Source organism: Bos grunniens, chromosome 25 (assembly GCF_055505025.1).
Source record: "Bos grunniens cultivar Pamir isolate PY7600 chromosome 25, Bosgru_T2T1.0, whole genome shotgun sequence".
Lineage (NCBI taxonomy): Eukaryota > Metazoa > Chordata > Mammalia > Artiodactyla > Bovidae > Bos > Bos grunniens.
Window position 1 is genome coordinate 25,961,023 of NC_141189.1, and position 117,697 is coordinate 26,078,719.

A 117,697-nucleotide genomic window follows, 5' to 3' on the forward strand; every position below is an offset into this window, starting at 1 on the left:
GGGGATAGCATGAGCAGATGTCTTATACGTGGCAATGTGCTGGGCTCAATTGTTCTTTGGTCAAGATTCAGAGTGACGTGGGATTGGTGGAGGCTCTGCTCTTTCTACTTCCTCTGCTTCTTACTCATTCCTGCTGGGACTGTTGCTCTGGAAGGGACATGAGTAGGGGTCAGCATGGAGCTGCTCTGTCCAAAACACTAGCTGTATGTGGCTGGTCAACATTTGCAATGTGCCTAGTGCCAGATGTTGAAATGACAACATTTTGGATACACTGGGTTAAAGGAACTATATAAGAAAATATGTAACAAGATACATTATTAAAATTAATTCCACTGTTTCCTTTTACCATTTTAGAAAATGTGGCTAGGGACTTCTCTGGTGGTCCAGAGGGAAGAATCTGCCTTCCAGTGCAAGGGACATAGGTTCAGTCTCTGGTTGGGGAACTGAGATCCCACTTGCAACTAAGTCCGAGTGCCACAATGAAAAAGCCTGTGCGCCACGAAGAAGAGCCCACATGCCACAACAAAGACCCAGCACAGCCAAAAAAAGAAAACTAAAAGTAGGAAAGTGGCTAGTAGCAAATATAAAATTAAATGTGTCTTATTTTATATTTTTATTGTTTTGGAGCCTCCATCTGGTCCTGATTGATTGCCTTGTTGAGACTGGGGGAGGGTGAGTGGGGAGGTCCAACTTGGGGTCTAGGATAAGGTATCATCCCAGCTGTGGAAAATTCTGAAAGAGATGGGAATACCAGACCACCTGATCTGCCTCTTGAGAAATTTGTATGCAGGTCAGGAAGCAACAATTAGAACTGGACATGGAACAACAGACTGGTTCCAAATAGGAAAAGGAGTTCGTCAAGGCTGTATATTGTCACCCTGTTTATTTAACGTATGTGCAGAATACATCATGAGAAACGCTGGACTGGAAGAAACACAAGCTGGAATCAAGATTGCCGGGAGAAATATCAATAACCTCAGATATGCAGATGACACCACCCTTATGGCAGAAAGTGAAGAGGAATTAAAAAGCCTCTTGATGAAAGTGAAAGTGGAGAGTGAAAAAGTTGGCTTAAAGCTCAACATTCAGAAAACGAAGATCATGGCATCCGGTCCCACCACTTCATGGGAAATAGATGGGGAAACAGTGGAAACAGTGTCAGACTTTATTTTTCTGGGCTCCAAAATCACTGCAGATGGTGATTGCAGCCATGAAATTAAAAGACGCTTACTCCTTGGAAGGAAAGTTATGACCAACCTAGATAGCATATTCAAAAGCAGAGACATTACTTTGCCAACAAAGATTCGTCTAGTCAAGGCTACGGTTTTTCCAGTGGTCATTTATGGATGTGAGAGTTGGACTGTGAAGAAGGCTGTGCGCTGAAGAATTGATGCTTTTGAACTGTGGTGTTGGAGAAGACTCTTGAGAGTCCCTTGGACTGCAAGGAGATCCAACCAGTCCATTCTGAAGGAGATCAGCCCTGAGATTTCTTTGGAAGGAATGATGCTCAAGCTGAAACTCCAGTACTTCGGCCACCTCATGTGAAGAGCTGACTCATTGGAAAAGACTCTGATGCTGGGAGGGATTGGGGGCAAGAGGAGAAGGGGACGACAGAGGATGAGATGGTTGGATGGCATCACTGACTTGATGGACGTGAGTCTTAGTGAACTCCAGGAGTTGGTGATGGACAGGGAGGCCTGGCGTGCTGTGATTCATGGGGTCGCAAAGAGTCGGACACGACTGAGCGACTGATCTGATCTGATCATCCCAGCGACTGGGGCAGCTAGGAAAATAGATATGGAACAGAAATGAGGGCTGGATTAGGGGAAGTAAGGAGATCAATCGCCTTTCCACTAGAAGTTCACAATGTTCTGTGTGTCAGTTAGCTACTGCTGCGTAACAAACTACTCCCAAACCTAGTTGCCTAAACAAGACCCATTATTAATGCTGAAACCTGTTATTATTGTTTGTGGGTCAGTTGGGCAGTTCTGTTGATTTACACCTGGCTGGGCTGACTTTGATCTGGTCTTTTTATGGGCCTGGGATTTAGTTGGCCTGCAGATGGGGCTTAGAGGTCCTAATGTAACCAGGATGGAGAACTATTGATTTAGACCCTAAAGTAGTAGTTCTCAGACTTGAACATGCAGCAGAATTCCCTGGAGCGCTTATTAAAATATAGATTGCTGGGTCCCACTCTCAGAGTTTATGATTTAGAAGGTTTGGATTGGGTCCTAATCACTTGCGTTTTTTTTTTTTTTTCCTTTTGTTTTTTACAAGTTCTCAGATGCTGCTGCTGCTGGTCTGGGACCACAGGAAGAAAAGAACTATGAGGTAATGATGAAAGAAGATTCCTACCAGACAGAATGGGGAAGTAGAATACCCTGAGAGGAGGAAGGGACAGAGAGAAAGGAAGTGAGGTAAGAGAACAAAGAGTCCTCACTCCTCACTTCCTGGAAGAAGTGGCAAAGGCCAGTGAGTTGTTGAGGTCTCCAGAAAGGCTGTGGGAGATCTGAGAGAAACCAGCTCTCCATGACACAGCCTAGGGAGATCATAAGTCTCCAAAGAGAAACCTGCTTTGGTACAGGGAATCTAACTCAAGGTGGCTCTGGAACGGTAGATTGACAAAGATTGAGGAGGACCCGGGGTGAAGGTGAACTTGAGGGTGGCCTCCCAGGGTCTGGACCACTGCAGAAACTCCCTCCATTCCAAAGGTTTACAACATCCTCCCCCACCCCCCAGCCTTGGGGGTACAGAGGTCACTGTGGTTGACAAAGCTTGGAATTGTAAAGATGCAACCACAGGAACAGGATGATGGAAACAGAAGCAGAGCTCTCAGTCATTGGTTCCAGCACAAAATCTAGGAAACAGCACAGTCCAGGCGAGTGTAGATGGGCTACCCCTCAGAGGACAGCAGCAAGAAGAAAGGCTGCTGAGCAAAGCAGGGCTAAGGCTAGAGTCAAGCAAGGGAGGCACTTTAGTACCCAAAGTTCAAGGGTAGTTCAAGTGCAGGGTCAGCGCTCACTGTAACACCAGGCCCCACACAAACACAAGGCGGGAGGTGAGACCCCTGCTAAACTGAGGTCCCACAGCTGCAGCATTGCAAGTCAATTATGCGTGGGTGCCTGCTTAGTTAATTTAGTCATGTCCAACTCTTTGGGATGGTATGGACTGTAGCCCGCCAGCCTCCTCTGTCCATGGGTTCTCCAGGCAAGAATACTGGAGTGGGTTGCCATGCCCTCTTCCAGGGGATCTTCCCAACCCAGGGATTGAACCCAAGTCTCTTACCTTCTCCTGCATTGGCAGGCGAGTTCTTTACCACTAGCGCCAGCTGAGAAGCCCACTTCAACGATACTTCAATTTAAAAAATGTTTTGTAATTGCGAAAACAGGTTTTGACAAATGAAAATTTGTCTGAGGCAAGAAAGAGTTTGATCCTCAGAAGACTTGGGTAAGGGGTTTGCTGGGAGGCTCAGACATGCCTGAGCAAGGTGGGGCGATAGGGGGGTGCACGCGCCTCTCTGAGAAACAGGCTGAACACCCAGTGTGAGAGCAGGTCTGGATTAAGCAGACCAGCCCTCTCAGGAACTACTTCATTACTCACTCAGTCAGCAGCATTTTCTTTGGAGAGGGAGGGCCCTGCAGTGGCAGGGACGATCTCTGAGTCTTGCTGGATCCAGGGAAAAGCCTAAATTACGGACTGAACATTACTGTTTTTGCCCAGCCTCAAGACTGAAGAAAGTGCCCAGAGTCAGTGACAGAGACCTCAGTGGTTTAATGGATGGGGGATCATACAGGTCTGAAGCAAGGGCCTGGAGTGACACCCCACTATGCGTGGTGCACAGTGGTTCAGGACGTAGCAGCAGCCTTTGCTATGGGGGCAGCGGAGGGGAGGGAAGTGGTTACCATTATAGAGGGAATTGGAATCAGCTTGGCTCATCAGTTGCCAGGCAAACCAGCAGAGGGGCACGCCTCTTTGACTATCATAGTGGAGACAGCTCTCATCTGAAGATCAGAATGATTACAGGCTGGGGTCAGAGCAAGGATGCTGGCGTCTTCTAATTAGGCTCCATGGGTAAGAGGGAAAGTCAGTCCTATGAGTGGGGTGTAGGTGAAGCAGGGACTGATGGAGCAGGGGGTGTACGGAGAACAGGAGAGTGGCCATCTTGGGTGGCCTGATCATATACCCCCAGTCAATGGGCATGTAGGCTTATGTGTCAGATATCATCCACTCTGGGACTGTGACGGGGCCTCTGGTCTCTTCAGGGAGGTCTGTGGCTCTGGTGGTCAGGAATGCAAAAGGTGGTCCCCCAGACAGTGAACAGTTGTGGCGCATGGGCTTAATTGCTCTGCTACATGTGGGATCTTCCTGGATCAGGGATCGAACCCGGGTCTCTTGCATTGGCAAGCGGATTCTTTACCGCTGAGCCACCAGGGAAGCCTGGAAGTAGTTATTAAACATTACCAAGTGGTGACGGCCCTGCTGATTGGGATTCCATTCAGGTAGCTACTCATTTTCAACCTGAGGCCCACGAAAAATGCTAGGGCCGTTTCCGGGCAAGGATGAAGAAAAACACTGCAAGACACACACTTAGAGGTACTCAACATGCAAAAACTCTTTCTCTTGGCAGAGCTCTCTAGCCTCAGAGATACTTGGATTTAAACTCACTGGGGAGGTGGGTGTTTGGTTTTGTTTTTATTGTTTTTTTAATATGTTTTCAATACTAGATAACAGTGAGGCTGGGGTAAAGGAGGAGGGGGGTCACAAGTGACTAGGATGAGTGGGACTTGTGGGGTGGGGCAGTACTGGAGTCTTCTAAGCAGGACAAGGAAGAAGACATTTATGTCATAAGGACAGAGTTAGCTTTGATGGCAGTGGCACAGATCCCATGCTCAGAAAGACCCTGTGCTTGCGTTCATGTTCTGCTGGTCATTGTCTTAAAATTGTTAATATTTTTGGTCAAGGGGCCCCTCATTTTCATTTCGCACTGAGCCCTGAAAAGTATATACATAGCCAGTCCTGCATAACTGTAAAGGTGGAAGGACTCAGTAGACACTGAGCTGTCTGCTGTGGACCTTGAAAATCTTTGAGATTAAATTATTAAAACAGCAAGTTATTTTGCCAGCAAAATGACTTTATCTGGGAACAGCAAAGAATTGTGATTGGGGACATGCAATCTTTGATAAAACATAAGCATGTCCAAAGAACAAAATAAGGGGAAAGGGGAGCAGGGGGAGTTGGAAGAGGCTGTTCTAAGTAAAATTCACTGGAGGAAAGGTAGCAGTTCTGGCAACCCACTCTAGTATTCTTGCCTGGAGTATCCCATGGACAGAGGAGCCCCATGAGGTTGCAAAGAGTTGGACACGACTAACACTTTCACTTTCAGGAGTTCAGGGCGGTGATGGCTTTTCATTAGCTGAGCCACAACACTTCTCTGGCTGGGCGGTTGCTGAGCAAGGAGAAATTCTTCCTTGACGTCTCCTGTTGCACAGAGCAAGGTGCCTTCTTTCTGTGGGGCAGGCAATTGACACGGACCAGCAGTGCATGAGAGCGCCCCCTTCTGGTCTCTCGATTTTATTTTATTTGTTTTTTAAATTTTTAATCCGACGATAACAGCTTTACAATGTTGTGCTGGTTTCTGCCCTACGGTATCATGAATCAGTCATGACTAGGGCCGGGCTCCCCGCGTTCTATAGCAGCCTCCCACTGGCTGTCTATTTTGTAGTGTATATACATCAGTGCTACTTTCTCAGTTCGTCCCACCCTATTCTGTTTTTTCATATAAATGCTTTGATGTGGGCTTCTGTTTTCACACTGCCCGTGTGGATCATCCAGAGACCATCTCCTCTGGACCACGGGCTATCCCAGAATCCTCAACACTTGTAAGTCCCTTGAATGGAGAGAGAGGATCTGGACACATATGGGGCTGGCTCTGAGAAAGGAAAATCTAGCTGCCCCGGATCGAGGTGGATCTGAATACAACCAGGAGGGTATTTCCCTGTGAGCAGCAGTTAGACCTGTGCTCTCTGAAGTCCGCACTGGCTTCCCCTGCTCAGAGGACATCTTGCTCTATTACAATTTTTCAGCACATGGGAGGAATACAACGGCTATCTGGTGTTTCTACCTTCCTACCATCTTTATTTCCTTTGTGGGAACGTCCCTTCACTTTTCCTTGTGTTTCCAGTGGGCTGCCATTCATGGTGAGCTCTCCCCAGGGCAGGCATGGGCACTGGACCCAGGCTGGGCCAGACCTAGGGCTACATCCCCCTTGTATCTGCACTTGCTGCCAAAGTCGAAGGTACCTCTGTCCTCTGATTGCATTGAGATGGAAATTGCAGGTCACCGAGACAGACTAATCAGAGTATTTCATTCTTTCTCATCAGTCTCCTGTAATCACAATGGAAGACTTTACTGTGCTGTTCCTGTTCCTATGTGAATCTGGATTCTTCAGTTGCTCGATGGGCACAGATCCCCGGAGCTGGCACAGTTCACCCAGTGACAGGGTCAGTGGACAAAGGTCTGCACACATGGTCAGAAAACCACTTCAAAGGGTCTGAATGTTATGACCTTTTTATTGCCTCAGGGCAGAAACAAGGCCTGATTATTTATTATTTTCATTTATATGACTTACGACACCAGTGCGGGGATTTTCACTGACCTTTCATAGAAACAGTCATCTAAAAAGTGAGGGAAGTGTAATTCTCAAAGAGAATTTGAGAGGAGTTACTTTAGAGATTGAACCAAAAAAAAAAAAAAAATGATTTCAAGGGCTTTTCATTTTATTTTCTTTTTAAAAAGAGCTTTGCCAGGACTTCCCTGGTGGTCCAATGGTTGAGAGTCCATCTTTCAATACAGGGCACATGAGTTCCATCCCCACTCGGGGATCGAAGATCCCACATGCCAAGGAGCAGCTAAGACCAAGTGCCATAGCGAAGATGCAGTTCAGCCAAAAAAAAAAAAAAAAAGCTTTGTGGATGGACATGCCATAAAATCCATTTATTTTTAAGGATAAATTCAGTGATTTCTAGGAATTCACTGAGTCATATAACTACCACCACAATACGCTTTGAGAACATTTCCATCACTGCTGCCCTCGCTCGCCCCCTGTATCTGCATTCATTTTCCATCCCCACCGCCTGCCCCAGGCAGCCTCTAATCGCCCTCCTGTCTCTGCAGGCGTGGCCTGTCTGGACATCTCATATAAATGGAGTCAGGCAGTACATGGTCATTTTTGTCTGGCTTCTTTCCCTTAGTAAAACGCTTTTGAGGTGATCCATGTTGTCGTTTGCTCTTTCTTTTTATTGCCATAAGGTTAGCCACTGAATGGCTAACCCTCACTTTACTTCCCCACTCAGCCACTAAGTGGTATTCGGAGTGTTCCCACTTTGGGGCAATTATGAAGAGCGCCGCTCTGAATGTCCACCTACAAGTCTTCGTGCAGGACAAGGGCTCTGTAGACCATGAGAGCTCTCCTTCCTCACCTCAGAGATGCAAGCTCTTTTTTAGAAAAGAACATACCCAGACCTCTGGGTGAGCCTTGCTCGACAATGATGGGCAGAGTGTTATGATCCCCTGCTTCTGAGAAGGCAGACTGATGCACGGTGCCTGAGATGTCAGAAGGTCTTAGGCACCGTACAGGAGATTTTGCCATGTTTCCCTCAACAAGGCGGGACCAAAGCCGGGTGGGTCCAATTAGTCCTTTCCTGGATCAACACCCAGTCGTCCCGTCTTGTCAGCAGGGTGGGGTACATTCCCCTGAAACCACAGATAGCACCAAACCCTTTGTATACTGTTTTTCCTATGTATACATATGATAAGTAATTTATGAATTAGGCACAGTAAGAGATTAATAACAGTCATAATGAAACAAAAAAGTTTAACAATACAGTATAATGAGTCATGTGAATGTGGCTACTGTCTCTCAAAATATCTTATTGTACAAATATAATGCCTTTCACACCTTAGTTAAGCATTTATTATACATTGTGGCATAACTTTTTTAGTTTGGGGTACGACAGCAAAACTAGCAGATTTCTGTTTCCTTCTTTACAATTTCATGGAGAGAAGATTCATTCTTACTGTGGATCTTAGCAATCTAGCCATACGATTTTTTTTTTCTTCTCTTGTTAAGTCAAGGACTTTCGCCTTTCCTCTTAAACGAAGCACTTACAGCTGCTCTTTGGTATATCCCAGTCACCAACATCATGAATTGTTTTTTGAGGATTTGTGGTTGTTGTCCACTTGCTAAGTCATGTCCAACTCTTTTCGACCCTGTGGATGGCAGCACTCCAGGCTCCCATGTCCTTCAAATCTCCTAGAGTTTGCACAAATTCATTTTGTTTGAATCAATGATGCTATCTAACCATCTCATCTTCTGCCTTCTCTTTTTGCCATCGATCTTTCCCAGCATCAGGGTCTTTTCTGATGAGTTGGCACTTTGAATCAGATGGCCAAAGTGTTGGAGCTTCACCTTCAGCAACAGTCCTTGCAATGAATAATCAGGGTTGATTTTCTTTAGGATTGACTGATTTGATCTCTCAAAATCAAGGGACTCTCAAGAGTCTTCTCCAGCACCACAGTTTAAAAGCATGAATTCTTCAGCGCTCAGCCTTCTTTATGGTCCGACTCTAACATCCATACATGACTACTGGAAAAACATAGCTCTGACTATACAGATCTTTGTGAGCAATGTGATGTCTCTGCTTTTTAATATGCTGTCTAGGTTTGTCATATCTTTCCTTCCAAGGAGCAAGTGTCCTTGAATTTCATGCCTGCAGTCACTGTCCGCAGTGATTCGGGAGCCCAACCAAAGAAAATCTGTCACTGCTTCCACTTCTGTTTGCCATGATGGGACCTGATCAGTTCAGTTCAGTTGCTCAGTAGTGTCTGACTCTTTGCAACACCATGGACTGCACGCCAGGCTTCCCTGTCCATTATCAACTCCTGAAGCTTGCTCAAACTCATGTCCTTAGAGTCAGTGATGCCATCCAACCATCTCATCCTCTGTCATCCTGTTCTCCTCCTGCCTTCAATCTTTCCCAGCTTCAGGGTCTTTTCCAATGAATCAGCTCTTCTCATTAGGTGGCCAAAGAATTGGAGTTTCAGCTTCAGCAACAGTTCTTCCAACATTCAGGGTTGATTTACCTTAGGAGTGACTGATTTGATCTCCTTGATCCAAGGGACTCTCAAAAGTCTCCAGCACCACAATTCAAAAACAACAATTCCTCAGTGTTCAGCTTTCTTTAATGTCCAACTGTCACACCCATATATGACTACTAGAAAAACTATACCTTTGACTAGACAGACTTTTGTCAGGAAAGTAATATCTTTACTTTGTAATATGCTGTCAAGGTTGGTCATAGGTTTTCTTCCAAGGAGAAAGCATCTTTTAATTTCATGGCTGCAGTCACCATCTGTAGTGATTTTGGAGCCCCCCCAAAATAAAGTCTCTCACTGTTTCCATTGTTTCCCCATCTATTTGCCATGAAGTGATGGGACTGGATGCCATGATTTTAGTTTTCTGAATGGTGAATTTTAAGCCAACTTTTTCACTCTCCTTTTTCACTTTCATCAAGAGGCTCTTTAATTCTTCTTTGCGTTCTGCCATCAGGGTGGTGTCATCTGCATATCTGAGGTTATTGATATTTCTCCCAGCAATCTTGATTCCAGCTTGTGCTTCTTCCAGCCCAGCATTTCACATGATGTACTCTGCATAGAAGTTAAATAAGCAGGGTGACAATATACAGCCTTGATCTACTCTTTTCCTGATTTGGAACCAGTCTGTTGTTCCATGTTTGATTCTAACTGTTGCTTCTTGATCTGCATACAGATTTCTCAAGAGGCAAGTCAGGTGGTCTGGTATTCCCATCTCTTTAAGAATTTTCCACAGTTTGTTGTGATCCACACAGTCAATAAAGCAGAAGAAGATACTTTTCTGGAACTCTTGGTTTTTTGATAATCCAATGGATGTTGGCAATTTGATCTCTGGTTCCTCTGCCTTTTTTAAATTCAGCTTGAACATCTGGAAATTCACGGTTCATGTACTGTTGAAGCCTTGCTTGGAGAATTTTGAGCATTACTTTGCTAGCATATGCTGCTGCTGCTGCTAAGTCACTTCAGTCATGTCCAACTCTGTGAGACCCCATAGATGGCAGCCCACCAGGCTCCCCCGTCCCTGGGATTCTCCAGGTAAGAATACTGGAGTGGGTTGCCATTGCCTTCTCCTTGCTAGCATATGAGATGAGTGCAATTGTGTGATAGTTTGAACATTCTTTGGCATTGCCTTTCTTTGGGACTGGAATGAAAACTGACCTTTTCCACTCCTGTGGCCACTGCTGAGTTTTCCAAATTTGCTGGCATATTGAGTGCAGCACTTTCACAGCATCATCTTTCAGGATTTGAAATAGCTCAGCTGGAATTCCATCACCTCCACTAGCTTTGTTCATAGTGATGCTTCCTAAGGCCCACTTCACCCTCCAGGATGTCTGGCTCTAGGTCAGTGATCACACCATCCTGGTAACCTGAGTCATGAAGATCTTTTTTGTATATTTCTGTGTATTCTTGCCACCTCTTCTTAATCTCTTCTGCCTCTGTTAGGTCATACCATTTCTGTCCTTTATTGTGCCCATCTTTGCATGAAATGTTCCCTTGGTATCTCTAATTTTCTTGAAGAGATCTCTAGTCTTCCCCATTCTGTTGTTTTTCTCTATTTCTTTGCCCTGATCACTGAGAAAGGCTTTCTTATCTCTCCTTGCTATTCTTTGGAATTCTGCATTCAGATGGGTATGTCTTTCCTTTTCTCCTTTGCCTTTAGCTTCTCTTCTTTTCTTAACTATGTGTAAGGCCTCATCAGATAACCATTTGGCCTTTTTTGTATTTCTTTTCCTTGGGGATGGTCTTGATCACTGCCTCCTGTACAATGTCATGAACCTCCATCCATAGTTCTTCAGGCACTCTATCTATCAGATCTAATCCCTTGAATCTATTTCTCACTTCCACTGTATAATTGTAAGGGATTTGATTTAGGTCATACATGAATGGTCTAGTGGTTTTCCCTACTTTCTCCAGTTTAAGTCTGAATTTTGCAATAAGGAGCTCATGATCTGAGCCACTGTCAGCTCCCAGTCTTGTTTTTGCTGACTGTATACAGCTTCTCCGTCTTCAGCTGCAAAAAATATAATCAATCTGATTTCAGTATTGACCATCTGGTGATGTCCATGTGTAGAGTCATCTCTTGTGTTTTTGGAAGAGGGTGTTTGCTGTGACCAGTGCATTCTCTTGGCAAAATTATTTTAACCTTTGCCCTGCTTCATTCTGTACTCCAAGGCCAAATTTGCCTGTTACTCCAGGTATCTCTTGACTTCCTACTTTTGCATTCCAGTCCCCTATAATGAAAAGAACATTAAAAAAAAATTATATCTACTACTGTGAGCACGAATCCCTTAGAAGAAATGGAGTGGCCCTTATAGTCAACAGAAAGTCCAAAATGCAGTACTTGAATGAAGTCTCAATAACGGCAGAATGATATCTGTTTCTAAGACAAACCATTCAATATCACAGTAATCCAAGTCTATGCCTCAACCAGTAATGCTGAAAAAGCTGAAGCTGAATGGTTCTATGAAGACCTACAGGACCTTCTAGAACTAACTTCCAAAAAACATGGGACTGGATGCCATAATCTTAATTTTTTTAAATATCGAGATTTAAGTCAGCTTTTTCACTCTCCTCTTTCAGTCTCATTAAGAGGCTCTTTAATTCCTTTTCACTTTCTGCCATTAGAGTGATATCATCTGCTATTTGAGATTATTGGTATTTCTCCTAGTAATCTTGATTCCAGCTTGTGATTCATCCAGCCCAGCATTTTGCACGAGGTACTCTGCATATAAGTTAAATAAGCGGGTGACAAAATACAGCCTTGATGTACTTCTTTTCCAATTTGGAGCCAGTCTGTTTTTCCATATCCAGTTCTAACTGTTGCTTCTTGACCTGTATACAGGTTTTTCAGGAGACAGATAATGTGGTCTGGTATTCCCATCTCTTTAAGAATTTTCCAGTTTGTTGTGATCCACACAGTCAAAGGCTTTAGTGCAGTCAATGAAGCAGCAATAGATATTTTTCTGAAATTCTCTTGCTTTTTCTATGATTCAACAGATGTTGGCAATTTGATTTCTGGTTCTGCTCCCTTTTTGAAACCAGTTTGTACATCTAAAAGTTCTTGGTTCACAAACTGCTACAGCCTAGCTTGAAGAATTTTGAGCATGACCTTGGTAGCATGTGAAATGAATGCAATTTTACAGTAGATTGAATATTCTTTGGCATTGCCCTTCTTTGGGATTGGAATGAAAACTGACCTTTTCCAGTCCTACGGCCACTGCTGAGTTTTCCTGATTTGCAGCACTTTCACAGCATTATTTTTTAGGGTTTGAAATTGCTCAGCTGGAATTCCATTGCCTCCACTAGCTTTGTTCGTAGTAATGCTTCCTAAGGTCCACTTGGCTTCACACTCCAGGATGTCTGGCTCTAGGTGAGTGATCACACCATCATGGTTATTCAGGTCATTAAGACCTTTTTTGTACAATTCTTCTATATATTCTTGCCACTTCTTAATATTTTCTGCTTCTGTTAGGTCCTTGCTGTTTCTGTCCTTTATTATGCCCATCTTTGCATGAAAAGTTTCCTTGATATCTCCAATTTTCTTGAAGAGCTCTCTAGTCATTCCCATTCTATCATTTTCCTGTATTTATTTGCACTATTCTTTTTAAGACCTTCTCTTCACTCCTTGCTATTCTCTGGAACTGTGCATTCATTTGGGTATCAGTTCAGTTCAGTCAGTCAGTAGTGTCCAACTCTTTGCAACCCCATGGACTGCAGCACGCCAGGTTTCCCTGTCCATCACTAACTCCCAGAGCTTGCTCAAACTAACGCCCATCGAGTCGGTGATGCCATCCAACCATCTCATGACAACTGCTTTGCATTCTTGTATTTCTTTAACTTTGGGATGGTTTTGGTCACTGCCTCCTGTACAATGTTATAAAACCCTATCCATAGTTCTTCATGCACTCTGTCTACCAGATCTAACCCCTTGAATCTATTCTTCCCCTCCACTATATAATCATAAGAGATTTGACTTAGGTCATACCTGAATGACCTTGTGGTTTTCCCTACTTTCTTCAATTTAAGCCAATATTTTGCGATAAGGAGGTCATGGTCTGAGCTATAGTCAGCTCCAGGTCTTGCATTTTACTGACTATACAGAACTTCTCCATCTTCAGCTGCAAAGACATAATCTGATTTCGGTATTTACCGTGTGGTGATGTCCATGTGTAGAGTCGTCCTGTGTGTTTGAAAATGGTGTTTACTATGACCAGCATGTTCTCTTGACAAAACTCTGTTAGCCTTTGCCCTGCTTCATTTTGTACTCCAAGGCCAACTTCAGCTTCTTTGACATCAGTGGCTGGGGCATAGACTTGGATTACTGGGATGTTGAATGGTTTGCCTTGGGAAGGAACTGAAATGATTCTGTTGTTTTCGAGATTGCACCCAAGTACTACATTTCACATTTCAGATTTTTTTTGTGGACAATGAGGGCTACTCCATTTCTTCTAAGGGATTCTTGGCCACAGTAGTAGATATAATGGTCATCTGAATTAAATTCGCCCATTCCTATCCATTTTAGTTCACTGATTCCTAAAATGTTGATACTCAACCTTGCCATCTCCTGCTTGACTATATCATGGACCTAAAATTGATTCATGGACCTAAAATTCAAGGTGCCTATGCAATATTGTTCTTTATAGCAAGAGGCTTTACTTTCACCACCAGACACATCCATAGCTGAGCTTTTTTTCTACTTTGGCTCAGCTACTTCATTCTTTCTGGAGTTATTAGTAATTGCCTTCCATTCTTCCCAGTAGCATACTGGACACCTTCCAACCTGGGGGGCTCATCTTCTGGCGTCATAACTTTTCCTACTGTTCTTGGGGCTCTCCAGGCAAGAATACTGGAGTGGGTGGCCACTTCCTCCTCCAGCGGACCACATTTTGTCAGAACTCTTCACTATGATCTATTTTGGCTGACCCTGCATGGCATGGCTCATAGCTTCACTGAGTTATGCAAGCCTATTCACCACAACAGGGCTTTGGGGACTTGAAGGGCGCTTTGGGGATTATTATTAAGTAAAAGGAGAGTTACTGGAACACAAGCACTGATATACAGCAACAGTCCACCTGATAACTGAGCTGCCTCTAAGTGACCAGTGGGTAGGAGATGCTGGACAAAGGGATGGTTCTTGGCCCAGGAGGACGGAGTGTGACGGCACAAGATTTCATCACGCTTCTCGGAAGAGCATGCAATTGGAAACAGATGGATTGTTTATTTCTGGAATTTTTCATTTAATATTTTTGAAACACAGTTGACCCCTGTAACTGAAACTGCAGATAAGGGAGGACTACTGTGTACAGATGTCTGGAAAAACCTCCTTCTTCACCGGGTTGCTATAGTGAAAAACTGTAAGGCTTCCCCCACTGTGTGGAGGAAGACAGTCAGCTGAATTCATTCATTCATTCAGCAATATTACTGAGTGCTTTCTACATGCTCGGCACTGCTCTAGGTACTGGGATATAGGGATACGGGTATGGGAGAAAAAGACAGAAAACAAACAAAAAAACAAACCCTGAGATCAGAAAGCTTACTTCCAGTGGGAGAGACAGGCCATAAAAATATGAAAAATATAAGCTCTATCACATGGTGATATGTATTATGGGGGAATATTAAGTGGTGACGGAGAAGGCAATGGCACCCCGCTCCAGTACTCTTGCCTGGAAAATCCCATGGATGGAGGAGCCTGGTGGGCTGCAGTCCATGGGCTGGATAAGAGTCAGACACGACTGAGCGACTTCACTTTCACTTTTCACTTTCATGCATTGGAGAAGGAAATGGCAACCCACTCCAGTGTTCTTGCCTGGAGAATCCCAGGGATGGGGGAGCCTGGTGGGCTGCCGTCTATGGGGTTGCACAGGGTTGGACACGACTGAAATGACTTAGCAGCAGCATTAAGTGGTGAAAAGAAATAGGGTGTTCTTGGCAGAAGGTGGAGGTTGCTATTATAAAGAGGAAAGTCAGGAAGATTCAACTAAAATGGAGACATCTGAGCCAAACCTGAAGGTATCTAATGCTAACAAATTACCACAGCCTTAAGCTGCTTGCAAACAACATTTATTTTGAATCTCACAGTTTCTATGTGTCAGGGGGCTGAGCATGGCTTAACTGGACCCTCCGCTTCAGGGTCTCTTACAAGTCTTTAATCAAAATGTCTAATGGGGTTGGGGGTCTCACTCAAAAGCTCAGCTGGGGAAGGATCTGCTTCAAAGTTCACATGGTTGTTGTCAGAATTTCAGTTCCTCTTGGGAATTGGACTGAGGGTCTTAATTCCTTCCTAATCACCCTTATTTCCTTGTCACGTGGGTCTCTCTGACATAGGTTGTTGTTGTTGTTCAGTTGGTCAATTTTGTTTGACACTTTGTGACCCCATGGACTGCAGCACACCAGGCTTCCCTGTCCTTCACTATCTTCTGGAGTTTGCTCAAATTCATGTCCATTGAGTCAATGAAGCCACACCCAACCATCTCATGCTCTGTTGCCTCCTTCTCCTGCCCTCAGTCTTTGCCAGCATCAGGGTCTTTTCCAATGAGTCAGCTCTTCATATCAGATGGGCAAATTATTGGAGCTTCAGCGTCAGTCCTCACGTGGGAACTTTTGTCATCAAAGCCAGCCAGGAAAAGTGTCTGCTACCAAGGTAGAAATTACTGCTTTATGTAACGTAATCACAGAATTGACATCTCCAGGCCTATGATAGATCCCACTCACACTCAGTGGTTAGGAGATGAGGAGAAGGTGTCAATAGCAGGAGGCAGAGTAACAGTGGACCATCCGAGAAGCTCCCTGTCATAGAGGTGAAAGAGTGAGCCACGGTGGAGCCCAGGTGGAGGAGTGTTACAGGCAGAAGGAATAAATACAAAAGTCCTGGGTGGGAGCTTGCTGGGGTGTTCAAGGAACAGCAAGGAGGCCAGTGTGGCTGAAGTATAGTGAGAAAAGGGTAGGGGAACAGAGATGAGCACAGCAGGTAGATAATGGGGGCCAGGTTACGTGGGACCTCTTGACTTTTACTTTAAATGAGAAGGGAGTCACTGGAGGATTTGAAGCAGGGCAATGACATGAGCTGGCATTGTTCTGGATCCTCAGTACTCAAAACTTTGGTCCAGGGACTAGTAGCATCGGCATCACTTAAAGCTCATTGCATTGCTGTTGTTCAGTCATTCAGTCGTGTCCGACTCTCACAACCCCGTGGACTGTAGCCCACCAGGCTCCTCTGTCCATGGGATTTCCCAGGCAGGAATACTGGATCAGGTTGCCATTTCCTTCTCCAGGGGATCTTCGCAACCCAGGGATTGAACCTGGGTCTCCCACATTGGCAGGCGGGGTCCTTAGCACTGAGCCACCAGGGAAGCCCACTAAAGCTCACTAGCGATGCAGAATCTCAGCCCCACCCCAGGCCAACTGCATCAGAAACTGTATTTAACAAGAGCCCCAGGTGAGTGGAATGCATAGTAGTGGTGTCAGAATCACCTGGAGCGGTTGTTTAACTGCAGCTTGCTGGTCCCCCTAACTCCCCGAGTTTCTGATTTAGTAGATGGGGGTGGGATCTGCAATTCTGCACTTGTAGCAAGAGCCCAGATGATGCTGATGCTGCCAGGCCAGGGGTCCTTCTTTAGAACCGCTGGTCTACATGTGCCCAGTGCCAGGGCCCAGGGACAAGTAAGATAAAATCCCTGTCTTGACGTGGCTCACAGCCCCAGGTCTTTCTCCAGCCTCTGGGAGGGAGATGATACATCAGATCCAAAGCTCCTTCCCTGCCATAAATTCCAGGAAGGTAGACTTTATATGCTGCCCCTTGAAATCACATCAGTGATGTAGGCTCATGCTTACCCTGGCGTCCTGTTTCATTTCTGTAGTTAAATCCCATCTCTGTGTGTCCTAGTCACAGCGGAGAGAGGGAACAGGTGGTCACTAGCTCCCTGCTAACAACCCTTCATATGTTTGCAGCCCATTATTAAATCGCCCTCAGATTTTCCTTCTTGAAGGCTAAATAATTACCCTTCTCTGAATCATGGGGCGGAGAGGGTTGGGCTGACTATAGCTACCAGCTTCAGTTAGGAGCGTATGTGGTAGAAATTCCTGAACCCATGTGGGGGCTGGAGGTGATACAGGGTGGGGGCTTCAGCGGGGTTTCAAAGGCTAGACCTTCAGACTCCTTCATCTGAGCAAGAGCCTGAGAAGTGATGCCAGCAGGCAGCAGGCAAGATAAGATGTTCAGTGGGATGCAGGGATCAGCTGGAGGTCAAGCATCATAGGTGAGTCAAACATCTTCAGGGCTTATGGGCACCATCAGGCCTCCATGCAACCTCCCACACTGATCCTTTGAAACCAATGTAACAACGCTCCCAGGGTAGCCTGGCTGATGGTGAACATCTTCAGTGGAAGTGTGTGACCTTCATAAAGATACTGTTCTAGTGTGCAGAGGTCAAGGTCAGTCTTTGGACCACCTGCATCAGCGTACCCTAAGAGGCTTGTGAGGAAATGCACATTCCCCAGACTCCACTGCACCAGAATTTCGGGTGAGGAGTCTAAGAATGGGGAAATTAACAAGAGAGCCACTCCCCTACTCTTCCGTGCAGTCAGGTTTGAGAACAAATGTCCTAGCGTGTGATCCGGCTCCCTCTCTTCCCTTTCTTGGCCATGAACAGAAAAGGACAACGATGGTTCAGGGTAGACGAAATATCTAGTACAGCAACTAGTAATAATAGAGTGACTTGTTTGTGTGGTGTGTATATATTTTGAAAGTAAAAAGTAGCAACAGCATTTCTTGAGACCTTCCTTGGTGGCAGGCACTGTACTAAGGAATGAATAGAAGGTGGCCTGTATAATCCTCGTCTCCAGGAAACAGTGACTCTTAGCATCCCATTCACAGAGGAGGGAGTGGAGGTGCTCAGAAGGTGTGAAATCACACAGCTGCTAAGTGGCAAGTGGTATGACTTAGACCCAGGTCCACCTGCCCCCAGAAGTGAGGACTTTAACCTCCAAGTTATCCCTTCCTCCTCCCTAACACACTCTTCCCTTCCAACTGTAAAACAGGAAGAGGCACCATGGGTGCAGATGCAAGGAGATCCAACCAGTCCATTCTGAAGGAGATCAGCCCTGGGATTTCTTTGGAAGGAATGATGCTAAAGCTGAAACTCCAGTACTTTGGTCACCTCATGCGAAGAGTTGACTCATTGGAAAAGACTCTGATGCTGGGACAGATTGCGGGCAGGAGGAGAAGGGGACGACAGAGGATGAGATGGCTGGATGGCATCACTGACTTGATGGACGTGAGTCTCAGTGAACTCCGGGAGTTGGTGATGGACAGGGAGGCCTGGCGTGCTGCGATTCATGGGGTCGCAAAGAGTCGGACACGACTGAGCGACCGATCTGATGTGATCTGATAGGGGAAAGAAGCCACTAGTTTTGAATTATGTGCTAGTGTTTCATATGCATTTTTCTCATTGGCCTCATCTCATATCTTCCCTGGGAGAGAAGCATTACACCCATTCTGCAGGAGAGGAAAACTAAGGTTCCCCAGGGATTAAATGGCTTGCCTGAGGCCACACAGTTATTTTGTGGGTGAGGTTAGACTCAAAGCTTTCAGACTATACTGTCCCTGATGAGGATAGGGATGAAAGAGGTCTGACTCCTACACAGGGTTCCTCAGAGGGTTACTCTGGGATGTCAGCCCTGGGGCCGCCCTTCCTATTTCCAGACCAGCTGTTTAATTAGCCCAGAGACTTCTTATTTCCACGGTGTTCAGAAACACTGCCCAGGGTTGGCGCTAAATGGCATGTTCTGGAAGCTGTATAATTAAAACTGACTTGGGAGATGATGCCATCAGCCCGTAGGGCAGAAATAGAAAGTCACCTAACCAGGATGTGTGTTGCCCATATGGATGCCACTGACTGCTTTTGTTCTGGTGCTTTTGATTATAATAGGTATCCTGAGGTCTGTGGTTTGCAGTGCCACCTCTCACTACCTTCTTAGGGATCATAAAGAAAAAATCATTATTATGTGCCTGCCTCTGCCATCCAGAGCTGGGTCTCTGAGGGAAGAAGGTGAGAGGCCAGGTTCCTTTTAGACCCTGTAGTTAGAGATGAGCCCAGGAGTGCCACCAGGAGGTGACTGAAGCCTCATCTCCTGATCTTCGACTCTGTCCTTCTGTGTTAGGAGGGGCTGAACATGAACCATTGGCATCTCCTGCCCATTGGCATCTCCATCTGATATTCCACTGCATATCATTATGGGTGTTTTTTGTTGTTGTTTTGTCTCCCAGAATCTTTCTTAGAGAACTGTTTCTCCTCCTCTCTGGGTCCTTGTGAGGTCATGCTGGCTCATGATACCCACACATATCCGGTCACCTGGTCCAGGCTGACTCAGACACAGTGCTGGATCCTCCAGACACGGTGCTTGGTCCGGAGGTAAGCACGTGACCTAAGCAGGACCAATTAGAGTTTTTCCCTAAGATTGCGTACAAAGTCTCTCTTCCCTTTGGAGCATAAACTGTCAAAATATAAGCTCAAAGCATGAGTAGCCATTTTTCTGCCATGTGAATCAAACCTACTTCAGGAGGCAAAAAATCCAGAGTTCCAAGAGAAGCTGTGAAGAGGTGAGATATGGAGAGAAAGTGATTTCATTGCAGCCCTAAATCCAGCCATGACTGGGATTTGCCCTTGGCCTTCCAAGTTAATGAGCCCGTAAGTTCTTTTTAGCTCAAGTTGAATTGAACTGGGTTTCTTTCAGGAACCCTAGACAATACATATCTGAGGTTCAACATATTCAAACACAAAACCTGAATTCCTCTCCCGGCAAACCTGCCCTCCTCCAGCCTCTCCTGCCTTCCACACCCTTATCATTGTCTATTCACTTTCAGGCATTGATACATTGCCATGACCTTGGTTTAGACTCACACTGCTTCTTACCTGGTTTGCTGCATCAGTCTCTCTGCCTTCAGGCACACACACACACCCACACACACACACTCATGCCAAAATCTTTCTCAACCTCACCATACTGATCTTCTACTGGGTAACTGACAAGGCTACCAGACATCTGGCCCCTCCTACTTGTTAAATCTCACCTGGCACCTCCCTCCCCTCACGTTAGCTAAAAATCTCCTTGGAGTTGCCCTCTGACCTCTAAGCAACCTCCAGGGCTTCTTAATCCTTTCTCTGCCATGGACATCCTGCCAGTCTTTTGAAGTCTATAGACGCCACCTTGGAATAATGTCTTTTCAACATAGAGGAGGGTATATAGGATTACAGTGAAATTATACTGATATATATTTATCAAAATATTAAAACCAAATTTAAATTTAAATATGGTAATATATGTGCTTCTTCAGGCTTCCCTGGTAGCTCAGCTGGTAAAGAAGCCACCTGCAATGCAGGAGACCCTGGTTCGATCACCTGGAAAAGGGACAGGCTACCCACTTCAGTATTCTTGGGCTTCCCTGGTGGCTCAGATGGTAAAGAGTCTGCAGAGTGTAGGAGACCTGGGTTCGATCCCTGGGTTAGGAAGATCCCCTGGAGAAGGAAATGGCAACCCACTTGAGTATTCTTGCCTGGAAAATCCCATGGAGGGAGGAATCTCGCAGGCTACAGTCCATGGGGTTGCAAAGAGTCAGACATGACTGAGCAACTTCACTTCACTTCACCCACTCCAGTATTCTTGGGCTTTCCTGGTGGCTCTGATGGTAAAGAATCTGCCTGCATTGCAGGAGACCTGGGTTCGATCCCTGGGTTGGGAAGATTCCCTGGAGGAGGGCATGGCAAACCACTCCAGTTTTCTTGCCTGGAGAATCCCCATGGACAGAGGTGCCTGGTGGACTACAGTCCATGGGGTCCCAGAGTCAGACACAACTGAGCAATGAAGCACAGCACATGTGCTTCTTCATTAATGCATTAAACAGAAAGATCTAGCGTGGAGGCCCAATAATGGGTGTAATTTTCAAACAGTAAAGAGTGTCAATGAAATGTCAAGTTATTTCCAACAACTGTAATGTGACAGGAATATACATGATTTCTGTTGGTGATAAAGTCCCAGGCAGGGTTTCCCTGGTAGCTTAGCTGGTAAAGAATCCACCTGCAATTCAGGAAACCCCAGTTTGATTCCTGGGTTGTAAAGATCCACTGGAGAAGGGATAGGCTACCCACTCCAGTATTCTTGGGCTTCCCTTATGGCTCAGCTGGTAAAGAATCCACCTGCAATGTGGGAGACCTGGGTTTGATCCCTGGGTTGGGAAGATCCCCTGGAGAAGGGAAAGGCTACCCACTCCAGTATTCTGGCCTGGAGAATTCCATGGACAGAGGAGCCTGGCGGGCTACAGTTCATGGGGTCGCAAAGACTCGGACATGATTGAGCGACTAACACTTCACACTTAAGGTCACACCTCAAGAAGCATTCTCTGACTCTCACCACACTAGTTGGGGCCACAAATACTCAGTACCCTGATACCCCCTGAACCTCCCTTCATCACACCACAGGTCACATGCAATTCCACACATTTGTCCTGGCCTGGGGCTTCTCTACTGAGATCCGTGAAGGTGCCAGCTGCCTTGTCCAAACAGGCTCAGCCTTGGTCTGAGTCCAGGCTACACCTTAAAGCTGGACTGTGGGTCCTCTCTAGGGCAGGGAGAGGCTAGCAGAGCTGGGGACCCTGAAGTGACTTCTGACAGTCCCCTGCTGAACGACGCAGGACCCATTTATTTGTTCCTTCTTTCACTGGAAGCAGGACGGTGCAGCCCTAAAGAGTTGGACCTTTCCAGTCAACCAGATCTGCACTTTTCTCCTGTCTCTGTCACTTTCTCCCTGTTTACTTTGGATGACTCCCTTCTCCTCCAGGAACTTCAACTTCTTCACTTGTAAAATGGGTGATGACAGTACCCACTTTGTAGGGCTCTGGTGAGGATTATACAAGAACATATGCGAAGGCACATATGTCGGAGGCACCCACATTAGCTAATAATACCATCGATGTATTTATTCAACAAGCATTTATTACGTATCCGTTGCCTGCCAGGTGCTTGACATACATCAAAGTGTTTTATTGATGTAATTCCAGGGGTATGTTCTCTTATCCCCATTTCAAGTAATCTTCTTCATTGGCAGAGGGGTGTTTGATATTCTGAGACAGCTTTAAATTTTTACAGATTAAAGTATGAAACTAACCCTAAGGATTTCACCCCCCTCTCCCCAATATCCGGCAAAGGCTAGGTTTAGGGAGTCTAGGCTTGAATTCCAGCTCCTTGATTTGAATTCTAGCTCCTTGATGCTGTATGTACAGCTCCTGGGCAACTTCACTGCTTTGTGACTCCTTTTTTTTTTCTTCTCATCTAAAAGAGTGGAACAGTAACAGTACCCACCTCAAGCCTATCAGAGAATTAAAAGATTGAATTTATTGTGAAAGGTTTTAAAAGGTTAAAAGGTTTGAGACTGGCACAGTCTCAAAACGCTTAGCCATTCCTCACAGGAACACCTGGGGAACTCCTCCACTTCCCTTAAGTACCCCGGGGGAGCACCCATCCCAGGAGGAACCCCTCCTCTGTGAAGCCCTCTCCCCACCAAGCATCACTTCCCATCACTGCCAAAGAAACATCGTGGATACGCACCAAGTTTTAGGAGTGCAGACCACGTGGGTTCAAATGCCAGTGCCATCAGCTGCCACCTGTCCTGCTTTGCTAGTGACTTTCCCTCTGTGCATCTCAATTTCCCCATCTGTAAACTGGGGAGAGCTGCAGTGCCCCCCTCAGAAAGGTAAGAGGAGTCAAGCACCCTGCTGGGCTTCCTAGGTGGGTTCAGTGGTAAAGAATCCACCTGCCAGTGCAGGAGACACAAGAGACCTGGTTCAACCCCTGGGTCAGGAAGATCCCTTGGAGGAGGGAATGGCAGCCCACTCCAGTATTCTTGCCTGGAAAATCCCATGGACAGAGGACTTGACTGAGCATCCACACACACCAGCACTCTGCCAGACATACAGGAATGAGCAAGGCAGGGGAGGACAAGACGAAATGCTTGAGCGAGATGCCTGCGAAATTATAAGCACTCGACATATGTTACATGCCATGTGCTACAAATGAAATATTATCATACTTAGAAATGTATATGTATGCTAGATATTTACACGAAATATTTACACATATGTTATTACACCTTTTGTTCATAACTTCCGCGTTCATTTCCTCATTTACTCCCACAAAAACAGTCCTGGAAGATAGGCAGGGCAGAAATTTTATGCTGTTTTTATTGATGAAAAGATAGAGTCGCTGGAAGGTTAAATGGTTGGTAAACTGGCAACTGAAGATGTCTGGACATTTTAAAAAGAGAACTTGCAGAGGGCAGTGTTCCACCTCAGATACCGCAGTGGAGAGTCAGCCCCAGCTCTGTGGCTTTGGGGTGGGAGGACCGGTTTGGGGGAAGCCTCCAGGCCCAGGGCGCCCCAGCCACGTGGGCAGGCAGGCTGGCGGGTGGACACGCCCGGGGGCGCACGCTCGCTGGCGCGGAGCTTCCAGCGGGCAGAGACGCGCAGGACGCTGGGCGCGACGCTGGGTGGCGCTGCTGGGCCGCCCCGCGCCAGACCTGTTGCGCCCAGGGCGCAAGTCGAGCAGGTTTAGGGTAAGGGGACGCTCGGGTCTCTCCGCGCGCACCTGCCGCCCTCGCCAGTGCATCTCCCTCGGGGCGCCCAAGGCCCCATCTTAACTTGAGGCTTCCATTCGCTTAGCCTCTGCATTCCTCACCGCAACAGTTCTAGGCGCGTCGGGTGGGGCCGGAATAAAGTTTTTCCAACCCGGTCTAGGAAAGGGCTGGATGGGGAGGACCCTCCCGGCTCCAGACTCTGCGGCGGGCTGGACCGTGCCCTTTCAGCTTCACGGCCGCCCCGGGGGCCCTGCTCTCGGTAGGTGCCAGCCGCGGTGCCGACCGGATGGGCTGACCCGCGCACCGCCCCCTCCCACCTCCTTGCCCGTCCCGGTCCCCTCCCCCGCCTCTGGCGCGCCCGGGCCCCAGCGTCTCCGGCCCCGCCTGCGCTGGGGTCGCTGCAGTCCCCGCGGCTGCCCCGGGCTCCCTCCCCAGGCGCCCCGGCCTTAATCCCGCCTGGGGAGCGCCTCGGGGGGAGCGCGGGACGGCGAGGGAGGCCGAGGCGGGGGCCCTGGGCGCCGGAGCTCTCCCAACCTGGGAGGCGGCCCCGACTCCCGGAGCCGGAACGCAGGGGAAGGCAAGGACGGGGCGGCCGGCGGAGGGGCGGGCGCCGCTCATCAGCCACGCCAGTCACGTCTGGGGCCACCCGGCTGCCTTTTTCTTCCTTTCCCCCTTTGCCTTCTCCCCTCTCTCCGGTTGGCGAGGGCAAAGTGGCCGTGGCGGCGCCATGCCCGGGCCGGAGTGAGAGCGCGCGGGCGAAAATGGCGTACATCCAGGTAGGGCTGAGGCTGGGGGGCCAGGTCCGCGGTGTGGGGTGGGGGGGTGCCGCGCCCCCTCTGACTGTGAGCGCGCGGAAGGGAGGGCACACGGCTGGGCTGCCACAAACTTGCCTCGAGAAAAAGGGTGCCTGAGCGCAAGGCAACCTGTGCAGCAGCGGGGGTGCGCCCCAGAAGAAGAGGCTGGGGACCCCCCACACCCCGGGATGAAGGGCCCCAAGTGGACTCTGCACGCGCGCCCTCACCTCCTGGGGAAGGATTGGGGGTGGGGCGGACTTTTCTTCCCCCCCTTCCCCCACCCCGTCCCTCGGGCACCCCACCCCAGGGGAGGGGCCGCGGGGAGGGCGGCCCGGGGCGCGCCAGCCGCCCGGCCCGCCAGCTGTCGTTGCCTTGGTGACGGCTCTGGCTAATTGGCCGGCGGAGCGAGCCGGAGGCAGCTGTTCCGGCCGGGAGGGACAAGGACATCGTCTCTCCCGGGCACTGGGTGCTGAGGGGTGGGGGACACCCCGGAGGCGCACTGGTGGTGTTGGGGGGCAGCCGATTACTTTGGGCCATTGCCTTGGGAGTTGTGGACCCCCCTTCCCTTCATCTTGGGGACACCCCGCAAGAATCCTTAGGCTGAAATAATTTCCAGGCTCCTTTTCTTGAGGAGGGCATGCTTGACTAAGAGACCTGTCTCCTCAGTACGAGGGGGGAAGCGGCGACGGGTCAGCGCCAAGGTCATGCGGTCAGACCCGCTGAGCTGCTTGTTCTGGCACTGGGTCCTTTGCCCCTGGCAGTGATACCGACGGGCTCCTACATTCTGCCTGCCCAGAGGCAGACGGGTGCCTCTGGGCTCGCTTCTGCCCTCGCCCACCACTGGAGGGGCTCCTGATACCTCCTCCCACTTTGGCTCACACACGCACCTCCTCCTGTCCTTAGTCTTTTCCACCTGCCGGGGAACTCTGCCCTGCCATCCGCTCATAGCCGCCCCATCCCTCTCCTGCCTTAGATTCGCTCCATTGACTTCCCTTTCATGGAATCCTTAGGTCATCTTTTCAAGTTCAATGAAGGTCACATTTACTGTTCACCTACTGTGGGGATGTTGTTGGGGGGAGTGGCCACTGAACACGTTCAGCAAACACTTGGGTGACATGTAATATGTGTGGGCACCGGGAACACAGCTGAGGAAGCGGCGTGGTCCCTGCCCATCAAGGACCACGCACTGAGACCTGAACCACGTTAGAACGGGCTTCTACGGCTCTTAATGACTGTCTTCTGCACCGAGTAATGAAGTGACTTGCCCAGGGCCACTCAGGGGCTTAGCGGTTGTGGTGAGGCCTAGGAAGTGGGTGGGTTGGGGATTGGTGAGGGATTTGTTAAGCATCTGGTATGAGGATGGCCCGGTGATGTTGACTTTTCTTCTAGAACAAGGTGTTTAACTTTTTCTGTAAAGGCCTACGTAGTAAATATTTGTTTTTCTTCGAGGGCTGAGCGGTCTGTGTCACAACACTTCACCTCTTTATTATGGCACTACACAGAGACACTAGTAAATGAATGAGCATGGCTATGTTTAAATAAAACTTTATTTGTGGACACTGAAACTGAATTTCATATACTTTGTACGAGTCAAGAAGTATTCATCTTTAAAGCTTTTTCAACCAATTAAAAATATACAAACCCTTCTTAGCTGGAGGGTCATAGAAAAACAGGCCGCAGGCTGAATTTGGTCTTTGAGTCATAGCTTGCACCCCCTGTTCTAGAATATCCTGACTTTCCTTCCTCCTTTTTTTTTCTGGCTCGAATCAGTTCTCCTCCATTGGGTCAAACACCTGAGCCTGAGGCCCAAAGACTCAGCACGCTTGGGAGCCTCAGTGCATCTCCCTTTCCTCTTCCTCTTCCTTGGTTTCTCTGCCCCCTAACACTCACCTTGCACCTAGGCAGGACCCCTGAGGTAGCTTTGCCTTTGCTCATCATGCTTTTAGAAATGGTTCTCTTTTGATCACTGTATACCCAGGAAATGCCTTCCTGTGAGCCTGGATCGTTGTGAAAAAGCATCCCTTTAACCCTGCACTTTACCGTGAGCATGTTAAAGTACTTTCTCATGTAAGCCCCATGAGGGCATAGCTGCTTGCTGCTTTCTTCGCCTCACCACTCTGTCGGCCAGGACAGTCCCCAGTGCCTGGCAGGATCCAATTGGACTTGACAAACTGTCTGGTTCTCATAAGCCACAGAAAGCATGCAGGTACTAGGCAGCACAGAGCCTTTTCATAGTGTCCTAGCTTAGCCCTTCCATTAAAGGAAAGAGGTAGCTGAGGCTCAGACTCCCAACTTGCCTGAGTCACATGACTGACCACTGATGAGGCCAGGACGAGTGCCTCTTTTCCCAGTTTTGTATCTCCCCCTGCCCCTTGTGATTGGTGTCCAAGACTTCTTCCCCCCAAACTGTAGTAAATCCCTTGTCACTTCAAGGATTTTGAGTTTTTCACGAGCTATGTACCACCTGTGATGTTATTTACTTAATTTCTTTTCTATAAATGGACTTGTGCTTTATTTTAACTTTAATATGAAAAGGAAACGTCATGTCACTACCATAATAGAAAACCAGGGTCACCTGATAGAAACTGAAGGCAATAGGAAAAATACAATGAGAATAATGCCACATTCTTGAATTCTAACTAGCTAGTCTGTCTGCAAGGCTCTGAGCTGGGGTCTGCTGTCTGTTTAAAAAGGAAGGCAGGGGTGGGATTTGCAACTGTTAGAAAGATGTTACATATAGTGGTACCAAATTAAGACCTTCTTCACCTCACAAAAGAATTGAGAATGATGATTAGATTTTTCCTTGACTCAAAGTTCTGAGTTCCATGGGAGACTCCTCCTAACCTATCTGGTTTACTTGGCCTTTTGGAAAACTGTGAAGACCCTTCCCAGACAGGGGGTGGGGTGAGCCTGTGCTTTGGGAACCGATGAGAAGAGGCTGGGGTGGGGGTGGGACTGAAGATGGAAGGGAGCCCCTCCCTTCTTCCCGGGGACCAGACTATGGCTTTCTTTTCCGCTCCCTCTATTTGTGGGTGGTCATATGAAGCTCCCCACCATTGGAGCAGAATTGGAAGGTAGGGCCTCTGGGAGGGCGGGGGAGCCAAGTGACATCCATGCTGTGCCTGCCTGCAAGTTAGCTAATCATGTCCTTCTGGGTTGGCTTCATGGCTATTTCTGTATAGGAAGGTTTGCTCCTCTCCTGAAGTGTGGCTGCATTGGATAGCATGACTATCTATCCACCCGCTCTGATTCATAACAGCATACGGTGCAAATCAAATCGAAATGCTAAAGTTTCCCATTTATTCGGTGTTGGTTAGCCAGGAGGCTACCAGCAGCCCTGAAGGTAGCAGCACTTTGTTAGGAGGTCAGCTCCCTTCCCAGGATGGTAAGTGGAAAGAAGCAGGGTTTTTTGTTTTGTTTTTTGTTTTTTTCTTTTTTTGAGTTGCAGGAATATTGCTAAACTGGTCTTGTCTCTCTCTCTGTGTCATCCCTCGCCCCCTGTGCCCCTTGGCTTCACGTGGATCTCTAAAAGGGCAGTTGGAACCTTTAAACGAGGTGAGTGAATTCAGTGATTTGTTTCGTCTGGCTTGTAATCAAGAAATGCTTGCTTTTCATTTTGGAGCCTTTTGTGGGGCTGTGGGGATGCTGAATATTAAACAACAACCGGATGTTGATAACAGCTCGGTTTCCATGCCATTCTAGGGAAGGGAGATCCCAGTGAAAAGATACTAGTTAATGAGACTAGGTTTCCCTTCCCACCCTCTACTTATTCCATTTGATTATCTCTGTTTACTTTAATGTCATGAAATTACTTAAAAAAAAAAACTTGTGCTTTGCTTTCAAGAAGACAAAGTAATAATCATTGTGTTTTGCGAACATATTGCATAGCCCTCACGATGTTGAATAAACCACCCACATGTCAAGAAAGACGTTCATATACAAAGGAAAATACCTGCAAACGTTTTGCTTGCTATTAATGGCTCGAGCTGGTTGGTGTTTGCCATCTTCGTACCTGCAGTTGGTAAATAGAAATGGAAAACAGTTTGTTCTAAGAGATCAGCCGTGGAGACAGACCTCCTGAATGTCGTTATTTCTCATCAGGGATCGGCTGCTTGTAATTGTAGGTGTTTTTCCTCTTCTTCCTCCTCTTCCCATCTCTCCTCTGCCCACCTCCTGCCATGGGCTCAGGGTTTCCTTTCTAGAATCTCCGACCTGCTGCTCTGCAGATGGACTTGCCGCCACTGCTGTCAGAAGTGCTATGAGTCCAGCTGCTGCCAGTCGAGTGAGGATGAAGTTGAGATTCTGGGACCTTTCCCTGCCCAGACTCCTCCCTGGCTGTAAGTAAAACTGCTCCAAACTTCCTGGAAAGCCACCTTAAGACCTTTCTTTTCTCTGTTTCTGCGAGGGGTCTGGGACAACTAAGGGTATGGAGGGGGGAAAGGCTGCGTTTCCATTGACCTCTTAGTCGCTGATGGTTGTGCTGTGTGCCTCATTGCGTTTGGCAAGCTGCTGAGACCAGCTCGGGGTGGGGCTTTGGTTCAGCTGGTTTTCACAACCGGTCTTCTGAGATACGAACCGTGTGATGCTAAGCATGTGGGCGCTTTTAATCATGTTGAGTGTCGTTCCAAGTGGAAAAAGAGATCTGTGAGCGTCTCTGTTCTTCAAGGGATGTCCAGATCCTAAAGGTTTTCCATCCAAGTCAGTATGATGAACCATCCTAGCACCCGGCTCATGCTAAACACTCAGTGTTTGGTGTGGATGACATGAACAAACAGGTGCCTCTTTGCTGATCTGAGCAAGAACTTCAGAAACAGGGAAGCAGAACACACCTCCAGGCTCCATCGTGTCCTCCAACGCTGTTTATGCTCTCTCTGGCATCTTTCGTTTTATTTCCAATTCGTTCTCCTCCCGCGCCTGCATACAACATCTCCATCTGCCAGTCGCTCAGATATTTTGGGAATGCAGTTTTGAAGCTTTTCAGCCACGTGTCTGGGCCACCTCTCTGTGGCTGGGAGAGGAGCGTGGCCAGAGTCTGGGTTGAATCTAGAGGGCCAGGGCTTGGGAATCGTCCAGTGCAGCTTCCCATGATGTAGAGAAGGACGCCCAGGGAGGCAGGAAGATGGTATGAGGGCCCACAGCTGGAGCCTCAGTGGGGATCCTGTGCTGTCTCAGGTAAATCCTTGGGCTAAGATTCCAGAAGCCTCTGGCACCCCATCTTTTCCTTGGGGGTCGTGCCTCAATCCTCTGATTTTTTTTTTTTTTTTGAGAAGCAAGTATCAAATATTTTCATAGCAGAATGGCTCTGGGTTACAATCTGTGAGTTCAAATCCTACTTCTCCTAATTTTTTCCAGTTCTGTGACCTCAGGCAAGTTGCTTGATCTCTCTGTGCCTTGATTTCCCATCTGTCAAATGGGGATGATAAAAAAAAAAAAATAGTATTTATCTTATAGAGTTGTTGTGATGATTGCATAAATTTGTTTATGAAAAAATACCTTGTTGGCAATCATAAACATAAGTGATTCTTTTTACCCTATTTTGGTCTGGGTTTCCTCATCTGTAAAGTAGGGGAAGTAATAGAACTTATTTTATAGGGTTGCTATTAATGCATATGACATATGCATGTAACATGCTTAGCACAGTAGTAAGTATTCATCTCTATCATTATTAAGTTATTGAGAGATTCTTTAAGTTGATGTAACGACTATGTGAAAGAACCTTCCCTGACTCACAGGTTGTAGACTGAATCCTGCAGTTGTGCACAGAGTTGAGATGTTTGGTGAAACCAGCTCATTAATCAAGGGATTGTTCCCATTTTCTAGTGATGGAGGTTGGCTCAGCCCATCTGGTGTCTTTAAAGCCATGCTCAGAAGAATTCCAGCTCGGTGACGGCACGACAATTATCTGTCTTTTTTTCATTCCAAAAAATAGTTATTGACCAGCTGATTAACCTGAAGGCAGAAACTGAGTCCTGAAAGTGTCAATTATGCTGTTGAAAAGTTAAGCTCAGTTTTTTTGGTAGTTATTTCTTGAGGTTGTCCTATGTACCAGGCACCACGGGAGGCACAAGACTAGATGGAGTCCTGTTCCCATGCTCAGGGGATTTAATATCTGGTATAGAAGATAAGGGCTTCCCTGGTAGTTCAGCTGGTAAAGAATCCACCTGCAATGGAGGAGACCCCAGTTTGATTCCTGGGTCGGGAAGATCCGCTGGAGAAGGGATAGGTTACCCACTCCAGTATTCTTCAACTTCCCTTGTGGCTCAGCTGGTAAAGAATACACCTGCAATTTGGAAGACCTGGGTTCGATCCCTGGGTTGGGAAGATCCCCTGGAGAAGGGAACAGCTACCCACTCCAGTATGCTGGCCTGGGGAATTCCACGGACTGTACAGTCCATGGGATTGCAAAGAGTCTGACACAACAGAGTGACTTTCACTTTCTTTCACTTTACTATAGGAGATAAAGCAGGTAAATAAATTAGTTGTGTATTCACATCCTGCACACACATATGACAGTTCTGCATAGAATTTTGTTATGGAAAAGTTCTGGGAAAATGGCTTCAGGCATAACTGGATCCAGGGGCTCAGATGATGTCATGGATGTGCGTGTATTTTGCTCTCTCTTTCTTTCTGTTTCTTCTGTATTGCCCTCATTCTTAAGCCTTCTTTTTTCTTTGCATTATGTTTGACAGCAGCAAAATATCAGGAAAGGCTCTCATTGCTCTGGTTTGGGTCACATGCCAATCACTTGATCCAGTCACTTTTGCTTGGAGGAAAAAGCTCTGGGATAATGTCTGGGTTTCCTGACCTGAAACCAAGGAGAGGGTTATTCTACCTGAAACACATGAACTAAGCTAGTCGAACAGGAGTTGGCAGACTTTTCCTATAAAGGGCCAGAGAGTAAATATTTTAGCCTCATGGACTAGTTTTTATTGCAGCCACTCACTTCCATCCTTGTAGTGCGAAAGCAACCACAGGCAATTCACTAGTGAATGGGCGTGGCTATGCTCCAATAACACTTCTACAAAATCAGGCAGTGGGCCCCAAGTTTGCTGGCCTGGGTAATAAACAATTTGGATGCTGTGACTAGATCCAGCGTACACAAACACCACAGGTGGGACACTGCATCTCGGAACAGTTGGGGGAATCAGACAAAAGGAGCCTGCAAGTTCAGGTTCTGTGGGGTCTCAAATGCCAGATTAAGGAATTTGGATTTTCTTCTGAACCAGAGGAGACCCCTGATAGACACTGAAAATCACAGTCTGTTTGCCTCAGATGGTGAGTGTTACAGATGTGTGGCTACTAAGCTGGAGGACAGTTGTGTTTTGCTCAGGTCGCTGACCCTTTGTGCAAGCAGGAGGTTCTATCTGGGATAGCACCCTCAGGGAAGACACTTGTTTTGGTTATGCTACAAGCAGAGAAGCGAGCTGGAAACTTCCAGCAGCCAACTCACCACATAGCTTCAGGGGGCGCCCTTAACATGGTGGTCATGATGAGCGAGACCACCTAGACTTGGGCAGTGCACGTCTGAACAGCTGTATATGACCTGTGTGCTTCCCAAGGTGACCCAGGTCTTCCTTCAATCCTGGATAGCACCGAGGACATTTTTGATAATCAACATCATACCAAATGTTAAGAAAAATCTGTAAGGAGGAGGCAGGTTGAATCCTCCAGAAAGAGAATTTACAGCTTGTGCTTTCCCCAGATTTATTTACCAAGCGGGCAGTTGCATGTTATCAAACAGGCAGGGAGCAGAAATGTCAAAGAGTACAGGCTTTGCAGTACATTCCTACTGTGCCATTTGAGCAGGGAACCACAGAACGTGCCTCTCTGTAGGGTGGCATGTGGCAGGTGAGCTGGGTCTTTGCCTGTGTGATCGGAGGGGACACACCATTAATTGTCACGTACGCTTTTGTCGTGTGGGACCTGCAGCTTTCCTGGGCTGGACTGGGCTGATGAGAGTCAGGAAAACCAACTCGCCATATGGTACCATCTGACTGGCTCCTTCTATGGCAGTGCCAGAAAGACCCCCACTGAAGAGTGAATTAGGTTATTTCTTTGTCCAAGAAGCATGTGTTGAATACCTACTATGTGCAGGGTTCTTCCAGGCCTCCTAGGGGATGCCCAGCTCGGTAGTGTGGGGCATGTAGTCCAGAGTCTGGTGCTGCTGGACTCCACTGGGGTTCTGCCATTCAGTGGTGCAGATCCATTCTCCTTCCCTCCCGCCACCTGACCAGGGCTCCGTTTCCCTGTCTGTAAAAGGGGTAGGGGTGGTTCATAACAACTAACTCCTGGATTGTTTCAAGCCTAAATGATTCAGATAGAGCATTTAGCACAGTGCCTGGCACATAGTAGGTGCTCAGTAGCTGCTGCCACCTTTGATCCTAATAAAGCAGATGCCAACATTAAGATTTGTAGCCTGTTATGGGAGGGGCGACAAGTCATGCACTCAGGTGACTGTGACACAAGATAAGTCAGATAAAAGCCACCAGAAATGTGTATTCATTCATTCACTGAAAAAATAAATCAGAGCACCCCACACGTGCCAGGTGCCGTGCTAGGAGGGCAGTGGTGAACGAAAAAGACACTGCCTCTGCCCGCATGGGCCTCTGGCTTAGTGTCAGATGCAAAGGAGAAGCAGGCAGGCCACACTGAAAAAGAGGTATGTGCTGGAGGGGACAAAAAAAAAGGTGCAGGGGTAAGGGGAGACGGGCTGGGAGGAGGCGACTGGACTGGTGGGTCCTCTCTGAGGAGGTGCTGTTGCAGCTGAGAGCTGAATGATAAGGAGGAACGAGACAGGTGATGGGGCAGGACGAGCATTCCAGGTAGAAGGGACAGAGGGCGTGGAGGTTTGGTGGTGGCAGAGCAGGCAGGGGTGGCCCAGTATACCCTGGTACTATGTCTGAGAGGAGGCAGCCAAGGCTTCAGGAAGCAATGGCATTTAAACTGTCCCTTGAAGACTGATGGGAGTTCGCAGCTGGAGGCAGTGGCCACCATGAGGTGTGACAGCCGGGAAACAGGCCATGCAGATGGAGGGCCCCAGGGGCCATCACATGTTTTTGCTGCCTTCCTGGGGAGATGCAGCTGCTTTCCTTTACGGGAGAGAAAGACTGATCTAGTGTGACCCTGTCTCCCTTCCATGCCCCCACCGGCCCCACGTTTCATCTGCTATGTTCTCCTATTCTTGACCAGGAGTGGGAGGCACTGGGCATTGCCCCCGTAACATGCCTGCTTGTCCCAGCTGTGACCCTAGTTTTGGAAGAACATCAGATCCATTTCATGTCATGCACAGGATGCCTCTGACCTCCCAGAACTTGAAATTTGCATTTTTCGAGATTGGTTTCTCCGCAGGTTTAAATGTCAACTTGGGGGATGCAGTCTTGGAAGGTACTGGTCTGTGGCTGTGATGGCTGAGGGGCTTGTTATCAACAGCATCAATCTCACGGCCACTTTGCCAGCTCTCTCCCCTCCTCTTACCCCCACTCCCAGCATCCTCACTAGCTATGTGAGTATTGGGGGATCTTAAAGCCACCTCTGCTATAATATTGCTAACATCAGCTAAAATGTATTGAGCACCTACCTGCTGCTGCTGCTGCTGCTAAGTCTCTTCAGTCGTGTCCGACTCTGTGCAACCCCATGGACTGCAGCCTACCAGGCTTCTGTGTCCATGGGATTCTCCAGGCAAGAACACTGGAGTGGGTTGCCATTTCCTTCTCCAATGCATGAAAGTGGAAAGTGAAAGCGAAGTCACTCAGTCAAGCACCTACCTAGAACATACCAAACACTGTTCTAATCATTTTATATATGTTAGCTCGATCTTCAAAGTAACCATGTAAGGCAGGTACTATTATTAGTCCCATTTTACAGACAGGGAGATGGAGGGAGAGAGAGGGACTTGCCTTGAGCCAGCCCTTAAGTACTTCTTTGTACCCCAACCCACAAAGAGTGTACTTTCTATTTTTCCAGCATTTCTAATCTTTATTAGGAGAACATTGAGTTGTGGTTGCTGCTATTTACTGGTGTTTCTACGCACCGAACTGTTGTTCTTAAATCATTGATTCTCAGGGCCGTTTTGTAGCACAAAGTCTTAGCTGCTGGATCACCACCAAAGTCCCAAGAACCTTTGAGTGACATTGTTACAGGATGTTTTTTCAAGATGTTATAAACATAGTGACTGTTGAAACTACAAGATAATTCTTACCAAAAATTACTTGCAGAAGTTCTAATGCATTTAAACAGCCACGTGGTTCCTTCCAGACTGAAGACTGAGAGGTCCCATCTTGATGGCATCACCAACTCAATGGACATGAGTTTGAGTGAACTCTGGGAGTTGGTGATGAACAGGGAGGCCTGGTGTGCTGCAGTCCATGGAGTCGCAAAGAGTCAGACTTGACTGAGCGACTGAACTGAACTGATCTTGGTTTAGTCAGGTGGTGCCCGTGTGGCAATATCCTGAATAAGTTTACATATCCCTTCCCCCACCCCAGCCTCAGCTTTGAAATTATGCAAATTCTTGGCAGATCGTTCTAATTGAGAAATATTAATTTATTTCACATCACATTTTGTGCAAAAAGCAAGACATTATTAAGAATTAAGGGCTATTGAGAATTTATTTCAAATTTGCATTATTCCAAGTTGCGTAGACTGGGCCTGAGAGCAATTTCATCCTTGGTCTGTCCCCCATGGGACAGAGGTGCCAGTCCCTGGGGATTCTCTGACAGTCACTGAGACCTCTTCCCTCCTACAGGTTGGCCAGCCGGAGCAGTGACAAGGACGGGGACTCTGTGCACACAGCCAGTGACGTCCCGCTGACCCCACGGACCAACTCCCCAGATAGAAGATGCTCATCCTCAGACACATCTAAGTCTACATACAGCCTGACCCGGAGGATTTCAAGTAAGCCTCTCTGCTCTGACTGTTGGGGGTCCTGGTTCAAGTCAGCTGCCCCTTGGGGTCCATGAAGTACAACCCCGTTATCTGGGTCCCCAGGATAAAGGGAAAGAGCTGGGATTCCCAGATGCTCAACAGCACCCCCAGGGAGAGACAAGAAAGACAGGGTTGCCTCTGGCGAGGGAGTGGAGTGTGGTGTGACAGCCAGGAGACAGGATGACAGAGAGGTAACGACAGTGTGACAGAGGAGGGCATCATACCTGATTTCTGCCAAGTTCAGGCAGAAGCAATCATTTTGACTGATTTTTGTTTACACTGATCACAAGTTTCACTGAATTGGCTCAGTTGATGACATTGTCAGCTTATATCATTTTAGACCCCGAAAGGCAAGTGTTAGTTACCATGTTACACAGCAGGGCCTGCAGATTCAAGTGACCTGAGAGGCCAGGTGGATTGTGTCAGTGGCTAAGTGCCAAGGGCTGGAGGGAGATAAATATCACCCTAGTGAGTGACAAATGGCAGTTGACTCTTGGCCTGGCACTAGGGCAGGGTGGGGACTGGGGCCAGTTGGGAAGCCAGTGTCTCACTGAAGGGGAGCAGCTGCTACTCAGCTGTAGCCGCGTGGGATTGTGTTACCTGACGTTTCTAAAGAGAAACTGGCAGTCTGGGTTTTTATATGAAACTTCCTTACTTTTCAACCCAAACAGAATGTATCTCTGGGTTGAATTTGGCCCTTGGCCCACTCTAGAGTGGCCACTCAGCTCACACACACACACACACACTGTAGCCTGGGTGTAGACCAGAGGGTGTGATTTGGGTGGGGAGGAGAAAGGGGGATAAAGCCTAGAGTCTCCCAGCCTCTTGTCACTAGCCAAGTGTGTCTCCTCTGTCTCATGCAGCTGATGTCTGAAATTCACTTAACAGAGGGAAAAGGCTTAAATTCATGAAACTAATCCGCTCAGCTGGAAATGATTGAGATCTCTGATCTTTTCTGGGAGTGGATGGGGAAGAAGAAAGAAGTAAATTTCAAGAGCTTGAAATAGTGAAACAGAACGGGTGTCTGGCTTCTGTAGCCTCCGTCTTTTCATCTGTAGAATAAGAGGGCCTATCTGCCCTGTGCAGACCGCTGTCCAATACAGTGGCCACCACAGGCATGTAGCTGAATTGAGATGCACTGTATGTGTTACATACCCACTGGATTTTGAAGCCAGTATGAAAAAAGAATTTAGAATGTCTCACTAAAATGTTTTTATATTGGTTACATGTTGAAATGATTATATTTTGGATATATTGGTTTAAATAAAATATAAAAATTAACTTCACCTGCTTCTTTGTACTTTTACATAATTGTGGCTACAAGAAAATTTTAAGTTGCCTTTGTGGGCTTCGATGGACATGAGTTTGAGCACACTTCGAGAGTTGGTGATGGACAGGGAAGCCTGGCGTGCTACAGGCCATGGGGTCACAAAGAGTCGGACATGACTGAGTGACTGAAGTGTGGCCTTGTATGTCTGTATCTGGTTCACGTTTTATTTTCTCTTGGATAGCGCTGGTCTAGATGATTCCTAAATCTTGCTTCCAGCTCTATACAGAGATTACTGCATTTAGCACACAGTTATCAGGGTGCAACCGTGCACTGGCAAGGGCTCATGGTTTTAGCCAACAGGCAGGTATTTGGGCAATCAACAAGATGCCATGAAAGAACAAATACTATGCCATTTTCCCAACAACATGAGGAATCTCATAGTCAGACTCCTAAGCATCTGCAGAGTAGGACATGGTTACCTGGGGAGCTTGAACCAGGCAGGTGTTGGTTTCACTTATGCCAGATGAGTAAATTCTAGAAATCCACTCCAGCAGAGTGTGTAAAATTAACAGTACTATGTGGAGTACCTAAACATTTGCTAAGAGAGTAGATTTTATGTTCTTAACAAACACACAAAAGTAAGTAAATAAAGAAGGCAGGAGGAAGCTTTTGAAAGTGATGGATAGTTTATGGCATAAACTGTGGTGATGGAGTCACGGGTGCATACTTATCGTCAAGGCCATCAAGTTGTGTAGATTGAATATGGACAACTTCTTGTGTGTCAGTCATACCTCAATTAAGTGCTTTAAAAGAGAAAAGAGTGCCGTGAGGTTATTGCTAGAATAGAGAGATGAGCAAAGATAGCAACAATGAACCTGGGAGCGGCAAACTCTTCTGCTTAACGGGGAGGGGAGAGGCACCCCGAAAGTGATGAGCTGTGAATGTGATCCTTGGAGATGTATAGTACTTACCATTCAGTGCCTCTCACCATGTGCACGTTCTGTGCTGAGCCCTCTCCAAGCATCGCTCAGTGAGTTTTCACCACTATCTTTGATGTGGTTGCTATGATTGGCTCCATGTTACAGATGGGAAAACCGAGTGTGTAAAATGTGCCTGGAGTCACTTGGCTCGTTACTAGGGAGTCACGTGGTTCACGAGGAAGTAGCTAGGTTGGAATTTGACCCAGACACGGGCCCCAGAGCCCACTCTGTGAAAGTGGAGGCAGTATGGGGGAATGGTTAGAGTCGGACCCTGGGGCCAGATAGTGGGGCTCGGATCCTGGCTCCTCCTCCTCCTAGTCGTGTGCTAAGTAACTCCTCCTTTGGTAACTCCTCCTTTGGTGAGTTACTTGAGTTTCTGTTTCCTCATCTGTAAAGTGAAGGTAATAGTCACTGGCTAATACCTTGTGAAGGCCGTGAGTGTGAAAGTGTTAGTTGCTCAGTCATGTCCGACTCTTTGCAAGCCCATGGACTGTAGCCCGCCAGGCTTCTCTGTCCATGGAATTCTCCAGGCAAGAATACTGGAGTGGGTAACCATTCCCTTCTCCATGTATGCAGGGCATTTAGAGCAGTGCCTGGCAATTAGCTGCCGTGGAGATGGGGATGTTTGTGCCGCTGCCCTTCCTCTCATAGAGTAAATAAGAGGATTTCCAGGAGTGGAGAGCACATGGAAAGAGCATTATGAAGCAGAGCAAACAATGTGAGAATCTACGATCTCACATATCGGCCCAGATCCAGTCCAGTACTTGGTGGTGTTAATTGTTATTTCTGCTGGGTGTGTAGGTCTCGAGTCCAGACGGCCCAGCTCCCCACTGATTGATATTAAGCCCATCGAGTTCGGCGTTCTCAGCGCCAAGAAAGAGCCCATCCAGCCCTCGGTGCTCAGACGGACCTATACGCCAGATGATTACTTCAGAAAGTTCGAGCCCCGCCTGTACTCCCTCGATTCCAACAGTGACGACGTGGACTTCCTGACGGACGCGGAGATCCTGTCCAAGTACCAGCTGGGCATGCTGCACTTCAGCACGCAGTACGACCTGCTGCACAACCGCCTGACCGTGCGTGTGATCGAGGCCCGGGACCTGCCGCCCCCGATCTCCCACGACGGCGCGCGCCAGGACATGGCGCACTCCAACCCCTACGTCAAGATCTGCCTGCTGCCGGACCAGAAGAACTCCAAGCAGACCGGAGTCAAACGCAAGACCCAGAAGCCGGTGTTCGAGGAGCGCTACACTTTCGAGATCCCCTTCCTGGAGGCTCAGAGGAGGACCCTGCTCCTGACCGTGCTGGACTTCGATAAGTTCTCACGCCACTGCGTCATCGGCAAGGTGGCTGTGCCTTTGTGCGAGGTCGACCTGGTGAAGGGCGGACACTGGTGGAAGGCGCTGATTCCCAGTTCTCAGGTAAGGGGTGGGTTGGCAGTGTCTCCTGCTGGGAGCTTTGTAAAAAACGATTATTATTATTATTTTTTTAATCTCAGTATTTAAGTTTTGTTTGTTTGGGGAGGTTTGTTTTTTGTTTTTTTGCATTTTTAAAACTTTTGATTTTAAAATAATTTTTTGATTTCCAAGAAGTTGCAAGAACAGTACAGGGAGTCCTGTGTGTTCTTCATCCAGCTTCCTGGATGGTAAATCTCATACGATCTGTGTACACTAGGATACCAAGAAACTGCTGTTGGTAGCTAAACTAGACCTTACGCAATTTTCACCAGTTTTTTTTTTTTTTTTAATGTTTATTTATTTATTTGGCTGCATTGGGTGTTAGTTGCGGCACACAAGATCGTGAATCTTTGTTGCATCATGTAGGATCTTTAGTTGTGGCATGTGGAATCTAGTTCCCTGGCCAGGGTCAAACCCAGGTACCCTGCACTGGGAGTGCAGACTCCTAGCCACTGGACCACCAGGGAAGTCCCTTTACCAGCATCTCCTGTGTGCGTGTGCGTGCAAGTGTGTGTGTGTGTAGTTCTATGAAATTATATCATATGTATGGATTCAGGTAACCAGCACTACCCCTGGGAGCTTTTTGTCATTGATGCTGGGTTATTTACTAAGGAGAATTATTGTCCAGAGTACGAAGCTATCTGTCATTTTGACTTTCAGAAATTGATCTGGGAGAAATAAGATGAGGGCTGAAGACCGGGATGATGGATGATTGTTTTTCAGGTGAATTGTCAGATTAGCTTCCTTCCCTCTCCCAGCCCAGTGACACGCAGTGGGCTGCCTGGGGAGCTACCCGTGGACCAAGCCCTCTCCCCAGTGGGCTTTAGGGTCCCTTCCTGGGGCATTCTGTGGGCTGGAGGACAGCAGTGCATTTACTGTGGGTGGAAAGATGTGGGGGGAGTCCAGGGGAAAAAGACCCAGTTGGAGGCTGGTCAAGACCATCCAAGACAGACAGTGATCCTTGTAACGCAAATGGGATTACTTTGCATCGAATACACCAAGGTGCTTCTAAAGCTGAGCTCTGCTGGCCAGGGAGTTGATGATCCAGCATCACGTTTGGGATGCACGTGTTAAACATGAGGACTGGAGGGGCTGCTACATTGTATGTGTGTGTATACACATCTTCAAAGCTATCACTGTCTTAGTTTGGATTCCCCAAGAAAAAGAAGACTCTCAGGCAAGGGAGTCATTTAATAGGGAGGTGACACTGGAGGAAATACGAAGAGCAGGTAGGAACGTCATTTAAAAGATGCAGGTATCAGGCCAGCCACCACTGTGGTGCCTGGAGCAGAAACCTGCTAGGGGAGCCAGGAGCCAGTGTTGGACATAGGCCTAAGAGCCTTTCCTCCCAAGAGGCGAGGGAGCTGGGGTGTTAATACACCACCTCCTGTCAGTCACTGAACGAGGGCTGGGGGATGGGGAGGTTCATTTCCTGGTATTTCTGGCTTGTGACATTGGCGGGTACAGAGACCCTTGACATCCACAGATGCAAAATATGTACAAGAGCTGGCACATCCATGTAGGCAGGAATGATTGTGGCCGGGAGAAGGTAGTTAGTGTCTGCTGTAATCCTAAGTTTGCCTTCCCATCACACAATCAGGATATATGGGATCATGTCATGTATCCTCCTCGATATTTGAGATTGAGGTTTTCAGCTGTCAAGAAAATTATGTGGACAGAGGGAGACCCACCAAACATGATGAATTCCAGATTCCACTCTTTGTGTCAGGGCAGAGCCCTGGAGGGGGAGGGTCTGGGCATGCCCACAGGTTGGTTCCTCTAGGTCTTGGCTGAGTGTTATCTTGGCTGAAATGGAAAGTTCCGGGTGCACCTCCCCTGGTGCAGTTCCTGAAAGCTGGGGCCAGGGGCTGGAGGTGGGTGCAGGTCGTTAATTTAGGAGGTGATCCCAGGAAGCAAGAATATATGCTTTTTGAGTGGGCACATCAGCTGTCTGTTGGGGTGTCTGGAAGCAGAGCTTGAGATAGAATTTCGAGGTGGCTTAGTTTCCTTAGGGTTGTTGTGACAAAGCACCACAAATTGGGTGGCTTAAAACTGTAGTTTATTGTTTTACAATTTGGAGGTTTTGAGTCCAAGATCAAGGTGCTGGCGGGGCCGTGCTTCCTCTGAAGCCTGGAGGGGATCCTTCCTTGCCTCTTTCCAGCTTCTAGAGGTTGTTGGCAATCTTGGATTACAGCTGCGTCACTCTGATCTCTGCCTCCCTCCTCCCATGGCCTTCTCTCTGTGTGTTTCTGTGTCTTTTCTTATAAGGACATCAGTCATGTTGGATTAGGGGCCACCCTGTTCCAGGATGACCTCATCTAATCACATCTGGAAAGAAGGTCACATTCTGAGGTCCTGGGGGTCGGGATGTCAGGTCACTTTTAGGGGACACAATTCAACTCACAAGGGGATGCAGGAGAAAACCCTGCAAGGCAGGTTTTGAAGTGGCCTAGGTGAGGGTGACCGCCACGCGAGGCTGAGCCTCTGCCTGGTGTGTGGTTGGGAGGGGAAGTCTGGATCCTGGACTCACTGCGGCATTTCTTCCTTTAGACAAGGGAGCCATCCAGCCCTGATCACAGGTTTCTGGCGGGGACTGGACTGGGAAATCTGATTTTTAGCCAGGCAGCCCTGGGCCTCCCTGAAGCCTCTGTTTCTTTGAAACAGTGGTTCTAAACAGGGGTAGTTTTGGTCCCAGGACATTTGGCAGTGCTGGGAGAAATTTGGGGTTTGATGGATGGGATAGTTCTGGTGGGTGGAGATTAGGAATGCTGCTAAATGCCTGCAATGCGCAAGACAGACCCCACAACACAGAAGGTCTAGCCCCAGATGGTCCGTAGTGCCGAGGGCCAGAAAGCCTGCTGTGGGGTGAAGGGGAGGGTGCAGGGTGGAGGACAGAACAGGGTCTGCCATGAAAAGGTGAGATGGGAGCTGGACTGTTCCCTGTTGGGAAGGAGGGTTTTCCAGGGAGAGACAGTGGTCAGGGTCAGGCCACAGGGCAGAGCTCCAGGGAGCTGCTTTGCTTTTCATTCCAAATGTGGGAAAGGAGATACTGGTTTTGAACAAAAATCCACATCAGGCAAAATAGGCCTGCCTTGGAGACAGAAAATCAAATCCACACACTGTGCACCCAGGCAGTCACATGGCATCACCGCTGGAGGTGGTGTCTGTCTGCTGGCGTCCACTGGAGGCGGCGTCTGTCTTCAGCAAAGCACTCCGAGGATGCAGCTGCGTGTGGGGTGGAAGCAGTTTCTCGTTTTCAGCCTGACTTCACAGTTTGTGGGTCAGAGTGCCTCCTAGGATCTGTTAGTCCTACAGTTTCCACCGTGGGGACCCCATGCGGACATGGGTTGCTGGTTGTAGGACCAGCTTGTAGGCATCCTCTGGCTCATGGCAGAATGTCTCAGCTGTTTTGTGCCTTTGAATACAAGACACGAGTGTGTCTTTGATCTTGGCATTCAGTAAATCAGCAGCTACTGGAACTACTGCAGACTGGGCCTCATTGAGAAGGTTGGCTCGAAAGATAGTGGAAATGAAGACATAGGGATATGAAGTGTGTGGGATGATTGATGTGGTATGAAGTTATACTGGACACTGAGAGAAATTCTCTTATCTGAGTAGATTGAAGTGAATTGATGCTTTGGCCATTTAGAGGTGAAATCCATGTAGTCTCAACTCTTTTTAAAAAAATTATTAATAATTGTGACAAAACACATAAAATTAACCATCTTATCCATTTTTAAGTGTACAGTTCAGTGATATTGAGTACATACACATACATCGTCATCCCCATTCATATCCAAACTCTCTTCATTTCACAAAATAAAGCTGTCTTCATTAAACAGCAGCTCCCCACATTCTGCTGGCCCCAGCCCCTGGCAGCCACCACTCAACTTTCTGTTTGACTACTTTTGGATACTTCTTATAAGTGGAATGACACAGTATTTCCTATTTGAGGCTGATTTATTTCATGTAGCATAATGTTCGCAAGGTTCATCCATGTTGTTGCCTGTGGCAGGATTTCCTTTTGAAGGCTGGGTAGTATTCCATTGTGTGGGTAGATCACATATTGTTTGTTCATGCATCCATTGATGGAAGCTTGGTTGTTTCTACCTTTTGGTTATCGTGATTAATGCTCCTGTGAACATGGATGTACAGTTATTTCTTTAAGGTTTTTTTAAGTCAGAAAAAAAATTCAGGATGAAGGATATTCATTTCTCTAGAGATCGTGTTGTTTGGGGAAGGAAGGAGGAGGGAGCTGGAGAGAACAGAGGCCCCATGGACATGCTGGAAACTCACAGAGCATTAGGAGGAGCCAGAGTTCTTCTTCCAGCCCTTTCACGAGTTCCATTGGGACTGGCGTCATGTAACCTCATGGATCTTGTTTTGCTCGTGTCAAGTGGAGACATGGTACCTACTCCCCACTCCGTTGCAGTGCATCTCTCGGGATGTAAACTCTTCTCAAGAGAAATTAACTTCTGACTGTGAAAGCCCCTCAAATTAAGGAAAATTATAAATAGACTGTACATTATAAATATGCAGTAAAAGTATTGTACCTACATGAACTATCCATATATTTAATCAATGAGTATTTGTTGGGTGCTTGTCATTTTCTAGGGGCTGGGGCTACTAATTTCACTCTATACTCGTGAGTGTCTACTATGAGCTAAGCAACGTTCTACACATGCTCGGTTGTTTATCTCATAAGCGTTCATTTTACAAAAGGGGGAAATGGGCTGTGGGTCTCCCAGACCTCAGTAAGTTCTCTCAGCCCCTTAAGACGGAGAAAAGTTAAGTGATTTGTCCATGCTCAGTAGTAGAACTGAGGCCCTTTGGCTTAAAAAGTGATGTGTCATAACCAAGACATTAGACTGGTTCTCTGCAGGAAGCAAAACAAAGCTGCTGACCTCAGGGAGCTTATGGTCTAGTGGACAGAGGTGGGCAGTGAGCGAATGAGTTAACACATCATTATGCCTCTTGGCATTGTCTCTGCCAAGAGGAAAAATAAAGCAGGATTAGGGGCTGGAGAGGGGTGGCTGGGTGAGAGTGGGGAAGCTGTTCCAGGTGGGTGAGGAGATGGCATTTAAGTAGAGAGCCAGGAGGATTGAGGGAGTGAGCCTGGGGGATGTTCAGGGATGAGCATTTAAACAGTGAGTACAGAAAGTGCAAAGGCCCTGAGGCAGGGTGTGAGGCTGGAGAGTAAGTGAGGGGAGAGCATCAGGAGGTGAGGTTGAACTGGGAAAAAAGGCCACATCACATCGACCTTGTAGGCTGGGTTAAAGACTTGGATTTTATTCCTGTGGGTGTGAGAAGCCCTGGAGTGTTTTGAGAAGGAGGGGTGACCCAGCCAGGCTGCCTGGAGAGACCTGTCACTGGGGGAGACACCATACTTAATTTCCAAAATATATAAAGTACTCCAATGACTCATAAATAAAAGACAAAGTTCAGTTTTTAAATGGGCAATAGTTTTGAACAGATGTTTCACAGAAGACACATGCACATGATCTAAAAGCACATGGAAAAGTGCTCAGCTTCATTATCCATTAGAGAAATGCAGGTTAAAACCTTAGTGAGACCACACCTATCAGAATGACTAAAATCACAGAGACTGACAACACCCAATGTTGGTGAGCATGTGGAGCCACCGGAACTCTCAGACTGTGTTGTGGGCACATCGTGTGATATAACCCCTTAGGAAGAGATTCTAGTACTTGCTTGTAAAACTAAACAAATCTACCCCATGAACCAGCAGTGCCACTCCGAAGACAAGTGAAAATGTTATGTCTACACAAAAACTTGTACATGCACATTCAAAAAAACTCTATATGTGATAGATAGCCCCAAACTAGAAATCGCCCAGGTGCTCATCCACAGAGTAAGGGATAACAAATTTATTGTTTATTCATATAATGAAACATTATTCAGCAATAAAGGAAAAAGGAGACACACAGGTATTGATACACACAGCATGGATGAATGTCACAAACTTTATGCTAAGTAGAACGTCCTGCTGACAACCATTATGCAAAATAGAAGCCAGACCCAAGAGAGCATGACTTGCATATATATAAAGTTTAAGAACTGCATATATATAAAGTTGCATATATATAAAGTTCAAGACAGTATGCAGCCTTGACGTACTCCTTTTCCTATTTGGAACCAGTCTGTTGTTCCATATCCAGTTCTAACTGTTGCTTCCTGACCTGCATATAGGTTTCTCAAGAGACAGGTCAGGTGGTCTGGTATTCCCATCTCTTTCAGAATTTTCCAGTTTATTGTGACCCACACAGTCAAAGGCTTTGGTATAGTCAATAAAGCAGAAATAGATGTTTTTATGGAACTATCTTGCTTTTTCGATGATCCAGCGGATGTTGGCAATTTGATCTCTGGTTCCTCTGCCTTTTCTAAAACCAGCTTGAACATCTGGAAGTTCAGGGTTCACGTATTGCTGAAGTCTGGCTTGGAGAATTTTGAACATTACTTTTCTAGCATGTGAGATGAGTGCAGTTGTGCGGTAGTTTGAGCATTCTTTGGCATTGCCTTTCTTTGGGATTGGAATGAAAACTGACCTTTTCCAGTCCTGTGGCCACTGCTGAGTACGTCAAGGCTGTATACTGTCACCCTGCTTATTTAACTTATATGCAGAGTACATCATGAGAAATGCTGGGCTGGATGAAGCACAAGCTGGAATCAAGATTGCCTGGAGAAATATCAGTAACCTCAGCTATGCAGATGACACCACCCTTATGGCAGAAAGTGAAGAGGAATTAAAAAGCCTCTTGATGAAAGTGAAAGAGGAGAGTGAAAAAGTTGGCTTAAAGCTCAACATTCAGAAAACGAAGATCATGGCATCTGGTCCCATCACTTCATGGGAAATAGATGGGGAAACAGTAGAAACAGTGTCAGACTTTATTTTTTGGGCTCCAAAATCACTGCAGATGGTGACTGCAGCCATGAAATTAAAAGACACTTACTCCTTGGAAGGAAAGTTATGACCAACCTATGGCATATTGAAAAGCAGAGACATTACTTTGCCAACAAAGGGCTGTCTAGTCAAGGCTATGGTTTTTCCAGTGGTCATGTATGGATGTGAGAGTTGGACCGTGAAGAAAGCTCAGCGCCGAAGAATTGATGCTTTTGAACTGTGGTGTTGGAGAAGACTCTTTAGAGTCCCTTGGACTGCAAGGACATCCAACCAGTCCATTCTAAAGGAGATCAGCCCTGGGTATTCTTTGGAAGGACTGATGCTAAAGCTGAAACTCCAGTACTTTGGCCACCTCATGCGAAGAGTTGACTCATTGGAAAAGACTCTGATGCTGGGAGGGATTGGGGGCAGGAGGAGAAGGGGATGACAGAGGATGAGATGGCTGGATGGCATCACTGACTCGATGGACATGAGTCTGAGTGAACTCCGGGAGTTGGTAATGGACAGGGAGGCCTGGCGTGCTGCAGTTCATGGGGTCACAAAGAGTCGGACACAACTGAGCGACTGAACTGAACTGAACTGAAAGTTCAAGAATCACAAAATTAATCTATGGTGAAAAATTGAAATGGTGGTTGTGACTAGAGAAGGGGACTGACTGGAAAGGAGCCAAAGGGAAATTTCTGGATTCATAGTGATGGGGCATTGGGTACATAGGTGTATGCACTTTCGAACTCATCACTTAAGGTTTACATACTTCGTTGCATATAAATTCTATCTGGAAAATGAAAGAGCCATAAATGCACTTTGGTTAATAATATGCCTGCTGAAGTGTTCAGGGCCCTAGTGCCTGCAACTTACTTTAAAATGCACCCAAAAAAGATCAATAGATACGCAGTAAAGCAATTACAGCGTGCTTTTAAAATCTTAGTTGCAGAATTAACACTAATAACTGTTCATTTTAGGGTCTTGGTGATGTATTTAAACAGGTCCATAGTATAGTTATTTCAGCTTCTCTGTATTTGATAAAGTTCATAAGAAAATGTTGGGGAACACCAGTTAGGAGTAATATGCTGCGGGCTTCCAGGTGGGAGGTGGTGCTGGCTGGACCCGGGTAGAGCGAGTAGTAGACAAGTGGCCAGCTTGGGAGACGATTTGAAGGCAACATCTTTGATGCCCAAAACCAGCCTTTAGACTTTACAGTCCAGCTTCAGGGCTGCTGTTACTGAGGGCTTTCAAGCAGAGGGGGGATTTTCAAACAGGGGATGCCACTGTTGTCTTCACCAGCAATCAGAATCAGTCAGGAGCTGTGGCCGTGGGGCTCCCAGATGTCAGCCTCCCAGATTCCAGTTTCCTAAGACTTGAGTGAACCTGCTCTTGAGTGAACGTGCTGGGAGATTCTGATGCAGGTGAACTGTGGACCTCATTCTGGGAAGCGCTTGGGTGGCCATTGGAAGGCAGAAAGGGCTTGGCTGTTAGAGCTGGACAGACACATCTGAGGTGTGGTCTGGCTGGTCAGCTGCTATGATGGTTTAATGAGCCAGTCTGGCTGCTGTTACCATTGTATTTTATGGAGCCATTCGAGCAGGCTCAGGGTGGTGTGTTCTTAGACATTCTTGGGAGATAATTCTGACTCGTGTGGGGTGTGGTATCTTTTATTAGAAAGCCACATTGCCTGCTGAGGAAGAATGTTTGCTTTGAGCCTAAAAGAAAATGTGCTTAGTGAAAAGTGATATTTGCACACCTGGCTGCTGGATATTTATGTTTTGAAAACTACTTTAATGTGAGACTTGTTTTATCCAAAGGAACCCCTCTTAGATCTTCGATGCCTGTAACTCAGAGCCCCGTGGCCTTGAAAGTGAAGCCTGTGTGTGTTTCCTTTGCTGCAGAAAAGTCAGTCCAGTTCAGTTCAGTTCAGTCAGTCACTCAGTCATGTCTGACTCTTTGCGACCCCATGAACTGCAGCATGCCAGGCTTCCCTGTCCATCACCAACTCCCGGAGCTTGCTCAAATTCATGTCCATCGAGTCAGTGATGCCATCCAACCATCTCATCCTCTGTCGTCCCTTTCTCCTCCTTCCTTCAATCTTTCCCAGCATCAGGATCTTTTCTAATAAATCAGTTTCATTAGGTGGCCAAAGTACTGGAGCTTAGAAAAGTCAGAGGTGGTAGCAATAATTGTGTTCTGGTTCTCACCATGTGCCGGACCCTGGGCTCAGTGTGACTCTTATGATACCCCTCCAGATAGATGCCATTGGCACCTGCATGTTATAGGTGGGGACCCTGAGCCTCAGGAGGGCTTCCCTTATGGCTCAGCTGGTAAAGAATCCGCCTGCAATCATTCCCTGGGTTGGGAAGATCCCCTGGAGAAGGGAAAAGCTACCCACTCCAGCATTCTGGGCTGGTGAATTCCATGGACTGTATAGTCCACGGGGTCACAAAGAGTTGGACATGGCTGAGTGACTAACTTTCACTTTCCTGAGCCTCAGGGAAGCTTACCCCAAATTGCACAGCTGTGGTAGGGACTTGAACCAGAGACTGACTCCAAGCCCACATGCATGACCACTACAAATTAATCTAATTGAGGGTAAAATCCTGGCTGAGGACTTTCAAAACTGACTTAACTTGATAAGTGTAACTTGAATGTGATAAGACTGTATTCCTCATAAGTATACCCAGATTTTTATCTCAGTATGTATCTTGCTTCTTTCTTAAAAAAATCCTGTTTGCTTGGAACCTCTTAAGTGCCTTCAGAGTCTAAGGAGTGAGCTGGTGGCCGTCCTTAGGGGCATCAAACTGATTGGATCTTTGGAAATGGCCAAAGGACAGTCTGATTTGTTAACCAAGAGAAATATCAGTGTGGGAACTTCTGTTTCAGTTGAGCAATAGAAGCAAAATTGCATGACTCTGAAGTAAATAAATTTACTTTCTTAAATGGCTCCAAATCTTGGTTACAACTGACAGAACCCTGTCTCAAACTTCCTTCCACCAAAGACGAAAGTCTGGCTGTGTGAGCTCCAGCTACCACCGAGTCTGAGGGGTCTGGTTGTCCTAGGAGCCCTCAGCTGGAATGTTCTTCAGCCTGCCGCCCTTTGTTGTCTTTCTTCTCAGGAAGGCGCTTCCCCTGGGGAAGCACAAGTGGCCGCGAGTTGCCCCGGGCTTACCTCCTTCCAGTTGGGCAGTACTTGTGTAAAGTTCCAGAAGTCCCAGGGAGGATTCTCAGGGGCCTGGCTCCCCTCACCTCACCCTCTTCATGCACAGTGGAGGCTGGCTCATCACAGCCCTTGGAGGCCTGGAAGTGAGAAGGACTGTGGTTTCAGAGAAGGAGCATGACTGTCTCCTTACTTTGCAACCGTGGCCACAGTTTTCTTTGTTCTTGTTGCCTCTTCTCTGGCCGATGTCCCCACTGAAGGACCTTGGCAGGCTGGGGTTCAAGAGCTGGCCCTGGTGGCAGGCACTTGTCAGTTGTTTGGAAGGTCCTGGCAGTAGGTGGACTCCTAGCCCTGGGAGTATCCCCCATGGCCTCTTACTGTTGGGGTCCGTTCTCTAGAAGGGCAGCTCTAGAGGGTGGGTGCTGGTCAGATGGTCCAATCCCAGCTACCTTCTCTGGGGCTCACTACCCTCTATGAGAGTCATCTCTTGGCTAGGTTGGGTTCCCTAGAAGTAGACCCTGAGACCAAGATTCTAAGTGCAAGTATTTTATTTGAGGGGTCTTGTCGGGAAAAACCAGTGTTATCAGGCAAGTTACCACTGTGGGCATCTGGATCATGATTCTCCTGGGCTCTTGGTATAGGTTGGTAAGGGTGGTGGAGCATATGTTCACCAGCGCCCAACAGACACAGGTTGAAGGATGCTTCCAGGAACCCATATACCCAAGGAGAGTGTGTTATTGAACCAAACTAGGGTCCACTTGCCCTCAGGCAGTAAAGCCAGTCTACTAACATCAGGTTGTGGTAAAGGAAAGTACAGCCTTTATTTCAGGACACCAAACAAGGAGAATGGGCAGCTCATGCTCAATAGACCCAAACTTCCCAATGACTTCCAGGGAAGGAGTTTTAAAGGCATTGTGAAGGAGGGGGCTTCTGGGGAAAATAATCAGTTTGTGCACGATTCTCAGATAGGTTGACATCAAGGTGAAGTTTCAAGCGTCATCAGGCTTTCTGGTTTCAACCAGTCTAAGATCTATGTTCTTGCAGTCAGCTTTTTCCATCTACTGGGGGGAGAGGTCTACTTCCTGTAAAAACAACTTAGGAATGTGTGTCAAGTCTTTATCTGTTACCTATCTTTCAGGGAATTGAGAGTTTTTTGATCTGTGGATTTATAGTCTAAATTGTTACCAGTTTCCAAGTCCAGTAGCTCTTCTTGGTTTCTACATCTTCAGTTTTCTAATCATCAACTTCTGAGCCAGTCTTTAGAGACTCAGGGGAGGCCTGGTGGACTAAAGCAAGAGACTTTGACTTCAAAGGACAAGGACCTGGGTCTACTATGTGGTTTCAGTCCCCCCTTTTCTTTGATGCTCCACAGTCTTGAGGGGAGCAGGTTCAGGAAAAGAAGTAAAGTTTTGGATAGAAAGGCTAATCATAAACTCAGCAGAGGAACTCAGTTTTAGGGGGGACTCAGTCTCAAGAGGACCCTGGCATCCAGAGACTCCATGGGCAGAGAGTCTGAGGGCTGGCCAGGGCTGGGAGCCATGGTGCACCCACAGTATCACCACACTTGGCCTTGTCATGTTGAGGGCTCCGAGTGTAGGGTCTTCCATGTTCCCCCTTCCCTCTCCATTCTCCTTTGCCCTGGGCAGGAAGGTGTGAAGCAGGTGAGCAAGACCGCTGGCTAAGCAGATGCCCATGGAGAAAAAGGCTCTGGTCTCCCCTCCTTGAGGAGGCACCTGACCTTTGCAAGTGACCCTCCAGGTAACCATCTCTCTCCATTTTGAGTGGGTGGGCAGGGACAGTCACCAGCCCTTCCCACTTGGCCAGTGTCTCCCCTCTGCTCATAGAGGTGGTGAAGGGGGATGGTTTTGAAAACTGCTGGACCCAGTCTGTGCCTCTTACAAATCCCAAAGGGAGGCACTTGGTCCCCAGCTTTGGGCCCAGGCAGCCAGCTCTGCGGTCAATAGGCAAAGTCCACCCACCCCCCACTGCATCCTGTCCATGTACAGCTAAAGGCTTGGCCAGACCCTCCGTAACATCAGCTTTTGTGATTTATTCTTTGTATCTTTTTAGAAGGAACTTGATAGGAAGGAACTTAAAGGAACGTGATAGGTTTTCTTTTATTGAATAAATATCATGTGTAAAGAGTATTAGCTTTTGAGTTAGACTGACCTGGTTACGGTCCTGGCTTCACTACCAGCTGCATAAACTTGGGTCCTACTCCTCACCAGTAAATTAGGGATGATAATTCTACTGCGAGGGGAGTTGAGGGAGTATTGTGACGATAAGAGTAATTCGAGTTGACTTACAGAGCACTCACCATGTGCTAGGCACAGTGCTAAAGCTTCTGTTATAGTCACTATTATCATCATCCCATTTTATGGATGTGGAAACTGAGGCATGTATTGAGTAACATGCCCAAGGCCACAGAAATGGGATTTGAACCCATGCTGGTTCACTTCAGAGGCTGTGCTCTTAGCTACTTTACTGCATTGCCTCTTAATAAACCAAGATCTGGCTGACAAAGCATCTGGCATATGTTATTGTACTGAATAGTAGTGACCAGGAACTCAGGCACCAGAAGGTTGGGAGAGGGAACTGAGGAGGGAGGAGGCCAAAAAAGAGGCAGAAGAGGTTGGGAAGCAATTGAGATTGAGCTCTGAGGAACTGGCCGTAGAATCCAATTGGTGTTTCAGTATATAATTTACTTTGATCTTAACCATGCTCCAGCCAATTTAGGACATCTTTTAATAGCAAAAATGGTGATGATTTGAAGCACCCAGAGTCATGTGTTGATTGGGTCTAGTAACTGGAATCTGCTTGGGGGCCATGCATGCCCCAGCCTCCCTTGGTTGCATACTGTATTTGGTCATCACTCACCCCCTGATGGGGCTTCCCAGATGGTGCTAGTGGTAAAGAACCCTGCCTGCCAATGCGGAAGACATAAAAGATGAGAGTTTGATCCCTGGGTTGGAAAGATCCCCTGGAAGAGGGCATGGCAACCCACTCCAGTATTCTTGCCTGGAGAATCCCATGGACAGAGAAGCCTGGCGGGCTACAGTCCATGGGGTCGCAAAGAGTCAGACACGACTGAGCATACACCCACACACACCGCCTGATACCATAACAGGCAAGGCCCTCAACAAAGCAGATGTCAGGTTTTTAATGAGAATCCGTCTTTAACGTGTCCAGAGCTGTTGTCAGTCTTGATTCTCTTGGCATAATCCTGGCCTCTGTTTGTTTGTTAAAAGGGTTTCCTGCCCAGGTTTGGTGAAGAGCTGTTTTTTGGCAACACTGTGTAGCCAGGGCTGGACTCAGTCCAGAGCCTTACAAGGTAGCATTAGCTAGAAGTTTCTATCTATGTGGTCCTTCTTGTTTCTTCCTCCTAAAAGAGAAATGTAGGTTACGTTTCAGGCCTTAACACAAGCTTTTGATTCCTAGTTATAATGTGAACTAGAAGGGGAGCCAGAGATGGTTTGAACCAATCCTAGTTTATAGATGAGAAAACTGCAGCACAGAGAGGTTAAGTGACTTGTCCAAGGTCACACAGCCCTCAGTGACAGAAAGGAGACTAGAGTTAGGTCACTTGATCACCAGGCAGGAGGTCTTACCACCAGTACATACTGCTTCACCCCACAAGAGAAGGGATGGTGGCTAAGAGCACAGGCCATAAAGTCTTACAGACCTGGCTTCAAGTCCTAGCTTTGCCACCTTCCACAGATAGGCTCCTGGGAAAGTTAACTTATCATTTCTAAGTCTCCATTTCTTTGTCTATAAAATGGGGATTGTGTGGTGTGCTGGAACTAGTCTGCACTGGCTTGTAGAGAAATTTTCAGGAATTTCACAAACCAGCTGACTTCATGTTGGTAGATTGAAAATCAGCTATTGTGTATGATATTGACAAATACTGTAGTATTTTAGTCAGAACCTCCCCCCTCGCACTCCCCTCCCCAAAGAATTAAACATTTACCAGCATACCACTGATCATAGTAATACTTCTATGTTTTAATGGGCAGCCATAAAGCTAGTTCACGTGAGATTCAAACCACAGAGCCCAACACATGTATACAGTGGTGCCATGTTGTGGTCAAGAGCACGACCCTGCAGTCCCCAAAAATCTTCAGGCTGGAGTCAGTCCCGCCACTTCCAGTGGGGTTACTTTGGGCAGTTACTCAGGGTCACTGGTAATGAAATCATTGACTTTTCCTGAGTGCTTCCCATAGACCAGATACCATTCTAGGGCTTTCCATGTAAGTTTGAAAACCACCGCCAGAGACTATCAGTATTCCCATTTAACAGTTAAAGTAAGACAGAAAATTTGAGTAACTTGCCCAAGGCCATGTGCAGTTAGTGAGGAAAAGAGGCTCCATTCTGATGCCAGCATCTGCTCTTGGCCGCCACCCTGTCTCATTGAGGTTCACCTTCCTTTTTTGGAAAATGGCAGGCACAGCAACCCCGAGCTCAGAGATTGTGGCGTGTGATAATGCCTGTGCTGTCTACACAGGCCCACACACGGCAGGGCCTCGGTTAATTGGCACTTACTGCTGGTTAACACTGAGTGAATGTCGCTGTCCATTGTTACCGTGAAGATTGTGCTAAAACCTTCCCAGCCAAAGGACTGCAACTCAGATTGACCAAGGAAATTAAAGTAACTGTTGCCAACCAAGCAATCCATCCTCTCCAGCTGGCGTTGAGAAGATGAGGCTCTCGCTGTGAGTGGCCAGCAGGGTGGGTGGTCCAGGCATCTGGTGGTGAGCTCCAGAGAGAATTAGCAAGGATGCTGGGGCTCTGTTCAAAGAGGGAGAGGCTGAAAATTTCCATGACTGTCCCAGTTGGTTGAACACATCCAGATGCAGGTTCTAGGGCTACCAATGTGAGTGAGACCTGGTCCCTGCCTTTAAGACTCCATCATCAAACAGGCAACTCTGCATATACACAAATTCCAAATCCAGATCCATTTGATTGAATCTGTGGATGAGAAGCCATGGATACAGAAGGCAGCTGTACTGCACCATTGGATATAAGGGGCTGTCAGCCGCCCCCAGAAGGCATGGTCCTGTTTGATCTGGAAAGTTATTCCTGCTTTGGCCTCAAGATGTGTGTCATCCAGTGCTGGGGGGAAGGAGAGAAGGAGAGATGGGGCACACGATTCACTTCCTGAAGTGTTTCTGCCTATGCTGGTAACTCCAGCTCTTTTGGCTCTGTACTGGCCTAGGAGTTAAACCAGGCAGACGGGTCTGTTTGTGGAGGCTGAAGGTCAGGTCAGCTTGCAGACACATCTGGAAGAAAGGCTGCACATCCCAGTGGGGGGAACCCACTGGAGAATAGCTCTGATTCTCACCATCCAGGGCTCTCTCGTTGGCCCCTCCCATGTTCTCAAGGCCCATGGCAGAGGTCCCCTTCAGCAGCAGGCCCACTGTGGCCCTGACCACCCCTGGATGGTCCAGGTGATCATGCAACCTGCACTTCAAGCTTGCGTGATACGGGAAATTGGTTTCTGGTTGGCAACACAGTGCTAACGGAGGCTGCTTATCTGTAGCACAGAGACCTGCCACCCCTCATCTTCTGGCAGGAATGGGGGCTGGGACTTGCCTGCTGTGACATTAGTGAGGTGTGTTGAGACCCTTTGGACCGCCAGGGACACAATCCCAATTCAGGTGTCCTTTGTAGGAGATGAGAGGAGAGGTTCTGGCTCAGGGAACTAAGAACCCCAGGAGTTTCCTGAGCTTCAGGCACAACCGGATCCAAGGACTCAAGCCTTGTCATCCAGGCCCGCTTTTTCACTTTCTGCATCACTCAGATAGACTCTTAACTATTGTTAGACAACCACTCACCAGCTCATAGCCTGGTACCCGGTGTTCGTTTTCTGTTACTCCATTGTTGTTGTTCAGCCGCTAAGTCCCGTCCAGCTCTTTGTGACCCTGTGGACTGCAGCATGCCAGGCTTCCTTGTCCTTCACTGTCTCCTGGAGTTTGTTCAAACTCATGTCCCTTGAGTCAGTGATGCCATCCAACCATCTCATCCTCTGTTGCTCCCTTCTCCTCCCGCCTTCAATTCTTTCCCAGCATCAGGGTCTTTTCAAATGAGTCAGTTCTTTGCATCAGATGGCCAAAGTATTGGCGCTTCAGCTTCAGCATCAGTCCTTCCAAAGAATACTCAGGTTTGATTTCCTTTAGGATTGACTGGTTTAATCTTGCTGTCCAAGGGACTCTCCAGAGTCTTTTCCAGCACCACGATTCAAAAACATGAATTCTTCAGTGTTCAGCCTACTTTAATGTCCAGCTGTCACATCCGTATATAACTACTGGAAAAACCATAGCTTAGACTATACAGATCTTTGTCGGCAAAGTAATGCCTCTGCTTTTTAATATTCTGTCTAGGTTTGTCATAGCTTTTCTTCCAAGGAGCAAGCGTCTTTTAATTTCATGGCTGCAGGCACCATCTGCAGTGATTCTGAAGAACAAGAGAAGAAAATCTGTCACTGCTTCCAGTTTTCCTCATCTATTTGCCATGAAATGATGGGACTGGATGCCATGATCTTAGTTTCTTGAATGCTGAGTTTTAAGCCAGCTTTTTCACTCTCCTCTTTTATCCATATCAGGAGGCTCTTTAGTTCCTCTTCACTTTCTGCCTTTAAGGTAGTATCATCTGCATATCTGAGGTTGTTGATATTTTTCCTGGCTTGATTCCAGCCTGTGATTCATCCAGCCCGGCATTTTTCATGATGTACTCTGCATATAAGTTAAATAAACAAGGTGACAATTTACAACTTTGACATATTCCTTTCCCAATTTTGAACCAATCTGCTGTTCCATGTCCGGTTCTAACTGTTGCTTCTTGACCTGCATACAGGTTTCTCAGGAGACAGATAAGGTGGTCTGGTATTCCCATCTCTTGAAGAATTTTCCACAGTTTGTTGTGATCCACACAGTCAGAGGCTTTAGTGTAGTCAGTGAAGCAGAAGTAGATGTTTTTCTGGAATTCCCTTGCTTTCTCTATGATGCAGCAAGTGTTAGCAATTTGATTTCTGGTTCTTCTGCCTTTTCTAAACCCAGCTTGTACATCTAGAAGTTCTCAGTTCACATACTACTAAAGCCTATCTTGAAGAATTTTGAGCATAACCTTAGTAACATGTGAAATAAGTGCAATTGTATAGTAGATTGAACATTCTTTGGCATTGCCCTTCTTTGGTATTGGAATGAAAACTGACCTTTTCCAGTTCTGTGACTACTGCTGAGTTTTCCAAATTTGCTGACATATTAAGCTCAGCACTTTAACAGAATCATCTTTTAGGATTTGAAATAGCTCAGCTGGAATTCTATCACCTCCACTAGATTTGTACATAGTAATACCTCCTAAGGCCCACTTGACTTCACACTCCAGGAATTCTGACTCTAGGTGAGTGACCATGCCTTCGTGGTTATCCTGGTCATTAGGCCCTTTTTTTGTAAAGTTCTTCTGTTTATTCTTGCTACCTCTTTTGAATCTCTTCTGCTTCTGTTAGGTCCTTAATGTTTCTGTCCTTTACTATGCCCATCCTTGCACGTAATATTCCCCTGATACTCCAGTTTTCTTGAAGAGATCTCTAGTCTTTCCCTTTCTATAATTTTCTTCTATTTCTTTGCATTGTTATTTTAAAAGCCTTCTTATCTCTCCTTGCTATTCTCTGAAACTCTGCTTTCAGTTGGGTATATCTTCTCCTTTCTCCCTTGCTTTTTGCTTCTCTTCTTTCCTCAGCTATTTGTAAAGCCTCAGTAGACAACCGCTTTGCCTTCTTGCATTTCTTTTCCTTTGGGATGGTTTTGGTCACCGCCTCCTGTACAATGTTATGAACCTCTGTCCATGTTTCTTCAGTTACTCTGTCTACCAGATCTAATCCTTTGAATCGATTTGTCGCCTCCACTGTATAATCATAAGAGATTTGATTTAGCTCTGGTCCCATCACTAGAAACACCCATGTTATCAGCTTTTCTTGGGCACTTGTTTAAAATATGAATTCCCAGTCTCCTCTTCTGAAGAATCTGGTCAAGTAGGTTTGAGGAGGCCCTACAAACCTGTGTTTTCCGCTTCTGAGGAGGGTGGCTATGGAAACATGGAACTTTATAAGCCTAGGCCTGTCCCCTGCCTGGATGGTGGCTGGTGCCTCACTCAGAACATATTCAAGATTGGACTAAATTGCTCTGCCTGCATGTTCTCCATATCCATCAGTGATATCACCATTTACTGTCAAACCTAGAAGTCTTATCTTATGCTGCTGCTGCTGCTGCTAAGTCTCTTCAGTCATGTCCGACTCTGTGCGACCCCATAGACGGCAGCCCACCAGGCTCCCCCGTCCCTGGGATTCTCCAGGCAAGAACACTGGAGTGGGTTGCCATTTCCTTCTCCAATGCATGAAAGTGAAAAGTGAAAGTGAAGTCGCTCAGTGGTGTCCGACTCTTAGCGACCCCATAGACTGCAGCCTACCAGGCTCCTCTGTCCATGGGATTTTCCAGGCAAGAGTACTGGAGTGGGGTGCCATTGCCTTCTCCGTCTAATCTTATACCCATCAGCAAACCATGCCAGCCGTACCCACCGCTCCAGTCCCCTCCACTCTGACCACCTCCAACCCACCATCGCCTCTCACCCGGGTTATCATAACTCTCCTTATGGGTTTGTCTGCTTCATCCCTTTGCTTCCCTCAATATATTCTCAACAGAGCAGCCAGGGGAAGCTAGTAAAACGAGTATCAGCTTAGGTCTTTCTCTTTCTTCTAACTTTCCAGTGGTTTCCCATCTCATTGAAGATAAAAATGGAAACAAGACCCAATCCCTCTTCCCTCCAACCTTTTTATCCCATTGGTGGCCTCCTTCACTCTGCTCCAGCCATACCAACTTTGTTGGGTTTCTCAAGCACACCAAGCATGATCCTGCCTCAGGGCCTTTGCACTTGCTGTCTCTGCTTGGAATGCTGTCCCTCCAGATACCTGCATGGCTCTCTCCTTTCTTCATTCAGTTCTGGCCTCAGTGTCACCATCTCAGAGAGGCCGTCCTTGACTTCCCTCTTAGGGGCAGCCCTGTCACTTTCTATCCCCTTAGGCAGCTTTATTTTTATTCACAGTACCTACCACTAGCAGACATTACAAGTTGGTTTCTTTACTGTCTCTTTCTTCTTCTACAATGTGAAGATCAAGAGGATGGGGATTTTTTTTTTTTTTTCTGTCTTGTTCACTGCTGGTTCTCCAGTGCCTGCTACATAATAAATGTTTAATAAAAGCATTTATGGAAGAGAATGAAGTAAGGGACAAAGAAAAGGAGAAGGAGGAAAGAAAACATATAAGGCTTAGGCAGGACTAGAGCTCAAAAGAAATCAGCATGTTTGGGACACATGGAAAGTATGATAGTTGAAACCCTAGGCATCAACAGTATTCTTATATAAGAAACACTGTATATATAATGTGAGAAGAAAAGGGGACCACAAGTTGAATTCTTGGAAAAACTGCCTTTGCAGGCAAGGAAAAAGGATTAGGAATGATGAAGACCAGGAGACAGAAGCTAGACTTCGAGGGAAGGTAGGCGAGAACCCTGTCATGCATAGCAACAGAAGCGTAAGAAGAGCTGGTCTCTATACTCCAATAGAAACTTTGAAAAATAAAAATAAAAGATGTGAGTCATCAAGGTTAAAAATATAAGGACAATTTGTAAAAACTTAAACAGCCAAAACAAGCTAGATTGAAATTTAATGATCACAAGCTTATGTCAGTTCCTCAAAATACATTTCAAATGAGAATTTATTGGAGTGACTGGTTAACTCCATCAGGTTGATTTCTCTAAAAAAAGAACGTTTATAAGAAAAGGAAAAAAAAGAAGAGCTGGTCTCCCCTAGAACTTTGTGGTTTGGCCCCCATTTTCCCCAGGAGGAAAGGAAGTGAGGCTCAGAGGGGTTCAGCAGCATGTCCAAGGTCACACAGTAGGTCCATGATGGAGCTGGCATTGGGGTGTAGGGCTGTGACTCAGTCCTGATTAGCATATCATGGCATCAGTTTCCTGTGGTGGCTGTGATAAATGACAACCAATCATGTGGCTTAAAACAAGAGGAATGTGTTCCCTCCCGGTTCTGGAGGCTAGAAGTCCAAAGTCAAGGTGTCGGCAGAGTCATATTGCTTCTGGAGGCCTTGAGGGAGATTTGGTTCCGTGATCTTTATGAGGGATACAGTTCAACGTGTAACAACCCTCCTACCTCCAAATACTTGGAGTAGGAAAGAGAAGTAAGTGAGAACATGGAAGGTGTGGTCTTGCGTTGGAGAAATGATAGCAGATGAAAAGTACAATAGGCTCATAAGAGAGTTTGTGACCGAGATGCAGAGAAGTAACTAATAACAACATGAGTGGAAAGGGGAATCAGAAGGAGAGACAGCTTCTGTTGGAAGAGGAAGGAAGTGCAGCCAGAGAGAACTTGTATTTTATTTTATTTTTTGATCACACCATGGGGCATGTGAACCCACTCCCTGCAGTGAAAGTATGGAGTCTTAACCTCTGGGATCACCAGTGGAGTGCCCTAGAGAGATCTCTTTGACATGCACGTCTAATTTGGTGACTGTCTAAAGCCTCAGTGGCTCCCTATTTGTCAGGATAAGTCCAGACTCATTACTTGGCTGCAAGGCATGAGCTGACCTGTTTTTGCCCCAGCCCCAGCCCTCCCCTGGACGCCCTTTACTTGCCCATGCTGGTCTTCTCCACTGTTCAGTGGGCCTGCCCTCTTGGCCCTCTATCTGCTCCTGCCAGAGAGTTTTAGGAAGGTTGGTTCCACAGCACCTTGTAATTCTTCATGGCACACACCACACTGCTAATTAAATCATCTTATAATGAATTAGTTCTACATAATAATTCATTGACGAATGTTTACTATCAGGAATTACATTATAGTGACCTTGATGTCTTGCTTACTGCTGTGTCCTCTGTGTCTAGCACGACTGCCCAATCAACAGATCATTACTGAGCACCTACTGTATGCTCGCCCTGTGCCCGACATGTGGTAGACACTTTAAATATCTGTGGACTGGATGGTTGGGTAAGGGGTGGTCTAATCAGGTGACTAAGATGCAGAGAAGCTGAAGGGGGGCTTTCTATGCAGAAGTGGGATGAGCTCATGGAAGAAAGGTCTAGGGGCTGGACCCTGCTGACTCGGAGGCCCTCCCCTAGCTGGCAGAGCCACTTCCTTGTAAGTGTCCCGGCCTATCATGGCTGCTGCTGCTGCTTCTATTAGAGGCGGTTCTCCCTAACTGTCCACTGTTGGTCCTTCATTATAGACTCTGGTAGCCTCATGCCTGCCATTCAGGTTTGGGTTGATAGTGTTACATATTCTGGAACCATCTCTGCTAGAACAGCTGTCCCTGCTGCAAGATGCTCACTGGGGGCCCAATTTGGAAGAGAGTCAGTATCTCATTCTTTCAAGATGCTTGAATGGATCTGAAGTAGGTTACTAATTTGGATGGCCATTGAGCCTTAAGTTCTTCAGACATCAAAAGATTAAGCCTCTCTCCCATCTTCCCTGAAAGGATTAGCTTCACACACAGGATATAAACAGATGTTTCTCTTGGCTTGCATTCACTCAGGGTCTGTTCTGTACCTGGGGAGATGGCCGGAGGTAACATAAAATCACTGCCTTCAAGGAACTTACCTGATAGGAAGAGAGAGAGGAGAAAAGAAGGGCACTCCCTCAGAAATGAAAACAGAGCCTTACCTCACACCACACACCAAAGCCAAGTCCAGGTGGTCCAAGCACTTACTTTTGAAAAGCCAAGCTTCAAGTTTTAGAAGGAAAAAAAGGAGAGTATCTTTATGACCAAAGTAGAGCAAAGCATATCTGAAAAGGTCCTAGAGTGTAAACCACAGAGGAAAAGGGTGACTGCATTCTGCCACTTTAAAGCTATGAACTTCTACTCATCAGAAAACGTGGTAGAAAAAAATTGAAAAACAAACCACAAACTGGGAGAACTATACACATGCATTAGTTGGCTAAGGCTGTTTTAACACAGTACCACACACTGGCTTAAACAAAAGAAATTTACCATAGCACATTTTTCAAGATCCAGAGGTCAACAGGGTCACTCCCTCTGAAGATTTCTAGGAAGAATCTACCCTAGATCTCTCTCCTGGCTCATGGTAGTTCCTTGAGAATCATGGCATTCTCCCTGTGTGCATATCAGCGTCCAGACTTTCCCCTCCTTGTAAGAACACCAGTCATATTGGGTTAAAGGCCCACCCTACTGCTGGACGACCTCATCTTAACCAATGACTTCTGCAGTGACCGTGTTCTCCTCTTGTGACTCAGATGGTGAAGAATCTGCCTACAATGCAAGAGACCTGGGTTTGATTTTTGGGTTGGGAGGATCCTCTGGAGAAGGGAATGGCTACCCACTCCAGTATTCTTGCCTGGGGAGTTCCATGGACGGAAGAGCATGGCAGGGTACAGTTCATAGTGTTACAAAGAGTTGGACATGGCTGAGAGGCTAACACTTTCACACTTTATTCTCAAATAATGTCACATTCTCAGGCTCTCAGAAGTGGAACTTAAGTATATGAATTTGGGAAGAGACACAGTTCAACCCATAACTGGTGAATAATTTTGTAGTCATAATATTTGAGGTTCAGTTCAGTCACTCAGTGGTGTCTGCCTCTTTGCGTCCGCATGGACTGCAGCATGCCAGGCTTCCCTGTCCATCACCAACTCCAGGAGCTTGTTCAAACTCATGTCCATTGAGTCGGTGATGCCATCCAACCATCTCATCCTCTATCGTCCCCCTTTCAATCTTTCCCAGGATCAGGGTCTTTTCCAATGAGTCAGTTCTTCTCATCAGGTGGACAAAGTATTGAAGCTTCAGTTTCAGCATCAGTCCTTCCAATGAATGTTCAGGACTGATTTCCTTTAGGATTGACTGGTTTGATCTCCTTGCAGTCCAAGAGACTTTTAAGAGTCTTCTCCAACACCACAGTTCAAAAGCATCAGTTCTTTGGCGCTCAGCTTTTTTTATCGTTAAACTCTCATATCCATACATGACTACAGGAAAAACCATAGCTTTGACTAGACTGACCTTTATCGACAAAGTAATGTCTCTGCTTTTTAATGTGCTGTCTAGATTGGTCATAGCTTTTCTTCCAAGGAATAAGCATCTTTTAATTTCATGGCTGCAGTCACCATCTGCAGTGATTTTGAAGCCCAAGAAAATATAGTCTGTCACTGTTTACATTGTTTCTCCATCTATTTCCTATGAAGTGATGGGACCAGATGCCATGATCTTAGTTTTCTGAATGCTGAGCTTTAAGCCAGCTTTTTCACTCTACTCTTTTACCTTCATCAAGAAGCTCTTTAGTTCCTCTTGCTTTCTACCATAAGGGTGGTGTCATCTGCATATCTGAGGTTATTGATATTTCTCCCAGCAATCTTGATTCCAGCTTGTGCTTCATCCAGCCCAGTGTTTCTCATGATGTACTCTGCACAGAAGTTAAATAAGCAGGTTGACAATATACAGCCTTGACGTACTCCTTTCCCAATTTGGAACCAGTCTGTTGTTTCATGTCCAGTTCTAACTGTTGCTTCTTGACCTGCATACAGATTTCTCAGGAGGCAGGTCAGGTGGTCTGTATTCCCATCTCTTTAAGAATATTCCACAGTTTGTTGTGATCCACACAGTCAAAGGCTTTGGCGTAGTCAATAAAGCAGAAGTAGATGTTTTTCTGGAACTCTTGCTTTTTCTATGATCCAGTGGATGTTGGCAATTTGATCTCTGGTTCCTCTGCCTTTTCTAAATTCAGCTTGAACATCTGGAAGCTCATGGTCCACATACTGTTGAAGTCTGACTTGGAGAATTTTGAGCATTACTTTGCAAGCATGTGAGATGAGTGTAATTGTGCGGTAGTTTGAGCATTCTTTGGCATTGCCTTTCTTTGGGATTGGAATGAAAGCTGACCTTTTCCAGTCCTGTGGCCACTGCTGAGTTTTCCAAATATTTGAAGGCCTTCTTATAAATCAGTAGGTGGCCAATAGAAAAATGGGCCAAAAGAAATGAACAGAGTCTTCATAGAAGAGGAAAAAAGATGAATAGCTGATGAACATGAAAAGATGCTCAGTCCTTTTAGCAGGCAGAGAAATACAAACCGAATCCATCATAAGATATCCCGTGGACAGGAATAATTAGGAAGCCTGACAGTAACAGATACAATCCAGTGTAAAATGTATATTGTCAGCCATGCCATGAGCATAGCAAGGAGGAGCACTGAAGTCACATAGAAAGAAAGTCAGTGTTTCCACACAGAGGAGGAGATGTAATTCAGTATGTGGCCAGATAGTCAATCAAAGAAACACAAGCAAAAATTGTTTTGGCGGCCACACTGATCCCACACCCTACCGTCACATGTTAATACTCGGTGCTGGTGATGCCGTGGAGACACTTCTGCCCTCTCCCTTTCCTGGTGGCTGTGAAGTTAGTTCAGCCCTTTTGACAAACGGTCTGGTGGTTCATACTGAACAGCAGACAAATATCTGGACGTTTTTCCTGGTTTAATATATTCTTTGACCCAGTGATATCACCCTTGGGTTTTATTAGAGGGATGTAATCTGAAAGAGGAAAAAGTGCCAAAGTGCCCTATTTTACGTCGTTAAAAATAACCCAAGTACCTAGCAATAGAAAGTGGTTAAAGTAAATTAGTGTTTCAGCCTAATGGGATATTCTAAGTAGACATTACAAAAGATATTTGTGATGTCTGGATAGTAACTCGGAAAACGTGTGTGTCTATTTAAGTTGTAAAAATCAGGGGTGATATTTCAGAATTCACCTGTGTTGTCAATGCTGCTATGCAAATATTGTTTTGATTATTGATAGGGACTGGAAGAAGAATCTGAAAGGGTGGCGGTGGAGAAAAGAAAGCTTTGGATGAAATGTGTAATGTGCTGGGATTGTGGCTGAATTTTGCTTTAAAAAAAAAAATCCATTCCTAATTTAATATTGTTCGTGCAGTAAATTAAGAGACAAAAGGTTTCTCCTGACTCATGGGAACAAAGGCATGAGCACACAGCAGCTGTGTTTGGGCATCATTAAAAGTGTGTGCACACATCTGATACCCTCTGCTAGGTGAGTGAGAGCAAGGGTGCCCTCAAAGCACTTCAAAGGAAGTCTGTCAGGAGGAGAGCCCGCGGTTTTTTCCCAGAAAGTGTCTGTTGTTCCAAATGGTTTTCTTTGATTTCCCTTTTATTGATGAAGACTTAGCTGTGTTCAGAGGTTGCAGGCAGGCAGAGTTTTTCTCTGGGTGGAAAGCAGGGCTTCTGGGGGGCTAGCAGGGTGGCTTCTGGATTCATTTGAGTAATTTACAGATGAACTATTTCCGTTTCCCTAAGCCCACCCTACGTGGTTCCACCAAATGAAGCTCATCGGGCCCTTTAAAAAGGAAATGAGACCTATTTGTGACGTTGCCTTGAATTGGGAGAAGGCAGGTGTGGTACCAGTCACCCAGTTCCTTCTCCCACCTCCATTTCAGTTTTCTTGGGTAGGGCCAGTGACAGACGTTGTGACGATGACCCCTCTTGTCCGGGATGTGGTGCAGGGGGCCTCCCTGTTGGGGCCACACAGCTTGGTCTCATGGCCTCTGGCCTCAAATTCTTCCTGGTGCTCTGCAGATAGTGGTGGAGAGATGGACATGGGCGAGCGCCATGAAGGAAAGAGAACAAGGTGATGTGGTAGAAAGTGATGGGGGTGGGGGGCTCTTGTCCATTGGGTGGTCGTGGAAAGCCTAGAGCAGGAGGTGACATTTGAGTTGAGATTCCCAGGCTGAGGGAACAGCAAGCCTTGGGGTAGGATTGGCCTTGTGTTTTCAAGGAGTAGAGCAGAGGCAGTTGTGGCAGCTGGATGAGGTCTGAGATAGAAGCAGCGGTTGGATTATTTAGATCCTGGTAGATAAGTGGTTCTCAACTGGGTGATTTTGCCCCGAGGGAACCTTTAGCAGCGTCTAGAAAGGAAAAGGCAATGGCACCCCACTCCAGTACTCTTGCCTGGAAAATCCCATGGACAGAGGAGCCTGGTAGGCTGCAGTCCATGGGGTCGCTAAGAGTCGGACACAACTAAGCGACTTCACTTTCACTTTTCACTTTCATGCATTGGAGAAGGAAATGGCAACCCACTCCAGTGTTCTTGCCTGGAGAATCCCAGGGACGGGGGAGCCTGGTGGGCTGCTGTCTATGGGGTCACACAGAGTCGGACACGACTGAAGCGACTTAGCAGCAGCAGCAGCAGCAGGACATTCCGGGTTATCACAGTTAGGGGTGGTGTGCTGCTGGCATCTAGTGGGTGGGGACCAGGGATGCTGATAAACATCCTACGGTGGCCAGGACAGCCCCACAACACAGAATGTTGCTGTTGTTGAATCGCTAAGTTGTGTGCAACTCTTTGTGACTCCATGGATGCGGCATGCCAGACTTCCCTGTCCTTCACCATCTCCTGGAGTTTGCTCACACTCATGTCCATTGAGTCGATGATGCCATCCAACCATCTCATCCTCTGTTGCCTTCTTCTCCTCCTGCTCTCAATGTTTCTCAGCATCAGGGTCTTTTCCAGGGAGATGGCTTTTTGCATATGGTGGCCAACGTATTGGAGATCATTCCAACACAGAATGATCCTTCCCCAAATGGCAGTAGTGCCAAGGTTGACAAATCATGTTGAAGATTAGGCTAAGGATTTTGAATTTCATTCTAAGAGTGATGGAGGGTATTAAGCAGGGAAGTGAGAGAAAGGCCTGGCTCTGTTTTCTTTTACAAACCTAGAGAACTGAAATCCAGTTCTTCCAGCTCTGACATGCCAACCTTATCAGATGAAATTTGAGTTGGAGAAAGAAGACTTCATAGCATTGGAGATCCCCTCAAAGTAAGCAATCCATTCTCCTTGGGCTGGTTGAACACATCTCCCAGAAGGAGTCTGTATCTGGTGCTTGGGTTTCTGCTTGCAGTGAAGAAAAGGATGGGAGTTGTAGCTTGATCTTTGACTTACAGCTGGTGCTGTGGCGTCTTCCAGTCTGGAGAGACTACCCAAGACAAGTTCAGCAGAGACAGTGAATGGACTTTCCTCCTAGTCGTTGGAGGAAAATTCAAAGTCTTTAGTTGCTGTTAACATATTGAAAAGCAGAGACATTACTTTGCCAACAAAGGTCCGTCTAGTCAAGGCTATGGTTTTTCCTGTGGTCATGTATGGATGTGAGAGTTGGACTGTGAAGAAGGCTGAGCGCCGAAGAATTGATGGTTTTGAACTGTGGTGTTGGAGAAGACTCTTGAGAGTCCCTTGGACTGCAAGGAGATCCAACCAGTCCATTCTGAAGGAGATCAGCCCTGGGATTTCTTTGGAAGGACTGATGCTAAAGCTGAAACTCCAGTACTTTGGCCACCTCATGCGAAGAGTTGACTCATTGGAAAAGACCCTGATGCTGGGAGGGATTGGGAGCAGGAGGAGAAGGGGACGACAGAGGATGAGATGGCTGGATGGCATCACTGACTCGATGGACGTGAGTCTGAGTGAACTCCGGGAGTTGGTGATGGACAGGGAGGCCTGGCGTGCTGAGATTCATGGGGTCGCAAAGAGTCGGACATGACTGAGCAACTGAACTGAACTGAACGTTTGTTCAGGCTAGAATCACGTGTAAGAGAAGAATCCGAACCAGGACAAGGTTCGTAGGTTTTATTACGATTTCTCAGCCTCAGCACTATTGATATTTTGGGCCAGGTCATTCTCTGTTGTGTGTGTGTTTGCTGGGATGGGGGCAAAGGGGAGGTGTCCTGTGTTTTTGTAGGATATTTAGCTGCATCGCTGGCCTCCACCCACTAGGTGTCAGTAGCAACCCCTTCCCCAATTGTGATAACCAAAAATGTCTCCAGACACTATCGGTGTCTTGGGAGGTTGTGGGGACGGCAGAATTAGGTTGCAGGAAAGGCATAATTGCCCAAGACTGATGAAAGTTTAATGAGTCAGTATGTCATGGGTGTCCACAAATATCGCTATAAATTCCATGACCCTTCGGGGCGGGGGTCAGGTTGGGGAGCTACTGAAGTAGGTGGTCCTGCTTTTTCTGTGGCCATGTTCTGAGCTCCTTACCAGCTGTGCTGGTCAGCTTTTAAATTTAGCACCAAGTACTTCTAGGGAAGAGGGACTAAGGGGACGCTGGCTCCAGGAACCCTCCAAGAACATTCCGCCCTTGGGCTTGATGTCCAGTACGTGTTCTCCATATGTGGGCACATTCACAGGCAGAGGCCCCCAGGGTAGCAAAGACACTCCACTTTCAGAGCTGGGTTAAGGCTTGACCTTGAGATAATGATAGAGCCTCTCATCATTTGTTGTTCAAGATGGTTATTCTCAACTGTTTATCCCAGCAGTGGTCTAAATTCCCCACAAGGGGCACTTCAGGATAGCTTCTGAAATATCAAATTCTTGCCAAAAAATATATTTCTGTCTTTTTTACTTGGAGTGGAGATGGGGGGCATCCCCCATTTGTAGGGGTTCAGAGCGCACCTCTTTAGCCCAGCATTGTCTTTCCCACTTAAAAAACAGACAAACAAAAACCAAGAATGCAAATGAATGAAGATAATATTACCTGTAGTGAGCACTAATGAATGCTCATTTGCTTTAGTCGTGTCTAACTCTTTGTGACCCCATAGGCTGTAGCCTGCCAGGCTCCTCAGTCTATGAGGTTTCCTAGACAAGAATACTGGAGTGGGTTGCTATTTCGTTCTCCAGAGATCTTCCCAAACAGGGATCGAACCCTCATCTGTGTCTCCTGCATTGCAGGTGGATTCTTTACCCACTGAGCCCCCTGGGAAGCCCCCATTTGTAAAGAGAATCCTCACTAATTTATTTGAGAAATATAAATTATTAATCCTCTTTGGCTACTTTGTTATTAATAGCAAGTTACTTGGAAATCCAAGGACAGAGGAGCCTGGTGGGCTACAGTCCATGGGGTCACAAAAGACTTGGACATGACTTAACAACTGAACAACAGCAACAACTCGGGAGTTTATGTTAGTTACATCAAGATTGTTCAGGACCAGAGCAGCAAAGGGTGCCAGGGCTGCAGTGAAGGATTCCTTCATTCTGTTTTATCTGCAAGGGGTGCCCCTTCCTGCATTATTTGATGGACAAAATCCTACTTCCCTTTCTTTTTTCTAACTTTATTGAGATATAATTGACATATAACACTGTAAGTTTAAGGTATACAATGTGATGACATATATAGAATTTTGCATGTATTTTGAAGTGACTGCCATGATCAGCTGAGTCAACACATCCTACCTGTCTGTTAGGAATTAACTCAAATGCATCTTGAGTGAAGGAGCCTTCCCTGATCACGCCCCTTCCCAGAGTGGATTGTGCTTCAGTCTTGTACTCGGTCTGGTTCATATGGCTTATTAGCACCTCAGTTCAGTTCAGTTCAGTCACTCAGTCATGTCCGACTCTTTGCGACCCCATGAATCGCAGCACGCCAGGCCTCCCTGTCCATCACCAACTCCCGGAGTTCACTCAGACTCACGTCCATTGAGTCAGTGATGCCATCCAGCCATCTCATCCTCTGTCATCCCCTTCTCCTCCTGCCCCCAATCCCTCCCAGCATCAGAGTCTTTTCCAATGAGTCAACTCTTTGCATGAGGTGGCCAAAGTACTGGAGTTTCAGCTTTAGCATCATTCTTTCCAAAGAGATTAATTAATTAATTAATTAACACCTAGGACATATTATATTATATTTTTTAATTGAGGTGAAATTCATATAACATCAGTTTAACCATCCGAAAGTATACATTTCAGTGGCACTTAGTACATTCTCGATGTTGTAAGACCATCGCCTTTCGTTCCAAAACATTTCTATCTCCAAGGGAGACCCTATACCCACTAAGCAGTCACTCCCATCTTCCCCTCCTCCCAGATCCTGGCAACCACTAATCTGATTTTTGTTTCTATGGATTTACTGATTCTGGGTATCTCATAAATGGAACCACACAATATGTGATTTTGTGTCTGGCTTCTTTCACCTAGCATCATGTTTTTGAGGCTCTACTACACAATACCGAAGCACATATCACTACTTCATTCATTTTCATGACTGAATAACACCTCTGTATGAATCATAGTTTGTTAATCTATTCATCCGTTGATGGACATTTGGGCTGTTTCCCCCTTTGGCTACTATGAATGGTGCAACTGTGAAATTCATGTGCACATTTTTCTGTTCTCTTGGGCATATACCTAGGAGTGAAATTGCTGGGTCATACCATATCTGTATGTTTCATGGAATGGCCACACTGTTTCGTAGAAGAGTGGCTATGGCATTTTACGTGCCCAGCAGCAGTGTACAGGGTTCCAGTTTCTCCACATCTGTGCCAACACTTATTCTTTTCTTTTTTCTTTTCATATTTTCCCTAGTCTTCCCCAGCCGACTAACTTGTTGATGGCTGGGATCATGCTTTAATTAGCATCAACACAAAGTAAGCGTTAATACAGGGACTGAGCTTGCTTCCTGTCCTTCCTCACTGGTGTCCCTGAGCTAGAATCTCTTCATCTGTAAAATGGAAATCTCTAGGCTATTAGGGGAAGAAATGAGATTGAGCCTTAGCTTGTCAAGATCAATGCCTGGTCCAGGGTGCTTTCTTTGTAAAGGTTTGCTGTAATTACCATGTTCATGACTTCCCAGGCCCAGGCCCCAGTAACTGTTGAATAAATGTTGAATAAATAAATCAAGCCTTCGATATTGCTCAGTTAGTCTCCTTTTTTATTTCTACCAACTGTTCCCTGAGTTCCAGACAACTGTCTTGCAAGTTGATCACTCCTGAGACAGAGAGAAAGAATGGCTAGATCAATGGACCTGCTTTCCTGGAAAAACAGCATGAAAACCCTGATGTGCTCGTGTAGGGTGGGGGTGGGGGCACAGGAGAGGGCTGCCAGCTTGTATCCTACTAATGGAGTGAAGGCTGAAAGAGCTTGCCTTTTTTTTTCCTTTAGATGAAAAACAACCTTCTCAGAAAGGTGATGACATCAGCAAGCTGCCTTGTTGAGGGTTCAGTCAATGGCCCCAGGGAGGAGGCGAGCAGCCCTCTCTAGGAAGCACTCTACTTAGAGAGGGCTTGAGGGCCTCTTAGGAGCCGAGGCTGGGAACTGGCCTTGGGTCCTTCTCTGTTAATCCATCTCTTTGCACTGGCAGTTGGGCCATGAGCAGGCTCCCACTGGGTCAGCCACGGGGCAGCTTTCTCTGGCTCCGTGGACCCTTCCAGAATCCACCTCCTCTCACCCTCAAACCCACTGGCTTTGTTCCTCCCTCTTTTCACTTGTTCTTCTCTGCCTGTCGTGTCCCCCTCCACACTTAACATGCCTCCAATCTCCCCTCAGTTGAAAGAGGGGCTGACTTTATTTTCTTGGGCTCCAAAATCACCGCAGATGGTGATTGCAGCCATGAAATTAAAAGATGCTTACTGCTTGAAAGGAAAGTTATGACCAACCTAGACAGCATATTAAAAAGCAGAGACATTACTTTGTAAACAAAGGTCCGTCTAGTCAAGGCTATGGTTTTTCCAGTAGTCATGTATGAATGTGAGAGTTGGACTAGAAAGAAAGCTGAGTGCAGAAGAATCGATGCTTTTGAACTGTGGTGTTGGAGAAGACTCTTGAGAGTCCCTTGGACTGCAAGGAGATCAACCAGTCCATCCTAAAGGAGATCAGTACTGGGTATTCATTGGAAGGACTGATGTTGAAGCTGAAACTCCAATACTTTAGCCACCTGATGTGAAGAGTTGACTCATTTAAAAAGACCCTGATGCTGGGAAAGATTGAGGGCTGGAGGAGAAGGGGACAACAGAGGATGAGATGGTTGGATGGCATCACCGACTCGATGGACATGAGTTTAGGTAAACTCTGGGAGTTGGTGATGGACAGGGAGGCCTGGAGTGCTGTGGTTCATGGGGTCACAAAGAGTTGGACACGACTGAGCGACTGAACTGAACAATCTCCCTTCACAGAGAGGCCTTGCCCGCCAACCACCCTAGCTGACGTGGCAGCCCCCGTGTGTGCCCCATCAGTCACCATCTCTGCCTGATTTTCTTGCTTTCTTTTTTACTGTTTATTTTTATTTGTGTTTTTAAATGAAATATTTCTAACAGAAAACAATACAATAATACCCACTTAAACATCTCCCAGACTTGACAAGGGCTAATATTCTGCTCTGCGTGCTTGCTTTAGATTTCCGCCCCCTACTTTACTGAGTTATGATTTATATGCAATAAATGAAAAGTGGAAGTGTTAGTCACTCAGTTGTGTCCAGTTCTTTGTGGCACCATGGACTGTAGCCCACCAGGCTCCTCTGTCCATGCAATTCTCCAGGCTAGAATACTAGAATGGGTTGCCATTTCCTTCTCCAGGGAATCTTTCTAACCCAGGGACTGAACCCCAGCCTCCTGCGTTGCAGGCAGATTCTTTACCGTCTGAGCCACCAGGGAAGCCCATATGCCGTAAACACATACATTTGACGTATACAGTGTATTGATCTGGGGGCAAGTGCGCCTGTGAAACAACTACCACAATCAAGATATAAATATTTCTATCTTCCCCAGAAAGGCCTGCATCTCCCTTGCCCTGCTGGAGTTTTCTTCCTAGTACTCAGCATTATCTGAAATCACCTCATTCATGACTTTCTTTTTAGTGTACTGTCTCCACTTCTAGAATGTATATTCCATGATGCAGGCATCATATCTCATTCCAGCCCAGGCACATAGTAGGCCCACAGGCAATCAGTGGAAGCCGTGATAAGTACTCACTACCCTTGTGTGCTCACATCCTGACACATTTTGTGTGACGATGTCTGTAGGGTAGGTTGCTGGAGATGGAACTGTTGGGTGAAAGAATATTTGCTCTCTTTTTGTTAAAACAAAGGAGACTGCCGTCTCCCTTTCCCTCGTGTACCCAGCGTTTCTCAACCTCGGCACTGTTGCCATTTGAGGTTGGGTCATTCTTTGTTTGGGGCGGTAGCTATCCACTAGATATGGGTATTCTACAAAGGGAGGTGTACCAGGAGCATCCCCCACCATAGCTGTGACAACCCAAGATCTCTTCAGACATTGGCAAATGTGGCCTGGGGACAAAATTGTGCCCATCTCTAAACTACCTTCGATGACTAGATTGGTTAAATCTGGTTGAACCTGTTTATGCAGCTCAGCTGACTGAATTACAAATCTTGATCCCTGTGTATACAGTTGCATTATGAGATGAGATGCTGGTTCATTTAAGAAGCAGGGAAGGCATCACTCTGACTTACAAACCTGGGAGAAACCAAGCCCACAGGGCTTTCGAATGGCGTATCCCTGGCCTGGGCACCAGCATAATGCACAGCACTCCTTGCCTGGGGACAAACATGTATTCCAGGCCTTCGAGAACAAGAAGGAAACCTTTAGCTAATGTGTAAAGGGCTCTGAACGTCTCTGATTACTCAAGACACTGAGTTGGCCATTTCTTTCTTGAAAAATCTGCAAGCTTGTGTGCCCAGAGCTGGACAGCAAGAATGTCAAGGGTGAAGGAAGACACATGGGAACCTCGTGACATGAAGAGACAGATCCCATCTGGGGGGCACTGCATTGTGCCCAGATGTTACCAGGTGGGGATGTGGGCTCAGCCTTGGCAGACCTTCCTGTTTTTCAAGAAAGGCAAGAAATCTAGGCTTTTTTGTGTGTGAAAGGCATCACACAAAAATTTTATAAATGTTTCTTGAATTTTATAAATGTTAGCAAGTAATTATCTGTTTGCTGCTGCTGCTAAGTCGCTTCAGTCGTGTCTGACTCTGTGCGACCCCATAGACATCAGCCCACCAGGCTCCCCTGTCCCTGGGATTCTCCAGGCAAGAACACTGGAGTGGGTTGCCATTTCCTTCTCCAATGCATGAAAGCGAAAAGTGAAAGTGAAGTTGCTCAGTCGTGTCTGACTCTTCGCGACCCCAAGGACCACAGCCTACCAGGCTCCTCTGTCCATGGGATTTTCCAGGCAAGAGTACTGGAGTGGGTTGCCATTGCCTTCTCCAAATTATCTGTTTAAACGTGATGTGAACCAAACAAAACGTATCTACAGGCTGCCAGTCAGCATGCTCTGAGTTGATTTCCAAGGTTGTTTCATGTTTGGTGACTAACTCAGTGGGTTCAGAAATATTTTGGTTTGACTCTTCATCCAGTCAACAAATGTTTATTGAGTATCTGCATGTACCAAGCATTGTTCTAGAGCTGCCACTTGGTATTGACTTGTTCAAATGACCGACACCAAAAGAGATAGAGATTAGGGGTGGGCGAGTGTGTGGGTGGACAAAGGATGGATGGATGGATAGACAGATAGATCAATCTCATCATTGAGAGATACATGCTAGAATATTACAGATAAAATAATATGATGTTTGGGAATTACTTCAGAATAAGATGAGGAGTTGGATGAGGGTTTAGGTGAATCAAGATTGGCCATGTGATGGAATTGTTGACGTTGAGTGATGGTGCTATCCGGAAGCCCCTTATACGCTTCTGTTTTCTTTTAAATGTGATTGGAGATTTCCCATACTAAAAATACTTGGGTTTTTATTTATTTATTTCTGGCTGTGCTGGGTCCCCGTTGCTGCTCGTGGGCTTTCCCTAGTTTAGACAAACGGGGGCTACTCTTCATTGCGGTGCACGGGCTTTTCATTGTGATATCTTTTGTTGCAGAGCCCAGGCTCTAGGGTGCAGGCTGCAGTAGTTGTGGTGCTCGGGCTTAGTTGCTCTGCGGCATGTGGACTCCTGGACTAGGGATCAAACCCGTGTCCTCCGCATGAGCAGGCAGATTCTCAACCACTGAACCACGATGGAAGTCCAAAATATTTGTTTTAATGTACTTATCAGAAAAGCACTCTAAAAGATACACAGGTAAAATAGCATCACGTCTGGGACTTGGTTTAAAATATGCAGCTAAAGTTTTTTACAAGTCAGGGTATAGATATGCTATGGTCTGAATGTCTGTGGTCCACTCCCCCCACCCCCTGGGAAGTTCACATGTTGGAATCCTAACATGAAATGTAACGGTGTTAGAATGCTTAGCCTTTGGGAAGTGATTAGGTCATGAAGGTGGAGCCCCCCATGAATAGGATTAGTGCCCTTATTAAAACTCCAGAGAGCTTCCCAGCCCTCTGCTAAGGAGTCTGCCACCCTGAAGAGGGCCCTCAGCCAACCATGCAGGCACCCTGATCTACCAGTGTCCAGAACTGTGAGAGAGAAATTGCTGTTGTTTATAAGCTCCCCAGTCTGTGGTATTTTGTTATTATAGCAGCCTGTACGGACTAAGACAAGATGAAACATGTTGCAGCGTGTAGATAATTGGTATAATTGGGTGATGGGTATATGGAGATTAATTAAACTGGACTATTTAACTTGTATTTGAAATTTTCTACAATTAAAAAAATGTTTACAGGGATAAAGAAGTGGGGGCCTCTTGTTTCTTGGTACTGTTGGAAGGATGGAGTCACGCAGTGGGTGCGTATGTGAACTTCCCACAGCTTCCCACAATTTGGTTGTATTAACAGCAAAGGAACAGATAATCTTCAACAAGTGACGTCACAGTCTGAGCTTGCTGTGGTGAGGTTGGAAGCACAGGCTTTTTGTGGGCTCAGCCTGCAGGTTGAGAACAGATTTCTCAACCTGCTAAAATATTACAGATAAATAATATAATGTCTGGGAATTACTTCAAAACAGTATGAGAACCTGCAGGATGGTTTCCCTGCAGGGTGGTCTGCCTCCCCGGTATCCTGCTGGGAGGCAGAATAGCACAATGCTCAGAGAGTCTGGAATCCACCTCCCTAGGTCCAAGTGTTAGCACTACCGCTTTCTAGCTCTGTGGCCTGGGACATGTTTCTGAGCCTCTGTCTCCTCCAAGCCTCAGTTCCCTCTTCTGTTAAATGTGAAGATTGAACTAGTAATTTCATGTAAAGTACTCAGCACAATACTTGGCATGTGGCATTTATTTATTATCATTATTGATGCTTTTGTTCTTACTATGTTGTTGCTGCTCTTAAATATTCTAAAAGCAGAACAAACTTTCTGAGATGGATGGAAGAAAATAATTGGGGAAAGAGGCTAAAATAACTCAGAAAAAGAGGTACCTTCTGTCAGCTGATCCACCCGTAGAAGTCCATTTGTGAGCTGCTGGAATCAATTTCCTGCATGAGAGGTGCAAAAGAAGTACAAGAAAAATGCAACTTCCTGATTATATCCTTTCTCCACAGAATGAGGTAGAACTCGGGGAGCTGCTTCTGTCACTGAATTATCTCCCGAGTGCTGGGAGGCTGAATGTTGACGTCATTCGAGCCAAGCAACTTCTTCAGACAGATGTGAGCCAAGGTTCAGGTACAGTGTGGCCCCTCCTTCTGCCATTGCTTTAACAAGGCGTCTATGTTTGTTTGACACAAGGGACCTGATTTCCTTTTTCTGCATCCTGGATGCTGTTAATTAATAGGACTTTCTGAGGATAAAATAGTATCCAGATCTAGTCTGTTAGTTCAAGAGATAAAATAAATGATCAGATATCTCTTGGGATGAGGCAGGTAAATGATACCATTCCATTTGAAGTGGGGGTTTGATCGAGACCAGGTGTGATAACTGTTGAACTCTAGATCCTCCTTGTACACATGCACCCTGGAGGAAGTTACTTGCCTGTCCAGATGCTATGCTTCCCTGGTAGCTCAACTGATAAAGAATCTGCCTGCAATGCAGCAGACCCTGGTTCGATTCCTGGGTCGGGAAGATTCCCTGGAGAAGGGAATGGCTACCCACTCCAGGATTCTGGCCTGGAGAATTCATTCCATGGACTGCATAGTCCACGGGGTTGCAAAGAGTGGTTCATGAGTGAGCCACGTTCACTTTCTGGATGCTATGCCTGCAGTGGAGACACCATGCTCCAGGTGGCGGTAGTGAGCACTGACGATGCTTTCTAGTCCGTGAGACCAGTGGACACCCTCTGAGGTTCTTTTTCTAGCTCATTTCAAATGTAGCATACATCTTTATAAATGCCAGCTCCGAAAACACTGCTGTATTTCAAATGTCTATAACACACCAATTTGAACGTGTCTTTTAATGAAATAGAACAGATTACATTCCCTCCTTATGTAGCTTTCCCATGACAGCAAAGGATATTATCTTGAAAGCAGTCATGGTTGCTGGGGTCTCTTCAGCTCAGTGGTGGAAATATAGTCTTTTCTAAGTGCAATAGCTAAAATAAATTACTTTTGCTATAAAGTGACAGCTGAATTTAGAAGACAACTTGTATTCTCAAAAACCACATATTAAAAACAGATTTTGAAGGGGCCAGTGGAGGGAATGGTATTAAAGCTGGAGAGTTTCAGATTCACCACAGTGGGAGAGTCAGTATGATAGGATGATTAAGAGCTCCTGAGTAAAACTGCCTGGAACCAAATCCTAGTTCTACTTCTTATAAATGATGTGGCCTTGGGGAAGTTACTTAACCTCTATAAACCTCAATTCTCCATCTGAAAAATTGAGATAACAGCATTTATCTCATTGGGTTGTTTATACAAACATAAAATTAGATAATGTACATGAATTTCTTTGTAAGCTGTAAAGTGATCTAAGAATAATAGTTATAATTCTGCCATCTCCATTTTCCCCTGTATGGGCTTTGGGCTCACTGACATGATGATGGGCTTCTAAGGCCAGAAAAACTAGGACAGGCTCTGGGTCTAGCTATTCTTTCACTAGCCTTATCTTAATGCAAATCATTTCCTATTTGAGTTCTCAGTTTCTTCATCTGTAAAATGAACACAATGCCTGACACATGCGGGGAGCTCAGTAAATCTTGCATGTCTAGAGAAAGAGAGAAAAGGGTGAGCAGAGAAGAAGCTGGATGGGAAAAAGAAAAAAATATGTGGATAGATGGGGAAATGGATGAATGAAAGAAGGAGTGGAAACCTGGAATGGATGGACTGATGGAAGATGAAAGAATGGGTAGGTCACTGGGTCGAATGGTTGGAAAGTTAGGCGAATGGATGGATTGGGTTTCATGATCTCCAACACTCTATTCTCAGACCCATTTGTGAAAATTCAGCTGGTACATGGACTCAAGCTTGTGAAAACAAAGAAGACATCCTTCTTAAGAGGCACAATCGATCCCTTTTACAATGAATCCTTCAGCTTCAAAGTTCCCCAAGAAGAACTGGAAAATGCCAGCCTAGTGTTTACAGGTAGGTGGTGTTCCAGACATTGAGAACTACAGGTGAGACATATTCAACGTATTGTCCTAGGGATAGAAGGTGATCTCGAGAGGGTGATATTTAAGAACTTCATGTCTGGTATTTAGCTGCCTGGGTTTGAACTCACCATTTGTGAATTTGGAAAAGATTTATAGAACCACAAATTATAATCATTGCAAATGCGAATTTTGAAGCCAGATTTCCTGGCACTTCCACATAATTACTAAAGTCTTAGGCAAGTTACTTAGCCTCTCTGAGCTTCAGTTTCTGTCATCTACAAAATGTGGGCAATAATAGTACTTGTTTCATAGGTTTGTTGTGAAGATGAAGTGACTTATGACTTTGAGATAATCCTAAGTACTAGGAGAGCTTTGATGATATGATGATTCAAGTAGCTTATGGTCTAATAGGGAAACATAAGAAAATATGTTCACCTAACTCAGAGAGGAGGATTTTGAAAGGCTTCCCAGAGGACATGGCATTTAAGTAAAGACTTCAGGTGCCACACTCTGGCTGAATCTATTGTTTCCAAAGTATAATTTAATCTACTGTTTCCAGGATGTATTGGTTATCTATTGCTGCAAAATCACCCCAAACTTTAGTGGTTCAAAACAATCAATGTTTATTATCTCCTATTTGCTCTGGGTCAAGAATCCAGGCATAGCTTTGCTCAGTGCTTCTGGCTGAGGTTCTCTGACAGGGCTGCAGTTAATGTATTGGCTTGGGCTTCAGTCTCATCTGAAGGCTCACCTGAAGATCAGGTGGGGATCTGTTTTCAATCTTCTTAACATAGTTGTTGGCAGGATTCAGTTCCTTGCAGAACGTTGGCTTGGGGCCTCAGGTCCTTCTTGGATGTTGGCCAGTGACCTTGCCCAGTTACTTACCACATGGTCTGCTTCATAGCACAACTTACAGTGTGGCAACTGGCTTACAGTGGGCAAATGAGGGGGTAAGAGAGGATAAGCAAGAGGGAAGCTATAGTCCTTTTGTAACCTAGTCTTGGAAGTGACAACCTATCACTTTTGCCGTATTCCACTCATTAGAAGCAACTCACTAGGTCCAGCTCACATTCAAGAGGCAGGGATTGTACAAGGGTGTGGATACTGGGAGGTAAGGATCACTGAAGCCATTTAGAAGCTGCCCTCATCCACCACCACAACATAGATTTAATAGAGTAATGGTTACTAATCCTGTGTCCTTTTCACAGACTTCACCTGTATTATTGCTAATATTCGTCATAGTCCACCCTGTCAAGTCAACATCATCCTCATCAATTTACAGGGCAAGCAGCTGAGGCTTAAAACATGAGCAATCAACCCAGGGGCTCCAGCTGGTAGACAGGATTCAAGCTCTGGTCTTGCTGGCTCCTAAGATCAAGGGATCTGCATTTCTTCAAGCAGCAAGGTCATGATGGCATTAGGGATCTGACCTCATATTTTGAGGAGTCTCGATCCAGAGTAATTGGAAACCATCATCTGTTTAGATCCAGTCTAGAATCCTTGGCTTACAGTCTCCTGAGAAAGCAGGCTGTAACTGAAAAATCCTTGCATGCAGTCCTTCCACTGAACAACCTTATTGCCTCTCATCTACAAGACTGCAGATATTCCATGCTCCAAGACCCCTCCAGGCAGGCTGGTCTGGGGTTTGTCAAGACCTGTCACCCCGAGAGTCTGCATCCAATCAGGGCCGCCTGCCCTAGCAGAGGTCATGATTTCTGATAGAACCTGTGATGGCTTCTGTCCAGATTGAGTTACCAACAGACAGGGACCCCACTTTCCACAGTGTTTCAGGTCAAGACAGAAGACAGGGATTCCATCGACTCCTTAAAGGTGGCGAGCAGGCAGTGGGAGCCATATTGAACCAAGACTGGATCCAAGCATGGAATACGATTCCTCCCTCCCTCCTGAGAATAAAGGACCTATTGCATGTTTAGATCAGGAAGGGATTGGGGGAGTGGGGCATTGAGAGCCCATGTGGAAAGTCCTGACACTTTTATATTTTACTTAAAATTTTATGACCAAAGTATCACATGCTTGTGAGTGATACAACTGAAGGAAGTGTATGAATGGAGAATCAGAAGAACAGAGGGGTGCACTGCATAGCTTGGGTCCTTTGTGGCCTTGGGCAAGATCTGTGTGGTTCAGTTCTCTAATCTGTAAAACAGGGAAACCATACAAGGAGACCTCAAAGGACTATTACCTAGATTAAAAGAGATCCATTCATAATCACTGCTAAGCACTGTGTCAAGCGCAGAGCAAGCCCTCAGCCCTCAGGAAATCATACTCTCTTCCTCACTTCCTTCCAGGCCCTTCTCCCTGAAGTCACCACCTTTAACGCCCTGGTGTATCCCACTCCACACTTTTCTCCTTGTTCACACAAATGTCATCCACATACGGAAGAGTCAGTTCTTTTAAACAGTTATTCATTAATTCCGAAACTGTGTATTTAGCAATCCCTGCTCTCTTGTGAAAGTTTCTGGACCATTCTGTGGACATCATTCTGAAACTTGCTCCTGTTTCAGGAACAGTGAATGTGTTCAGTCCCTCCAGGTCAATGCAGATATGGATGGATCTAAGTCCTTATTTTTAATAACTACATCATATACCATCATGTGGCAGACTATGATAAAAAGCCAAGGAGCAGGGATGGAAGTGTGTGACAGAGCATCAGAGCCCGTGATAGGAACTCTGCAGGACCCTCCCCAGAGGACAGAAAATAATTGCATACAGTTCTGAGTTTATTTATTTATTTTTTCTTCTGTTTATTTGTTTGTTTATTTTACTTTACAATATTGTATTGGTTTTGCCATACATTGACTTGAGTTTATTTGTTTTTTGAGCTACTTTAGATCCCATATGTGAAGCCCATACGGCTGAAGTCTCAAACCATAGCGGCACTCCCATCCCCAACCTCAGCTCACACCCTGCATCCCTGTTTTGACACCCCCCACCCCCAGCTCCGGGGGGCTGTTGTCGTCTGTGGCCATCAGACAAGGCCTGTACTCTCCATTCGTGGAAGACCTGCATCTCTCCTTTAAAGGCCTTAGCTCAGGTTTTTCAGGTTAAAAGCCCATTGAAAATTTTCTTTGTAGAGTAGGAAGGATTGCAGACTTCTGTGTCCCCCTAAGCGAGGGAGCCAGTACTTTTGCCTAGAAAATCCCATGGACGGAGGAGCCTGGTAGGTTGCAGTCCATGGGGTCGCTAGAGTCCGACTCGACTGAGCGACTTCACTTTCACTTTTCACTTTCTTGCACTGGAGAAGGAAATGGCAACCCACTCCAGTGTTCTTGCCTGGAGAATCCCGGGGACGGGGAAGCCTGGTAGGCTGCCGTCTATGGGGTCGCACAGAGTTGGACATGACTGAAGTGACTTAGCAGCAGTAAGCGAGGGAGTCAAGCCTGGCTGCGCTTTGGAATCAGCTGGGAGTTTTCACCTGCTGCCAGTGGCCAGATCCCACCACAGAGACTCTGGTTCAGCTAGGTTAGCTGGGGTCCTGGGCTCTTTAGAAATATATGTATTTTAAGGCACCCCAGACATTCTAATGCTCAGTCAGGGTTCCGAACCACAGCTTTGAGTGAAAATCCCCGCTGGGGTGGCATTTGCAGAAAGACCACTGGCTGGAATAATAGAGAAATGTGGGTTGAGCTGGGAGCTATCTCAGCAAAACGGTGACTCTCCGGAATTCGAATCCAGGAGGTTCTAACTTGCTTTATTTATCAGCTGGGGAAAGAGCTGTCACCTCCAGGCTAAGGGTCTGAAACCCAGCCCATTAGCATGTTTCCAAACACTTCCTAACAAAGGGAAGCTTGATCTGCAATTTAAGCGTTTGCCGAGAATCCTGGTAAAAGCCTGTAATTAGCCGGTGGGCTGGGCTTTCTGAGCAGTTCGTTCCTGTGTGGGATGAGGTTCTTCAGCAGTTTTCAATCAGGTAATTTTTGCAGCTGAAGTTTAAAAGAAAAGAGAGGGGAAATGGCTTTTTGATTCCTGAGACAGCAGCGTGTGGTCCAGAGACCTTCTAGAAAGTAAAGTGGAGTTGGCCACTGAGGTTATTGGGCTGTTATTGGAAGTAGGAGCTAAAAAGAAAGGAAAGAAAAACAGAAATGTAGCTTGATAACAGCTCTTTGAAAAATTAAAAATAGAATTGCCATATGATCCAGCATTTCTGCTTCTGGGTATATGCCCAAAAGAATTGAAAGCAGAATTCAAGACATTTGCACACTCGTGTTCATAGCAGCCTTATTCACAACAGCTAAAAAGAGCAGAGGAGGAGGGGTGGGGGTTGAGGAGTGGCCAACCTAAGTGTCCACTCATGGGTGCATAAATGGATAAACAGAATGTGGTGTATACATACAGTGGCATGTTGCTCAGCCTTAAAACAAGGGAAACTGATACATGATCCAACATGAGTGAGCCTAGAGGTCATTATGCTAAGTAATAATGAAAGTGAAAGTGAAGTCGCTCAGTCGTGTCCGACTCTTAGCGACCCCATGGACTGCAGCCTACCAGGCTCCTCCGTCCATGGGATTTTCCAGGCAAGAGTACTCGAGTGGGTGCCATTGCTAAGTAATAAGCCAGATACAAAAGGACAAATACTGTATCATTCCCCTTATATGAGGTACTTAGAGTAATCAAACTGATAAGAGACAGAAAGCAGCATAGGTTATTAGGGGTGGAGGGGAGGGGAGAATGGAAAGTTAGTGTTTAATGGGTAGAGAATTTTAGTTTGGGAGCATGTAAAGATTCTGGAGATGGATGGTGTTGATGGCTGCACCATGTGGATTGTCTTAATGCCACTGTATACCTTGGGGCTTCCTGGATGGCTCAGCAGTGAAAAGTCCACCAGCAGTGCAGGAGATGTAGGAGACGCGAGTTCAATCCCTGGGTCAGGAAGAGCCCCTGGAGGAGGGCATGGCAACCCACTCCAGTATTCTTGCCTGCAGAATCCCATGGACGGAGGAGGCTGCTGGGCTGCAATCCATAGGGTTGCAAAGAGTCAGACTTGACTGAAACAACTGTGCGTGCACGCATACCTTAAAATGGTTACAATGGTAAATTTTATGTTACATGCATTTTACCACGATTTTAAAAAGCAAGAAGATAAGAAATGCAGCTTAAGCTCCATAGAACCCCAGGGTTTCCTGGTAGTTCCTGGAGGCTGAGGCCGGAGCCTCGCAGACTGTCCTCTCTAAGGGGTTTAGAACAGTGGTTAGGGGCCAGATCCTTGAGCAAGATTCCCAGGGTTCACTCTGTGATCTTGGCACTTTTCTCAGCTTCTCTTTGCCTCAGCTTCCTCATCTGTAAAATGGGGACAGTGGTCCTGACTTCAGTAGATTGTGGTCAAGCCCAAAATGAATTAATACATATGAAGGCTTAGAATGGTGCTTGGCTCAGAGAAAGTGCTCCTTAAGTACTGGCTACTATTATTACTACTAGACAGACACCAAATTTATGCAGCTAGATGCCATCTTAAAGCTTCTGAAAGAAGATGGGTTATTATATATAAATAAATACTTTGTTCTAGCCACTTTATCAGTTTGGACTCTGAGATTCTGTGCAAAGCTCAAAAAGGGAAGGAAGCACTTATTTTGTAGACTTACCTGGGTTGGGTATTTTCTCTTCCAATCACTCTCCTTCCTGGTGTCAGAAGAGGGCCATCTGTCTGCTTGGAGGTGAAGTTTTGGGGTGCTTGCTAGATTAGAAGTAGCTGAAGTTCATGTCCTGATCCTCTGGCCTGGCCTTCTGAAAAGCATTCAAAGCTCGACCTCATCTGGTGACTGTAGTCAAGAGGCAGTTAGCTTAGAAAAGGTTCCCAGCACCTGGGGGCAGCAGGAGTAGGGACCACTGCCTACAGGTGGCCTCTGATGCCGGAGCTGGGGGCGGGCAGGGTCCATCTCCCTGGGCCAGGAGCCAACTAGGCATCAGTCCCCACTGAATGACTTTTTTTGAGCAAATTCTGTGTGCTGTTGTTGTTCAGTTGGTATGTCATGTCCGACTCTTTGCGACCCCAGGGACTGCAGCACGCCAGGCTTCCCTGCCTTTCACTATCTCCCGGAGTTTGCTCAAATTCATGTCCATTGAATCGGTGATGCCATCCAACCATCTCATCCTCTGCTGCTAGATGCTCCTTACTCAGTAGACCACCAGACGTTCATGACACATGTTCTCACGGAGCTTACTTCTAGCAGAGGGACATTAATCAAATGCCACAGCAGTACAAACTCATTGTGAATTGGTCTGAGGGTTATGAGGCGGAGAGCAGGGCCTGTTGCAGAGTGCCTGAGCCAGTCTGGGGAGTGAGAGGAGGCAACGTGGGGGCTGGGAACTGTAGGGTGTAGGGAGGGAGGCGAGGTCAGGCAGGGCTGGAGGAGAAACCGAGTCTGACTTCACACTTCAGCCTGGTGCTCACGGGCTGCCAGGGGTCAGCAGGGAAGACCCGTGCCCTGCTGACCCCCCAACCCTGCTAGAGTTTCTCAAGGCAGCCGCTACAGGAATTGACCTGTGCATAGGCTTAGAAAGGGAGCCTTCAGTGATAACCAGCTCTGAGCAGCTGCACAGCACCCGGGAAGGGAAACCAGGCAATGACTGATACTCCTAGCTTTTTACCAACTCTCAGCGTCTGTAGTTAGAACTAGAAAACTTGGTGCCTCAAACTTTCACATGCACAGGCATCCACCAGGGGTTTGTTAAAATGCAGATTCTGACTCCGTCTGGGGTGGGGCCTGGGATTCTGTATTTCTGACAGCACCCAAGTGATGCAGATGCTGAGGTCTGCAGACCACACTTTGGGGAGCAGATACATAGAGACCCAGGAAGTGCTTTAGGGTGAGTGACCATCTTTCTGTCTGTGTTAGAAAGAATCACTCTCCAGCAGTGATCCTAACCTCTGCACATCATTAGATTTTCTAACCCCATCTGTACGTTAGTATTACATGGGGTCTTAAAAATATCCTGATGCCCAGGCCCAGAACAACTATATCAGCTGGAGCACCTGTATCTTGGATGGGGTGGGTGTATCTTTCAAAGCTCCCCACGTGGATCTCTTGTGCAGTCTGGACTGGCAAGCATTTGCCTTCCTGTTCTGCCTCCCTCCCCATCCCGCTGTCTGCTTGGAGGCCTCCCAGACCCCTCTCTGAGAGTGAGTTCCAAGGCACCTGGTCTGTTTTCCATAATTGCTTGGCTTTCTGCAGCTGTAGCATCAAATTGGTTAATTGAATCTGCTGGTGAGATGAGACGGGTAGAGAGGCGTGGAGGAGAATGAGAAGGGAGGTCTGGGGCACAGTGTGCCACCCTCTTGCCTGGAAAGACCTCAGAGTTGAATGGGCACCAGAGGACATGCTGGAAAAGTGTCAGGGTTTGGGACGTGGGGCAGTGGTTTTCCAGTGGAGGAGAGGAGGGCAAGCCAGCCTGAGAGGGGCATAGCCATTCTGTGAGAGCCAGAAACTCCCTTGAGATCGAGATGCCATGGATTTGTTCCAGGGTACAGATGTTCCCCAACATCTGGCCTTGGCCCACCTATGCTTTGCCTCCTCTCTGCAGCCTCCTGCATGCTCTGACTTCTCCCCTCCTGGACCTACTCACTGGGCAGCAGGCCCATCTCTGCCTCCTAGAGAGATGGTTGCTCAGAGTATGGATTAAAGTGTGCAATTTGGTTCAGATATCACCTTTACCACTCGGCAAGTGCGTGTGACCTTGGGCAATTGAGATCTCTCTTCTGAGCCTCAGGTTCCTCCTCTGTTTCTTCCAGTCTCAACAGTTCAGGTAAAAAGCTTTGGGCAGTGCTACTTGGGTGTTGCTCAATAAATACCGGATTGATTATGATGATGATGGTGAGATGGATGGATCTGCCATAGAGGAGGGGACCCTGGAATGACCCAGACTTGGGTTTGAACCTTGGCCCCACTGTGAACCAGCTGTGTGACTTCAAGAAAATTACCCCACCTCTTTGAATCCCAGCTTTCTCTTGTGTAAAATCCAGCATGTCATTCCTATTATGGGAATTAAACACAGGTCAGCTTGTGGACCTGTCCATCCAGAAATGACCACTTGGAAATTCATACCTGCTGTTCTAATCATTGCAAAGTGCATGAGAATCAAAACGCTGACACTTTTGAGGTTAGCCGCTCAGCCCAGCACCTGACTCCTCACCTACACACCAGCATCCCACATCTGCCAGAAGCTACAGTGTCCGGGAACCAGGGCTGGACACTAAAGCTGTGTGGACTCAGCGCCAGAACCAGGCCAGCTTGTGCTGCCTGCAGTGCCCTGGGGGTGGAAGCATGTGAGGAGCTGGCAGTGGGCACTTGGCTCCATCCAGACCCGGTCATGGGCAGTGAGCAGCAGAGTGGGGAAACTAGAGCCTCGGCTTTCTAGCCAGAGGGCCTTGAAAGTGGATCCCTGAGGGCCAGAGTGGGAAAGATGCAGAGAGGACGCAGCTCCAAAAGGGATCCAGTGAGCTTGTGTGTGAACTGCTAAACTCATCCTCAGGCTGTGCAGGAGTGGAAATGACCCCACACAGTGTATCAGAGACTGAGACCAGAACTGCAGGGTAGACCACCAGGCCCTGAGCTGGCCCCTGGGGGATGCACGTGACGGGCAGAGAGTAATAACACTGCAGAGGCTTTGAAAACTGACCAGTCACTGGAGTAACGGCACATGAAGGCAGGTTATAACTTGTGCTCTGAGCCTAACCTGTGATCAGCTGCCTGCTACAAGTAAAAAAGATCAACATATTCAGTAGAATTGGGACAACACCTATACTGTCATAAGATTTGAAATACCCAGGTTGCAATCCCATTTTACCTGATGTATGAAGACTGAGCAAAATTTGACACATTCCTAGAGTTAATATAATCAACAAACATTAACCACAAGATGACCCAGATATTGAAATTATCAAAGACATTAAAACAGCTATTATAACCATGCTTCAGAAAGTAAGGGTGAACCATCTTGAAAAGAAAGATAAGATAGAGAAGATCAACAGACCCGCAGATACAGGAATAGAAGGTATAAAAAAGAACCAAATGGAAAATTTAGAGCTGAAAAGTACAATAACTGAAATAAAATATTCATTGGACGGACTCAATAGCAGAATGGAAATAACAGAGGGAAGAGTTTGTGAACTTGAAGCGAGATCAGGAGAAATTAGGCAATCTGAACAACAGAGAATAAAAAATTCTCTGAGTGGTGGCAGGGGAGAGGGAAAGAATAGAAAAAAGACCTAAGGAGAAATATTAAAAAGTCTAATGTTCATGTCACATGGATCTCAGGAGAGAAGAGAAACAGTGGGGAGCATTGGGATGGGGGTGAGTGACTCCAGCTCAACAGAACCAGTACTGTCCTTCCCTTCCCAGAAAGCATCAACATGTCATGAGTAGACAGTATTACATGTGGACAAGGTCAGCTCGATCCAGCTTCACACTCTGTGTGACTGCAGGGAAGTTGCTTTACCTCTTCGAGCCTCAGTTTTCTTGTCTGAACAATGGGAACAGTAATATTTGAGGTTATTGTGAGCCTCCTATGTACTCGTTATCTCACTTATCTTTCAGCACCGTATAAGGTCTGATCTCTTTGATGGCTATTTTTCAGTTGGGGAAACTGAAGCTCAGAGAAGGGAAATGCGATGAGTTTAATCAACTGCAAAGACTGAGAGAGCATCCCCACAAGTTCTGTCTTCAATTCAGACACCCAGCTCAGGGATCCCCAGAAACACCTTCACTTCAGGCCGGTCGGCTACAAATTCACAAGCCCTGTGACCACACTCAGGTTTAATAATTTACCAGAATGACACACAGGACTCAGGAAAGCACTATTTATGACCACAGTTTTATGATAGCGAAAGGATGCAAATTAGAATCCGTCCACCAACTCGATGGACATGGGTTTGGGTAGACTCCGGGAGTTGGTGATGGACAGGGAGGCCTGGTGTGCTGCGGTTCATGGGGTCGCAAAGAGTCAGACGCGACTGAGCAACTGAACTGAACCGAGGAAAGGGACGCTCAGGGCAGAGTCCAGAGGGTCCTGTCATCCTCTTCCTGTGGAGTCATGGGTGGCAGTACCTCCTCCTGGACACAAGGGGGTGACAGTGTGCATACAGTATTGCCAACGAAGGAGCCTTTGATTAGAGTTTTAACTGGGGCTTGATCACACTCTGTCCAGTGGCCGACCTTCCATCTCCAGCACCACCTGGAGGTCCAACTTGTGCCTCAGTCATGATGGGTCTGAACTGAACTGAGTGACTGAAAGCTCCCATCATAAATCACATTGTTAGTCCCACGGCCAGAGCCCCCAGGCACACAAAGGCATGCCTGCCAGACATCCCAGGGTCTTGGAGATCACCTCCCGGGAGCCAAGGGCATAGACCAGACCTCGCTTTGGGTAAGTGAATTCTTCATTGCACAGCAAGTCACTAGTCACTTGTGCCAAGTCACCCAGCTGGTGAGTGGCTGAGCCAAGCTTCCCACTCAGTCTGTTTGGTTCCAACTGACTCTTCAGCATACACTTATGTGTGTATGAGTCACCTGGGGGAATCTTGTTAAAATGCAGATTCCCAACCAGTCTGAGATAGGACTTGAGCATCTATATTTCTAATACGTTGCATGGCACCAGTGCTGTTATGAGGACCACAGTTTGAATAGCAAGAAGACCCTCCTCTGTTCTCCCACGTTACTCCAATATATGGAGAAGCAGGAGGGGGCAGATCAAATAGAACCTGTAGGGCCAGAAGCTTGCGGCTTTTTCCAGGTGCTTTGCGATACTTTGGGGGGGTTTTGACTGGGAAGTGATAGGATTTGGATAATGTTCTAAAGTTTCATTCCAGCTGTTGAGTCGAGAATGGGCTGTCAGGGAGCTGGTAGGGGAGTGAGAAGTCCATGTGTGAGGCTGTATGCTGATGATCCAGGGGAGAGGTAAAGGTGGCTTGGGCCAGGGAGGTGGCAGAGGGGATTCAGAGAAATGACATGATAGGATGTAATTACGTTGGCAGAGACAACAAAACATACCAGTGGATTAGATGTAAAGGACAGTTCCCTATCTTGGCAAGGTACTTGACTCTGAACTAGGATTTCCTTGTTTGTAGATCTCAGCTGCCACCTCACAGGGTGATGCAGGGACAAAAGGAAATTGTGTTTGCCGCAGGCTTGGCACAGTGCTTGGTGGGGGTTCTGTGGATTGTGGCTTTGACCTTGCACGTGGGTAGAGGCCAAGTCATCAGGAGGTGGAGGCGGAGACCTGCTGTAGTGGGGCTCCCCTGGCAGAACATGGAGCCCCCAGCAGCACCCCCACCTCACCTCTCCTCCAGAGAGCTCCTTGAGGCTACCAGAGTCCACTCAGGGGGTAAAACTTGGCTGGATCTTAAACATTCATTTTGGGTTGCAGTGGCAGCCTTTGAAGACCAGGCCAGCTGCCCGAGTTCCTGGGGACCTTTATTCCACTTGCGTGGCTGTTTAATGATTTTGGTGCCTTTGGATGAAGCCTCATTCCAGACAAGTCCCCATGAGGGCCACCATCAGGGGGCTGGGGATTTATCCAGTTGTCCGTGTCCCTCAGGGCCTGAGAAAGGGGAGCCAGTGGAGGCCAGGTTCGGCCTTGCCTGTACCTCAGTGCTAGCTGCAAGCAGTCAGGCTCGGCAGCTGAGGCCAGCAACTGGGAGAGGGGGCTGGCTTGTGTGTGGAATAAAGGCAGAAATCGAGAGTATCCTTTCAGACATCCCTTCTGTCCGTTGCCTCATCCTGGCCCTGCCAACCCAGAGCTGCCAGTCAGCTGGAGAAGGCTTAACCTTTAAAATGTCAGGGCCTGCAGGGCACAAGCTGTAGTGTTACCTGTCTCTCTATATTTCAAGGATAGCCTTTGCTGTAGTGGTATTTCCAGAGCTATTTGCTGTGTCTTCAAAATCAGAAAACCAGATTCCAGAGTTTGGTTGCTGTATCACTTTTAAGTGATTTTGAGCTGCCATTCTTCATTTTCCAGATGCATATAGAAACTATCTTTGAGGTGTTCATTTCCCCCCCTGGTTTCTTATTTTAAATTTATTTTTTCCCCAGTTTTATTGGGAAGTAATTGACGTCCATCAGTGCGCATGTTTAAGACGTACAGCAGGATGGTTTGATTTACATATAAATTGTGAAACGATCACCACAATAGGCTTCTAACATCTATCATCTCCTACAGATACAATTTTATAAAAGAAAAAAATTTCCCCCTGTGATGAGAACTCTTAACTTTCCTGTGTATCATACTGTGTTAACTATAGTCATCATGTTGTACGTTACATGCCCAGTACTTATTTATCTTACAACTGGAAGTTTGTACCTTTTGACTGCCTTCTTCCTCACCCCTCTCCTCCCCACCCTGTTCATTCAGTTTTTAACAAGGATAATGACACATATCGCATCTCCTATATGCCAGGAGCTACTCCAACTGTTTTCACTTGAATTAACTTATTTAATCCTCAAGCAAACACTATGATGTGGGTGTCGTCATCAGGTTAGTGAGGAGACTGAGTGATAGATGAGCACCAGGTTCAAGACCCTGGAGCCAGCATTCAGACTCGGGTTGTCTCGATCCAGAGTCTGGGCTCGCCGCTGCCCAGTTCAGTTCAGTTCAGTCGCTCAGTCGTGTCCGACTCTTTGCGACCCCATGAATTGCAGCATGCCAGGCCTCCCTGTCCATCACCAACTCCCGGAGTTCACTCAAACTCATGTCCATCGAGTTGGTGATGCCATCCAGCCATCTCATCCTCTGACGTCCCCTTCTCCTCCTGTCCCCAATCCCTCCCAGCATCAGGGTCTTTTCCAATGAGTCAACTCTTTGCATGATGTGGCCAAAGTACTGGAGTTTCAGCTTTAGCATCAGTCCTTCCAAAGAACACCCAGGACTGATTTCCTTTAGGATGGACTGGTTGGATCTCCTTGCAGTCCAAGGGACTCTCAAGAGTCTTCTCCAACACCACAGTTCAAAAGCATCAATTCTTTGGCACTCAGCTTTCTTCACAGTCCAATTCTCACATCCATACATGACCACTGGAACAACCATAGCTTTGACTAGACGGACCTTTGTTGGCAAAGTAATGTCTATGCTTTTGAATATGCTATCTATGTTGGTCATAACTTTCCTTCCAAGGAGTAAGCGTCTTTTAATTTCATGGGTACAATCACCATCTGCAGTGATTTGGGATAGCCTCAAATATTTATCAAGCCCCTACTGTGCTGCAATGCTGTGCTTAGTTGCTAGAGAAATAACAGAAAGATAGAAATAATCCATCCTTTCATGGCTGGCATTCTAGTTGGGGTGAGATAAACAAAAAACAAACACACACCTAAAGAAGAGTAAAGGAAGGCAACAGAGGGGACCTGGAGCGTTACTTTATTATTATTTTTTTAATATTTATTTAGTTAGCTGAGCTGGATCTTAGTTGCAGCACACAGGATCTTTAGTTGTGACATGTGGGATCTAGTTCCGTGACCAGGAATTGAACCCAGACCCCCTGTTTTGGGAGCTACAGAGTCTTAGCCACCAGACCACCAGGGAAGCTGAGAGAGGACCAGCCCTGCAGAGATGGGAGAGAGGGACATGCTAGGCAGAAGAAATGGCATATGCAAAGGCCCTGAGGTAACAATGACCTTATTCAAAGAAAAGAAGGAAGGTAAAGTGACCAGAGCACATTAATGAGGGGAGTAACTCATGCAGTGAGGTCAGTGATAAGTAGGGGCCGTGGGAGGGGGCTTAGGGGATAAGTACTTACTGACCAGCTCCCGCATGCCCAAGATGGTGTAGCACTGGAGACACAGAGGTGAGCAAGGCAGATACGGCTCCTGCCTTCACGAAGGATGGGTGAGCTGATGTGAGTGGAGGACACTTAGCACACAGCAGATGCACAGTGGGTGTAATTTTCTTTCCCTGCTTGTAAGTTGACATGAAAACTGCCTCCCTGGGTGTCTGCCTGACCCCCACCCCCTGCATTAAATCAGGACAGAATGTAGTTGACTTATAATGGCAATTATGTCTAGAGATGGCCTTAGGCAAGGACATCATTTACCAGGGAAAAAAAAGCACACAAGTTGGTGAAGAATAGGCAGAGTGGGTGGAAAGGCTCAGCCTTCCCTCTGTCTACAGGAGCTGGTGTCTACACTGGCTGGAGAAGGGGAGGAGCAGGGTGCGGAGGGGTGTCTTTGGGGCTTAACTCTCAGCCACTCCCTTTAGGATCCCAAGTTACAGAGATCCAGGAAGGGTGTCCATTGGCTTGGTGCCAAAGATCCCATTATGTGTCTGCTTTCAGATTTTATTCTGCCTCATTTTGTTGGGGCTGGAGAAGCAGAGGAGAGACATCCTGTGGATGATTCATGGGTGGGGTTCTCTTCCATCCTTGTTCAGGGTCACGTTGACTTCTCAGTGGCCCCTTTGGTACAGAGGGGCCAAGATGCTTAAGAAATGCATGGACAACCACGTGATAAAATGAGGGTCCCTAGCCTCATTACAAGAAAAGTGAAACTGAAAGTCACTCAGTCATGTCCAACTCTTTGTGACCCCATGGACTATAGAGTCCATGGAATTCTCCAGGCCAGGATACAGGAGTGGGTAGCCTTTCCCTTCTCCCAGGGATCTTCCCAACCCAGGGATTGAACCCAGGTCTCCTGCATTACAGGCGGATTCTTTATCAGCTGAGCCACAAGGGAAGCCCAAGAATTGTCCCTAAAAGGCCAAAGTGTCCCTAAGGCGTTTGAAGATGGGGCAGGTCATTCTCCAGTGATCTGGAGTGTGACTGAGTGTGACTTGGAAAAGAATTCATGGAAGGGATAATGCAAGGGGCCAGAGTTCAGTTGTGGCTCTTCTCCGCACTAATCATTAGGCTTGGGCTTCCCAGGTGGCTCAGTGGTGAAGAATTCACCTGCCAATGCAGGAGCCACAGGAGACATGGGTTTGATCCCTGGATTGGGAATATCCCCTGGAGCAGGGCATGGCAACCCACTGTGGTATTCTTGCCTGGGAAATCCCCATGAACAGAGGAGCCTGGCGGGCTACAGGCCATGGGATTGCAAAGAATCGGACATGACTGAGCATGCACACATCAAGGCTTACTGTGCTCCAGGCACTGTCCCAAGTGCTCTCTCAGTTGGTCTTCACAACAACCAAATGAGGAAGGTACTGGTATTATCCACATTTTACAGAGGAGGAAACTGAAGCTTGGAGAGCTCAAGTAACCTTCTCAAAAGGCACCGTTATTACTTAAGGGTAACAACTGCAGTAGATCAGCCGCCAAGATTTTGTGGTCCTTATTTCTTGCTTGCAAGTCCTTTGTGGGTCTTTTCCCCTGTGGCCTTCCATGCAATGATTCAGCAACCCAGACTCCTTCCATCTTGTGGCTCTGCCATCTTCTCAGGCCTTAGAGAGTTTCATCTCCAGCTGGTGATTGGGAGAGAGAGAGTTGAGGATTGAGCTTTGTGTGGGAAGTTTTTATGAGGCGGACCTTGAAGTTACGATTATCACTTCCGCTTCCACCCAGACTCTTTTGGCTACAGCTCCCTGCAGAGGAGGCTGGAAAATGTAGTCCAGTTGCGTGTCCAGGAAGAAAAGGCTTTGGAGACCACACGGCTATCTCTGCCACAGGCAACCAAGAGGCAAACAACAGAGCAAGCCAGACCCTGAACCAGCTTGCTCCTCTGCCTCCCTAAGCCACGTGTTACTTCTGGGTTCATGGTCAGTGTCAGCAGGAGATCCCATACCACCAAGTTCCAGGTTTGGGGAATTCAGCCTAACAAGAGCAGTTCTTGCACTGAATTCACCAAATACATTTTGTCTGGCTAGCCCTGGGCACCTACTGACTTAGAAAAGCAGTTAGACTGCTGGTTCTCAGCTGAGCTAATTTTTGTCACTGAGGGGACATCTGGCGCTGTCCAGAGGCAGTTTTGGTGGTCACAACTTGGGGGAAGCTATTGGCATCTAGGAGGCAGAGGCCATGGATTCTGCTCAACATCCTACAGTGCACAGAACAGAGGAGGAGATCAGGGGTGCTGAGGTTGGGACACGCTGAGCAGAGGTCAGTGACTCTGCTGGTCTCCTTGGGGTTTGTGGGTGGGGCTGTGGCCTCCAGGAACTGTGAAGGGCAGGTTGGCACGGACTCGGAGCTGGTCCGCTCCTGTAATGCACCTGTTTGGGGCGTGTTTCTTCTCCTTATGGCATTGTGGCCTCTCATCATTCTTCAAGGTTTTGCTTTAGCCATCTGAGTGTGAAGAGTTCCTCGGCAGAGCATGTTGGCTGAATTTGTGCTCATCTGTGTAATTGCAAACGGCTTTCCTGTTTCTGCCCATCAACATTGGGTCAGATAGAAATATCTCACTCTGCCAACAAGCCCCATGTCACAGGTGGTGTGGCCTGACTCAGTGGGAGGCGGGGCCGGGTGACCCTTCTGGGACGATGAGTGCAGTACTTTTCACTCTGGTCTCTACTCCACCCCACCTTGTGGTTTATGGGTCCCTGTCACCCTCATGTGGTGATGGGACAGGGTCACACAGGATATGGAATGTTGTTAGTTGTTGTTCAGTCACTAAGTACAACTCATTGCGACCCCATGGACTGCAGTATGCCAGGCTCCTTTATATCCTGGAGTTTGCTCAAAGTCATGTCTGTTGAGTCAGTGATGCTATCTAACCGTCTCATCTTCTGCTGCCCGCTTCTCCTTTTGTCTTCAGTCTTTCCCAACATCAGGGTCTTTTCCAGTGAATTAGCTCTTCGTATCAGGTGGCCAAAGTATTAGAGCTTCAGCTTCAGCATTAATCCTTCCAATGAACATTCAGAGTTGATTTCTTTTAGGATTGACTGATTTGATCTCTGTGCAGTCCAAGGAACTCTCCAGAGGCTTCTCCAGCATCACAATTCAAAAGCATCAATTCTTCAGCACTCAGCCTTCTTTATGGTCCAACTCTTACACCCATACATGACTACTGGAAAAACCATAGCTTTGACTACACAGACCTTTGTCGGTAAGGTGATGTCTCTGCTTTTTAATACACTGTCTAGGTTTTTCATAGCTTTCCTTCCAAGTACCAAGCCTCTTTTAATTTCATGGCTACAGCCACCATCTGCAGGGGTTTTGGAGCCCAAGAAAAGAAACTCTGTCACTGCTTCCGCTTTTCCCCCTTCTATTTGCCATGAAGTGATGGGACCAGAGGTCATGATCTTGGTTTTTTGGATGTTGAGTTTCAAACCAGCTTTTTCACTCTCTTCTTTCACCCTCATCAAGAAGCTGTTTAGTTCCTCTTCACTTTCTGCCATTAGAGTGCTTTTATTTGCATATCTGAGGTTGTTGATACGGCTCCAGGAAATCTTGATTCCAGCTTGTAATTCATCCAACCTAGCATTTCTTATGATGTACTCTGCATATAAGTTGAATAAGCAGGGTAGCAATATACAGTGTCTTAACTCCTTTCCCAATTCTGAACCAGTCACTTGTTCTGTATCTGGTTCTAACTGTTGCTTCTTGTCCTACATACAGGTTTCTCAGGAGGCAGGTAAGGTGTCTGGTATTCCCATCTCTTTAAGAATTTTCCACAGTTTGTTATGATCCACACAGTCAAAGGCTTTAGTATGGTCAATAAAGCAGAAGTAGCTATTTCTGGAAATCGCTGCTTTCTCCATGATCCAATGAATGTTGGCAATTTGATCTCTGGTTCCCCTGCCTTTTCTAAACCCAGCTTGTACATCTGGAAGTTCTCTATTCATATACTGTTTTAGCCCAGCTTGAAGGATTTTGAGCAAACCTTGCTAGCATGTGAAATGAGCACAGTTGTATGGTAGTCTGGACTTTCTTTGGGATTGGAATGAAAACTGACCTTTTCCAGTCCTTTGGCATTGCTGAGTTTTCTAAATTTGCTGACATATTAACTAGAGCACTTTAACAGCATCATCTTTTAGGATTTGAAATAGTTCAGCTGGAATTCTGTCACCTCCAATAGCTTTGTTCGTCATAATGCTTCCTAAGGCCCACTTGACTTCACACTCCAGGATGTCTGGCTCTAGGTGAGTGACCACACCATTGTGATTATCTGGGGACTGGAAGAAACACAAGCTGGAATCAAGATTGCCGGGAGAAATAGCAATAACCTCATATATGCAGATGACATCACCCTCATGGCAGAAAGTGAAGAGGAACTAAAAAGCCTCTTGATGAAGGTGAAAGTGGAGAGTGAAAAAGTTGGCTTAAAGCTCAACATTCAGAAAACGAAGATCATGGCATCCGGTCCCATCACTTCATGGGAAAAAGATGGGGAAACAGTGGAAACAGTATCAGACTTTATTTTTCTGGGCTCCAAAATCACTGCAGATGGTGACTGCAGCCATGAAATTAAAAGATGCTTACTCCTTGGAAGGAAAGTTATGACCAACCTAGATAGCATATTCAAAAGCAGAGACATTACTTTGCCAACAAAGGTTCATCTAGTCAAGGCTATGGTTTTTCCTGTGGTCATGTATGGATGTGAGAGTTGGACTGTGAAGAAGGCTGAGTGCCGAAGAATTGATGCTTTTGAACTGTGGTGTTGGAGAAGACTCTTGAGAGTCCCTTGGACTGTAAGGAGATTCAACCAGTCCATTCTGAAGGAGATCAGCCCTGGGATTTCTTTGGAAGGAATGATGCTAAAGCTGAAACTCCAGTACTTTGGCCACCTCATGCAAAGAGTTGACTCATTGGAAAAGACCCTGATGCTGGGAGAGATTGGGGGCAGGAGGAGAAGGGGACAACAGAGGATGAGATGGCTGGATGGCATCACTGACTCGATGGACATGAGTCTGAGTGAACTCCGGGAGTTGGTGATGGACAGGGAGGCCTGGCGTGCTGCAATTCATGGGGTCGCAAAGAGTCGGACACGACTGAGCGACTGAACTGAACTGAACTGAAGACCTTTATTGCATAGTTCTTCTGTGTATTCCTGCCACCTCTTCTTAATCTCTTCTGCTTCTGCTAGGTCCTTATCATTTCTGTCCTTTATCATGCCCATCCTTACATGAAATACTCCCTTGAAAGCTCCAATTTTCTTGAAAAGATCTCTAGTCTTTCCCATTCTATTGTTTTCCTGTATTTCTTTGCATCATTCATTTAAGAAGGCCTTCTTATCCCTTCTTTCTTGTCTCTGAAACTCTGCATTCATTTGGGTATATCTTTCCCTTTCTCCCTTGCCAATACAGGGGTTTTTTTATGTAGTTATTATATGTATGTATAAATGTATATACATATATGTATGTATAATACATATGTGTATATAATACAAACATACAGGAGACAGTAGAATAAAAATCTCTCAGTCCCCCCACTTAAAGGTCACAACTCTTAACAATTTACTGTAGCCTTCTTTCCAGGAATGTGTGCACCTGTGTGTGTGTGTGTGTGTGTGTGTGATATGTGTGCACATATGTGTGTATAGATCTCCATCCTCTGTTGTTAACATCCAGAATATATAAATATATTTTTCTGCAACTTGCTCTTTGCACATAATATATCTTGGACATTTTCCATATTAATGTATATATTCATTCAGCAAATATTCATGGAGTCGCTCTTGTGAGCCAGGTGCTGTACTTGCAGCAATGAACAAACTGGACAAAAATCCAAGTTTCACCAGGTGAATGCTCCAATGTTGTAAACCAAACAGGCAGTAAACAAAATGGCTGAATTATGCCAAGTAGGAATGATGTTAAACGCTAGGGAGAAAACTTGATATACTTAAAATGGATGGGTTTTATTCTACGTAGGTAATTTTTTTGAATGAAACAAGTGGCTGTGATTTTAATTTGCAGTTCCCCAGTGATTCGTGGTGTGGATCAGCTTTTCATGTGGAAGGAGGAAGACACTGAAGGCATGGGTGTGCTCTGTGGTCAGTGGTCCAAAGTCGACCTGAATTTTGTTTGGTGGTGTGAGTGGACAGATCCCCAGGGGGTTCGACCCCTCAGTTCAGGCGCAGGACAGTGTTTCTGGCAGAGTGTGGTCTGGTTACTGTGGTCTTTGGGACAAGCTGGCAGGACCCACTGCGGGCGCGTCACCGCCTCCCCAGGGAGTCTTGTCCTGCTCCCGTCTGTCCCCAGTGAGTTACCACACTGCCTTCCTGCTGCAGGATCCAGAGGCCCTGTGACCAGCCTACGAACCACATGGTCATACAGACCTGGAAGTTGATATTTCTGTGCTATAAAGAAGCAAGTAAAGGCTATGAAATATAAAAGTAGGACAGTTGAGCTGTTTACGTGTTTGGGGTTTTTTTTTTTCAATTCTTTCATTAATTTTTGAATTTATTTGGCTGTACCAGGTCTTAGTTAGTTCCCTGACCAGGGATCAAACCTAGGCTCCCTGCATCGGGAGCATGGAGTCTTAGCCACTGGACCACCAGGAAAGTCCCTGGTTTTTTTTTTTTTAATCTCAACATTTTATTAAGAAACTTATTTATTTAAGTTTATTAAAATTTTTATTAAATTTTTTATTTATTAAAATTTATTTAAATTTATTAAATTTAAATTTATTTAAATTTATTAAAATTTTTTTAATTTATTTAAAAATTTATTTTAAAATTTATTTAAATTTATTAAAATTTTTGAAAGAATGTTTCAGTCAACATCCATATTCCCACCACCTAGATTTCTGTTTGCTTTATCATCACATATCTCCATCTCTGTCTCTTAATTCATTTTCTTTCATGCATTTCAAGGTCACTTGTAGATGTTAGTCCCATTTCTTGTTTTTTAAAATTGACTTTTTGTTGCAGTGTAATATACATATAGAAAAAGTGCATCAGTCTTAAGCATACATTTCATGAATTTTTATAAAATGAACACACCCCATGTGACTGGCACTCAGATCAAGAAAGAGAATGTTCCCAGAAATTTTCCTGGGCCCCTTTCAGTTACTGCTTTCTCCCCTAGGGGAACCACTGTGATGACTTCTCTTATCATACATTCATTTTGCTTCTTTTTGACCTTTATGGAAATGGAATCACCACTTCTTTCACTTGACATTATCCTTATGAAATTTATTCATATAATTATGTGTACTTGTAGTTTTTCATCACATTTTTAATATAGTATTTCTGTGTATGCTGCTGCTACTGCTGCTAAGTTGCTTCAGTCATGTCCGACTCTGTGCGACCCCATAGACGGAAGCCCACCAGGCTCCCCCATCCCTGGGATTCTCCAGGCAAGAACACTGGAGTAGGTTGCCATTTCCTTCTCCAATGCATGAAAGTGAAAAGTGAAAGGGAAGTCGCTCAGTCGTGTCTGACTCTTATCGACCCCACGGACTGCAGCCTACCAGGCTCCTCCGCCCATGGGATTTTCCAGGCAAGAGTATTGGAGTGGGGTGCCATTGCCTTCTCTGATTTGTGTATAACTATACAACAATTTATGTATCTATTCTAAAAGTAGAGTGATATTTAAACGTACTAGAATGTGCCCTTAAGACTTCCCTAGTGGTTCAGTGGTTAAGACTGTGCTTCCAATGTAGGGGGAGTGTGTTCAATCCCTGGTCAGAAAACTTAAGATCCCACATGCCAGGGTGTGGCAAAAAAAAAGGAATGTGCCCATTCAAATTAGTGTCATGGCTTTCAAAGCATAATTTGGGATGTTGTAAGTGCCAAGAGAAGTTGAGTAGAGACCCAGGAGGTCATCAGGACCTGAGTTCATCCCCAGCTCTACCACTGTCATGCTGGCTGGATCCAACCTGGGCCTCTACCTGTCACTAGGATTTGATACCTTGTCTTGCTCTAGGATTCAAGACACAAGCTGCGTTGACCCACATTGCAGGTTAAGGAAGAGTGCCTGGTGGGAAATAAGAAAAATTATATAGGACAAGGGACTGATTCAGTAGATCTATGATGGGGCCTGGGAACTTGCATTTTTAACAGGCTCCAGGTGATGATGAAGCTGCTGGTCTGGGGACCGTACTTTGAGCATCACTGTCTCATATAGATCAGGGATGGGCAAATCACAGCCCCTGGGTCAAATCTGGCCCACTTCCTGTTTTTATTAATAAAGTTTTATTGGAACACAGTGAAAACAAAAATCTGTCTTTCCCTACTCACAACATTTCTGACACCAAACATGGGATTTTTTTTTCCCAGTTCAGCTCCCAATCCAATGGATATTTTGATCTGCTTCTAATGCAGAGTGTCTAACCTGACCACACATGAGAATCCTCTGGGGAGCAGTTCTAGAACACTGGCATCCAGTCTCCCACCCCTGAACCAGTCAACAAAATTTCTTGGGGTGAGGCCCAGGCGCTGGTCTCTTTAAAAGTCTTCCAAGTGATTATCATGTTCATGGTATTTCTCCTTTATTTCCTCAATTATTTTAGAAGACAAGGGGCATCTTCTAAAGCTTTAACAGGTGTCTCGTAACTAGCTCAGAAGACAGTTTGCTGTGAACATTTTCTCCCAAAGCAGGGCCAGCATCTCTGAGACAGATGTACAAAGATGATCCTCATTCAGATGTGTAAGTTTTGGTTCTTCATGTAAAAACAAGCACATTACATTATAGTCACACTTTTAAATGCTTCCTCCTAGACGGTGTGATTCACACACAGATCAGAATGTGATTCTCCAACCCATATGTTGTCCCTGTAAATGCAGGCTCCACGTGGCTCAGTTTCCACATAGGCATGAAGAAGTGGTCCGGCCGTGGTCTGAAGGAATTGTCAAACAAATCTCAACCTTGACTTCTTTCTCTTGGGAAAGGAGGACGATCTGATTCATAGGCCACGGCGACATTCTCAGCAGCACCTTCCCCCTTCACCCCAATTTCCTCTTTCCCTGAATTTACTCTGAAATTTCTTCTCTGCTTAGCTCCCAAACCCTCCTGAGCTCAATGAGGTGGCTTCTCTCCCTCCATCTCCCCTCCCACCTCTCTTTCCCTGCAGATCTTTGTAGCTTCTTGGGTCTCAGTGACTTTCCTTTGATGTCGATGGATTCAGTCTTAAAGAAAGGAAACCCCAAACACATGCTTTTCCCTTAAGGCAGAGTTTCTTAACCCCTGCACTTGATGTTTTGGGCCAGCTTCTGGCCACAGTTCTTTGCTAGGGGGTTGTCCTTTGCATTGTATGATGGTTAGGAGCACCCCTGCCTTCTGCCCTCTAGATGCCAGTGGCTACCCCTCACCCCTACTTGTGACAACCAGTTGTCTCTTGACAGTGCCAAATTTGGGGGACAGAATTGGCCTCAGCTGAGAACCGCTGCATTAAAGGAATCCAACACTTTAAGCCAGCGTCGCCTGCACACCTGGGCAAGAGGAGCCTCTCTCCTAGGCCTTGTACTTTAAATGGGGTGACAGGTCTGAAGGCAAGGAGTCTAGGGAGTCCAGGAGGTGTCCCCACCTGCTGTCCACATCTCCCTTTCTAGATCACTTCAGAGGACTGGTATCCCAGAATTTTCCACCCACATGACCCAAGCCTGCTTAAGGCTTTCTCCAGGTCCATCTTCTGGGAGGCAGGCCATGATGCCAGTGTGTGACCTCTAGACCCGAGCAGATAATAATAGTCCTCTCCTTATAACTAGAGTTGTGTGGACAAAGTAATTTAGTGTATCGATAGTCTGTAGAACAGGGTTAGCCCATGATAAGCTCTATATAAGCGTTAACTGCTATTATTATACTTTTCAGTAGTCCCTAAACATGAGACAACTTCCTTGGCTGCTGTGCTGCTGAAGAAGCAGCCATCCATTCAGATGTTGGAGATGAACCTGGCCCTGCTGGGCCTCAGAGAGGTGGTGTGAAGGTCTCCAACCAGGCACCATCATGAGGAGATTTAGGGCCGTTCTGACTCTCAGCTCCTCTGGCCTTGACATGCTGGCTGGAGGGCCTGTCGTGAATGTTTTCACTCCTCATCTTGTGTTTGTCTTGTGTCAGGGTCCGTGGAAGGGAGGAATGGGTGAGACGTCTCTTCTTTCTGAGATGGGAGGAGACGAAATGAGCTTTGAGTTTCACTTCCCTCTGTGCCCATGCTGCCTGTGTGACCTTGGACATTCAACCTCCTAAGCCCTGTGAGCCTCTAATTCCCCATCTGTAAGACGGGGGTATAAATAGCATCTTCCCTAACAGGATGGTGGTGTTAAGTCAGAAATGTCGATAAGGTATTGATATTTATTCAGTGCCTAGTAAAAAGAAGTCAGGATTCAGCATTGCTGATTTTAAATTATGTAATACTGTTATCTAAATTGTCACGATGACTGTTAGAAGGGAAAACATGGAGAAAAAGTTCTGTCCGAGCAGCTGCTGTGAATCACAGAATGAGCCAGGAAAGGGTAAAAAACGTCATCCTTAAGTCATGGATGAAATGTCTTCGAACCAAAGACATCTCAAAGCTGAAAGGGACCTTAAATCCCCACTTATTGTGTAAATGGAGAAACCAAGGCTCCAGAAAAGAATGATCTACCTGGTTTTAAAGAAAAACCTGAAACAGCTTCTAGGTCTCAGGGAGAAGAAAAAAGAGGTATTTGCAGGCTGTTGGTTCCAGGCTCACTTCCAATCCCAAACTCTGTGGTTGCTCAGGCCCCTTATACCAAATGGTGGGTACGCTCAGCCTCCACGTCCACAAACGCAGGAGACCAACTAAAGTTTGAGGAGGTTTTGCAGAAGTTGAATGCGTACCACATTTGTGGGGTGTCAGTGCTGACCCGTGGGGAGGGGGAAGGAGAGGAAGCAGGGACATGTAGACTGCTTTGGGTTCCCCCAAGAGCTAAGTCATATCAGCCTGATGAAGCGTGAGGATCCCTCCCCAGTGAAGAGTTTGGGAGGACTGTGGAACAGCGAGGATGGGTTTTGGTCACTTAGTGCAGTTTTTTTTAAAACAGGGGAGCAGCTCCACTCAGCACCCAAGAGGTAGCTTTCAGGTAACAGTGACAAGGTGGGGTTCCATGAGTGGGACCCTCCCTGCTTATGGGGGCATCACCTTGTGAACCAAGCATGCAAAGTGGGGAGCAGCCAAGTCTGCTCCTGCTGGTAAAAGATCAAGATTTTTTTTTTCCCATTTGCAGTGTTTATCACACCCACACTCTTAAGTCATCTAGCTTCCCTTCCAGAACCGTCTGCCTTGGCAAACTAAATTAGCAGCCAAGAGTTTAGCTCTTTCAGGAAAGAACAAAATCGTTTTTACAGCAAATATCAACATGTGCAAGCCTCATCTTGCCCCTGACTCACTCGGGGCACCTAGATGTTGACTGGAGCAGGAAGCTCTCTGCACCTCTGGGCCTCGGTCTCCCCAACTGTAAAATGGACCGATGGCAGCAGCTGCCTTACAGCAGTGGTTCTCAGTGGAGGGGGAGGGGGTGGATTATGTTTGGCCGGGTCTGGAGTTGCTTTGGGTTGTCACAGCTGGGAGAGGACTGCTAGTGGCATCCAGTGGGCAGAGGCTGGGGCGCTACAGGGCATCCTGCAGTGCTCAGAAGAGCCCCCCCATTACAGAGAGTGATCTGGCCCCAAATGTCAGCAGTGCAAAGGGTGGGCAATGCCACTCTGGAGGGTTGGTGTGAAGATTAAGTGAGTTAATCCATGTGATGTGCTTAGTCCTGGGCCATATACAGAGTAGGTGCTTAGTAGAGAAGTGGTACTCTCCACACTCCTTCAAAGCCTTGAGCCTCTCATCCTACTTTGGTTTTGCCAGTTGGGACTTCCTCAGCTGCATGGCCGTGGTGACTGGCACCACAGAGGCACATATGTTGATGATTCTGTAGAGAGAAATTCCAGAAAGTGTAATGTGCTGGTTGTGTCCGCTCTGCATCTGAGAATGGAGAGAGATGGACTTCGGTGACTCACTGGTCCACACAGAGGGCGATGCTCGGAAACTGTGGCTGTCAGGGTGTTTGAGGTCTGTCGAGGTTGGAGGGAGAGCAGTGTGACAGCTCAGAGCATGTTCCTGGCATAGCTGGCGCTCTCCCGTAATCAGGCAGGGAGGAGAAGTAAAGGGGTTTGAGTAAATTTTCTACTTCCCAAATGCTTTCCACTTATACTTTTAAAAAGGCTTTAAAGTTTTAACTGTTTGAAAGAAAACTGTTTGTACTTCATTTGACCCATTAACCTGGACACTGAGCCTTCCTACAGATTCAGAATCTTAAATTATAAAAACAAATGATCACATGATGCTTAACATCATTAAAACAAATAACCCACTCAGAAAGTGGGCAGAAGACCTGAACAGATATTTCTCCAAAGAAGACATACAGATGACCAACAGGCACATGAAAAAAATGTTAACATCACTAATTCATTAGAGAAATGCAAATCAGAACTACAATGACATATCACCCCACACAAGCGAGAGTAGCTAACAGAAAAAAAGCCACAAATTATAAATGCTGGAGAGTGTGTGGAGACAAGGGAACCCTCCTACACTGTTGGTGGGGGTGTAAATTGGTACAGCCACTATGGAGAACAGTATGAAGGTTTCTTAAAAAACTAAAGACAGAGCTACCATACTCCTGGGCATATGTCGGAGAAAAACATAATCTGAAAGGATACATGCATCCCAGTGTTCACTGCAGCTCTGTTTACAATAGCCAAGACATGGAAGCAGCCTAAATGTCCATCAACAGAGGAGTGGGTAAAGAAGATGTAGCAAATATATACAGTGGAATATTTGTTGTTGTTCAGTCTCTCAGTCGTGTCCAACTCTTTGCGACACCATGGACTGCAGCATGCCAGGCCTCCCTGTCCATCACCAGCTCCCGAAGCTTGCTCAAACTCATGTCCATTGAGTCGGTGATGCCATCCAACCATCTCGTCCTCTGTCGTCCCCTTCTCCTCTTGCCTTCCATCTTTCCCAGCATCATGGTCTTTTCTAACGAGTCAGCTCTTCACATCAGGTGGCCAACGTGTTGGAGCTTCAGATTCAGCATCAGTCCTTCCAATGAACATTTGGGATTGATTTTCTTTAGGATTGACTTGTTTGATCTCCTTGCAGTCCAAGGGACTCTCAAGACTCTTCTCCAACACCACAGTTCAAAAGCATCAATTCTTCGGCGCTCAGCCTTCTTTATGGTCCATACACGACTACTGGAAAAACCATAGCTTGGACTATATGCACCTTTATCAGCAAAGTAATATCTCTGCCTTTTAATGTGCTATCTAGGATTGTCATACTTTTCTTCCAAGGAACAAGTGTCTTTTAATTTCATGGCTGCAGTCACCATCTGCAGTGATTTTGGAGCTCCCAAAAATAAAGTCTGTCACTGTTTCCATTGTTTCCCCATCTATTTGCCATGAAGTGATGGGACCGGATGCCATGATTTTAGTTTTCTGAATGCTGAGTTTTAAGCCAGTTTTTTCACTCTCCTCTTTCACCTTCATCATGAGGCTCTTTAGTTCCTCTTGCTTTCTGCCATAGGGTGGTGTCATCTGCATATCTGAGGTTATTGATATTTCTCCTGGCAATCTTGATTCCAGCGTGTGCTTCATCCAACCCAGCATTTTGCAAGATGTGCTATGCATATAAGTTAAATAAACAGGGTGACAATATACAGCCTTGACGTACTTCTTTCCCAGTTTTGAACTAGTCTGGTGTTCCATGTTCAGTTCTAACTGTTACTTCTTAACCTGCATACAGGTGTCTCAGGAGACAGATAAAGTGGTCTAGTACTCCCATCTCTTGGAGAATTTTCCACGGTTTGTTGTGATTCACACCATTAAGGGCTTTAGCACAGTCAATGAAGCAGATGTTTTTCTGGAATCTGTTGCTTTTTCTGTGATCCAACAGATGTTGGCAGTTTGATCTCTGGTCCTCTGCCTTTTCTAAATCCAGCTTGTACATCTGGAATTTCTCCTTTCATGTACGTTGAAGCCTGGCTTGGAGGATTTTGAGCATGACCTGGCTAGCCTGTGAAATTAGTGCAGTTGTGCAGTAGTTTGAACATTCTTTGGCATTGCCTTTCTCTGGGATTGGATTGAAAACTGACCTTTTCCAGTCCTGTGGCTACTGCTGAGTTTTCCAAATTTGCTGATATATTAACTACAGCACTTTAACAGAATCATCTTTTAGGATTCTGGAATAGCTCAGCTGGAATTCTATCACCTCCATTAGCTTTGTTCATAGTGATGCTTCCTAAGGCCTAATGGGACTTCACACTCCAGGATGTCTGGCTCTAGGTGAGTGATCACACCATCGTGGTTATCTGGGTCATTAAGATCCTTTTTATATAGTTCTTCCGGGTATTCTTGCCACCTCTTCTTAATATCTTCTGTTTCTGTTAGGTCCATACCATTTTTGTCCTTTGTTGTATGCATCTTTGTGTGAAGTGTTCCCTTGGTATCTCTAATTTTCTTGAAGAGATCTCTAGTCTTTCCCATTCTGTTGTTTTCCTCTACTTCTTTCCATTGTTCTCTTAGGAAGGCTTTCAATGGAATATTACTTAGCCATTGAAAGGAATGAAATAATGCCATTTGCAGCACCATGGATGGACCAAGGGGCTCAGAGCAGCCCCCATAACAGTGAACCATCAGAGTCATACCGAGTGAATTAAGTCAAACAGAGAAGGAGAAATACCATAGGACATCTCTTGTCTGTGGAATCTAAAAAGTGATACAAATGAACTTACTTACAAAACCGAAATAGACTCACAAACTTAGAAAATGAACTTACAGTTTCTAGGTGGACGGGATCTTTGGAAGGGATGGTGACAGGCACACACAGCTGTATTTAAAATGGATAACCAAAAAGGACATATTATATTAATATAGCACATGGAACTCTGCTCAGTGTTATGTGACAGCCTGGATGGGAGGCGGGTTTGGGGGAGAATGGATACACGTATATATATGACAGAGTCTATTTGCTATTCACCTGACACTTACAGCATTGTTAATCGGCTATACCCGAATACAAAATAAAAAGTTCAAATAAATAAATAAATGATCACACAGTGACCATCCCCGAGCTCTGTGAAGGAGGAAAGGATTGTTTGCCCCTTCACCAAATGGCCCTGTACTACTCTAAGTTCTGGTATCTGTCTGGTAGTCACGGTCCACTAAATTGATTAAAATTACTCCAGATGGGGAAAGCAGATGACCAAGTATATTTGAATTATGTCTAAACTCATGAAGAATAAATAAGATCTAAGAGAAAATGTGAGGCCCCCTCTGCATAGGTTTTGTGCTTGGACTTTGTGACATCTATGCATTTTTAAAAATTGAATATGGTTAATTTGCAATGTTGTGTTAAGTCAAGTGTACAGCAAAATGATTCAGTTATACACGTACACACACATTCTTTTCGATTATTTTCCATTGTAGGTTACTCAAGATATTGAGTATAGTTCCCTGTGCTATACAATAGGTCCTTGTTGACATCTGTGCCTTTCTGTCACTCTCTGGATTATTCAGGTTGTTCAGAAAATCCCTCCAGACGATGAGGATAAATTAGAGCATATACATTGTGAAGATATATACTAATGATGGTAGTAAAATGAGTCCCCATGACAGTCAGTGGGGATATTTGGGGTGCCTCACAATAAAATTTCTAGATATTATTGTTTTTGAAAAGGAGAAATATAGGGATCTAGTTATGAGGAATTTACTTCATATACAGGGTTGTTTTTTTTTTTTTTTTGCTGCAAATACTGCATGTTGCCACCAGCTCGCTCAGTGACTTGGCTTCCTTGTGTACAGGGTGGAGTGGGCCAGGGATATCTAGCCTCCTGTCTCTGAGCCGCTCTCTGGATTCAGTCAATATCCAGTGTAATTCCCTATGCTCTCCACCAACACAATCCCTGGAATTGACCGAGATGGCCAACTTGATGTTCTCCCAGGCAACATTTATGATAGAAGTCATTAGTTTTATTCAGGGTATTACAATTTGCATTTTAAATGTTTGGCTTTTAAAAGACTGCTAAGATTGCCATAACTTTTCCAAGTGATTTGCAAGTCCCGAAGCCTGCCAATTAGCTCAGATGGCCGTAGCAACGACTGCTTCCCGTCAGAAAGGCTGAATCACTGAAGAGCGACCACCCTTCAAGAGCTGAATGATTCACCAAGCCAAGTTACTTTGCACATTGGGATAAGAAGCGTAGGCTATCAGATTTCCGCTCATACTTCTGCCCCTTCTGCTGATTTCGATGTAGATTCTCTAATAGAGGCTTATTTTTTCCTTTGTTTTTTTTCCCCCAAAATTATATATTCTTGTTAGAAGCTCAAACTGTACATACTTATATAATAAGTACAGAAAGTAGAAAGTTCTGTTTCCCTTCCCTAGAGAGAGCTGCTCTGAACAATTTTGTGAATAGTCTTCCAGATATTGTTTTCTAGTCTATATATTGGGTTGACCAAAACATTCATTTGGGTTTTTCCATACGATCTTATGGAAAAATCTGAACAAATGTTTTGGCCAACCCAATATCATTTTTTTTCTTTTTTTTTAAGCAAAAAGAGATTGTGTTTACATATACTGTTTTTGCAACTAGATTTTGTCTCCTAGCAATATGTCTTGGAGACGTTTCCATCTTGTATATATAGGTCTGTCTCATTTTTAACCATGGTGCTGGTTTCCATGGTATTGTCACATCAGAAATTATTAGTCCTCTCCAGTGTTTGTCTGGGTGCTCCCAAAGCTGATCCTAAGACAAGACTTGGGTGCAAGCAGGCTACTAGGAAGGTGATCCCAGGAAATACTGATAAGAGATTGGGCAAGTGAGACCAGAAAGGGAGGCAGGCGAGTGAAGGATGATCCATGAGTGGGTAACTGGAGCTTGGGAGGCGGGACCACTGGCAGGTTCATTGATCCTCCAGGACTCACAGAACTTGGAAAAGCTGTTATACTCATGGTTATAGTTCACTGCAGTGAAAAGATACAGACTCAAACCAGCAAAAGGCAGAGTCCAGGAGAGACCAGGCATGAGTTACAGATGTCACGTGGACAGCATTTCATTCTCCCAATAATGACGTGTGGCAACGTGCTCGGAGGATCACCAACCAGGGAAGCTCACTGAAGGCTTCGTGTCTAGAATTTGGTTTAGGGGTCAGTCGTGCAAGCATGGCTGACAGTCTGGGTGGCTGACCCTAGTCCCCAGCCTTTTCTGAGGTCAAGTTGCTCTTGTGTGGCCCAAGGCCCCTGCGAAAGTCACGTGGTCAGCATACACTGGCATGTCCCAGGCAGAGCGCAGCAGGTGCTCACCGTGGGATGTCAGCAACAAAGGCTAGGGGTAGCCTCCACGGTGGGCAGGATATCAACAGCCTCACTCACACTTGCTCGTGAAGTGTTTTTGTTGTTTCCATTTTTCATGCTCACAAATGATGTTCTAGAGGAGGGGTTGGCAAACATCTTTGTAAAGGACAGATAGTAAATATTTTCAGCTTTGAAGGCCACACGGTCCCTCTTGCAGCTACTCAACTCTGCTGCTGTAGCACAAAAGCAGCTGCAGGCATTGTGTGAACAAACAGATTTGACTGGGTTCCAGTAAAACTTTATTTACAAAAAACAGGTACAGACCAGGTTTGGCTTGAGGGCTCCAGTTTGTCAGCCCCTGCTACGGTGGATAATTCTTTTATGTGTATCTTTGTCCCTTCGTGCAGGTAATTCTATGGGACAGATCTCTGGAGGTAGAATTGGTGGGTCTTAAGCAATGACATTCTTATTTTGAGCAGATACTCTGCCCAAAAGATGAAACTGCTTCCTCTTTCACCAACAGTACCTGAGAATATTTGAGATTTCTTCTCTTAAAACCACTTCCCAAAGAAGCAAAACCACTAGGCTGCTTCTCCATTTTCATTCTTGAGTTTTGGAGAGGCAGAGGAAGATAGAACATTTTATCCCCAGGGAAAAAGCCCAAATGGGGCCTGAAATGGTCTCCTGATATCTTGCTTTAGATGTGAGGCCTACAGGAAAAGGGACTCTGGTAACTTGTTTTCATTTGGTGAAAGTTTAACCTTCCATTCCCTACGAGGTGTGGTTCAAGAGTCCTGCATGTTGCCTATTCAAAGAAGTTGTGCTTGTTTGTTTTTTCAGATGCATCAGAGAGCTTCTCAGCAGTTTCCTTTATTAAGCAAAGACTAGTCCTAATTTTTCTCTTCTGTAAGGGGTTTCCCTATAAATCAGGTCTACCTACGCATAGTGGCCACTTTACCAGATGTATGAAAAATGAACGCGGTCCAGTTTTTGTTCGTGGAGCTGATAGGTATGGGACACTGTTGATGGAGTGAACTTAGCCCAGTTCACTCTGGTCTTTTGGGGCTTAAAACAATGGATAGGGTTTTTGTTTTTCCACTTTTCTTCTTTTCCCCTTATTTTTATCATTTGGAATTCTTGATGTGAATCCCACAGAGGAGAACAGAGATTTGTTAGCATTCAGTCTCTGTTTTGGGTTGCATATTTTAGCTGGTTTGTTTGATAATGGGCACCCCTTCTGGGATCTGCTCGCCTGTGCTCTGCTCACGCTGGGTGAATCTTTGATAGTCCCCATTCTGTAGTCCTTCATTTATAACACAGACAAACACAGCCTGCTTTCCCGTCAGCGAGATGGCATGCCCTGACTCCCCACATGCAGATAAGGAATTAGGCAGAACTCGGCTGGAAAGATAAATCAAGCTATCTCATTAGGCTTGAAAGACACGAATTAAGCTTGCATGGGAATTAACAGCCTTCTGAAGGGACATACCGTGCAACAAAGGGAGAAGAAATTGCCAGAGCCCTTTCTCTCAGGAACCTTGCCTCTGCAGCCTGTCTCTTTCATAAAGGTCAACAGGTAGAAATTGAGGATTGAAAGAGCAGTGTAGTGTTTGTTGAGTACTTATTAAGTGCCAAGGCTGCACTAAGAAGAGGGTGGCAGAGGATGAGATGGTTAGAAAGCATCACCTACTCAATGAACATGAATTTGAGCAAACTCTGGGAGACAGTGAAGGACAGGGAAGTCGGGTGTGCTAAAGTCCATGGGGTTGCAAAGAGTCAGACACAACTTAGCAACCAAACAACATTAAGTGCCAGAATCTCAGTGCAGGCTCCTAAGGTAGTTAAGATTCCCGTGTAACCGAGGAGGAAACTGAGTGTCAGAAGGGCTCCTTTGCTTATCTCAGGGGTCCCAGAGCTGTCCAATGACAGAGCCAGGATTCACTCTTTGTGACCCCATGGGCTGTATAGTCCATGGAATTTCTCCAGGCCAGAATACTGGAGTGGGTAGCCTTTCCAAACTTCTCCAGGGGATCTTCCCAATCCAGGGATTGAACCCAGGCCTCCCACATTGCAGCGGATTCTTTACCAGCTGAGCCACAAGGGAAGCCCGAGAATACTGGAGTAGGTAGCCTATCCCTTCTCCAAAGGCTCTTCCCGACCCAGGAATCGAACCAGGGTCTCCTGCATTGCAGGCAGACTCTTTACCAACTGAGCTATGAAGGAAGCCCTAGGATTCATCTAGGATGTCTGTTCTCATGACCTACAGCTTAACCAGGTGGTTCTTATCTGGGGTGAATTGACGCCCTGGAGATACTGGGCCCTGTGTGGAGATTTGGGGATTGTGGGTGAAAATGGCAGCTGGTGGTAGAGGCCTGAAGTGCTGCTGGACAGCCTACAGCGCACAGGCTGCCCCCACAGAGAATTTCCAGCCCCTGCGTCAGCAGTGCGGCCTTCAGAACCTGGTTCGAGCACTCAGCGGGACTCCAGTGGTGGCTGGGCGGGTCCACCGGGACTACCCGGCTGTCATGCCCTGAGGGCAGCGTGGTGAGGCTGCAGGGTCAGAGGTCAAAAGCTGCAGCTAAGGGACTTATGGGAGGATGAGGAGGGAATCGGGGAATTTTCCGGGGTTAAAAGAAACAGTGATCTGAAAACAAGGACTCGCGCCTGCCGTCGAGGCGTATGGAGACTAACGCCTCTGTCCTGCCTCCCCTGCCCCTCTGGTTAGTGTTCGGCCACAACATGAAGAGCAGCAACGACTTCATCGGGAGGATCGTCATCGGCCAGTACTCCTCCGGCCCCTCGGAATCAAACCACTGGCGGCGGATGCTCAGCGCCCACCGCACGGCCGTGGAGCAGTGGCACAGCCTGCGGTCCCGGGCCGAGTGCGACCGCGTGTCCCCTGCCTCGCTGGAGGTGACCTGAGGGCCACGGGGACGGCAGCTGTCGTCTGTGGAAACAAGGAAGAAAACTTAGGACAAAAAAAATGCCATATGTGTATACTGTTCCATCCGCACACACACACCACACACACACCCATACACACCCAACTCCTCTCAGAACCAAGAGGACACTGACTATTGATCACACACTGGCCGCCCTTCAGGAGTGGGGCCTGAGAACTTTCCAGAAGCCCCATCCATCCATTAGCCGCAAGCTGAGCGGGCTCTGCCATGAGACTTATGGGCAGTGCTTAATCTCCTGGATCCTTCTGCCCTAAAATGCTCTTTCAACCCTCAAGCCAGAGAAAAGACCTCCCCGAGGGTGCCAACCTCCACTGAGATGAAGTTTTCCAAGAGTCTGGCCAGTGTCTCAGAGTTGGACATGACTGAGTGACTGACACTTTCACTTCACTGTCACTTTGGCCAGTGTTGGGAGGCCTAACCGCCCCCCCGCCCAAACCCAAAATGCGCACCCACTGGGTGACTCCCGAACAGCCTGCTGTTCCCAGAGGTTCCTCAAACCTGCTACCTTTGCCCCAACGTGTAAGTACTTTGTCTTCTCTTTAGTGGGTGTGACACATAGATTAGACTATCTGAAGAAACCAAACGGCAACAAAACATAGTCCAGTGTCAGAAGCCTCTCCTGGCTTCCCTGAAGCCGTCCTTGTGTTAGCTTCTCCCTGGGGACTCCCCGTGGGTATGTGTGTGGATGTTCTGGCGTGTGTGCCCTCAGGTGAGCGTGTGTATGTGTGTGTGTGCCTGTGTGTCCCCTTGGTGCGCGAGGCACTGGCCGGGACCTCAGGCCTGAGCACTCCTCCTGTCTGCCTTGCCTGTCAGTGAAGTTTCACTCACCACCCTCCTGTGTGTCAAGACCCCACCTCAGTAACAGTAGCGTGTGTGAATAGCAAGTTAGTAGAATATGATAGAGCAGAAGTAACATTTTTTGACTGAACCATGGTGATTGTGACTCCCAGAAGACCTGCAGAGGACAGTTACATGGAATAAAAAGGCCACCACGCCCACCACGCCCCCACCCAAGAGTCTCCCTCTTGTCACACTCTGAGGGTCTCGCTGTGTTTTGTGTGTGAACCAAAGTCACTTCTCTTGTGCTAAGAAATTAGTGTAGTTAGAATAGATCTCTCTCTCTCTCTGTTGGATGCTTCTGTATCTCTTCCCACAGCGTGTTGTCTGGTATAATGGGGAGCTGTTTATTGAAATTAAAGATTGTTTATTTGTGCCATGCATTTGAGTTATCTTTTTCTTCATGAACACGGGCATGGAGGGTAGGAGGGTATTTCAGTTACTGGCTCTGTGTAAAAACTCAAAGCACTGGTGTTTATCGTGCTCACAGATCTCATGGGTCCAGAATTCAGACCAGGCACAGGGATGGCTTGTCCCTGCCCCATGATACCTAGGATCTCAGTTGGGACACTCGAGGGCCACAGTGGGTGTAACCAGACAGCCAGTCATGCTGGACATTGTTGGTTAGACTTGTGTGTGGTCTAGGCAGAAAGGACAGTTAAAACATTAAGGTATATTTACCTGACAACTGACAGGAGAACTTGTGTAAAAGAAGATAAGGATTTATGTCAGGTCCCTCCTGTTCCAAGCAACGGGAACTTAACACCAAATTGTTTAAGCCACAAAGGAAGTCCTGGCTTTAGGCATAGCTGGATCCAGAGGCTCTCCTGGACAGGCTCTCCCCATTCAGGGAGCATCATGGTTACCAGCAGCTTAATAATTTCAACTCGTACTCATCGTTAAGACCCAGGTTCAATTGCCAAGACAGAAATGACAGCTCCTTCCTGTCCTGCCCACAAGAAGCTTTTCTGTTTAACTTTTTTAACAACAACTACCTCTAACTAAGGCCTTACTGCGTACTAAGCCCAATGCCAGCACAGCCTTATTTAATTCTCACAACAACCTCTTGACAAGGGAGCTATTATTATCCCCATTTTCCAGGTGAGGAAAGGAAGAGTTTTTTCCTGTAAAACTGTTCATTTGTTCAGGACAAGAGCCATGGCTACTTAGCTTTCTATTGTGTCCAGTAAAAGGGGCTTGACCTAGGTAAACCTCGTGGGCTGAGATGGGTCCACTCCTGGCCCCATTGGGCTTTCCAGGATCCCCTCGCGGGTCCTCTGGTGCCTCCCACTCTGGAGTGGAGGTGGCATGAAGGTCAAGGGGGAAAGACAGGGAGATTGCCTTAGGTTATGTTTCTAAGGAGAGAAAAGGAGAAGCTTTTCCTTCTTTATAAAACGCCTTCCTGCCCATGGTTGCACAGAAGAGGAGAGAAATATGAGAGAATAAACAGAATGAGGGAAAACAGGACTAGAGATGTTACACGGTGATTGGCTTTGGAGCCAGAGAAGCCACGGTTCAGACCTCAGGCCCAGCACTCCCTGCCTGCACCCTCATCAAGTCTCAGAGCTGCTCTGGGACCCAGGTTCCTCATTATCTCAGGTGGGACACTTTTGAAGCTGATGTTGAGGCAAGGACTTGGGTTCAGTTCAGCGCAGTTCAGTCACTCAGTCGTGTCCGACTCTTTGCGACCTCATGGACTGCAGCACGCCAGGCTTCCCTGTCCATCACCAATTCCTGGAGCTTACTCAGACTCATATCCATCAAGCTGGTGATGCCATCCAATCATCTCATCCTCTGTCATGCCCTCCTCCCGCCTTCAATCTTCCCCAGCACCAGGGTCTTTTCAAACGAGGTAGCTCTTCCCATCAGGTGACCAAAGTATTGGAGTTTCAGCTTCAGCATCAGTCCTTCCAATGAATATTCAGGACTAATTTCCTTTAGAATTGACTTGGGTGCAAGGACTTGGGTATGATGGCTTATTTGGGAGGTGACCCCAGGAATCATAAACGGAAGGATAAGTCAGGGGAAGGAGGAACACCATCAAAGCCTGCTTTAATTGGCATTGTGAGTAGCTAGGGCTCAGTCATGCTGGGGACCCACATATTAATAGAATACACTTGAGAGTGACCACTACAGGGAAACTGGACTTTTTAACTACTGCATCTTATTGCTCAGGGCCTGAGGGGTGCCCCCGTTGGCATTCAGCGTTGGACACTTTAGCACTGTCCTGTTGGGCTGAGCCAACTTGGGTAGCATAGAGAACTCCCCGGGCAGAGAACGAGGGTGTGCTCGAGCAGATGAGCTGTCCCCATGGGTGGTCCAGCCCACGGCAGCCTCGTGGGCACTTGGGTAATGAGGGTTGCAAGTGGGGCATCCCCAGCACCTGCTACCCTCGTTCCCAATAACCAGAGGGCTGACCAAGCACTGTGCCAAGTGCTAAGTGTCTCATTTCATCCTCCTGCAGCAACCCACATGGGAGATGTTGTTAGTTCCCTCTTATAAATGAGGAAGCTGAGGCTTCATGAGATTAAGTGGTGAGTAAGCAGTGGAGCTAGAATGCCAGCCCAGGCATTCTAGCTGGCTGACTCTAGAGCCTGGTATGAGCTAAATTGCAGCTCCCCCAAGCTCGTGTACTGAAACCTTAACCCCCACGACCTCAGCATGTGACTGTGTTGAGAGATGGGACTCCTTAAAGGTGATCCAGGTTAAATGAAGTCATCAGGGTGGGCCCTGATCCAATACAACTGGTGTCCTTACATTAAGGGGAGGTGAGGACACAGAGACAGGCACACACTGAGGGAAGGTGATGTGCGGAGACATGGGGAGAAGGCGGCATCTACAAGTCAAGGAGAGAGGCCTGGAGACCCAGGCCGAGGACAGTGCCTTTCCGGGAACGGCTTCTGCCAACACCTGGACTTGGGACTTCTGGCCTCCAGAACTGTGAGGCAGTGAAGCTGTGCTATTTGAAGCACCCCATCTCTGGAACTTTGTTGTAGCAGCCCTAACACACTTAAATCAGAGCCAGTGTGGCTGACCACTGTGCTGGACTAACTCATCTGAAAATAGGATGGCAGTTTCTACCCCGCAAGGCTGCAGGTGGTATGAGGACGAGCCAGGATAATGCTGGCAAGGTCTTAACACACTGCACTTGCTGGCTGTTCCTAATGGACACGCATCGGGCAGTGCTTGCTGATTATAGACAGAACAGCGAAGCACAGGTGTCACAGCCGTCCATGCCTCCTGATTCTTTTCCTTTCTGGGTGGCCTGTCTTCCATGGCCAATGGGATCGCTGTCCTTTTTTCAGGGTCAAAAATACCATTTAAAATAATTAGGAATGAGCACCACTAAGCAAAAATTTTAAACTTATGCCTAGAAAAAAGACTGGAAGACATTGCCCTGAAGGTCACAGGGGTTATCTTTTGGGAAGTCATTTTGCTACAATTTTATACCTTCCAATTCAGTGTTTTTGAGGGTCCTATAGTGATCTCATGGTAGTTTAATGTATATTGAGCGCTTAAGTGTCAGGCATTGTTCTAAGCACTTGTATGAGGGAAGGTATTGATTTATTTCCATTTTTCAGATGAGGAAACCAAAGTTAAGAGGGATTAAATAATCAGTCTGTGGTCACACAGAAGCAGGTCTGAAATTTAAACACAGATACAGATATGCCTGAATTGGAAAGTATGAAATAAACCAGCCTCTATTGTCCCTTTTATAATGGTGGTGGGGGGCAGGGAACTTTATTTTACTTACTGGTAAATAAATGACAATTTTTGAAAGGTAAGAAACTAAAGGAGATGATAGATAGATGATAGGAAGAAAGAAATAGATCTTTGCTGAACCCGCAGGCACCATGAGCACAGTGGGTGTATGTGTGCATGTATAGGGTTGAGGGGAGAGTAATGCCTTTAAGAGACCAGAAAATATATATTGTGTTACGAAGAGACCTCTACAACCTCCAAATGGCAGCAAAGATCCTATATGTTAAGTGAATAAATTGTCTATGTTCTAGACAGTAAACTTGAAGTCTGGAGCAGGGGGTGCAAACTATGGCCTACAGGCCAAATCCAGCCCACTACTCTTTTTTGTAAATAAAGTTTTACTGGAACCCAGTCAGGCTCATTCCTAAGATTCAGAGTTGTGGCCTGCAAAGCCACTACTATCTGGCTCTTTACAGAAAAAAATTAAGTTGCAGTTATGTAGGATGAATAAGTCTAGGGGTCAAAGGTACAGCGTGATGGTTATAATTAACAGCACAGTACTGAATGCTGGAAATTTGCAAAGAGTAGATTTCAGGTGCACTCAGCACACACAAAAGGAGATGATATGTTAATTATTTTGCTGTATCATTTCACTATATATATATAGTGAAATGTTGTACATCATCATGTTGTACACCTTAAATATTCTTCTTAAAAGAATTCTTGCTGCTGCTGCTGCTGCTAAGTCGCTTCAGTCGTGTCCGACTCTGTGCAACCCCATAGACGGCAGCCCACCAGGCTTCCCCGTCCCTGGGATTCTCCAGGCAAGAACACTGGAGTGGGTTGCCATTTCCTTCTCTAAAAAGAATTCTTAATTCTTCTTTAAAAAATAGAATTTTTAAGAAAGTTTGCTTGCCCCTGTCTAGAGTAAGGTAACATGGATGTACATATGACTCCCCGGGGATCTAGTCAAAATGCAGGTTCCAATTCAGCAGGTCAGGGCTGGGGCCTGAGATTATGCATTTAATGCGCTCCCAGGAGATGCCACTGCTGCTCTCCATGAACCACACGCTGGGCTGAGCATGTCACAAATACTTGTGGTGTTTCCTTCAGAGCAAGGTCATGATCCCATTTACCAAAATCTCCAGCCACCACATATTATCAACACGGATCATTTAGGAGGTTTATTTGCCAAATCAAAGGACCCTCCACTTTTCAAAAGCATTTCCGGTGCCCTGTGTCTGCTGACCCTCCTTGTCCACCTGGTCCATTCACACAGAGGGTGTTTGACATGACAGCAGGGGCCCCTGAAGGACAGTCAGCACACCAGATGATGGAGAGTGGGGAGAAAGCATCCCAACTGTCTTCCGTGTTTATGTTTTTATATCAACTTTTAAAATAAGTCAATTTCGGGGAGGGCTGTTTTATAACAGGGTATATTAGTACAGTAAGTTGTATGTGCATATCACATATAATAAACATGTCATTTCTAAATGAATAAATGTGCATGCTCCAGGGCACACCCCCACAAAGCTTGGAGGCAAGGGATAGACAAGAGTTCTGCTATGGCTGAAA

General features: G+C 46.4%; 1 protein-coding gene across 7 annotated transcripts; it reads left to right on the forward strand.

Annotated features, from left to right (window-relative positions):
- Positions 1 to 17,264: 17,264 nt before the first annotated feature.
- On the forward strand, positions 17,265 to 112,803 carry SYT17 (synaptotagmin 17). Of its 7 annotated transcripts, XM_086375560.1 has the most exons (9): positions 17,265 to 17,405; positions 18,187 to 18,422; positions 28,104 to 28,121; positions 28,755 to 28,903; positions 35,311 to 35,459; positions 38,541 to 39,160; positions 75,534 to 75,654; positions 77,349 to 77,504; positions 111,346 to 112,803. In XM_086375560.1, exons 2-9 carry the CDS (start codon positions 18,198 to 18,200, stop codon positions 111,540 to 111,542), a joined length of 1,635 nt encoding a protein of 544 aa, XP_086231686.1. In that variant the 5' UTR covers positions 17,265 to 17,405; positions 18,187 to 18,197; the 3' UTR covers positions 111,543 to 112,803. The 7 variants fall into 7 exon arrangements, with proteins under 7 accessions (XP_086231686.1, XP_086231688.1, XP_086231692.1 ...); XM_086375562.1 differs by lacking the exons at positions 17,265 to 17,405; positions 18,187 to 18,422 and adding an exon at positions 23,732 to 24,031 and having other exon boundaries at positions 28,099 to 28,121; XM_086375566.1 differs by lacking the exons at positions 17,265 to 17,405; positions 18,187 to 18,422 and adding an exon at positions 24,149 to 24,548 and having other exon boundaries at positions 28,099 to 28,121.
- Positions 112,804 to 117,697: the final 4,894 nt, after the last annotated feature.

Coding starts and splice junctions, on each gene's coding strand:
- SYT17 (XM_086375560.1), top strand. CDS start 18,198: ATGGGTGCAGATGCAAGGAGATCCAACCAGTCCATTCTGAAGGAGATC. Junction 35,460..38,540: donor CCTGACCCGGAGGATTTCAA/GTAAGCCTCTCT, acceptor CTGGGTGTGTAG/GTCTCGAGTCCAGACGGCCC. Junction 39,161..75,533: donor CGCTGATTCCCAGTTCTCAG/GTAAGGGGTGGG, acceptor CTTTCTCCACAG/AATGAGGTAGAACTCGGGGA.